At 30.9% G+C, this 144,179-nt stretch overlaps 3 protein-coding genes across 3 annotated transcripts; 1 reads left to right on the top strand and 2 right to left on the bottom strand.

The window, feature by feature from the left end:
* Positions 1-27,215: 27,215 nt before the first annotated feature.
* On the top strand, positions 27,216-56,748 carry LOC142317927 (uncharacterized). Its single transcript, XM_075354465.1, has 5 exons — positions 27,216-27,295; positions 35,465-35,583; positions 38,649-38,777; positions 45,554-46,016; positions 56,672-56,748. Exons 2-5 carry the CDS (start codon positions 35,506-35,508, stop codon positions 56,746-56,748), a joined length of 747 nt encoding a protein of 248 aa, XP_075210580.1. The 5' UTR covers positions 27,216-27,295; positions 35,465-35,505.
* A 3,981-nt stretch (positions 56,749-60,729) lies between these two features.
* Positions 60,730-94,983, bottom strand: LOC142318427 (farnesol dehydrogenase-like). The gene is made up of 7 exons (XM_075355014.1): positions 94,890-94,983; positions 90,597-90,751; positions 81,113-81,281; positions 71,480-71,609; positions 68,577-68,706; positions 66,936-67,073; positions 60,730-60,952 (listed from the first exon to the last, which is right to left on the bottom strand). Exons 2-7 carry the CDS (start codon positions 90,726-90,728, stop codon positions 60,881-60,883), a joined length of 771 nt encoding a protein of 256 aa, XP_075211129.1. The 5' UTR covers positions 90,729-90,751; positions 94,890-94,983; the 3' UTR covers positions 60,730-60,880.
* Positions 94,984-99,661: 4,678 nt separating this feature from the next.
* LOC142317926 (nose resistant to fluoxetine protein 6-like) lies at positions 99,662-143,933 on the bottom strand. The gene is made up of 12 exons (XM_075354464.1): positions 143,633-143,933; positions 139,739-140,090; positions 137,509-137,585; positions 128,050-128,243; positions 125,157-125,317; positions 123,565-123,733; positions 120,793-120,983; positions 115,092-115,224; positions 112,175-112,364; positions 107,572-107,717; positions 102,594-102,702; positions 99,662-100,203 (listed from the first exon to the last, which is right to left on the bottom strand). The coding sequence occupies exons 1-12, from the start codon at positions 143,931-143,933 to the stop codon at positions 100,136-100,138; spliced, it is 2,091 nt and encodes a 696-aa protein (XP_075210579.1). The 3' UTR covers positions 99,662-100,135.
* Positions 143,934-144,179: the final 246 nt, after the last annotated feature.

Below are 144,179 nucleotides of genomic sequence, written 5' to 3'. Positions count from 1 at the left end.
AATTACCAGCTCTGCAATGTTGGAGAATTTAATAAATATTTGTAATTAATTTTAATAAATATGTAGATAGAAATTTATTAAATATACCGGTCATTTTACAAATTCTCCATATTAACATATTTTAAATATTAAAATAACAATTCGACTATGAGCAATAATTACTGAATTTATTATTTAAATAAATAAATTACTGTTAATTAGTAAGATTAGCGAGCTTACCGAGTACACAGTATATGTAACACAGTATAATACACAGTACTGTGTAACCCACCAGGTTGGTGTAGTGGTGAACGCATCTTCTCAGATCAGCTGATTTGGAAGTCGAGAGTTCCAGCGTTCAACTCCTAATAAGGTCAGTAATTTTTACATGGATCTTGGATATCGGTGTTCTTTGGTGGTTGGGTTTTAGTTAACCACAGATCTCAGAAAAGATCGACCTGAGACTGTACAAGACTACACTTCATTTACACTCATACATATCATCCTCATTCATCCTATGAAGTAATACCTGTAATTCCTGGAGGCTAAAGAGGAAAAAATAAAAAATACCGTGTGCCGGCCTCCATGGCACGAATGATAGCGTCTCGGCCTTTCATTCGGATGTCCCAGGTTCGAATCCCGGTAAGGCGTGGATGCATTTATCACACTCTACAAATCATTCATCTCATTCTCTGAAGCGATATTTAACAGCAGTCTCAGAGATTTAAAAAAAAAAACGAAACAAAAAAGAAGTTAATACGTACTGATGAAATGTTCCTTTTTTCTCTTTGTCGTAGGAGAAGGAAAAAGCTCTACCAGCCACACCGTATGCCCACGCAGGACGGTAGTGTTGGGCTCTGACTACAAAATCTCCCCCTTATATAGCAGCCCGGTTACCCGCCTTATGGCATTACTTACGGACTGCTGTACCCTTGCGGGCTTCCACGAATTATTTGGGGAGTCCTGGTCGTATCAAAAATAGTGAAAACCCGGAGGGGCCACAGACCGCCTCCTCACCCTAACTGTTCCATCATCTACCAACGTAACATTTAAAACTGCTACCCTTCTTTCGCAATCTTCTTCCTTAATATTTTTCTTACTCATGAGGGATATTGCCTCCCAATATACCTTGCTGAAGAGCAGTTTCTCCAATAAAGTTAGTGCACTAACTGCCCAACTATCGCCAGACACGTCCTTCGCTCAGTAGCCTACTTTTTGCATACGAGTTATAAAGTTTAATTAATATATAAAAATGGAAGCATTAATATCGGCCCAGCAGTTCGTTATTTTTAAAAAATGTTTGTAAAAGCAAAATAAAACACAAGAGTATTATAATTTGATTTAACCCCATGCCGGTCTTCGTGGCGCGATTAGTAGCATCTCGGCCTTTCATCCGGTGAAAATGATAAATACTTTACATATTTCTGATTAATTGTTACTTTAAAACAAATTCAAATATTTAAAAAAAAAAACATTCAGCAAAAATGACCCAAAATCTTTTTGAATAATCAGTCTTGGATTTGTTCCTCAAGAGATAAATATGTCTCTCACAGCACTCAACCTGTTTTTCACATTTTTTAAAGTTAATACATTTTTTTACCTGGGATACTTATTTTACATTTATTTTTAATATTATTCATTATTTCTTAAAATTTACACTTTTTATTTGGTTGCTAAAAGTTATTGTTTTTATCACATTTTATATATGTATATTCTTTTTAAGTATAATAATTTATTTTACTTATTTTTAATTTCTCAGTATATTACAGCCCAGCTCCGCTATAACTTAACTTGATATACCGCGGATACAGATGTAACGCGGATTTTAACTTATCCCCCAAAAATTATCTGAAAAAATAAAATAGGATGAAGAACTAACTTGTTTCTATGTAAGTACACATTATACTGTATTAGCCTTTTCTATTAAACCATTATCGCTTGATTTTTTGCCTATTTTTTTTAATTGTTTCTCTTTGTGATTTAAAATTTACTTCTCAAAATAACGTGGGTGTCACGTAAGTCCCCCGATAACCATGTTATAGCGGGGTTACACTGTATTCATGCCAATTTTTATTAGAATCTTAAATTCATTCATTTAAGACACTTTCTTTTGAATATGTTATGTATTTATGTTTGAACGAATAGTTATTTATTAATAGACACCCACATAGAATCTAATATTAATTTGTTAGATCAGCTGGAGTTATTTGATTCAACTCCTGCTTCGGTTGATATTTTCTATCCATCACACTTTCCATTGTTTTTATTTTCAAGAAAAAGTAAATAAAAAAAGCTTTGTAAAATATAATTACATAAAACTGCCTTTTTTGTCAAATTTTTACTCATTTAACGATGATAGATGTTTATTGGTACCTGATTGGTATGTTTATTGTACCTGATTAAGATTATTGAGTTTAAGTCCTTGTTTGTAGTAGTTAATAACTCAACAAAATTAAAGAATTTTTAGAGAAGTAGTGTTAGACTTAGGAGTTCTGAAATTAGTCAGTCAAAAGAATTTGCGTTTGAAAATGTAGGACTGGGAAAGATGATAAGATTTTACATTAATATTTGGTTGCTACACCACTCCCTCCATTCCAAGCCTCATGGGCTTTACTGGAGGTCATCTTTAAGACTCTTTAAACTTGATAACTCAACACAAATCAGTTTGGCCTCCGTCAGGATGCTACCAGCCGCAAATGCCTTGGCAGATATTCCATCAGTTTATTTACACAACCTATTACTGCCTTCGTTTGGTCTCTTCCAACCACAATCACCTACCATAACGTACAACCCTCAACTATCAAATTAACTGATTTGCAGAAGCATGATCCTTCCTGCGCCTTCCTCTAACACTGAAGGTTTAACACAAAAACACTTCCTATGTTTAACTTCAAAACTATGTACTCAGATCATTAATCGATTGGGCCTTTAAACATTAAAAATATTATCTTCATACCAACAAAACAAGTGTTGATGGCAATAACAACAATTTTGTTCTACGATTCAATTTACTCAAAGTCCTCTTGATTTACTTAAAAATCAAGATTTAATCAAATCTTGATTAAATAATCAAGTAATCAATTTAAGTAAATCTGATTTACTTAAATCAGATTTAATAAGCCTCTAATGAACCCTATTTTTCTCTGCTCTAGGAGAAAGGTCAATGCATATACCCTCCCACACCACAACTTCACCACACAGCCATCTCATCCTAACAGCGAATATCTCAGGTAACTGGGCTCAATTTCAAAATGCCTATCTTGGAGAAGTAAGCACCCAAGCGAGACCCTAGACACCTGGGTTGCTATTCTATCTACACATTTATAACAGCATCAGACCCTTCTGTCATCCTCCACAGGGCTAAGAATCTTAAGAAGCCAGCAGCTATATTCCATTCCCTTTCGGCTTTCCAATTAACTTGCAGATCAAAACCAGAATCGATCATCACAAGTTCTCTAGTTAATCGGGTATGTTCAGCTTTATTCCTGGGGTAGACATATGACATGGTGCACATCATCAATGGCTCTACACTCTGGACACAAGCCTAAATTAATCAAACCAAACTGGACCAACCTATCTCAAAAAGCATCATGTCCAGAAAGAACTGAAAAATATGCCGATCGGGGGATCCACCAGCACGCTTCTCAAATTAGGAAAAATAACATGCATGCAACTGCCATTGGACGATTCAGTCCATCTGACCTGCCACAAATTAATAAAGTGACCAGAATTGATCGATAGGAAAGGTGTCATCTTCAATTATGACATTGTCAGACCCAAACATCTTTGGTGACTGTCAAAAATTGAGAGAGCTTGGCTAAGAAATTTTGATGCATCTATTATATAGTCCTAATCCTGCAACTAAAAACTAACTGCCTTTATTAGGATTTGAATGTTGGAACTCTTGACTTTGAATCAGCTAATTTGCGAAGACACATTCAACACTAGACCAACCCGGTGGGTTTGGGCATAAACCTTCTTTTTTTTTTCCTGTTTAGCCTCCGGTAACTACCGTTTAGATAATTCTTCAGAGGATGAATGAGGATGATATGTATGAGTGTAAATGAAGTGTAGTCTTGTACATTTTCAGTTCGACCATTCCTGCGATGTGTGGTTAATTGAAACCCAACCGCCAAAGAACACCGGTATCCACGATCTAGTATTCAAATCCGTGTAAAAATAACTGGCTTTACTAGGACTTGAATGCTGGAACTCTCGACTTCCAAATCAGCTGATTTGGGAAGACGCGTTAACCACTAGACTAACCCGGTGGGTTTTGGGCATAAACCTAAATCTACTAAATGTAACCTAGCCAATCTCTCACGAAAAGCACCTGTAATAGAAGAGTAATAATACTAATAATAGTAATACTACTAGTAATAGTAGTAATAATAGTAATACTGTAATGGAATAGTCTGCATTTTCCCTACTACATATATACATACATTTGCTGCAGTCCAATTTACTCTGCAGACAATTTAATCTGTTGTCTAATTTTTTATTTAATATTTCTATAGACCTAAAATTGCAATTTTCTTTTTACTATGATTTTTTTCTTAATGTTGTAATTTATTGTTTTTCAACAATAAATTGTTGAAAAGACTCCTGAACTCCTACATTTATAACTCAGTTCAGTTACTTTTATTGTATAGTTAAAAATTTAAGATAAAATTATTGTGTCTTGTCAAGATATTTACATAGTAATAACTGAAGGATTCATATGATCATCTGCTGATACCATTTTAATGCAAATGTCTCAATCAAATTTGAAGATGTAGCAAACTATTCCAAAATTTACTTGTTTTACATAACATAAATACAAAAACTTTTCTCCTCAATAAGACAGTACTTCGCTTACATCTTGGTTATACATAACTGATTCTTTTTTAAGAGGTAGCATATTTACCTTCAATAAAATATAAAAAAAATTCTTTATCTTTTATTTGAATATATATATATTTTAACCTTTTGGTTAAAAATGGAACATTAGATGTGTATTTGAAATGTACATGAATTTTTGTCATCAGTTTTAACATTTTTATATGTCTAAATAATCAGACTGAATTATCTTTATATTTCAGTCAACATGAATAAAATTAAACAAGAAAATCAAGAACAAAAACACTTAACAATCACAAGAAAAAACTCACAACAAAACGTTTTCAATACCAGAAAGTGCAAGGACATTGGAACATTTGAAAAAGTACTGGGAGGACCGAAGGCTTGAACAATCTCTTCGAAGAGACTTGAATAATAAATAAAAATTGACTTGATAATAATAATAATAATAATGATAAAAAGAGACTTGAAAAAAATAAAAATAAATAGTCTTAATAAAAAAATTGTTTTATTTTTTCAATATTTTTGAACAATGTTTAAAAAATGCAGTATTGCCACTTTGGAGCTATTTTTTAAACATTAATTTTACCTAATACTCCCCTTGGAGTAAGGGAGACCCAAAAATTAAAAATCCTTTTCTTTGCGATTCCAAATTGTCAGTGCCTAAAACTTATTTTTTTATATCTTAATTTTTATTCTCCTATTGCTAATTTTCTGTGAATCAACACATTATTATCTTATTGAGATTATCTCTAGAAAAATTAAAAAAATAAATAAAGGAAACAAAATTATATTGAAAGAAAATACATACTATTGTTTTTGAATTTAACTTTTTGTATAAAGACCTTACATTGTTTAATTTTCACAATCTATGGATTCTAGTTCATTAAACGTAGCTTTGGTCATTGGTATTTTACCTTGCTACACCTTTCAAATTCCATGCTCCTGCTACTCATCAACATTTAAGGTATTATGAAACCATCAGGTTATAAAGGATATAGTTTGCATTTCCTCAAGGCTTGATGTTTTATTTCTTAATGTAGATTATTTTTTAATGTTGCTGAAATTTATTCATTTATTTATTCATTTAACAGCTCAAATTATAAAAGAAACCACCAACTTTTCTGCTTAATTTGAGTCTTAAAAATTACAGTAGGGCTTTAGTTTTATTAGAATAGCTGAAATCCAGTGAAATCTTTCCCTAGCTTTAACTCAAAAACAAAGCGTTTCCAGAACCTTTGTTTATATAAACTTTTTTCATTATTTTCAGTTTTTTGTTTAAATTCATATTCATCAACATTGATCATGATGCTAATTAAATAATGTGGTGTTGGTGTACTAATGGTATTAGTTTTTTTTAGGTTATCTGTTATTGTGTTTGGTGGTTAAGTTGTTATTATATATATATATAATGTAATATAAACCATTAAAACACAGTAAATAGATAAGTTAAATTTACCACATTAATGCCAAGAATTGATTTTCGCAGGATCCCTAATCTTCACTGGTTATTAAATTCTTTCTGTCTTTCTTTTTTTCTTTTTCCTGTTTAACCTCTGGGAATTACCATACAGTTATTAAATTCTATAATTACATTAAAATATACTTATTTACAATTTTGTTAATTTGTCGAAATTGATAAGCCTGGCCATATCACTTTCGAAGATGATGATTTAATTAAAAACAAAATATAACTATTATGGATCTTTTTTATCCTATTAATGGTAATAGAACAAAGGAAAATACAACATTTTAGATGTTACATCACTCCAGTACTGGACAGCAGAATTTGTATATTTGTCCGTTATAAATTTCAAAATGTTCAAAAAAAAGAATTTCATCAGAATAAATTAAATAAATATGTTTTAATGTAATTATAGAATTTAAAAACAACTGAAGATACGGGATCCTGCTAAAATCGATTCTTGAAATTAATGTGGTAAATTTAACTTATCTATTTACTGTGGTTTGATGGTTTATTTTATTTAATATTAAATTGTATTAGCACAGTGGTCAATATGTTAATTAATTATTTTAATCTCCAAAAAAATGTATATGTATATTCCTTTACTGAAATTAATCTTTTTGAAATTGATAATCCTCTGTAATGTTAAATTATATATCTTGAGCACTATAGAAATTCCAAAAATAAACAAGAGATAAATATTAAAATTTAAAAAACACAACTATGAAAAAAACATAGCTCTTTAATATAGGATAATTATACAGCATGCAGGTGACAGTCAGTTCAGTCAGTGAGCTGCTACAATGGAACAAACATATATATAAGATTTAGGAAACAAACCCTAATAACGACAGAACTTGAATGCAACTCAGTGCTAACTGGAATGATAATCATTCCATTTGTTGTTCAAGTTTTGTCGTTATTAGGGTTTATGTTTCCTAATTTTTAGTTTTTATTTATTTATTCTTTGTTTGATGTAAGTTTGGAATTTTGTATTGATTGATGAAGCGGGATCTCATGAAAGTCAACTTTTGGTGTTAGTTTTTTTGGTTTCTGTTACTGGTTGGTGGTGGATATTTTTTTTATTTGAGATATATATGTAGATTTAGCCCACCAGGGTGGTCTAAAATCAGTTGTTTAACAGTTATTTACGATGTTGAAGGTTCTTAGGTTCAAATCCTAGTAAAAGTTAGTTGCGTTTGTACGTATTTAAAAACTAAGAGAGTGGATACCGGTGTACATTGATTGTTTGGGTTAGTCAACCACATGCCCCAGGAATGGCCACACATCTGTAGAAGACTACCGTTTGTTTACATATCATCATCAAATTCTGCCACGGTGAACTGAGTTGATATGATGGTGACTAAAGGATGTAAATATACATCTTCTGTGTATATTTTTTCACAATAAAAAATATATCAAAAAGCATTAAAAAAAATGACTGCAGAAGATATGTGTATTTTTCTAAACTAATAATTCTTATTCCTGCTAGTTTTATTTACAGCAGAGTGAACAAAAAACTCCTTAATGAAATAGATGATTGGATAATGATAAATAATGTATATGAATTACTATTCGAATCATGTTTTTGTCATCCATTGTAATTGATACATAATTAGTTATTTTTCTAATCCATTCTTAATAACGTTGTGGTTTTTTTATATAAAATCCTGTAATGGAGCTAATCAAAACCAAGGAAGGCAAACTTAAGGGTAAATTTATAATTAAAATTATAGTCATTGACACTAAGAATATTGGGAATTTTTTTTTCTATTGTTTAAATTCTTACAAATTAGTGTTAACAACATAACAGATGTAACAATATTCATTTTTACAATATACTAAGCATAAAAGTGTATAGCATTATAAATGTTATTTACATATCTGTATATTCTTGTACCTTCTTCATATAAATAAATCCAGAATATTAATGCACAAGTACGGGTGTTCATTTGTTATAGTATTATTATGTTTAATTACAGTGATAAACATAATTTTTGTTTCCTAACATGCAATACATGATTTTATTCTGTTTTTTTATGCTAAAAACAAATATGAACTTAATCTTTCTATCGCCCACCATTTTTGAAAAAATTGTAAAATTTTAATTAAAGGATTTTTTAATTTTTCAACATATAGTTAGCATTTTAAGCTCCTATATTTTATTTTGCTAGCTCATTTTTTATTGTTTAACTTTGTTAACATAATTTGTAAACTATAAATAAACAATACTAGGCAAAGAATTAAATCATATCACAGTCGCATATTATGATATCATATCTAATACTGAAGAGGTAGCTTCATGGAGAAGATTAATCATGTCTGTGCAGGTTAAAAAATGTAGCTTAAAACACAGCTGTGTTGTTTGTATTAAACACTGGATTTATGAATGAATGAATTTTGTTCAGTCTTAAGTTCGTTAAGAGTGCAGTGTCATAATGCCTTGAAATTGTGTAAATGATGTGGATGCCTTTTGTTATATCTTTGATGAGTTTACCGTAAAATCAAATTGAAAAAAATGTTACACCTTTAATTAAAAAAGCATATAATTTGTACTTTCAGTATAAAATTGGTGATCAGGATAAGACGTGGGGTTCTCATATAATATGCACTAATTGTTCTGTGTATTTAAAGAGGATGGCAGCTGAAAGGTACACAGAAGGCTGTGCCATTTGGTTTACCTATCTGGAACTGATTGTTACTTTTGTTTAACAAGTTTGTCCGGAATTTCTAAAAAACTAAACATACTGTAAAATATCCTTTATTGCAATCTGTAATCGGGCCTGTACCTCACAATGAAATTATTTCAGTTGCTGTGAAAAATTTCTGTTTCATGATCGATATCAAATACCAGTCAGGTGTGACATTTTTCATTCGCTATAAACTTCCATTTAATGTTCCACACACAAGCTTCATGTTTATGTGGTGATATAAAAAATAAATATTATTTTCAATCTTAACACTCATTTAGTAAATGCTGAAAATTACAAAATTGATATTTTTATAATCTGTAAGTATTTATGAGAAATAAGATTAGAATTCAAAATCTAAGCTAACGTTATCTTTGATGATGTTTGTGATAAATATATTTATCGCGATAAAAAATTTAAACAATTATTTATTTGATTGTAAAAGATTACAATTTTTAGAAAAATCTGTAAGATGAGTAGCAGCATTTTTTTTAATAACATTTTGTAAAACCTGGCATATTAAAGTCACCTAATAATAATAGTAAATATTTAATTGAGCACTATTTTTGTAATTGGTAAGCGAATTAGAGATACAATTTATTTTTATTTTATAAGTTATATAAAAAATCATAAACATATTTACTCTGTAGCATTCATATTTTGCTTTTTATTACAGCAAGTAGGTTTACTACAACTGAAAGAGGAACTGCTTGATATTAGTAATGGTGATATAGAAAAAGATCCTTTAGCAATTGAAGAGACCACCTTGGTTGAAAATGAAGCGGTAAGGATATTATTAGATTTTGCATACGGTGGAACACCAATTATCCAGATGAACCTTTACCAGGCCAAATCTGGTTAATTGAAAAGTACTATTTAAATAGGTTTTATCATATATACAGTACATATCATGCTAATGTTTAATGGGTAAGACATTAAATTAAAAAAATTAAAAGTATATGTATTTCAGTAAAATTAAGAAGATATTTTGAACATATGTACAAGAAAAGAAAATTGAGATATAGTAATATGGTTAAAAAAATACAGTGTGCAGAAATTTACTTTTAATATTAGTTTTACATAGGCCGTTATATAACATGTGATCATTTGAGAAGTTACCATATTTATTATTTAACAGCTGTCAGCCCCATTATATTTCTGTTTGCAGCCATGTATACTATTCTCTGAGGGAACCTTTTTAAAATTATTTTCAAAGGGGTGGAACCCACCCTCTTCGCTATACATATCCCGACTCAAAAACCTTAAATGGCAATGGTAACTTTTAATTAAGTAATTGACAATCCGAAAAAAATAATGAATTTTGGTTAAAAGAAAATAAAATCCGCCCGCTCCTTTGCTCAGTAGGTGCGAAAAAGCATTTGAAGTATTACTTTTTGAAATCCCAGTCCAACAAAGATAACTATAAAATTACTGATACTGCTTCTTAAACCATTAGAAATAATCATAATCTGTAGATTAAAATTGTGAAAATTATTTTTCATAACGACAAAATATTGTCGTTTGACAATATTATCTTTTCATTATTATCTAGTATGTAAATTTTGGATTACATACAGTTCATTCCTTAAATCTTACATGTTATTATTATTTCTGATTATTCCTCTTCAGGAAAGCACATGAACTTTAGCCAATCATGGCTTTACTTTCTTCTTCTCTTTTTTATTCTTTGCCAAAACTCTTAATCCATTCACTATATTGCTTCTTTTTACTCTGTCCATCTTCTTATTGTTTTTCTTTTTTGGTTTTCAATTTTGTTATTTCTATTCATCCGAAAAATTTTTTCTGTTCTTGATTTCTTCTTCTGAGATGTTGAGTCTTTCCAGGTTATCTTGTGTTTCTTTTATCCAAATGGACTTTAATTTACTGGCCCTGACAATGTTGAAAATATTCTTAGTGAGTCTGTCTTTACCCATCCAAATAATGTATTTGGATAGTAATAATGTATTAGTTTTTTTTTTTTAAATTGCCTAGTTTGGATTTAAGCAGTCCAGTTAGTCTGGAAAATTGGCATCCTGTGTGTTATTTTTCATTATTATTACCTTACTTGTAAATTTTGGATTGCATGCATTTAATTTCTGCAGCATTATTAAACCATGTATATATGGTCCTTTACTAATATTTGTTGTAAATCACAAAAACTCAACTTTTCTTTTGTACAAATTGTAATAAAACCCCAAGAAAAAAAGTCCAAAAGTTATTTAAAATTACATTTAAATATTCATACAAAAGAGAAAAATTATGTTTGTAAATTCTGCCAAATGCTTTTAAACGACAGTCTACTTTAAAGAAGCATCTTAATATTCATACAAAAGAAAAAAATGTTTGTAAATTCTGCCAAAAGGTTTTAAGTCGACTTTATACTTTAAAGATACATCTTAATATTCATACAAAAGAGAAAAATTATGTTTGTTAATTCTGCCAAAAGGCTTTTAATCGACAGTCTACTTTAAAGAAGCATCTTAATATTTATACAAAAGAAAAAAATTATGTTTGTAAATTCTGCCAAAAGGTTTTTAGTCGACTTCATACTTTAAAGATACATCTTAATATTCATACAAAAGAGAAAAATTATGTTTGTAATTTCTGCCAAAAGGCTTTTAATTTTCTTTCTAATTTAAAGAACCATATTAATTTACACACCAAAGAAGAAATTTGTTTGTAACGTTTGTCAAAAATCTTTAATGAAAGTTATACTTTAAAAAATTACTTCTTTTTGTTCTAATGATGTTTCTAAGGCAGAGATTATGTGTGTTCTCAATATTGTACAAAATAAGTTAAACTTAAGTTTATGTGAAGACAATGGTGCAACTTTTAAAATTACTTTTCCTGATAGTTGTATAGTGTCAAAATTCCAGCTTGGAGCTACTAAATGCTCTTATGTCATCAATCATGTTCCTGTACTGTACTTTGATGGCATTCTGCAAATACACTGGACTAATAATGACAAAATATTTTTCAAGTAAATATTAGTAACGTTTGTTTTCTGTACAAAATAAGTTGTGATCATACATATATTTTTTGTTAAATTGAAATCTGTTTATTTTAGAATTTTTATGCAAACCAAGTTATTAAATATTGTTTTCTTTTTACTTGGCAAAATAATGTAGGCTAGTTTTTGTGAAAAAGTTTAGCAATCTTATGTAGTGGCCAATTATTTCTAAATATTGCATTAGTTAGTTTTTATTTGTTATCTATGTTACTTTTAGTTACAGTGATCATTTTTGTGCCAGAAACTTGTTAAATTTTTTTTTGTACTTCAATGTATGTAATTTACTGAAACAATTTATCACAAAAAATGGTCTACTTTTAAATGTATATTGTAAAAAAATCAATAAAAAATAAACTTTAAGAATGAATGTAATAATAAATAATGAAAGCTGCGAGTTGGGCAGCTACAGGGATGGTAGAGGCTGCAAAAAAATAAAATGTTTGTTTTTTCAGAGTAAGCTGTGATAGCATACCATTATGAGAGTCAGGAAATTTTTATCAAATTGGTCAGTAAAAGTCAGGGAAAACAAACCTTAAAATTCAGTGGGAATCCTGTTTATAAAAATTTTTACAATTCCTTCTTCTTAGAGATCCTTTTTATCTAATTTACTTTGGTTTTTTTTTTTAGCAGAAATCTGTTAATTTTTAAAGCACAAAATGATATTTAAAAATTGTTGCCATCAGTGTAGGTATACAATTTACAATATTAGGTACTTTTCTTTTAACATAAGGGGGGCCCACTTGCTTTTTTATTTGTGGATTTTTGCTTCTTTCTGTTACAAAGTAAATACCTTGGTTTAATTGAGTAATTAGGTTGGGTGAGGAAGTGAATCTGACGATTCAGAATACCGAACTTTGTATCGTATTACCATTGCCTAGCTCGTTAACCTTGTCTAATAAAATAGACATAAGTTTTTTTTTAATAATAAATTAATATTATATATGTAATATTATATGCTTGTTTGGCTTATATTATGCATTCTTAGAGCTAAACAGTTGAGTGGTCTGAAGTTGGGAAGGGGGCAGGTTGGGTCATTGACCCCTTAATTTTTAATGAAAATTGCCATAAAAGAAGCTTAATTTTTATGAGGTATGTAGTGCCTTAGGAAACCACTCCCCCTCTTCACCCACCTTTCATGATGAAGTATGTAACTTTTATTCCAAGTGTGAAAGTTTCTTTGGGCGGCTTATACTCTGCTTTGCGCTTTTCCTTCTAAGTTCTCTATAGGGTTCATCTTGGTGTAACAGCCGGCAGTAGTCTGCCATCATTATAGTAATCCATTTTCCTTCTTTCCATTTCTTTCATGTCCTGATGAAATTTCTCACCCGTCTCTTCACTAACGGCACCCAGATTTTCAGGAAAATTTCACATGTGAATTTAGGAAGTGAACCTTCAAGCATACAGAACAGCCTAAATTTTTGTACTTATGCAGCATGCTCTCAGCGATTGATTTGAAGTTCAGATTCTTCTTATTGCCCAGAAACTTGGTTAGTACTTCTTTAAATTCACCCCCAAGCTTCTTTTTCTGCAACTTCATTTGTTTCTCAAAATTACCTTGGTTGAGAAGTTTTCTAATATCAGGACCAGCAAAGACACGCCTTTATTTAGCATTTTATGAGACACGAAATTTGTTACAGATCTATTTAAAACATTGACCTTCTTTTGGTAAGGCTTTGACCAAGCCTAACTTGATACGCAGAGTTGGAACAACTTTATTCTGAACCGGTCTACGTACATCGGTGCAGAAGACTAATTCTCCTTCTGTAAAATGTGTAAGAAAATCCTTTTCTCTGTACCTGAACCAGGAAAGTAAGGTTCCAGCTGCTAGTAGGTTCTTCAGTTTAATCTTCAAACCAAGCAATTCTGAATTTTCTTTGATCAGATGTAATTCTCAAAGCAAATCATTTAGTTCAGACTGTGAATAAAACTCTGGTGCATAGCTATCTCCAGGTTCATACTCCTTGACATTATCGTTATTTAAATCGCTTGTGGAACCATCCGTTTCAGTTAAATTTTCTGATGGAATTGGCACTGGTATGTCTGCACCTTGAGAAACCAGACCTAAAGCGTGTATGGCATATTTGGATAAACGATTCTTTTTTTATTCTTCAAATTGAAACCGTGAACATCAGTTCGAACAAAAGTAACAATCATCTGTGTAATTTTGTGACTCTATTAAAACTCAAAGTCTGTACGCTTCTTGTTCCCTTTGACCACCGTCTAAGTCCTTCAATACATGTGCAGCAAACTTATTGGGATGCCCAAATTTTGTTTTGATCTCCTATTTTCACCTGAAATATAAGAGGTACACTTGTCAAATGAACTCAACCCAACCCCATCCCCATCCTCTTCAGACCATTCATCTGTTTAGCTGTAAGAATGCATAGTAAAAGGCAAAAAGTGAATGTTTTTTTTTATTTTTTAATAAAAAAATAATGTTTTATGTCTAGTTTATAGTATCACATTTTCAACTTTTTACAAATTTGTGATTTGTGAAAAACTCTGACATGATAGAAAAAATGAAGTTTATTTTTGGATTCAGCGTTAAAACAATACTTAGGAATTAATTATCAATAGTTAAAAAAAACATTCCTCCACATTCCAAATTTTGCAGGCCTGTGTTATATATCCAAATTTCATACAATTTATTTATAAAAAAAGCAATAATTAAACTAAACACAATAATAAAATTTAAAAAAACCAGAAAGTAGTGAAAATCAAATGGTCCCTGTTAATACAGAAATATTTAATACTTTGCAGTACAATGTTAAGTTTTTTACAGGTTTTTTTTTACGATTGATGTTTCTGTATTGTTGTTTTTATTATTGCATTGTTGTCTGACAGGACCGTGCATGTTTGTAAATAAGATTTCCTCTTGTGATTTTATTTTTTAGATTTTTATAATCTGTACAATCTAGTGTATTACTTTTATAATGCAATCTAACCAAAATAATAAATGAAAAAAGCAGTTCGATTTTTTGTAAAACCGTTGGTTGGTTGTAGATTTGTTTCAAATTTTGTATATGGATAAGTAGATATGAGTTATAAGCTGAAATACTTGGTTGCTATTTACTTTATAATTAAAAATAATACAATATAAAAATAGTTGTTTTAGGTCTCTCTGATTATATGTTTATGGATAGGTACATTAATTTATTTATGCTATTAGTGTTATTTAGTGATAGAATAATAGTGGAATTAAAATTTCTGGAAAATGATTAATGTTCAATAATGACACCAGTTTATATAATATCAATGAAATATTAGCAGTTTATAATCTGTACAGTCTAAAACTTCAAAACAATAAATAAAAAGTTGGGGGTAGATTTTCTTTTTAAAAATGGATGTTTAGACATAACTTCCTTTCAGCCAAATTTGTTGTCAAAGATCTCTCTCTTATTATATATATAGACAGATAAGAGTTCAGTAATACACAGAAATACATTTGGTCGCTACTTATTTTATAAAGTTCTAGCTGGCCTGTCTAGCCCAAAGCTGGACCCTCGGGACTCAGGTCAGCCCAGGCGAATGCAGAGACAACTCTGGGGCTCTTCTTTCAGTTGGTTCTCACGTGATGCAATAACAAACGAACAAACTTTATATATATATACATTTCTGAATAATCATGCCGATTTGTTACGATTGACAAACCTGATGCAAGTAAAAAGTTAGCCTTCAACATACTAACAAATTCCATGTTTGAATTTTGAAAATCTGATGACTTTCCAGAGATATTAGAGGGCCATCCTATTTCACTTACCAAAACAGAATGCTGTTTGTTACCAGTTGATGGTGATGATTAGTTTAGCCTCCCACAAGGTACTTGTATACCTCACCACTTTAGCCTCACAGCCAGTACCCATGGGAAGCCCGTTATTGTTAAACAGAAATTTTTTTAATTTATATATTGAAATACAAAAGACAAATATAATTTATTTTCTGCATAGTTTCCTGCTTTAGAAATACATTTTTCCCAGCAAGAAGGAAGGTTTTTTATCACAGCATCGTAGATTGAAGCCGATTTTGTTAGGAGCCAATTGGGCACAAATCCCTCCAAGCCCTTGTCATCTTCAAGTCACCCTTGTAGAGCTTCTTTAAGCAGCCCAAACAGATAAAATTTGCAGGGTGAACTTTGAACTCTTGAACTCCTTATGCCAGGCAAACACACCTTGACAATGTTTGGTCCCTGAACTGTGCATTCAATCTATCGAAAATTTCCATCGCTTGAACTTCATGACCAAGATATTTTATCATTATATATTGCACGATGGAAGGGTGCAGCTATTGCTGCTACATTGTGAGGGTTACTGACGAACTGGTTGGAAGTGTGGAACGGCTTGCTCTCCCCACTCGTAATGACCCCACCCAAGCATACTAGAAGCACAGGCCCAGTCCTACTAACCGTATATGCTCTGGAACAAAAATTCCGTTTATATTTGATTTACCCTTTTATTTTATTTAACGTAAGTTTAATTCTATTATGTTTGTAATATTATTCCTTTGATTGATTCCAATAATTCAGTTCAGTTCCAGGTCATAAAGTGATAGAGACTGGCAGATCACAATTCATTAATTCAGTTCAGTGAAGTTTGTGCTTCAACCGGCAAATCTCCACTTTTATATATATATTAGAGTTTTTTCCAGAAAATATATTAGAGAAAGCAATAAAAGAAAACAAATAACACAAAGAAATAATAAAACTAACATCAACTCAACTTAAGGAGCAATGAAAACAAGTGCACGGTATCAACTGTTACGAAGGATAGAATAGAGAATCAATATGCTACTAGTGCTTCACTGTTAAATATGGAACTAGACTCACACATTGCAGTAACTCATCATGAATAAAACAGATCATTCATAATAACAAATTACTTTGTCAGAGGCACTTTTAAGCAAAAAAGTGGATGATGAGTTATTTCTTTAAGGGCAATTTTTATTAAGGTAGTTAATGACAAGTTATCTCTTCAAAAACTGGTAAGGGGTTAATGATTATTAATCATGAAAATAATGTTTTTATTGATTTGGGTGACTTAATACCGGAAGCAAATTTGATACAATATCCGAAGAGAGCGTAGAAAAATTTGGGTCTGATTAGGTTCCCCCGCTTAACACGCCATTAGTATGGTGTAGAGAATTTTTCTCGTATTAGACATTAAAAAAAAAATGATTTTTTTTGCCCCAGATATGTTTAGTTCTTGCAAGATATAATTGCGAATAAGATATTAGACAAATGAAACATCATCATCATATTAAAAAATAATGAACATAATACTTATAAAATGTTTTTATTTAGTCACTGTCTTTGTTGACACATTCAAAGCAGACAAAGACTGCCCTAGATATTGGCTCCTTATAAATAGAGGCTCTGCACTTGTTAGTGTACCTTTCTTTCTTTTAGGGCAGTACTTTCACTGTGGAGGCTTTTATCATTAGGTTCAGCAGGCTAATATTCAACATTGCAGGCAAGGTCTTCAGCAGTTTTTAATTTTTTGTTTTGCGGGAATAGTCAGTGTTTTGATTTGTACTCTTTTCAGCTGTTGATTTTTCAGTTACTCTTTTCCAAGGTCCATCAAAATCATTTTTCTTCTTATATTCACATGTATGTTTTCAAGTAATCAGAGCATTGATAGCAGCAACATTTAGCATACCATTAAAAATAGTAAACGCTCATTTCAACCGACTGATTCATGATACACAATATTCAGTTTTTAGACGATCAATGATCCACCTTTAGTTACACTATAATATGTTATAATTTCGGGTTTCAGAGCATGTCCACTACTTTCATACCATGGAGAGTAGGAAGTACCAGAACAAGTTTCTTTTCTTTCTCATCCAGAATGCAAGAAACTATGGAACAATAATTTGGGGGATTTGATAAAGCAAACATAAACACCTAGTATTTTTTTAAACATTGAGAAGGTCTCCTGGAATTTCCCGTTTATCTTTGCAGAGAATCCGAATATCGTAAATTCATGATTGGCATAGAGATCGTTTACTAAAGGTATGGAGGTGAAAAAATGATCCATAGTCGCATTTCTTCCTGTACCATCTATTTCACTGACAGAGTTTGACTACATTTAATACGGAAAAAGGGGCGCTGTCTTTAAGTTGTTGACCTGTATATCTCCATGTATTTGTCTAGTTGGTTCTTCAGTCTACGGTAGCATAGATTTTATTCTGTATTGACACAGTTTACTCTTCATATACACTATATTTACAGCGCCCTCTGAAGACCTGCATCATCACATCAACCGTGACACTTTTTCCTACACTGTATCGTTCACTACATGTTTTTACAAATCAATCAAAAATATTACGAATAGGGGCTAAATTTTCAATCTTTTTTCATTCAGCATGTGTAGAGTAATCATTAAATCTCAGTGCTTGCAGTAGCAAACGAAACCTTCACTGGAACATAGCGGCAGTAAATATTTCAGTTGCTGTTACATCTACAGCTCAAAGATCATTTAATTCAATGCAATTCTTTTTTTAACTCCAATGATATACATTAATCCTAAAGATACAGCTAATTCTGTTTTGTTAGTTAATTAACAGTCCTGTACACCTCTTGAATATTTTATATTCATTTTAGTCCAATTTATGATTCCATGCATCATTGAATCCAGACAAAAATGTTTCCAGCACTCCATACTTATTTTGTTGTCATTTGCTACTACTCTTGCCCCTGGTAGTTTAGTAACTGTGTTTTGAGAATGAGCCTTTGTTGTCCTGGAGGTATGATGAATGTTTCTCACTGCATTTTATTTTTTGCCAATAAAACATAATGAAGGGGGAATTGGTTGACCTTCAGGAGCACATACTTGAACAGAAGTACGATCTGCCCAACCATGACCCTGCACAGTGCAACAACCACAAATACCTCTTCGATGAACAGTAGTGTGTTCACGTTCAGTAGTGGCAATCAGTTGACCACAGACAATTCAAAGCATCATTTACAAATTTTGTATTGTCAACAGATGAAGGTCCTATTTCTATATACTCACACTAACATCAGGAAAGTCAGAAAGGAGTTAATATTGTGGGATATTACTTGATTGAAGAGGCTTGAGATATTGTTCTAAAAATAAATTATTGTCAATATCCATTGGAGCATTTTCAGCCGATTTGAGGATTTTCTAACTGATGCAATTTCCCCAACTTCTAATCCCTATCTCTTGGCAGATGGGGGTATCAACTAACTGCCACAACTGCAGCTCTTATAATTTTTGAGAAATTCCTAGGACAGTTTCATCCTTTTCCCAGTAGCAGAAACGGCATATAAAAAGGCGAGATTTTTTCTCACAACCAGACCAATGGCAGGTTAACCAAATGACATTTTTGATTATTAAAATTATGCAATATAATTACTAAAAAAAATTGGTAATTCATTGACCTCTTTGCTGGACAGCTACCTCATGTGACATTTTTAAAAACAGCCACAGCTTAAAAAAGATGAAGTCTGAGAAATTTTTTATAACCTCTTTTTTTAAATTTCCATTTCATTTAAATTAATACAGTTAGATTTTCGATCATGAAATTAAAGTTAAAAAAAATTGATATTTTAAGTATGGATTTCATTAAGCCATTAAAATTGTATTTATCAAAGCAATTATCTATTTTGATAAGTTACCCGATTTGATGAAGTATTTATTATTGAACAAAGGTAAAAAATGAAAGTTTTCTAAAAAAAAAGTATAATCAAGTCATCCATAAACTGGTAATATAAGTAAGTTGGTCTGAGATATATTCAAGTAAATAAAAATCAAATATACTAAAATAAAAATTAAATTTATTAACTAACAAAGAGAAGTCAAAGTATTAATTAAGGAGCTCTGTAATATTATTAAAAGTTTTCAATCGTGTGAAAGTGAGACATTAAATAAAGACTTGGAAAATATCATAAGTTATTACAGCATTAAAAATAGTGCTACACTGTTTGCAATAAAAGAATGAGTTCTTTGTAATTTAATGATGGTAAAAAAAGTTATATTTTCTATTTAAAAATAAAACCCGCAGCCTGCCCTGATCCAGGCTCCTTAGGTTATAAACCTTTGATCAGTAACCTGGCTGGCCTTGGGCCAGACAGTCGAACTACTTGTATACCGAAGCAGACCGCTCCTCACCAATGTGATGTCGATGTAACTATATCCCAGTTCGGAAGACAAAGGTGGCGGTTCTGCCTCATTAATCTTGTAGAGGTTCCTGGCTTCAATGAACTGTGCCAGACTGAGGCCAGTGAGTGGTGAACCCCAGCCGGAAGACTTTGCGTTAGCAACCAGCACTCTTGATGCCCAGGAGACCGTCCAGAATCTTCGCCAACAAGCCATCAACGTACCCCTCGTGACTCGCACAACGGTGTACTACTCTTCAGAAAACTGAGGCGAACACGTCGTCGCGGCGAAATATACCATATTTCGCTCGTTAACATTAATACAAAGATTAGTTTCTCTGCGCCAAGCTTCTTTTTTTGTTTAATTACAATAATCGGGTAATTATTCAAAAATACAAAGTATCTTAAAAAGAAATGAACACAAATAGTATGAAATGTGCACGAGTTGAAAAAATACTCTAGGAAAATAAAATATATACATAAATACATACAGCCAATGGTAGATGTATCTTTTGCCAGCATATGCATATACTGTTTTTTTTTTTTAATTTAATCTAATCAGTCTACTTATTTTAAACCTTTACGCCAACAATATTTTTATTTTATTAAATGTGTTGAAGGTTCATCTAATAAATAAATAAATGTGAATGTTCGTGAATCTGTCTGCAACAGCATTATACGAGAACCAACCGACCGACCACTTTAGTTCAGTCTGGAATATAACCCTGAAATATCTATTACTTAAAAAAAAGAACTGAAAAGGTAGATGCTGATTAATTTTAAAAGGGTCGGTGTGCCACACTTAATCTAAAGGCTTGGCAGATATCAAGAAAACCGGTAGAGCAAACTTTTTTGTCTATAGCTATCTGAATATTAGCAAAGTCTCTATGAATCTGTTCAATGATACTATGATCTGTTAGAAAGCCAAACCGGTAGTCAGATAGTTTGTTTTGTTGTAAAAAGGTTCTTCTATATCTGAAAAAGACAGCATCGACATTAGGCCAATTCATTAAACATAGTTATTTTTTATAAATCATGAATAAAATTGGCTTTAAATTCAAATTTCCATTATCAGAAGAATACGAGATCTACTTTAGACGAATTCATTAAACATAATTGTTTATAAATCATCAGTAGAACTAAATATTTTTCTTTCAATCTTATTTTTTTAACGAAATTTAATTTAAATTCATTTTTTTCACATAGGGTATAAACGTATCGTGCAAATTTGGAAGTAATCGGTTGGTTGGTTCTTCCATGATGTGATAAACAAACTTTTATATATATATATATTTCCGAATAACCGTGATCTGTTAGATCGAGAGTGTACCGGATGCATGCAAAAGCTAGCCTTCAACTTTCTAAAAAATACCCTGTCTGAATTTTGAAAATCGGATGATTGTAGAGATATTATAAGAGCACCCATTGTACCTTCCAAAAAAGCGCTACAGTGGCAACCCGTTTTACTAGTTGATGGTGATGATTGGTCTAGCTTCCCGTGAGGAGCTTGCGTACCTCACACACAGCCCCAACGGGAATCCCGTTATTGTTAAAAAGAAATTTATTTAATGTGGAGTTAATTCTATAATTTTTTTTAATATTATTCATTTGACTGATTCGAAGCATTCAGTTCAAACCCGGTCCACACAGTGATAGAAACTCACAGTTAATTAATTCAGTTCATTAAAATGCGCGCTTCGCTCAGCAAATCTCCACCACTATACATATAATTTTTTTTCGAGATGAAATATATCTAAAAATCTTCTCGGTTATGCCAATAAACATGGATAAAAAAATTTGGTCGTAACTGATTTGAGTAGTTACTTTGAGTATCCCGAACAAAAAAAAAAACCTCTTCATCTTTTTTTATAATAGTATAGATAAAGTACAGAATCTTGCATTTCTTACAGTATTTTAAATACAATTAAAAAATCTTTTGAAGAACCAATGTTACTCTGTCTATGCATTTTTAAATAATACAAATAAAAAAAACTTTAATGTTCTGAAAATACTTTTACTTTTTTTACTAAAAAATTAAGAAAAGTATTTTCTTAATTTTTTAGAAAATAATTTTGTGTGAAATAAAATAGACTATTTTATTGTAATAAAAAGTGCAATTGATTTAAATTTCAGTTTTAGAAAAATGTTTATAATACCAATTATGATGTTAATAAATAACACTTTGTTAAGTAACATCTACTTAAACATTAGTATTATCAGTTAATTTTCAGTCTGTTATTTTATTTTTTTAATCTAATAAACAATGTTCCACAGAAAACAGGTTGATTTTTATTTAAAATGTACACCATTCTTTTCATAAAAACAAATTAATTGTATTTCAGTGTGAAAAGGTACCTTCAACATCTATGAAGGGCAATTCAGAAAAAGCGGATAGGAATGTTGTCATCAGGCATTGTCTTTCTCCATGACAATGCTCGGCCGCACACTGCAGCTGTAACAAAGAAGCTCTTGCAGCGTTTTCATTGGGAAGTGTTTGATCACCCACCATACAGCCTGGACTTGGCTCCATCCGATTTTCACCTCTTTGCTCACATGAAACGCTGGCCAGGAGGACAACATTTTGGCACAGACATCAAGCTACAGAGCAGCGTAGAAACATGGCTAAAAACACAGCCGGCTTCGTTCTATTACAAGGGTATTGGAAAGTTGGTAGCACACTATGACAAATGTCTAAATCGGAACGGCGACTATGTAGAGAAATAGCGTAACTATGTAAGTACTTGTTATAAATAAAAGATTTTTTAATTTCGCGACCGATCGGACCTTGAAAAAATAACCCTCGTATAAACTTCCTGTTACCTTCATCTAAGAAATTAAATTGTTCATTTCATTTGATGTATTGATTTTGCTGCGTGGATAGAGATGGATATTTTTAACAGAAACATTTCTGAAAAATCATATTGAATAATTTCCAATGTGACTTAAAAATACTGGAAAATCAAGCTATTAAGAGTTCATCAGTAAAGTACCACTTTGAAAAATATAAAATAGAGGAGGAAGAGACAAAAGAATTTACAAAAAAAAGGAAAATAATACTGTATATAAAATAAAAAACAAAAATTGTTTAAAACAACTGTTTTTAATTAAATAATTATATTTTAAATAAATATGAAACAAAACTAATACAATAAAAAAGGGAGGCATTCTCAATCACTTTCCTTATATTTTGATAGTGTGCTGGAGACTTGTAGTAGGATGATTCCCACGTATGAGTATTACATATCAAATGACTTTGGAACATAATAACAAATAGTAAATCAAATCCCTCTGCCAAATCTGCCCTTTCTTTTTTTGTTAATTAGCTCATTCTTTTCAAAATTACAATCTGTTAACATATAAGGCAACGTTAAAAAGATATCCTCACTCAAGCAATGTAAGAGAGTGGACAGTTCCTTCTGTTAGATAGACATTTTAAGATTTTTCAGTGTTATTTGTCTAAAATAATTTTAAATATATGGTTCAAGGAGCGTTTTTACTCAATGTTGTCAGGGTGGAGAATCTGTAGTATTTATAAATGTAACAAATGTAAACATGCACGGGTGTAACGAGTACATGTGTGACACTCAGAGCACTTCACATCTCAATTTCTTATCAAATCATGTAAGTTAAAACTCTACACATTTCTCTTTACTGGTAATCATTTTTACTTAAATTCATTATTTTAAGATTGCTAAATTATACAGAAGTATCAGTCCATCAGATCTCTGTTGATGTGCTTCTCAGAGGCTTGAGGCTTCTGTTAACAAAGTATTAACAGAAAAATTATATTTTAATCTTCTGAAATTATTTTATTACTGATAAATTTTCAGCCAAACATCAAAAAATGGCTGTGTCTGTTTAGTCGCTGCCACTATAAAAGTTAAAGGAGAGGACAAGTTAATATAATGCCATATATGAGGGAATTACACAGAAAAGATATCTATAATGCCTCTTAAGCACCACATATCTCTTCTCATTGTTTGATTCAGTAAGTTATTGATACTTATCAGATTATAATGGGCTTGAAGACTATATATATATATATATATATATATATATATATATATATATATGTGATTTTTTACAATTTGAATTAATTACACAATTCTTATTCATCATTACAAATTAATATTGTTGTAATTTTTGTTATAATGAATCTGCAATGAAATATTTGCTATAATTAATTTTTTTCTGAATTAAAAATGATAAGGTATGATATTTTGACATTTTCTTGAAAATTACATTACAATTGCAGCTTACAATCACTGTACCAAAATATGTTTTAAATGTATGAAAAACAAAACTTTATGCTCATCCAAAATTCATAATAATTCCAAGGATGGGGAAAAATTTATAATGAAAGAATAAACAGTGATAATTTTTAAAATGTTTTAATATACTTACAAAAACTACAATTATGTGTATTACGAGAACAGTTCACGAGCAGGTAGTCAATATTATTAAATGTTTTTTATTTAATATGAAATAAAATATCATGATTTTTAACTTTCTAAGCAATAATCAGTTCAAATCTCACATTTTATTATTTAAAAAATAATGATGAAATTAGTATGTTAAAATAAGATTTATTACATCTCAACTGCATATCAGTTATCACATTATACTTTATATAACTATAATAAATAACAGAAATGGGAAAGAAGAGGAGTTTTGCTTATTGTGTTTTTAATAATGTTATTTTATGTAATAATACTGGCAAAAGAGTTTTTGAAATATTAATCTATAGTAAGATTTGTCCTAAGCCTCAGAGTTGTACAATGAATTCAATGATACAATTTGAATTTCTGCATTTAAACAAACACACAATAGTAATTTTACATGCAAGTCATATACGTAAACAAATTACAAATTAAACTGAATTAGTTTTTGTAAAAAGGTGTCTCATGGTAGCAGCAACTTTGTGTTTTCAGGAGAAAATGTGGCAAACTGGTAAAACACAGTGGCATGTTATCCTATGGGCAACTTTGGCAAATGCCTGGGGTTCCAAGAAAAACGGGTCCCTGAACACGAACAAAGATTCAAATTCTAAGTTTTTCTCATAAAAAAATTTCAAACTCCAACTCTAATTTGAGAAAATTATAATACGGCGTGGAGGGAGGGGGGTACACTTCATTTATTTATAAGATTTGAGTTTTTTGATGTTGTTCAAGGCTGACATTACACATACAATCACTAATTTGGTTTTGTTGAAAAAAAGTTATTTTAAATTTTAGTTTATCTTTACTGAATGTTATAATATCTAATGAATATCTAAATTTGTTGATTTGGAGAGCATTTTTTACAATATGATTATACAGTGATCAAAGTAGTTTGTCAAGCTGTTTTGGATTTTAATACCATAACCTTTCATGCATCAATTGGTATTAAAAATGTATAATTATTAAAAGTACTAATTTTATCGGTTTTTTTATGCAGGTTCCAAAATTGAAACAACATTTTGAATAGATTCAGATTAATAAAGTGGTGTTTTTCAAATAAAAAAAGTTATGTATTTGTAAATTTCTCTCTAAACATTTTACATATTGTAACATATGTTGGCACTTTGCAATTCAAAATTTAAATTACTAATTGTACATTATTTGAATTTATCAGTATCACAGGGCCATTAAGAGAATTTATGAATTTGGGGCTCGAAAAGGGAACAAGCAAAAAGAAAAAGAGGTTGACCTAAGAGAGATCTATTCCGAAAAGGGCAAACAACATTAACCAGCTTTCTGAAAAAACCTGAATACCAAGTAGATGACAATTCACTTTGTCGGGAAATAATCTCCCAGACCCATCACAATTTGATACTGATCCAAAATATATTCTAGATACAATTAACAGTAATAGTCGTGATTACAGTGATAACATTACATTATGTGAAACATTCGCATATCTCAGCATGGTTGCCAGATGTCCCGATTTCGGCGGGATTTTCCTGATATGTAATCACCAATTCCCGATTATCCATAAATCGCACACTAAATAATTTTTTCGAAAAAAATTTGTTTTGATAGTTTATAATTTAAAAATATGAACTTTAGTTTTATCTTAATTAAAAAAAATAAAATGTATATTTCATTCATTCAGTCCAATTTCAACCCTTACAAATTTTCTTCTCAAATTTTATCTTAGTATTGTCTCGAGAAGGAATATTTTTATTCGGTGTTGTTTTTAAATAAGCGACATAATCTTCCACACCGCGTTGCTATGGAACAGCTACAAGCTGTTACTCTTAGCAACGGCAAATCATCGCTTGTTAGCGACGATTGTAGCAATAACCTACCGGCTCATGTAAACCTTAACCTACAAGGTAATACAAAACGTGGGCTTCGAAAGTGTTCTGTCAGTGATCCTTAGAAATCAGCGCGGCGTTAGTTGATTAGAGTCGACATTATCGATAACATGAGTGACTTTTCTTGAGCAGAGTGAAAGTGACATTACGGATTTTAGATGCAAACCCTCCCCGCCAAGCACTACCACTATTGCGCATACAAAACGAAAATGTTAGTTGGCAGAACGTTGAAATTCCAGTGGCAAAAAAATTCCAACTTACAAATTATACTGAACCTAATATTCGCGTACAATCATTCTTCTACATCCATAATCTTTTCTCTTCCTATTTATTATTCTTTAACATCATTAACTGCTAGTTCTATGTAAATATTAAAAAGTAACGGTGATAGGGAACATCCTTGTCGGACTCTGATGTTTAACACATTATTAGATTTTAATTTATGTACCCCAAAATTTTCCTTAACTTTCCTGAATGCTCCGTCTATTTTACCAATGTTCAAAATGTGGCAAACTAGCAAAAGAAGAGTGGATTAAAGAAAAGTGTTCAGTAATGGAAAGAGAAATGAATAACTTTTAAGAATTTTGTGAAAATTTCAATAAATGTTTAATTTTTATAATGAATGAAAAATTATTTAATAAGTCTGTTATACAATATTGTGTGTGTGTAAATATATATATATATATATATATATATACGATATTCCTCTGAAGAAATATATATCGTTGGTCCCTGATGTTTAAAAAAAAGGAAAGGATATATGTATTGAAGTATAAAATTGCTTGTATTGGCATCATTGATCAATAATTGTGTGACCATTTGTCTAAAGCGTTGTTTGTAAGAGAATTATATTCTGATATTATTTTTTGTTGGTGTTCACTTTTGTTTATTTGAGCAAGTAAGTAATTTTATACGATTCTTATATAAATTAATAGAATTTAAATTCTATTTATAAATTGGTAGTGTGGTTTTAACCTATGAAAATTCATTTGAGTTCATTGTAAATCGCTTATTTAAGCAACATGTTAAAAAATTCATATATCGTGTGCATATTATTATTATTTGTCGTTTTTAAATAGTAATTTTGGCACTTATGACCCTAATATTTTTTATTGTATAGGTGACTACGGAGATGTTAAATTGCTCTACAATGTATAGTCATTTCTTAAAACGTTAACCGTGTTAATTAATCAAAGTTAGCGAGCATAGGTTAAGTTTGGTTAAATTATGTTTATAAAATAAATAAATAAATAAATATAAATGGTAATATACTGGTTATATCGGATGATATTAACAAAACCCCAAACGTTTGCTGCTTTTAATTATAAATTAATCAAACTTAACCTACGCTCGCTAACCTCGACTAATTAAAAGTAATGTTTTTATTTAAATAATTTCAATTACTATATATTATTTAAATATTCAAAACATTAACAGTAATGTCGTATACGATAATAAAATCGTTGGGGTGGAACAAACTGCATAAGTGCTGTAATTTTCTTTCTATTTATTGGAAATTGTCATTCGTTTTATTACCCTCAGGTAGAACTTGCAAAAATAAACTGTGATAGGTTACAAAGAACTATTGCGACACTGAACAAAGGAAGAAAACCATCTTCACAATTTACTTAATAATTTTGCAAAGTGTCGATTATATTAAAAAGTCTCAAAAATTAACATCTCACAATAATAAGAATTATAAATAATTTATGAAACAAATAAATAAAACTAATTCCCAAACCTTATTCAAGCTCTCAGAAGTCGATAATTCACATTGAATTTTCATACACGTGAGTGTTTTCGTTCCTTTAAGTAGAAGATAACTTCATTTGTAAATATATTGGTTGCTTGTTTTTTCAGTTTGAATGCCCTTCCTTCTTTCACCATCTTCCTTACATAATGGCATTTAGTTTTGATTTATTGTGGAACATCGCTTTATTTTTAAATTTAATGGTACTCTGATTATCTATTAAGAGAGTTGGCTTTAGATTGACTTCAAGTATACAAACTTCCTTTAAGTAGATTTCAAGCCAAACCAACCATTTGGTTCCTTTTATTGTTGCAGTATTATACCTGGATCTTCCATAGAAGAGAATGATTCAAATTTCTGTAATTTATTTATCCACACAACTGATCTACCACAGTATTTAAGGAGAGTTACACTAGTCGATCTTTGAGTGACTTTGTCACCAATGTAATTGGCATCACTGTGTGGCTCAATTTATCTACCGGTTGTTTTACTACGTCTGATACAATCATCAGGAATAGATTACAAATATCTGAAATCTCCTTTTACCAAATTAAAATGGGACTTTATTGGTTGAATCTGTGTTCCAGATGCAATATTTAAGGAAAAACTTAAGTCTGGTGTTTTGCTTGAAACTAAATAATTTAAGATTCCAACCATTTACCTGTAATGTTCACCAGTGGAGATTAGAAGAGAGTTTCCAGGTTCTCAACTAAGTTCAATTGGAAAGATTAAGGTTTACTGTCGCTAAACCCATATTTTTGTAGAATTATCTTTTGCATATAGTGACTGGTCTATCTTTGTAAACTTTCCACAAGAATTCAATTTTGTGATTAGGCCCATGATCATTAAAGAAGGACCTGTAATAAGACTGCCATCAAGATGAAAAAACACCACAATTTTTTTGCTTGTTGTATGTGATCTACGTAAGTGTGTTAGACATTAATACAAACTATTAAAAGCTTGTTTAAGGCCATACAAACATTTTAATAATTTGTACACTTTTGGTGTTCCATCTCATTTCCTTGAGGTTATCGTATGTGAACACATTCTTGTTTAGTTGTCCATTGAAGAAAGCAGTCTACATCGTGAATTGTCCTGACTTGTCTTTAAGTGGGATACACGGCTGAAATTGTTAAAATAATTTAACCGTGGATGTTCACTGTAGCTCATAGCAATTAGTCTTGCTTTACACTTTATGTTGTCATCTGAGTCAGTCTTGACAGCACATACCTCTTAGTTATCCACCACTCCACAATCTGGAGGCTTCTTCTCTAGATGTCGCATTTGATTCTGATAAAGAAAATTTATTTTTCATGTATCACCTTCTTCCATTCAGAAGCTTTGTCACTCTGTATAGTCTCTTGATAATTTGAAGGTGTTATGTGAAGAAAAAATATTCTTCCTCTTTATATCTGGACGGGGTTTATCTGTCCCTGGTTAATTAAATGGTATCTGTCCTCATTGTTATCTGTTGCTTATGCATGAGGAATTAAATTTTCATGTGTTGATTTTTATGTATATCAGTAAGGTCTACTCTGTATATAAGAAAAATTATGAATTTTAGATTCTTGTTATGTTTCCAGTCTGAATTTAAGATCCATGCAGATCCAACCTTTAATGATTTTGCATCAGATATCCTTTTTTTTGTTGTCTTGAATCCAAGCAAAACATTCAGTTCAAAAAATTCTGAGATGATTGATCTTCACTTTCCCTTTTCAGAAATCACTAAACACAAGCCTTTCCTTTCACTTTTTTTGGTGTTGTTCTATTTATTGTATTTTTTTTTGTCTTCAGTCATTTGACTGGTCTGATGCAGCTCTCCAAGATTCCCTATCTAGTGCTAGTCGTTTCATTTCAGTATACCCTCTACATCCTACATCTCTAACAATTTGTTTTACATATTCCAAACGTGGCCTGCCTACACAATTTTTCCCTTCTACCTGTCCTTCCAATATTAAAGCGACTATTCCAGGATGCCTTAGTATGTGGCTTATAAGTCTGTCTCTTCTTTTAACTATATTTTTCCAAATGCTTCTTTCTTCATCTATTTGCCGCAATACCTCTTCATTTGTCACTTTATCCACCCGTCTGATTTTTAACATTCTCCTATAGCACTGCATTTCCAAAAGCTTCTAATCTTTTCTTCTGAGATACTCCAATCGTCCAAGTTTCACTTCCATCTAAAGCGACGCTCCAAACATACACTTTCAAAAATCTTTTCCTGACATTTAAATTAATTTTTGATGTAAACAAATTATATTTCTTACTGAAGGCTCGTTTCGCTTGTGCTATTCGGCATTTTATATCGCTTAGCTGGAGCTAAGTCAGGTGAATAGGGCACGTGGGATAAGTCACATGTGGTGATTAAGTGATTTGATTTGCGGTGTAATAACATTTTAAAACTGTTGCCATTTGTGCCTGGGCATTGTCGTGCATGAAAGTTTTAACTGCCCGGATTCCAGTATTTGGGCTGGATTTGGTGAATGTGATGCATCAGGCATTTCATTACTCCAAATAGAATTTAGAATTCATGATTTGACCAGTTGGGACAAATTCATGATGAATCAGGCCTTTTAAGTTGAAGAATGCAATCAACATCGTTTTCACTCTTAATTTTTGCTGCCTGACTTTCACCAGCCTTTGTGCTCCAGGACTCAACCAAGCAGTAGATTGATGATTTGTTTTTGGATCGTACATGAAGCACCAGCTTTCATCCCCAGTTGCAATTGTTTGCAAAAAATTTGAGTCGCTATCGGTAGTTTCAACGAAGCTCAAGAAAGACACACTTGTTTTTGTTCTTCAGTTAAGAAGTGTGGAATGAAATGAGAGCATACATTTCGGCGGTTCATTTTTTCTGCTAGAATTGTATGTACTGCATCTTTACTGATATTTAGTCTTTTGCTATAGTTCGAAGGATAAGATGAATTTGTTTGAGCAGGAGTGCACACACTTTTGCAACGTGTTGTAGTAACCCATCAACAAACAGAATAAAAGAGGTCAATTCATAATGATGAGACACTTTTTAACAATAAAATGTATGATAAATTATTGTATCAAGGGCAATTTTTGTCAAGGTAGTTAATTTATCAACGACGAGTTATTTTATCAACTGTTACGTGGTTAAATAATTATTAATATCAGTATTTGGTGTTATGAATTACATGATTTATGTTTGGTTGAATTGTGGTTTTAATCTTGCTTGTTTAATCAAATTTCTTTTATGTTCATGTTATTTGCCTTTCTCAGTCTTCTTTCTCTTGCATATCTCCTTCATTATTTTACAGTATTTTACTTTTTTTCTTCTGTTCAGGTAAGACATATTTCTTCTGTGGTTTTTATGGAAACCTGAAATATTTTGCAATTCTTCTCGTAGTAAATGTTCTTTGACATCTTGTGTTGTTTTCATTTCTTCTATGTTTTTTTTTCAGTTGTTTCTGTTTCAATTGGTATTAGGTTTTAAATTTTTAAAGTATATAAATAGCCTGTTAGGGTTCATTCTTTGTAGATGACCATAAAAGGCGATTCTCCTTTTTCTGATTAAATCTGATATTTTCTCCATGTTCATGTAAAGTTCATTATTGCATCTTTTCTGTCTTTGATGTGCTGAAAGACACTTTTGAGTATTCCTTGTTTTTTTGTTGATTAGAAGTTTATTGTCAAATGTCAGACATCTACTACTGTCTTCCAGCGAAGTTTTCATTACATTCTCTCCAAGATAAACCCAGATGCAGTAGTATACACAGATTGATCAAAACAGATCGATACTGTTGGTTGCGCATTTGTTGTCAATGCTAGAACATATATGTTTCGTCTACCTTGTATTACGAGTGTGTTTACTGCTGAATGTTCGATAAGGCTCTGAATATCATTAACCCTAAGTCCTAAATATCCTTATTTGCAGCGACTTGTGTAGTTCTCTCAAAACCTTAGAAAGTCTTTATTCCAGACATCCTATCGTCATCAAAATTTACAATGCAATCGCCGAGTTGAACCATTACAACACACAAATGAGTTTCTGTTGGATCTCTAGCCATGAGGGGATTCTGGGTAATGAATGTGCACATTCCGCTGCTATAAAGATGCATTTAGTCAACCCTCTTTCACTACTCATGTTACTACATCCTACTTGATTAACTGTGTAAAATTCACACTTTGCGCAAAGTGGCTAGATGACTGGATTGCTACAGTAGACAATGAACTTTTATATCAAAGATACTGTGTTGCTACGGGACTCCTATCACAGGAAAATTCGATGAGAGGAATTGGTTCTCTGCCGACCGGGTAGCACATACGAGAGCTACTTACAGGTACCTGATGTCAGCAGAAAATGCACCACTATGCGTAAGATGCGACTGCTGCTTAACTGTACATTCACATCCTTGTGGATTGCGTATGTTATGCGGCTTTACATTGCAACTACCCAGTAATATTTGCCATATCCTAGGCAATGACAAGAAAGTGGTAGATCAGGTACTTTTATTCCTATAGAGTATAATTATGTTTAACAAAATCTAATATTTACGTAGTTCTATTATTTGTTTTTTTTTTAAGTGAAAGTTTTTTTTATTATTTTATTTTAACTATCACAGTTTTATTTTAGAACTTTAATCTTTGTTATCCATGAAGGGGCGTTTTGTTTACACCCGTTATGGATTTTATTTAAATTTTATATATATATTTTATTTATTTTTTGAAATAAATTTATTTTACTGTTAAGATCTGACTATGGTATTAGTTGTAAGATTTACATGATTAGTTTTAAGTTTTAGTGACATCTTATCTCTGTGGTATTAACTTGTACTTTTAACTGTTTATCTTAAGTTAATTTTAATGTAGCTATAGTATTTTAACATTTTATTTTTTTCTCTTATATGTGATATTACTTTTAAGTTTTAGTAATATTAGTTTTTAGTAATATTTTATGCAATAAAATTTAAATTTTAGTTTTTATTTTTATTTAATTTTTTTAATTTTTATCCTTTATATTTTTAGATTGGGGTGATTATAACAAAAGCACTCCACTTTGATTGTGATTATAACTTTGGGGTGATTATAACAAAAGCACTTTTTTTGCCCTCCAAAAAAAAAAAAATTGGATATTTTGCTTCCGATCAAATGATTGTACAGTAGTGCCTTAGTTTAGCATTCATTGATATTAATTTTTACTGCAGGTGTTCTTAGTTAATCGATAGGATAGCCATTTTACTGCTTTTGAGCCTAATGCCTTCTTTTTCAGAAATGTTGACTTCAATAAGCTCCACTGGGTATTTGAATTTTTCAGTTTTGTTAATTTCCTGTATGTTATTAGTTTTTTAAATAGCTGATTAAATATCATTATAAGAAATTTTGTAGACTTTACTTTATAGTTTAGTAATAATAAAAGGAAAATATAGAAAAGTATGGTTTATATTAGTTATTCTGAAAAATGTTCATTATTTATACACAGTTTATTAAAGTTAAAAAAAATTACCCAAAATATAAAAATATTAGACGCATGGCATAATCATATACTATCTATTAATCTTTATTTAGTAACCAGGGGCTTATACTCTCTTACATAATACCCATGGTTGATAATGAATTTTGTAGTGTATGGAAAATGACATGCTTGACCAGGATTCAAACCCGACTTCGTGATGAAAGTCTGAGATGTTAACTACTCTGCCATGGAGATTGGCATGAAACAATGACTGACAATAAAATAATTACCATCATTTATTCTTCACCTGAATACTGACTGGTAGAGATGATTTTCTTTTTTACAATCAGTAGGAAGTATGCAGTTTGTAAGAAATGTTTATTATGCCTATATATATATTCCTGTATAAAGTTTAATATCAAATCTTGGCACTCCCTCAAAGTCAGAAAATTTGGTTGTCAGATCATTATATGGTGTTTATAAGTTTATATGGTATTTAAGTGAATCGTGTAGACCATTCGTTCTCAAAGTGGGCGCTGGAAGCCTTTAGGGGGATGATAGAAGGCCCACAGAAAATTGGGGATGTTCAGACGCTCTAGGAAGGCGATGGCTGATTTAAAAAAAGCCAGAAATGATGTTTTTCGGATATTTCATACTAAAATTAAATACCTACTACACTAGTACAAAAAATTAAAGGGACGCCGATATTTTATGATAAAAAAATGTTATTACATTCAAATTATTTTGCAACAAAGATACTTAGAGGGACAAATAAAACAAAAATTAAAGCTTAAGTAATCTACTTTATGACAGTATATTTCAGATTTCAAAAATCATCAAAGTAAAAAAAAAATCTGTGAGAAGAGAAGTTTTAAAAATGTCAAAAATGTTTCTTTGTGTTTGATCAAGGTCATGGGGGGAAACAGAAGTTTTTCAGTAAATTGCATTAAAATTGTTTGAAAACTTAAGACTTAACTTGCTTAATTTCATCTGTTGTATGTCTGTATGATTTTTCTGAACCGAAATAATTGACTTCAAAGAGAAAAAGACACTTTTGTCTTTAATACTGCATATCTCCCAATTTAAGCAACATATTGATACAAATAAATATGGAAATTAAAGGGTTATTTAAATACTGTTTTTAAGAGTGCATCTTAAAAACAATAATTGCAATTATTATTTTTAACAGATGGTGAGTTTAAAAATTTTGGGGGTGCTAGAAAATTTTTGATTTTCAATATTGGCGAAAGTTTTATAATCAATGGTTTAGACCTCTATTTATAAAATTAAGTATTTTATTCTATCCTATGAATGTGCAATCTTTACTAAAAACAATTGTCACTTATTCTTAAAAAAATAACAATATCCATCTAAACTGAACCTTGCAACAGTACTGTTTTCACATAACTTGAATCAACACTTAAGCTTACAAGAAATGGCTTTATTCTGCTTCTGAATGAATTATGATAAATATTCACACCAATTTATTTAAAATACAATTAAAAATCTTTTTTTAAATGTTAATGAATTTCTAATAATACTAATTACAAAAAAGGCACAATTTATCTGCATTCCGATCAACATATATTTAAATATAAGCTCAAAATAATTTTCAGTAGCTTCCTCTAAATTGTGAATTATCCTTATATGATTTTTTATGTTTAAATATTTACCTTAACATTATTTCATGTGTTTAATATTAACAGTTAATATAGACTTTAATCGCATCTTTTTTTGTCTTATAATTTGTTTTTTCATTAATAATTTATTTTATGATGATTGGATATAATTATATAATGGTATGATTAAGTTCCAGTCAGAATAAAAAAGATTATTTATTGAATATTAATTAGTTTTCATATATTTGTAAGGGTTTTCCTTTTATCTTATTTTTAAAGGAATCTGAGATCTCATTAAATGATGAAGTTTCACCGCAGCCATGAAAACCAATGAACTTGAAATTAATTATTTACACTCTGTGAAGACAGAAGAAGAGGTGGAATTTTATCCAGGTCATGTAAGTATTAATAATTATTGGATATTGTAACAAATGTTATTTCTCTTATGTTAATTTCATTGTAGTGTTGTGTCTAAATATATATACATATTTATTTATTTATGTATATTTTGCTATTTTAGTGTGGTCTGCTATAAAAAAAAAAATTTTTAATTCTATTTATTTCTGTTTAATTATTGCGTGTGAATGATAAATGGTTAATGTGTGAGGGCAAAAGTGTTGTTTTTAAACTTCAGTGATATCTGAAATGCGTGTATTTTAACTTGTTGATCAGTTGTTTAAGTTTAACTTGTTGAGTTCTCATTTTAATAAACTCTGGGTAATCGGTTGTTAATTGTATTCACTTGTCATATTTGAATATTTATCAGGTTAGTAATTAAAACCTGACCTGATACAGATTAAACACAGTTGTGACATAATTTTATTAATGAAATGAAATTTAACTATGTATTTACATTAGGAAAAGTTAACTAACATATTTACCATATTATTACAAAAGATATTTGAAGTTAGTGCCCTGCAGAGCTGATGCAGCAACGCTAAAGTAATCATACTGAGAAACACCTGATGCAAAATGTTGTCAGTGACTTCAGTTTTTTACTGTAAACGTTCGTTTTTAGTTATCGATAGTGCCATTTCAAAGTATGATAGTATAGAGGGTTTTATATTTGTACAGTATTATAATGTTATAAAAAGTATATATTCAAAAATAGTAATTTAAAAGTTCCCATGTTCTTGTAAGGTAAAAGGATTAATCTATTTTTTCCTCAATGTATATGTTTAATTTACAACTTCATCCACCTTGAGGGCGAAGAAATAATATATTTTTAATATCTTAACCTTCAAAGGAGTTAGGGCGTCGGTTGATTGCTTAAAACCTTCTCTGGGATAACCTTCCTGCAAATTTGAAAGTAATTTGTGAGTTGGTTCTCTGGTTCTTGCATGATGCATTAACAAACAGACAATAATATATATACATATTTATATTTTTTATTAGATCAACCAAAGTACAGAATAAATAAAGTAGGATGACTTAACTTATTCTACTATATATGCAGGAGTGCTTTCACAATTTACTTGCATCATCAGTTGCGTTATATATTCATCTCAAATTACATTACAAACTTTGTAAAATATAATAACATATACATTTATTTATTTTATTTAAAATTTAAAACCTTTAATCTTTTTTTTAAACTTATTCAATTAAATTAAAAATTAAAGTACTAATTAGTAAAGTAGTTAGTGAAGTAAGTTCAGTTAAATGGACAACATGCATAATTGCTTTACTTATATTTATTTTTAATTTTTAATTTTAATTTGATTTTATGCCTTGACGTCGTCATATTTTTAGACATGTAAAAATGTTTAAATGTAATTTTAAATGTTTATTTTAATTTTTCATATTTTAAATTTTGTTTTAATTTTTTATTTAACCGAATAAGTTTAAAATAAAAATAAAAGGATTAAAGGTTTTAAATTTTAGATAAATAAATGCATGATATGTTATTATATTTTACAAATTTTGTAATATAATTTGAGGTGAATATTTTAATATATAATGCAGCTGATGATGCAAGTAAATCTTGAAAGTGCTCCTGCATATATAGTGGAATAAGGTAATTTATTATACTTTATTTATTCTGTATTTTGGTAAATCTAATACAAATCTGCTACAATCTAATAAAATAAATATATTTATATATAGTGCAGTGGAGTATGATTCTTAAAAGAATTGTTTAAAAAAAAAAATTATATATATATATATATATATATATATATATATTTCCAAATAATCGTGATCTGTTAGATTTCAATTGTACTTTGTGCATGCAAAAGTTAGCCTTTAACCTTCTAACAAAATACCCCATTTGAAATTTGAAAATCAGATGATTGTTTGTAGAGATATTATAAGAAAACAACAATGCCCTCCCAAAACAGTACCCCAGGGGCACTCCATTTGTTACCAGTTGAAGGTAATGATTGGTCTAGCCTCCCACGAGGTGCACTCATATATCTCACCACTCTAGCCTCACACGCAGTCTCCACAGAAAGCCCATTATTATTGTTAAACAGAAATTTTTTTAATTTATTTAATATTACTCTTATTGTTTTTGTAATATTATTCAGTTGAATGATACGAATCATTCAGCTCACACAGTGATAGAAACTCACAGTTAATTAATTCAGTTCATTAGAATTTGTGCTTCAACTGGCAAATCACTACTAATACTCATATATATATATCGTTATAATATCTAAAAACCTTCTCAGTTATGTTGAGAAATGTGGGTAAAAATCTGGTTGCATTGATCGAGTATTTTTTTTGTTTATCTCGAACAAACAAAAACCCTCTTCCTTTTTATATAATAGTATATAATAAATCTTTATGACTAAGAATATACTTTGTTCTTAAATAATTTTTGATAATAAGTAGATCCATATTGATTTTGAAACCTATTGAAGTTTTTCTTTTTAAAAATTGTGATAATAAGTTCACTAGAGAACCGCTTTGAAAATTACATTATTTTAAAAGTATTTTTGATACATGACTATCAAAAATATTATTAATACATAGTTGTAATTTGTCAGCAAAGATTTCTAAATCATGATCAATATCAAATCTCAGTCAGGTGAGACATTTTTCATATTCTATAAAATTCCGTTTCTATGTTCCACACATGAGCTTATGTGGCGATTTAAAAAATAATTATTATTTACAATCAAACTCTCATTAAGTAAATGCTGTATATTACAAAATGAGTATTTTTATAATCTGGTAAGTATTTATGAGAAATAAGATTAGAATTCAAAATCTTAGATAACGTTGTCTGTGATGATGTTTGTGATAAATGAAAAATTTCACCGTAAGCAATATTAACACTAATGTCAGTAAGATGAGTAGCAGCATTTTTTGATAACGTTTAGCGAAACTTGGCATATTAAAGTCACCTAATAATAATAATAAGCAAATTAGAGATACAATTTATTTTTATTTAATAAATTTTACAAAAAGTCATGAACGTATTTACTTTGTAACATTCATGTTTTTTTTTTTATTTCAGCAAGTAAATTTACTACAACTGGAAGAGGAACTTCTTGATATTAGTAATGGTGATGTTGAAAAAGATCCGTTAGCAATTGAAGAGACTGACTTAGTTAAATCAGAAAATTTAAAAGATGAAAATAAAGTGGTAAGGGTATTAGATTTTACATACAGTGGAACACCAATTATCCAGATGGACCTTTGCATGGCCAAATTTGGATAATTGTAAAGGACAATTTAAAAACGTTTTATCATATATACTGCAGATATCATTTTAATGTTTATAGGTAAAACACTAAGTAAAAAAAAAATAAAAAAGTAAATGTATTTCCGTAATTGAGAAGAAATTTGGAACATATGTACAATGTAAGAAAAAAGAGATATAGTAATACAGTGCAATGTGTAGAAATTTGCTTTTATAATTAGTTTCACAGAGGCTGGTATCTATATGTTTTTGCTAAATGAATACAAAAATGTCAATTGAAAAACTCAGTAAAATAAATATCAATAAAAATAATTTACATTGAAGCAAAGATTTATTTTTTCAAATAATGTATTGGTTTTTTTAAATTGCCTAGTTTGGATTTAAGTAATCCAGTTAGTTGAGCATCTGGAAAATTGGCATGCTACTGTATTTTTCATTGTTATTACTTTATTTGTAAATTGTAAATTTTGGATTACATGCAGTTCATTTCTTAACTCATATATATACACATATATAAAAAATGTTTTTGGGTTCATGCCCATCTTTAATGATATTTTTTGTTTAATAAATTCTTCTTTGTTTACATTTACACATTAATTTTAAGCTTTTTACATTTCATTTTTTTTAAAATTGTTTGTTAATAAAATTAAAATATTTTAAAACTTTAAGAACAAATATTTGTTTAGTCAAGACAATGAAAATGTATTCCAATCTTATGATTGCAATTGATATATATATATATATATATATATCACATTTGGGTGTAACATTTAAGATCAGACTCTAAATTTTCTTCAAAGTAACTTTTACAAAAGTCAGATTGAGCCTCCACAGAGTGCTGTTGGCTATATGTGGATCAAACATGAGAAAATTGTCTGGTGAACTGAATCTAAACAAACTTCATAGCTTCATTTATCATCAAATCACACCTCACTAGATCACATCTAGAGTTGTAACTCAGGACCTAGTCTCACTACAGGTAACCCCTTGACAGTCAACCATGAAAGGTCTTTTAAAAAATACTCCATCGTCTGAACTAAACAACACCAGAGTTCAGAGAAGCCAGCATTTGGATATGGTGGGCTGCCATTTAGAAGATAACATGCAATCGGAGGACTCTCTTTTTCCTGTTTAGCTTCCGCTAACTACCGTTCAGATAATACTTCAGAGGATGAATGAGGATGATATGTATGAGTGTAAATGAAGTGTAGTCTTGTACATTCTCAGTTCGACGGTTCCTGAGATGTGTGGTTAATTGAAACCCAACCACCAAAGAACACCGGTATCCACGATCGAGTATTCAAATCCGTGTTAAAAATAACTGGCTTTACTAGGACTTGAACGCTGTAACTCTCGACTTTCCAAATCAGCTGATTTGGAAAGTCACCACTAGACCAACCCGGTGGGATGCAATCGGAGGACTGGAATGCCTCAACACTACGTACACAAATAACAAAAATACAAAGTCCAAAATCAAACCAAAGCAAATCACCTACATTTCCATATACAATCTACTCTCACTGATGCAGACTGGTAAACTAAAAATAATAACTGGCCAAATTGACCACTGCAAAATTCTCATCATGGGTCTGCAAGAAATAAGAAACACTGACAATGCCATGGAATCTCAGTATATAGAGTCAACAAAAAGAAATAGAAAGCACTGAAAAATGTCCCACAGTTTGGAACAGGCTTTTTAGTCAGCCTGAAAGTAATAAACTCCATACAAGAATTCAAGTTACAATCCCCAAGAGCCTTACCACTCACCCCAAATAAATGTAATAAAATCTACACTATAGTAAATGGCCGTGCATCCACTAATAATAAAAATAACTCTCCAAAAGACCATTAGAAAACAGAAATGTTCTTGGATCTGCTCGACCTGACTATAAATAACATCCTCAAAAATCATCTTAAACAATTAATTGCAGTTTTCACTAGGCAGAGAAAGAAGATATCATGACATCATCGGGAAATCCTAAAGAAAACAAAAATAAGCAGAGACTCATCGATTTCTGCAGAAACTACAACCTTATCTCAAAATCCACATATTTCAAGAGGAAAATTCAAAACATGGAAACATTTTGACTACACTAAAGGAGAATGGCAACTGGACTATGTTTTCATGGACAAACACCACCTCAAGGAGATCTGCAACGTAAAAGTCCTCAGAGGAGTAGACACAGGCTTAGACCACTATGTAGTCAAAATTAAATTTACTTCTCAAATAAAGCAACAACACCAAGCCCCGAAAACTAAAAGAAAATTGAATCCTACCCAACTGATCAAGAGTGAAAATTACCAAAAAGCAATAGAAAAAATAACAGTCACAGGTACACTCGAAGATCTAGTTGATAACATTAAACAAATCACAGAAGAATTAGCTCCAATGAAATCCTGTAAAAAAACATTAATGGTGACGAACAGTGAAAAGAGACATCGAGCATGGCTATTTTACCAATCCCAAAAATCAGAAATATCCTTCTAAAATCTAGTAAAACCAACAAAAGAAACCATCTGAACCCTAAGGAGAATAAAGAGACAACACTATAAAGACACACTGAAATCAATAGAAGAATTCAATTAAACACAGTTGAGAGACTAGTACAAAATCTTCAAAAATTGGCTCCAAAAATACCAACCCCAACCCCAAACCCTACTAATAAAGAATGAAAATGGTAAACTGGCCCATAATAATAAAAACTGTTCGGAAATCCTAGCTAAATATTTCAACACACTCCTAAAACTGACAGAATTTCTAAACTTCAACACTAACACCCCAATAACAACACAACCAGATAATATCTACTCTCCCACAATAAAAGAAATCTACCGAGCACTAGGTGATATGAAGAATTACAAAGCAGCAGGAGATCAAACTTTTGTAGAGATTTGGAAAGTCCTAATAAAGTCAGTTATTTTTACACGGATTTGAATACTAGATCGTGGATACCGGTGTTCTTTGGTGGTTGGGTTTCAATTAACCACACATCTCAGGTATGGTCAAACTGAGAATGTACAAGACTACACTTCATTTACACTCATACATATCATCCTCATTCATCCTCTGAAGTATTATCTGAAAGGTAGTTACCGGAGGCTAAACAGGAAAAAGAAAAAGAAAAAGAAAAAAAGGGGTAAAAAATTGGGGCTTGTTTATGTAATAACTTTCAATGTGGCTTCCAAATAATTCCTGATAGCATATAAATATTTACGTACAAAAACATCACATAATTATTAGTCTGTTTCCACAGGTGAAACCTTGAAAACTGGTCTAGTATTTTTTTTTGACATAAAGATGAGGTCATGTTTGGACTTACAACATCTAATTTTTATATCAGTAATATTGTAAAATACTAGTAAGTAATTCAAATAATAACAAAGATTGCTGTCACATAAAATATGATTAAAGTTAGGTTATAGTAAACAAGTCTGTTATTTGTTATTTACATATGGTCACATCCATGGACGCAAACAGTGAAAATTACACAAAAATAATAGCAAACTTACTTCTTAATACGAGCTTCCAGAGCACTCTCCAATGTCTCCTATAACCCTCCTATGCCATCTCCCAGCGGATGATGAATTATTTCATCAAGGGCAATTTTTATCAAGATGACGAGTAATATTGTAAAAAACCGGTAAGGGGGTTAAATAAATGTATTAATATTAGTGTTTGGTGTTGTACGTTTACATGATTTGGGTTTCATGTTTGGCTGAATTGTAGTGTTTTATTCTCGCTTGTTAAGTCAGATTTTTTCTATATACATGTTATTTCACTTTTCAGTTTCTTTTTCTTCCATATCTCCTTCATCATTTTCCGGTATTTTACTTTTTTTCTTCTGTTCGGGTAAGAAATATCGCTTCCATGGTTTTTGTTTTTTCTGGAAACAGATATTTTGCAATCCTTTCTCATAGTAAATGTTCTTTTTGCCTTCTTGAGTTATTTTCATTTCTTCTCTAGGGTTCATTCTTATAAGGTTTATAGGGATCATTATCTGGTGCTTATAAGTATGAATCGTGTAGACGTATGTTTAAAAAATTAAATATCTTATTTATATTTATCCTTGTGTGTATATTTATGAATATGATAGCTTTGCTAAAAAAAATTGTCACTTATTCTTAAAAAATAACAATATCCGTCTAAATTGAACCAGATAACAGTACTGTTTTCGTATAACTCAGCACAATACTTCATCTTATAAGAAAGGGCTTTATTATGCTTCTGAACTGCTGAATCATTTGAAAAATCTTCACGCAGATTTATTTAAAATACAATTAAATAATTTTCTTTTACAAAAACAACATTCCTCTGTTTATGAATTTTTAAATAATACTAATTACAAAAAAAGCACGATTTATCTGCATTCTGATCAAAATGTACATAATATATATATATATATACATATATGCTCAAAATAATTTTCATTAGCGGCTTCTGAATTGTGAATTATCTTTTTGTGATTTTTCTGTTTATATATGTACATTAACATTATTTCATTTGTTTTATATAAATAATTAATATAAACTTAATTGCATCGATTTTTTTATTTGTTGAGCTGATATAACAATGCTAAAGCAATCATACTGAGAGTCACCTGATGCAAAATGTTGTCGATGACCTCAGTTACTTATTGTGAACTTCTACCCAGTTACTGATAGTGTAAGAGTTCGATTTATTAACTCCATTCCTTTAACAAACCTAAAGAAAAAAATTGCAAGTAGACACATCTGGGGAACAAGGAGGCCATTATCCTCTGTTCACAGTAAAAGCTGCTTGAATGTGTGCTAATAAATTGTTCGATGTGCAGCAGATTGTTTCTCATTTTGTTAGAACAAGCTGCAGTTTTTATCGCAATCTGTTAATCAAGAGTAGAATTTTTTGAAAATTGTACAGAGGACTTTTGAATTTACAGTACAGTAAAAAAAATTGGTCTTCCCACTATATGATTTCCAGATCAGCACACTGTACACTGATTTTCTCATCGTAAAACGGACACTCAAATGTGTGGTTGAGGATTTTCCTTCATTAACCTAGATAATTGAAACAATTCCTCATCTTACAAAAATGCAGTGTGCGGTCTATTTGTCCATCGACAATATTTTAGAGAAGCTGGTCTGGCATTAAGATGTTTCCGTTTCTTTTCACAAGTTATTACCTGATATGGTTTCTAATTTAAATCATGAAGAATTTTATGGATGTGCATTTTACTTCACTTTATTGTGATAACTAATATATACATTTTTCAGAAAGACAGAAATTGTTCTTTGAACATTGACTGTGACTTCTGGATTCTTAACAGAAGGTCGTCTTTTTTGTTTAGGAATTTGAAATCAACCCCGATGTATGCTATTTTTAATTGAATTGTATAGTTCTCTTTGCTGGGATACTGGCATTCAGAAATTTTTCAGCGAATATTCAATGTGTTCCTTGAAAAGATGCCAGAACACTGATTAGCTTCGACTATAGTAACCCATTTCTTGATCCATCAGACTTTATTTTTCTTGAAAAACACAACTCAAGGAACAAAACTTATGGCAGTGATGAATAGTTGACAACTGACAAGAATAGATTAGAGTAATAACACACACAATCTGTAATGTATGTGAGTATATATATATATATATATATATATATATTAGCACTTTTGAGGTGCACACCACTTCATCAGATATATTAAAAACCTTTTAAAAAGATTTAAAATATAAAAAAGGAAGGATGTTATGCCATAGTCTGATTGTAAAAATCTGACTTTCATAACTCTTAACAATCTAACTAAGAAGGAGGAACACAGCCTTCTTTTTTCAATGTAATTTTTTTTTTTAATATATTGATGATGAGATGACCATCAAAAAAGTGTTAATTGCAAGAATTTAAAAAAAAGCAAGCAGTAAGTGGTATTTTAATTTTATTTATTATAAATGTATTATTATTCTCTAATATATATTGTTTATCTTATTATTTATAATATAAAATTATATTATTATATATTATTAATAATGTTTGCTTAGTTTATATATACATACATACACTTTATTTACAGGGTGTCTGGTTTAAAAGTATCTAATTGTACAGTGTGAAAGTGTACAGCTTAATTAAGAAAACCAGATAATATAATTTCTTTTTTTTTATAAACAGTAACTCCACATTTTAATGTAGGTTATTCAACTTCAATGTACGCATCTTTTGTTGCTTGGCAGACATCTAGAACAATTATCTAACTCTGTGCAGATGTTTTGGAACATCTGCAGTATTATTGGATCTTATGTAATTATTAAATCTTATTTAATTATGTATTATTGGTCCTTAAGCAGTTTTTTTTTAAATCATACATATCTCAAACTTTTCGTTGTTACATCTTGTAATAAAACCCCAAGCAAAAAAGTCCTAAATAGTGATATCTGGGAGATCTAGGTGGCTATCGAATTGGACCTTTCATCTGATACAATATTTGGAGATGTTATATTGTGCGTTGTTCAGGAACATGGTAACATCTCTATGAAAGTGTGGTGTGGAGCACCAACTTGTTGGAAACTGTATCCTGCAGGAATCTGAGGAACAGCAAAGTTTTCAAGCATGTCGAGGTACGTGTGCCTTGTAAGAGCGAACTCCATGAAAAACGACTGATGCTATTTTTGTTCCATCATAATTGGACATTGACTTTTAGTTTGTCCCTTTCATTTGTGATTGTAATTATTAGTTATTTTTAATTTTACAGGTTGCTGTCAAGAAAGGAACCATCAAGGGAAGTACCAAGCATTGTATTACTTGCAAGAGATGTGTAAATAATTCTGTGAATGAGGGAATTATAAAAAACAAATCCATTGAATGTAAGTGTGCATATGATGATGTAACGACAGAAGCAAATTTAATCGAGAATATAATTAGTAAAAACAAGTTACCTATCCAGAAAGGAAAGAAATTGGTTTGTGAATGTTGTGATGAAAGATTCAGATGTAAATGTTATGTAAAGGACCCCATTAACTTTCATGGTAAAAAGAAAAAAAATAATAGTAACATTTGTCAAAAATTTTTTGTTCATGATAATGATTTAAAATCCCACCTTATTGCGCATAATGAAGAGAAAAATTATATTTGTAACTTTTGTCAGAAATCTTTTAATCAGAGTTCTACTTTAAAATTACATTTAAATATTCATACCAAGGAAAAAAGTTATATTTGTAACTTTTGTCAAAAGTCATTTCATTTAAAAAGTAGTCTGAATACACATCTTAATATTCATTCAAAAATTACAAATTATATTTGTAACTTTTGTCAAAAGTCATTTAACCGTAAAGATGTTTTAAAGACACATCTTAATATTCATACAAAAGAGAAAAATTATGTTTGTAACTTTTGTCAGAAGTCTTTTAATCGAAGTTCTTCTCTAGAATTACAATTAAATATTCATACTAAGAAGAAAAATGATATTTGTAACTTTTGTCAGACATCTTTTAATCGAAGTTCTAGTTTAAAATTGCATTTAAATATTCACACCAAGGAAAACAATTATATTTGTAACTTTTGTCAAAAGTCATTTCATTTAAGAAGTAGTTTAAAGACACATATTAATATTCATTCAAAAGGGACAAATTATATTTGTAACTTTTGTCAAAAGTCATTTAATCGTAAAGACATTTTACAAACGCATCTTAATATTCATACAAAAGAGAAAAATTATATCTGTAACTTCTGTCAGAAGTCTTTTAGTCGAAGTTCTTCTTTAAAATTACATTTAAATATTCATACCAAGGAAAAAAATTATATTTGTAACTTGTTGTCAAAAGTCATTTAATCGTAAAGACATTTTAAAGACACATCTTAATATTCATACAGAAGAGAAAAATTATATTTGTAACTTCTGAGAAAAGGTTTTGAGTCATCCTTCTAGTTTAAAGACATCTTAATATTCATACAAAAGAGAAAAATTATGTTTGTAACTTTTGTCAGAAGCCTTTTAATAAAAGTTTTACTTTAAAATTGCATTAAATATTCGGGATCAATTTTTTTTTTTTTTTTTTGTCTTTAGTCATTTGACTGACTGGTTTGATGCAGCTCTCCAAGATTCCCTATCTAGTGCTAGTCGTTTCATTTCAGTATACCCTCTACATCCTACATCCCTAACAATTTGTTTTACATATTCCAAACGTGGCCTGCCTACACAATTTTTCCCTTCTACCTGTCCTTCCAATATTAAAGCGACTATTCCAGGATGCCTTAGTATGTGGCCTATAAGTCTGTCTCTTCTTTTAACTATATTTTTCCAAATGATTCTTTCTTCATCTATTTGCCGCAATACCTCTTCATTTGTCGCTTTATCCACCCGTCTGATTTTTAACATTCTCCTATATCACCGCATTTCAAAAGCTTCTAATCTTTTCTTCTCAGATACTCCGATCGTCCAAGTTTCACTTCCATATAAAGCGACACTCCAAACATACACTTTCAAAAATCTTTTCCTGACATTTAAATTAATTTTTGATGTAAACAAATTATATTTCTTACTGAAGGCTCGTTTCGCTTGTGCTATTTGGCATTTTATATCGCTCCTGCTTCGTCCATCTTTAGTAATTCTACTTCCCAAATAACAAAATTCTTCTACCTCCATAATCCTTTCTCCTCCTATTTTCACATTCAGTGGTCCATCTTTGTTATTTCTACTACATTTCATTACTTTTGTTTTGTTCTTGTTTATTTTCATGCGATAGTTCTTATCGAGAACGACACGAGTCGTTCTCCCAGAGGCGCTCTACCCCTGTGAAACTATTTTTCAAATTAAAACAGAATGCAGGATTATCAGAACCTCTTTTAGACAAAAATTACCAGAAGAATGGGGTCCGGTGAATTCCCACTAACGAAACCGTATATAAAGAAATCGACCCGATTATCAGCGCAATGAAGAAGAAAAGAATTTCTTACTTTTCCACATCTTAAGAATGCCTGAAGGCCGAATTCTGAAACAACTGGTTTTTAGGAATTTGGAAAAGAAAACTTGTGGAAAATACGCCAGAGAAATTAAGAAGGATCTCGTAGACCGAGTATCGAGGACAATTTCGATGAGACAAAAATAAACAACACTGTCAAAGCACACAGATTCTCTACAGAAAAGACCCAAAGACGCATAGTGGAGGTTATAGACAAAATGCGGAAATATAGATCATCAGACCGTCCTAAAACGTACTAGCAGAACCGTAACGTTAAAAGGCATTGCGTTCTTCAAAGAAGACTTGAAATTGATTGACTAACTGGTCCATTGTGGACTCAAAAGAAAAAACGGCATTTTAAATTAATGAACGATACCTACAGATTCAAACAGTAAACATCGTTATTAATTTATTTATTTGGTCATGCAAAGACAAAAATAGGGTGACCTCAATATTATGTGACAGATAATGAATTTGTAGCATATGAAAAATGCCTGACCAATACTCTCGAACCTGCAATTATTATTCATAACAAAAATTACGAAATATAGGGTATATCTAAATTATCTATTTTTTCACGTTTTTTTGTTTTTTTTTTGAATAGTATTATTTGTTTTTAATCCATATTATTAATAATAGGGCAAAGAGATCAGTCGATACGAATAATTTTTTATTTCATGCAAATAATAAATATTAAGAATTATAAAAATTTTCCATACATCAGGTTGGATATTCTGAACAATCCAAGCTGAATATCCAAAATGTTTAAATTACTTGTAGATTCTTAACTTTTATCTATGACTTATTCCAACTCCCATTAAAAATACATTTTAAATGATTTACAATTAGGAATAAGCTTTTATCTGCACCATCCTTTATATAATACTTTCTCAGTGAATATAGTTACAATAAGTATATTAAAAAGGAAAGTGTGGTGATCATGGAAAGTATGGCAAAAATAGGATATCGGTTTTTTTCAGATCTTTACGTTGTAGAGTCCAACTAGTTCATCTAAACCAAAAAAACAACATATATATGTACTTGTGGATGTGAATTGCACTGCTTTTGACCTCGTATTTCACAATTGATTTTTATTTATTTATTGTTAAAGAGCACCGAAGCATTTACGGGTGCTGAAGCAGTGTCGGACTCGCCGACAGGTTCTGCAAGATGATATTAGGTGCGTATTGTATCCCTGCGCACTACCGACTAAATCTCCACCCCTGGCTAACCCCTTTCTGTTACAGCTGGTGTGCATTTCATCAGGAAGGGCAAAACACCCATACACACAAATAAACACCACTCAGAAAGTCACACACACGAACAAGATGACACAAGGTAAAACCGGACCACACATGTAACACAATTTAACAGCAACCACAAACTACATACGTAGCTACTACACATCATAAGTTACATCCATCCCCTTAACAACACATTCGTCAAAACTTACTCAACATACAACAGCAGCACACACACACACACGCGCGCGCGCGCACACACACACACACAATCACATCATAGACAAATCCCTCAACAACACACACAGTCGTCATAAACCCTCATTGACATACAACATACCATAGGCCACCACAGGACGCAAAAGAGAAGTGCCTTCGACCTCATCACACCCAGACGACCCACACACGTACGGGGGCGTTCAACCGAAAGCATATCCTCCCAAACGCCTTCTGGGATCCCTTCTTTGCCGGCCCCTGCGAGACTCCTTCCAGGCATAGAACTCCTGCATTACCTTCCTGACCAACATTGCTACGGCCGTCTAATTACTTGCACTCTCAAGCATGATCCGTTGCAGTTCCTCAGGTAAACATGTCCCTTCTGCCTATTGTATGCAATGCTTCACACCTATGATCCTCGAATCTGGGACAGCTGGACAAAATGTGGTATGCTGTCTCATCCACTCTCACAAACGGGCAACATGGGAAGTAATCAAGTCCAAACCTATAAAGGTACTCTATAAATCCCCCATGGCACGCCAGAAACTGTCTAAGAGAGTAATCCAGTGAGCCATGGGTACGCCTGCACTAACCCTCCAGGTCCATGATCATGCGGTACGTCCATCGACCCCTCTCTCATCCCACTTTCTCGGCAATTCCCTTCTCAAATCTTCCATGATGGAACTGGCCAGTCACCTTTTTTCAGCGGGTGTTGGAGCAACTAGTTCTTTCATCCTCTTCCTACGAAGTATCTTAAGGTCTACCGCAGCCTCGTGAGATACCGTGCGGTACGCTGCTGTGATTCGGAGACAGCTCCTTCTTTGTATCTCTTATAGAGCACCCCTATATTTACCATATTTGGTGACTCCTCCCCAGACTTCGGCACCATATAGTAGCACAGAGGACACAACTCTAGACAGCAACCTCCTCCTCTGCTGACTGGGTCCCCCGTTATTTGGTAGCAAGCTATTAGCCATCTCACCTTTTATGCCTTTTGGCACGTCTCCATAACATGAGTGCCAAAGCGTAACCTCGCATCCATCCATACACTTAGATACTTCGAAACTACCGTCTGACCCTCAAGGACCATTTTCAAAGTTGGTCTTCTCTTGGTACTTGTTACAACAACCTCAGTCTTTTCTAGGGCCATGGTTAGTCCTGCTCCTGTCATCCAATCTCTAACCGCAGCATAGGACTCCTGTATTCGGGCCACGGACTCCCTCAGTGTGGTCGTCTCAACCACGAGGGCAAGGTCGTTTTCATACCCTACAACCATGACTTCCGGCGGTAATGGAACCCGGAATATACTGTTGTAGACAATATTCCAAAGGGTCAGTCCAAGAACCGACCTTTGTGGTACTCCCCTATCTATACGCCGTTCAACTGGTCCGTTCCTTAGCCTCGCAGATGAGTTTGCGGCCATTGAGATAAGAAAATATTATCCTTGAAAGGTGTAGGGTCTCCTGTTCATCAGTGCGGTCCCGATGAGGCCGTGGATCACACAATTAAAAGCGTTGAGGATATCCAACGCCACGAGCACACATAACTTCTTCTCACGAGTTATTCTTTTCGTCATCCCCACAACCTCCGCTACCGCATCTAAGGTCGACATCTCTCTACGGAATCCAAATTGTTTCTTCGAAAGCCCAGCTACGTTGCAGTGTGCGACCTCTGTTGAAGTGTGCGTTCTAATAACTTAGATATTGTGTCAATCACTGCCAGAGGTCTATAGGAAGACGGCAGCACCGGATCCGTTCCTAGCTTAGGGACCAGTATCAGGCGCTGCCACCTTCATCTCTGGGGATACACTCCTCCTAGTAAACAATTGTTGTACACCCTCAAAAAGGCACCGTGATCGGTCTCGGCTGTCATTTTAATTGTCCGGCTCGGCAGTAGGTCCAGTCCCGGCGCTTTATCCAGCGAGATCCGTTTAACTGCAGCCACTAACTCCTCTTCCATGAGAAACGATGCCGGGATTCGCATCTTCTTCCACGTCCTCCAAAGTTCCATCCTCACGAGGGAACAGTCCGTCTATTATATTTTGGACATCACCGGAATCTAGGGTCAAAAATGTTCTGGTTCAATACCGTTTAAACAACGGTCTGGAATGGTCTCCCCGCGGGTCTGTATCTGTCTCAGCGATGAATCGCTTCCAGGAAGCCCTTTTCGAATCCCGAATAAGCTTATTAAGCTCGTCCCTAGAGGTCCTGCAGCGTTCCATGTACAGTTGTTTAAGTGCATGGATGCGTGTTTGTTGCTCGACCCTCCTCCTCCTTACTTTTACGAGCTATGTCTTCGGACCACCGATATATTGGATAAACGACTCCTCCAACAATACCTGCTGGACAGAAGAGCGAAACAGGCACTTTTCAGACGGTTAACCAGTCCTGCAGCTCCATCCTCTGCAATGGTAGTCTCACGCACCCCGCTAAAGTCAAGAGTCTCCACAAATGTTTTCGGGTCAAAACCCTTGGTAGTCCAACCGCGAGTGACCGGCCTCCCAGTTCCCTGTAGGCTTTCATCTTCTATACTTATTAAAATGGCTTGATGGTCACTCGCCAGAAACTTTTCACTCACGCACCAGTCTCGTATCCGTGCCGCAAAGGCCGGTGTAGCAAAAGTCACGTCTGTATCACTGGTGTTGTTAATTCAAATTTGTTACATACAATGTACTTATAAATAATTCTAAAAAAATTGTCAAAAATCAACCTCCATCTCTTAAAATTGAAATATTTTTTCTCTCCCTTTGGTTTAAATATTTTTTTCAAAATCTCTTTGAAAGTTTATACTTCGACATAGAGCTATCAAGAAATGATTACATTTTTTAAAAAAATATCCCCGGACCTAAAACGCAGAAAACTTATTCTTATTTTAGCCTTTATTGAAGGGGATTGCAGGTTGAGAGAAAACTTTAAATAAGCAAGTTTGTCAAGCTTAACCTGTGTATGAATATTTTTAGAAAAGATTTTCTTAAAATTTATTTTCGTCCTCTAAAAATTATATATATTCAGTTTTTTTTTCTTTTCGTTTTCTGGCTATAACTCTTTTGGTAGTTTTGTAAGCTTTTATTGATTGTTTAATGTTCTTTATTAAACACATTGAAACAATATGAAATATATTAAATCTTTTTATAGTTTGTAATTAAACTTTCAAAATCGGGAATTCTCAAGAATTATCATTATTATAATTGAAGGATTTTGGAACTATAAATTACTTATTTTAATATGATTTCTATTACTTACTTTTTAAAGCCCATAACTCATGGGTTTTAATGACAATAATTTTGCTTGATAATAATTTTCCAGTTTTGTTAGACAATGGATCATATCTCCACTCCATTTATTTTTTGATAATTCAGATATGCCCTTCCACAGTACATCTACAATGAATTTTCTTGTATAATTCTGCTGACTTATCGTAGTCATAAATAAATACTTTTGGTAATTGGTGGTATCAATAGGATCTACTATTTGCATCAATTCTGCAGAATCAGCATTGCTTAAGTGTTGAAACTGTAGAAATGAAATGTGAATAATTATTGATAACAACATTTCTACTACCTGGAACAAAAATAAAAAACGATTCAATAGTTGGCACTATTGTCATATATAAATATTGTAGGTTTAGATCACGTTCTATTACAAATTGAGTTCATATTAAAGTTATTTAAAAAAAAAAAAAAAAAACATTTTAGCGTTATCTTCTTCAGTGTAATCTCTAATTAATTTAGAAGACAAAATTTTTATTATTAAAATATCAAGATATTTTGAGTTTTTAGCCATTCTTAATAATTTATTTTAGTGTATATTATTTATTCTTTATTTTGCTCACAAAGTATTTTTACAAAATCACATTAACAAACGTATGAGAAGTGAACAATTTGCAAAGTTAGACCCTGTCTAACTGAATTTTAGATTTGTAAGATAACAAATCTACGGTACTTAAATTGTACATAAATGTGTATATCGAAATTTATATTTAAAAACATACAATAATATTTACCACCCCAGTCGCTATTATAAAATATATCAGATGTAAAATTCATTTCTGCTAGTGACTGGAGATAATAAATATACATTAGTATTCTTTATATTTTATAAGCATCTTTTTAATTTAAATGTCCACACCAATATTTATAAATTCTGACAAAGTGTAAATCTCTTGCAAAAGCACTAAATGTAAATGAAAAGAAAAAAGTAATAGTAATTGAAAAAACTAAATTTTATAATGAATTATTATCTCTTATATAAAAGAGAATGTCCTGACTGATTCACTGACTCATAATAAACGTACAACTAAAACTATTCTAGGTAGAGACTTGAAATTTTCAAGGTACCTTCATATCTTTAAGTAGGCGTACACTAAGATAGGATTTTGCAAAATTTCGATTTTAAGGGGTTCAAATCGATAAAAAACTAAATTTCGAGTTAACAGCGCTATCTGTTGGACGTAAAAGCAACATAGCTATACTAAATATTTTACGATTTCATTGCAATGTTTCCGATAAGTGTGTCCGCTATAGACTAAAAGAATTACTGGACCGGTTTACGTACGGGGAAGAAGAGAGAAAGGGAAAAATCAGAAAAGGGAGATAGGGAAAAATCGAAAAAAGGAAAAGGGAAGAAGACGAAAATGGGAAAAATAAAAAAGGGGGAAAAGGGAAAAGAGAAAAAAGAAAAGAGGAAAAAGGAAGGGGGAAAGGGAAATGGGAGAAGATGAAGGGGATTTAATAAATTTAATTAAAATTAAAATAATTAAATTAAAATGGAATTAAAAAATTAGAATATGTAAAGCAAATAACTGAAGATGTCAGATGAAAAAAAATTGCTTGAGATTGCAAAAAAATTGGTAGGTAAATCATGGAAATGAAGTAATTAATTACATCTGTCAAATAAGTAATGTTAATACGTCGTGTGCGCGCTCAGAGCGACAGAATGAGTGTTTGATGAGTGCTCCAAAAGAATGCCGTTAACTTTTGAAGCTGTGTTTCTCTGTTTAAAATAATGAAAAAAAGTTCATAATAAACATGTGTCCGGAAAAAGCTTTATTTTTAAATTACGAATAACAAAGAATTTTACCGTGGTTTCTGCTTAGCAGCAAAATGAACCTATACCGAAATTCATCGAAAACCAACTGAAATCGAAAACCGGGGAAGAAGTGAGAAAGGGAAAAATCATACATGACCTTAAAGAAAAAATAAACTGGAAAGAAAAAACACAAAAGCTTAATTATGCACAAAATACCACCAAAACAACATATAACAAAAGATGCATCTCAACAGATACCAAACTCAGACATTACAAAACCGTAATCAGACCTATACTATCATATGGAAGCGAAACACTCTTCAAACTAAAATCCAACATTAACTACTCAGCAGAGATGCAAAGAATAGAATGAAGAATTCTAAGAACATGCATAAATAAAAGACGACTTACTGATGGGGAAAATGGACGTACTGGGAAGCAATCAAGAAAAAAAAGAAAAAGAAAAGACGAACCAAAGACTAAAGTGGTCCACTGTGACCTCAAAATCCTAAAAAAAAGCAAGTAACAAAACAGCTGGTACATTAAACAATAACGATTTTTGATTGGTAAGAGGTTGAAAAAAATAAATTTTTGATTGGTTGAATACCTGTATGATAATGAAATTTTTTTTCATAATGAGCCTCATTATGATACAGGTTTCTAGACGCGTAATTCAAACTTTATAATACAGTTGTAAAAAAAATATTATTAATATGCGACTAAAAATATTATAAAAATCCTACCTTTGTAAGATAATTGTACACACGAATGGTGACTAAACAGTCCAACTAAATTGAAATCATTTAAAAGAAATACAAAAGTAGATGTAACTTGTTTTGCTATTTTATCTTGTGATAAAAATATTTTTACACGTATTGTGTAATTAACATGTCACAATATATCAGCCTAATTATTTTTTAATATTATGCATTATTTTTATTAAAATTATAATTGCGAATTATTGCTTATAATCTAAGTAAGGATACCTTCAGTTTTTCTTATCACGTATGAGGAAAAACTTTTAAAGGTCACAATATTGCAGCTTAATTATTTTTAATATTATGCCATTATTTTTATAAAATTAATAAGTGCGATTTGCTTATAATTTAAGTACGGATATTTTCAATTATTTTTTTCCTCCAAATATGTATATTTCGAATAAAGGATTCTACCATATCGTAGTTTTGAAATGACTTTCCTCTTGAGTGATTTATCAGAATTTACACAAAAAAAAATAGTATTTTATAGACAACGGAAAACAAATTCAATTTTTTTTTTTTTTACAGATATTTAAAGAAAACAGAGGAGGTTTTCAATTCGACCGTTTATTTTTAATCTTTTTAATTTATACGAGTATAAATATATATACGTGTGTGTGTGTGTGTGTGTGTGTGTATTCAGGTTTTAATTATTACCACATAGATCGATTTCAATATTCGTTTACTATTTTATAAAGAAATTCTTTTGTAGTTCCGTCTTACGCTTTTTTCAAACTTTTATATGTAATTTAATTAAAAGTTAGAAGTATATTATCACTTTTTTATATACGAGATGTGGGTATTAAATAATGAGAAGAAAAATGCTGCTATAGAAGAACTGCGCATGCGCCAAATTCGTACGACCGGCAGCTGTGTAGCGTGAAGCGTTCTCTTTCGATTGTTGCCACTCCAGTTTCTGTAGACATATTAGTCTGGCCGTGGCCTTCATTTGAATAACATGTTTTTTTTTTGTTTTGCCGAAAAATTATAAATGTTTTATTAAAGCAAAGAATTGTCGTGAAATTTCATATGAAACTTGGAAAAACCGTTACTGAAACATATATTTTATTAAAAAAAGTATATGGCAATGAATGTTTATCACGTGCGCGGGCTTTTGAGTTGTTTAAGCATTTACAAGATGGCTGAGAAGACGTTGAAGATGATCTTCAACCAGGTCGCCTTCCATGTCAAAAATGGATAAAAATATTGAAAAAATTGGGAATCTGAACCCATCTGACCGTCAGTTAACTATTTTGTATTTATTCAAGGTCCTTGCTTAACTCCTTGAAAAAATAAGAAAAAAAGCGACCCGAATTGTGGAAAAACAAGTTCTTCATCAGGACAACGCGCCTGCTCACATTGCATTGTCGGTCAGAACGTTTCTAGTAATATCCCATTGTTAAAACATCCGCATTATTCGCATGTCTGACACCATGTGACTTTTATCTCTTTCCCAAAGTAAAATCTGCATTAAAACTAACAAGATTTCAGACCGTTGAAGCTGTCAAAGAAAAAGTGGCACGCGTCATGAAAGAACTCTAAAAATAAGAATTTTAGCACTGTTTCGAACAACGGAAAATTCTCATAGAGCGTTGTAGAGATAAAGGAGGGGTATATTGAAAGGAATAATAAGTAAATATGTATAAATATTAAAAAAAATTATTTTACAGCATTAGTATCGTTATTTAATAGCTATCGTATTTATCATTATCACTGGACTGTTGTAGCTACCTTAAACAAAGGTTAACAAAATTTTGTTTATTAACCTAATCTCGTATAATATTTCAACAACGGGATTCGAACCCCGGATTTCCGCCGAAAATGCTGAGACGCTAGTTACTCAGCCACGGAGGTCGGCCCAAAAATTTGCTTACACATTTTTTGGAAAAGAGAACTGTTTTAACTTTGTTTTATGTAAACATATAATGTATAAATTTAAGGTAACAAATAATAGTTAATATATATTACTGCATAGTAAACAGACTTTGCTCATTAGTTTACTATCTTTTCACCTAGACCCCTTTTTTATCCCAAGACATACGTTTCTCGATTTTGCGTTTCTTTCGATCGAGTTTTTCATTACGGTAACATTATTGTATGACCATGTATTGATTAAAAAAAATATATATAGTGGAAAAATAAAATTATCAATGAATAAGTTACCTAACGTTTCGATTTTGGGATGGGGAAATTTATGTTTAAGGTTTATTGTAAAATTATCATTATATGTTTAAATAAACAATAAAAAAAAAAATTATTTTAAAAAAGGTGTATTTTTAATTTTTTCTGCTCTCCCACCTCTAAAAATCACCTTCTAAGAAAATTTACTGATTTTTCTATGTTTATTATGTTAAAAGGAATTAACAAAAAAAAAAAATTCTCTAAAAAATTTATAACCAATAAAACGTTATGCGAAATTTTTTTTGGGTGTTGTGTGTTGAATTTTGATGAAGTTTTATTGTAATATTATTACTAAAAGTAATAATTTAAACTTTTAATACCATTAAAAGTAATAGTAACATTTAATACTATTAATCCAAAAAAAAAGGTTTTAAAATATTAAAATAAATCTATATTTTTATACTTTGATGGTCCCCCCATCACAAACGTTGCCTCAATGTTTTTTTTCTTTTTTTTTGGGAGGGGGGGACTAGCTTGCACTATTACTATGCCTAGGAGGATATTAAAAAGATAACAGTTAAAAAATATGCAATAAGTAAACAGATAATTTTTTCTACTTTTGGCGAGGATTCCCCATTATGGGAGAATTAAAAAAAAAACAATGGTTATATAATCATACACGCATGTACAGAGCTTAATATAAAGTGGGGTTATATTAGCAAAAGTTAGAGAAAACTGATTCCCCAAACTTCTTTCTTTCTTTCTTTCTTTTTCCTGTTTAGCCACCGGTAACTACCGTTTAGATAATTCTTCAGAGGATGATATGTATGAGTGTAAATGAAGTGTAGTCTTGTACATTCTCAGTTCGACCATTCCTGAGATGTGTGGTTAATTAAAACCCAACCACCAAAGAACACCGGTATCCACGATCTAGTATTCAAATCAGTGTAAAAATAACTGGCTTTACTAGGACTTGAACGCTGGAACTCTCGACTTCCAAATCAGCTGATTTGGGAAGACGCGCTCACCACTAGACCAACCCAGTGGTCTTGATTCCCCAAACTGCCCTTCTTCACCATATGGAGATATTGACTCCAAAATGTTACCAAAAATTGACCCAAAACACGAGTTTCTACAAAATTTCATCAAAATCTCTTTATCCACTCAAAAGTTATAAAACTTCAAACGTGCTAACACAAGTACATAAATACACACTACGTATGAAAATTACACCCATTTTTTTAGTATTTTGAAGCTGAACGGCATCCCAGTGAAGATAGTCCGGATACTGATGGAAGTGGTCCTTGCGAAGATCCTTAGGGTGATGAACAAGGTGCTGATCGATGGTTACATACCGAAGCTATGGAAGAGATGCAGACTCGTGCTAATCAAGAAATCAGGAGCGGATGACATCCCGTCTGCATGTAGGCCCTTGTGTCTAACGAATAACTTATGCAAATCTATTTGAGAGAATGCTGGAGGCACGTCTAGAAGAAGACATTAGTAAAAAAGTGATTTCAGTGACAGTCAATGCGGCTTTAGAGTAGGTAGGTCTACTACGGATGCTGTGGGAGAGATTATGAGGTTAGTGGACGGTGCTGCTGTGGGCACTTGGCGGACAAGGCCCGTAGTAATTCTTCTAGCTGTAAAGACCGTATTCAACTCCATCAGCTGGGAATCGATTTTCCAGGCGCTGAGGGAGAGAGACGTAAAATATTATCTTAAGAGGATGGTCCAAAGATACCTAGAAGATAGGAACCTAATAAACGATAGGAAAAAGAGGGATTCGGTTCCGGATGTCAGGTGCGGTGCCCAAGGATCAGGACTGGGCCCCCTACTTTGGAACCTCGTGTTCGACTGCGAGTCGAAAATGAACTATTCTGACGGCATGTCTCCAATAGCGTTCGCCGATGACCACGTTTTGGTGGTATCGGCGAGGACGGAAGAGGAGATGGCTATGGCCGCGTTAGCAGCCATATAGCGGGTAAGTGAGTGGATGGAGGGGAGAGGTCTCTACCTCTTGCGCGACAAGACTAATATGATCGTAATTACTGACAGACGCAAAATTAGACCAATTCCGATCAGGGTGGTGGACCATCCAGTTCAGTCGCAGAGAGCAGTAAAGTACCTGGGTATATGACTAGATGAAAGGAGATCCTTTCGAGTCTCCGGCGAATGGATGGTAAAGACCATCCATTCGCCGGAGACTTGAATCAAGACTGAGCACCTAAAAAAGGTTTAGGTAGGTTATTAGGAAACATGACAGGACCACGTGAGTCTAAGCGGGTTATACGCGGTACCAACGTGTGCGGTACGTACATGCAGTCCCTGATTGGGATAGAAGATTAAACATACACCGTAATAGACGCCTACTAGAGGTGGTGCAGAGGAAGATGGCACTCTGAATAGCGACCTCGTATACGTCAGTTTCTACAGAGGCGATCCTGGTGATCACGGGGGTTATACCCTTACGTCAGTTAGCAGACTACGTAAGAAGATTAAAGGAGTACTCAGAGTAGTCACGCATGAGGAAGTGCGTTTCCTCGTACGCGACTGGCAAACAAGATGCGTTGATTCCGGAAAGGGCCGCTGGACATACACTGATTGGGGAAATAGAACCGTGGTTCGGGAGGGGGTTTGGTGAGCTGAACTTTTGGCTCCTAATTCGTAACCGGGCACGGGGTATTCCGATCCTATCTGTTTGGGAGAAGAAGAGCGAATGACCTTAACTGGCCCTCCTGCGGCAAGACGATACTCCGAAGCACGTTATCTTCCATTGCTGGAGATGGGAGGAGGAAAGACAAGACTGCGTCGCTGTCACTGGGCATATTAAAGTAGATAACGTAATGAATAAAATGCTTTCTAGCACCTGTAACTTTAAGGCGGTTTCGGGATTCGTGACGAAAGTGCTAAAATGAAGGATGAGGAAGAGAGGGGGTGAAGGGCAGCCTCCTGTGGAACTGCCGTCCGTCAGTTCATGTACGGATGGGTGGCGTAGATGAAGCAGGAGGACCCCGCATCCCCCGAGCTAAAGGCTGAGTTCCGGCGCAGATCCCCGATGCTGAAGGGAGCTAGAAAAGACTGAGTCCCGGCTATTGGGGCAGACAAGGTTAAGTCCTCTGAGAGGCAGAAGAACATGGTTGGATGGTGGGGGGCAAAAGATAGCTCTCTGCGGAGCCGCCGTTCGTCCTCGCTCGTGTGGATGGGCGACGGTGATTATGCACGGAGACTCCGGATTCCTCTCAGCTGAAGGCACCTCCCGAAGCCGTGTTATGTTTAATTGCTGGTGCGGTCTCGGGAGGGGAATTGGTGAGGTAGTTGATTTAGTCGTTAGGGTGCAGGCACATATACACATTATAACAACATCTTGTGGAACCTGTAGCAAGTCAGCCCGTAAATGGGGTTTCTCCGACTCTTTGGAAAAAAAAAATTGTATTGGGGTGATGGAAGTAGACCAACAATATTGTGAGATAGTATCATAAATTTGGAATGTAGTAAAATGATAATTCTAGTAGATTTCTTACAAATTTTTTAGGCTGGGGGAATGTACAGCGTGGATTATAGGAGCTAATTTTATAACAAATAAAAACTAAAAAAAAAATTATATTTAAAACATTCAATTTATTTAACCGAATGCTACAGAAAAATACATAATGAGACAATTTTATTATATTTGTTATACTGAAAATCCCAGACTCTTCCTGGAACCATTTAGGTTATTAAAGCGAGTCACATTGTCCACTAGTGCAACTGTTCATCTACTTCATATTGTTTGCTTTTTTTAAACTTTCTGTATCATTTATTACATGATGAACCACAAATTCAGTTATCTGAAAAATCAAACATTAAACAATTTCTTTATTGTTATCTAAACATATAATTCGGTTGTGTGTATACCACCTACCTTATATTACCTAGTGTCTTATGGTAGTTATTATATACTATAATGTAACAAAATACCATCAAATTCATTATAGTGTAGAAGTAAAAAGAATAAAAATATTTTCACTTTCTGATTTTTATATGATTATTGATTGCTAGGCAGACATGAAGACATACATTGCTATATCATAAATTAAGACAAAGCTGTCAATGTTCTGTAATAGGCCAGATAATGAATGTATGAAGCTTTTATTTTCTACCAGTAGTTGGTTTTATTGGATCTGAATATCCATATTATGGATAACTGAATTCATTCAACTGTTACTCATTTTCTAAAAGCTTAATATTGGTTAACAGAAAATGTCAACTAATAATATTATGATAATCTGGGTTAAAGAGCTATTCTGAGGCATTACCATCTCAATTAACAAAATAAATTAGTCTAACCATACCCAGTCAGTTGTTAGTTACCATTTTACTTTATTGATACAATTGACGACCGTAAACATGTCGAATGTGGTATTCGAGAGAAGAAAGAAAATTTTTTGGATTTAACCACAACATTTAACAAAACAAATTAGAAAAAACTCATAAATAAATACAGATTGAACATGGTGAAAGTTAAATGTCATTCTCTTAAAGGTTTTTTCAACAAGGGATTAGAAAGTGATTATATATTATAATGGTTTTTTTTTAATAATTAACTTAAAAGCTTAGATTATTTTTGTAGAGAAAATACACCCAGGCCAGACAACTACCATAGGTTTTGATTTTTATTTGTAAGAACAATCTGACAATATGGAAGAAAATATGTCTGTATATAGATATGCGTTTACATTTAATTATTTCAGACCTCCAGTTAATGTTTCTTATCTAATTTCAAAGCCTAAGTCATATATATATATATATATATATATATATATAGGGATAAGAAAACTACTTATATATGTAGTTTATATAAGTAGTTTTCTTATATATATATATATATATATATATATATATATATATATATAATGAAATAAAAAACTACAAAGCAAGCGGAGAAGACCAGCTTTTCGCAGAACTCTGGAAACACTCATCAGTTTATTCAGTCAAAACTTCCTACATCTATGCCATCTATGGAACGAAGATAAACTTCCAGAACACTGGACCACAGCCCTCATTCATCCATTACATAAAAAGGGGATAAAACTAATCCGGAAAACTACAGAGGCATATCTCTCCTGGTTTGCTCATACAAACTCCTGTCGAGAATCATATACAACTGATGCAAAGATCAACTTGAACTGGAACTTGGGGAGTACCAAGGAGGATTTAGGCCATGGAGAAGTTGCCCGGAGCAAATAATATCCCTAAAACTTATGATGGACTAATACAAAAGATGAAAAAAACAACTAATAATCACCTTGGTCGACTTTAAAAGGGCCTATGATTGTATACACCGACCATCCATGCTGAATATTCTGAGAAACTTGGGCCTTCACCCTAAACTTGTAAACATGATAAAATTAACTTTAACCAATATCCAGTCCAGAGTGAAATTCAGAGGTGAACTCTCTCGACCCTTCCCCATAAAAACTGGATTGAGGCAAGAAAACGGCCTCTCACCACTCCTTTTTAACTGTGCCCTCGAATTTGTCATGAGAAAATGGTATGAAACAAATCCCAAAAATATAAAAATGGGTGCTAAGAAAAACTCCATCACACTAAATTGCCTGGGATTTGCAGATGACCTCGCTCTTTTAGCAAATAATATTCAAGAAGCCAAAACACAAATCATGAGCATTCAAAACCTAGCACAAAAGATAGGGCTTCATATCTCTTTCGAAAAAACTGAACTAATGGCCATAGATTCTCTGGTAATAGAGCACATTACGGTAAACAATCAGAAAATTAAAATAGTAAATCAATTTAAATATCTAGGGGAAATAATAACTTATAATTTAAATGAAAAAGTGATATGGCAAAACAGGAAAAATAAAATGATTAAATCCCAAAAATTAACTTGGTCAACATATAACAAAAAATGCCTTTCGACTAAAACAAAACTTAAACATTATAAAACTGTAGTTCAGCCAGAAGTTACCTGCAGAAGCGAGACCCTTTTCAAAATCACTCAGATAAACTGAATTGATAAAATTCTGGAAATAGAGAGGAGAATTGTCAGAACGTGTATCAATAAAAAACACCAAAAAGAAGGCCAATGGTGGATTGTGCCAAATGAGGTGGTGTATCGAGAAATAGAGCATGTTACTGATACTATGCGGAAAAAAAGAATCTCTTTCTTTGGTCATCTCATAAGGACACCGGAAACAAGACTGTCAATAAATATCATTGAAAAGCTCGGGTTCCAAAAACTAGAAGTAGGGTGGATCAAAGAAATTAGAGAAGATATGAAAGAATTGGGAATTTCCCTGACTGACCTACAGAATAAAACTGGAAAAATTACAAAGCTAAAAGACAAAAACATTAGATTTAAACAAAAGACACAAACGACAAAATACAACGAAGAGTGTGTTTACAGAAGAAGAAAAGAAAGCAAGATCTGAACGGATGAAGAAATACTGGGTAGCTCGGAATAGTAAAATAACACGCTTTTCTCAGAAAAGATCTAACTAAAATTGACTTAAGTGGTCCCATGTTGACCGTAAAAGCATAATAATAATAATAGGGATAAGAAAGGTTCAGCAAACTAAGAAGATTTAAAGAAAAAAGTTATTGATATTAATAAACCCAAAAATAAAAATGAATTCCTAAGTTTATATTTTGATTTATCAAAATTTGTTTGTTATTATTCCAATTACATGACACATACATTAACTGAGATCAAGTACAACAAAATTCATTCTTTTTAAATAGAAGAACATAATATAGTCCTTTTGATAGCTGTTTTTAAATAAGTATTTAAAAACAAATGCATTTTAAAAATATAGATGTATTTGTGTATATTTTAAACAAATTCATCTTTGTTTTATTTCAATTTTTAATCCTTTCACTTGCATTTCTTTTTTTACTAATTCACCTCATAAGCTTAAAGCTTGTGCATGGAATATGAAATAATATTTATATTAGACATAGGTTTAAATTTCTAATAAATTAACGCTAACATAATGCCAGGAATTAATGATGTAATATAATGATGTTAACTGAATTTTTTTACACTGTGTTATAAAAAGTGTTCTAAACAAAATAATAATTTGGTTTCCTTACAACCTGTTAATTCAATAAATACAAGGAACCTCCCTTTGACGAAGAATCTTTGAAAATTAAAGGGTTTGAATTCCCATTTGAAAATTCATGTTTAACCAAACCATTTGCCACTGTAGTTATCAACATCGCTGTAATTAAAGAATACTGGGTGTAGTCTATCTGCAGCTTTTGAAATTTATCAAAAGTTATACCTTGTTCTTTTCGCTTCAAGAATTAGATGTTTCTATTTAATCTGGTTTAAAATATTTCCTTTTCTAAAAATTTAATATCTTCCTAGGTCCATACAATTCTCCTGCTAATTGATACGCAATTCCCGGTTGCTACATGAGTTCATTTCCATTCATCCAATGTAAATAGTTCTTTCAGTGGACCTCTCTCTGTTCTCTTATTTAATCCAATGATGAATACAAGCACACATGCATAATTTTATAGTTTATTTCTCATTTAATCTTCTCAATTGAATATATCTAAGAAAACCATATCATTATTCTAACTGCTTGAAGTTTTAAAAAGTTTTGTAAAACCTTAAAATCTATTTCAATATTTCTTTTCAAAACTTATCTGCTAAATAATATATTAGAATATGTTAGATCCATTACTCAGTAAAAGTTTAACACAGTTTCTCATTGAATTTTGTAATTTTTTATTCGTGATAATGCCTTGAATAAGTTCCTGATCGATATATTTTCATTAATTAAAATAATCTTTTACTGTATTGTATTGGTTTTTAAAATGTTTTTCTACTGTGCTTTTTTTGTCAATTTAATGTTGGTTTTTATTTTATCTGTTATTAGCATTTCCATTACAGCTTCACCTGTGCTATATGGGTACTTGCATTTTCTGTCGCAGTCAATTTTTTTATTTTATGTGTTTTAGTCAAGTAACTGGAAGCAGTTATAGTACTCACATCGCACATAAATTAACAGTGGCAGTGGCTATGTGAGTTCAACCGCCAATTTTCCGTTTTAAAAAGCAGAAAAATAACATTTAGTTATTTATCTGAAGAGTATTTGCAATCTCAAATCTAGCCAGTATCTAGTATATTATAGTTGGAAATGTGGAAAACTTGCAATCATTGTTCAAATTATTTTCACCTTTCTTCATCCCTTTCAAGGTTGAATTTAAAAAAAATCTAAAAATTATTTTTTAGATATTTACATGAAAATTAAACACAACAAAAATCAAGTTGATAGCTTCATTTATTACAAAGAAATTAAAAAAAAAAAAAATAGCTGGTTTTAAAAAAAATCCAAAATTCATTTTAACCCTTTAAACTCGGAATTACAAAAAAAAACTAGAAATTAGTTTTATATATTCACATGAAGATTACACACAGCAGAAATAAGGTGATATTGTCATTTGTTACAGAAAAATTAAAGAAAAAAGTAAATTTCATTGCTGCTCCATGTTAACCCATTAAACTTGGAAACACAAAAAGTCTTTTGTTAGTATGTACGTCATCATAAAAACATGTATACAAATTTTCATCAATTTATTTTCAGTAGTTTTTGCTGGGCATTGATGCAGTCAGAACATGTTCATATATATATATATATTAGTATAAAAATAATTTGACATTCACAGAAATTTGATTCTTTAAAACATTCACCATTATAGTTTTATGAAATACTAGATACAATAACAGTAGCAGCTAATATCACATAAATAAATAAATGTTTTAATTAATATTAAAAAAAAAATTATTGAATTTAATGTTATAGAGTCCAGTAATATTTATTAAATCAGCCAATGTATATTTTTCTATACATCTTACCTTTAAATCATTAATTTTTGAATTTTATTGAAAGTTTTATATGATGACAATATTGAAAGTAACAACCATTCTGAAATTTATCTACAGTTGACATATTTGTGGAACTCGATGTTGATCAGTATATTGCTGCTTTAACAGTAGTCTACCACTTCTCACATCTCTCTATTATCATTTACATGTGAGTTGTAAATGTTTAAAATGAATTACACAATTGTCATTGCTGCCAATTATGAAATACAATTAGTGATATTTCATAACAACACACTGGACAAAATTAATTAGCAACTAGTTACTGAGTATGGTATTAATTCACTTATTAAAGAATTATATTTAAATAATGTAAAGTATTTTAAAATTATAGTCAATATCCATTTTACACTAACAATTTATGTTGAGAGTCAAATGACCTACATTCAACTTCTTACTTAAAAAATAACTATATCATTTCGATTTTTTTTAGTAACAAAACTCTTGATGGGTGGTCTACTTGCATTATACTCATCCAGATTACAAAATTTCAATGTGGTTTATTTTTATAGTTATTAGGAAAGTACAATTTATTATTATTCTACATAAAAACATACTATTGACTGATGTTAATATTACTTTTTGCTAATGATATTTTTGTTAATAAACGAAGATATTAAACTTAACATTGTAATATTTTAATTTACTCAGTAGTTACCTGCATATTAAATAAAAGAATGATGAACTATAATTGTTTTTTTCTTTTTTGGTTATGAATAATTTGTGAGTACTAATTGCATAATTCTGGTTATAATTTTATCTGCATAATTTTTTTTATCGCAAAATAGTTTGGTTTGTGAAATAATAAAATAAAATGATATATACACAATACATTTATTAATATTAGTAATAATTCAATTAAATAAAGTAGTTAGTTCTAAATAATTTCTTAAAATGTAAGTATAATATCTGATACATACAAGCACATGAGATGGCAATTGCAACAAAAGTTCTACAGTCTTTGCAATATCTGATGGTTCCAATCTGGCCGCATGAGGAGGGAGTGTAATGCCTGATAACTCGTGTATCTCTGTTCTAACCAGTCCAGGGCTAATAGTCTGATGTCAAAGAACATAACATACAATTAATTTGCTAAAAAATACTATTTGAAATCCATGAATTAAACACTAATCAAACTTTTTTACATTGTGTTTACACAAGTGGTAATTTAAGATGATCATCCACTTTATTGCTGGTAATTATATGACACAAAATAAAAATAACTGTAGAGTAATTTCATGTAAGAAGATTTGTGCACCAACAGGATATAAAATTGATTCATTTTTTGATATTGTTTGCCATTTGCTGTACTTCCACATGGTTGTTTATATATGAATTATTTTAAAATTAAAAGGGAGATCAATGTTATAACAAACTATGAAATCCAGGTACTGAAACTTTTTTATTCTGGTTGAAACTTTTATTACTATTAATATTATCAACAAATTGGCAAGGAACTGTGCATATAAACATAAAGACCACAAATAAAGTCTATGTTAGTATGTGTTATGCACATAAAGGTGATTAATTTCTCACTTGATTGTTAGTAGCAAAACCCACAGGATTGGTCTAGTGGTGAACTCATTATTGCAAATCAGCTGGTTTCGAAGTCGAGAGTTCTAAGGTTAAAGGCCTAGTAAAGGCAGTTACTTTTATACAGATTTGAATACTAGATTGTGGATACTGGTGTTCTTTGGTAGTTGGATCTCAATTAACAACACATCTCAGGAATGGTCAACCTTTCGTTTTCCTGTTTAGCCTCCGGTAACTGCCATGAGATGTACAAAGACTACACTTCATTTACATTCAAACATCATCCTCTGAAGTAATACAGTGGTTCTAGATGCTAAACAGAAAAAGAGGAGTTGTTAGTAGCAAATGTTTTATAACATTCCAGAAATAAATAATTTTAGTGATATCACCAGTCTGTAAAAAAACCACAACTGAATGTAAAATACATCTGGGTAAGTTGGTTGTAATGTTCATTAAAGAATGGTGTTGTCCTGTTTGTAGGATTAATTTCATAAGAAAAATTTATTTTCATTCACTGCTGTAACTGTAACATTTCCTATACTATATGATAGTAGGATAGCAAATGGTAACAAGATCACTTACAAAATGGCTGACCCCTTTCTCATTTGAAGCTAATACACATAAATATTTTACTGTTGCAAGTCACTTTTATTAGCAGGTAGTTTTAATTATTGATGTATGCCTTGCATCATAATTACTAGGAAGATGTAAACGGTAGTATATTGAAATGAAAATTCTGCTGTTATTCCATCAGTTACGTATTATTGATAGTTTTCAAAATTTTGTTTCAACTGACTGCAGTACCTGGTAGTCCTATGCACTGAATATGTAAATATAAGATTCTTATAAAATGTAATTATAATAATTTCAGAAAAATATTACTTATACTGTTTTTATCCATTTCTTCATTACATATACATTGTTAATTTTAAACATGTAAATCCTGCAAAATTATAAATGTTGATAACAGAATCCCATATAATATGTATAATGTATTTTCTTATAAATTTATTAAAATAGAAACTTACTGTTACTCGAATTTTGGAATTAGTTTGTCCAAGTTCAGCACGTATACCTTCCCCAATTGTATTAACTGCTTTTTTTGAAACAAAATATGGTACGAAGCCAGCTATTGGTGTACTCATATGTGCTGCTAAGCTGCAAAATTCAAATAAATACTTTTCTTTATTACTGCATTCATTTTTCTGAAACAATAATTTTTTAATATTATTGCTAAAATATAAAACAAATTTTACAGTCAACTTATTACGTGGAATACCTACCACATTATTAGGTAAAAGTCAATATCCAATGAATTTAGATTTACCTCATGAATAAAATATTTGAGAACAAAATTTCATTATTCAATTTGTTTTTCAATGATTAATTCACCATATAAGCTTGAAGCTTGTGTATGGGAATATGAAATGGAAATTTTTTAGGGTATGAAAACTGCCTTACCTGCTGGGATTCAAGCCTAGACCTTCAGATTAAAGGCCAAGATGCTAACACTACACCAGAAAGATTGGATTTGATATTTATATTTCTTTCCCGAATTGCAATTTTAATAATGGGGTTATGTAGTTGCTGAAGCGAAAGCTTTAATATAAAGTTACAGTTATTATTAACATGAAATTTTATGTTTTCCTTTAATAATAATTATATTTATCACAAATTAAACAACATACTCATTGCTTCACATTTAATGCAAGAAAAGGAATGCACTTCTTGATTTGATTATTATTATGTTTAAAAAACATACAAAAATGTTTGATGAGAATAATCTTAATATTTATGTGCTTTGATTATTTGTTACATTAATAAAAATTGAACATCAAATGGTTTTTATTGTCATTTAGTTAATTTTTCACGCTTTACAAAATGTTTATACACACTAAGTTACCATATTTTTTTGTTAATTAATGATATTGCCATTATCAGTATTATTTAAAAAATGTTAGCTTTTGTGTAAATTAATTATAACCATTTTAACAATGATTATTCTAGACAATGACTTGCCAGAAAAAAAAAATTTACTTAATTAAACAGTATAAATTAATAATGAGAGCCCAAATCATAATACCAACTACTAATTTAATTATAAGTAAGAAAACATTGAAAAAGTATTGCACCGTTGAATTTTGTATGTTTTAGTCTTCTCTATCTTTTTATTTTATTTTAATTTCAATTCAGAAAAAAGTATAATTCATTTTATGACTCAAACTCATGGTTAGAATATTGATAGGTATTTTATTGCGTATTATATCTATTAACAAACTTTACTTCAGTCTGAAAGTCCACTTCATTTCCAAAAATTGAATGTACTGCTGCTGATTAGGTTACCAAAACTATTTAACATTATATTGCTTCATTCTTTAAAAAAAATATCCCTGGTGAAGCTACGATATGTAGAAATTTTCTTTAATTCTCTGCTGAAAATCTTCAACTTTGAGTGAGTAGTGGTGTACTTTAAATGATACTTCTATGTTCCAAAAGGTTGGAATATATTGATTTCGATAAGGTAGCTTACAAATCAAGCTATTAGTACTGTATAATCAATCTATCTTTGTCTAGAAAGTGGTGGATATTGATGCTGAATTGTGGTGGGTACCACAGTGCAGAATCCACCTGTTGTTAGTCCATTTCAACAGTCACCTGTTATTAGTAATTACCTGAGGGATTTTTTCACCTAAATAATTCAATAGGAAGTGTTCTATAAAATGTTAATAATGTTCACTGTTCAGTCGTGCTGGCAATATACATTAACCGATTTATGAATTACCTGTGATTCAAGCCTGAACATGTATTGAAAATGATTGCTGAAACCTTGACTGCATAAGGGGATGAAGATTTTTTCTTGTACCCAATGCTGGTTATTGTGAAATTTGATGATTACATTTCAATTGAATCCACTTTCATCAGAGCATAATATTGTGATGAGAACTTCGTATTAGTTGTCAGTTTTGTAAAATTATTTCACAAAATACTAATTTTGGCAGTCAATCCATTATATGACATGTACTCTCTGTAAATGATTCGATAGCAACTGTTGGCTCTAAAGAATTCTCCAGTCATACAATCATTTTTCACACAACAACCCTTCTTGTGTTATCTTCAGTACATTCTAATATTTGCTTTTTCAAATTCCAGTACTCCTTGTACTTAACATGTTTCTTTGATCATGAACTTTAGAAGTAAAGTTTCCAATTTCTCTTAATCATTCATACAACATTAAAGCAAACCGTGATTATTAAAGATTTTCAATACAGGTTTCAAGTTGATTGCAGTCTACCAATCTGTTCATAAGATCTACAATTTGAATTTCAATAAGGGAATAAATTTCCATTTTTCAAAAAGCAGAAACATTTCAAGAAAAACTGATATCTAAACAATTTAAGTAATAATTGATTTTTATTCCTTAAAGTGTAAACAGGCACAATATTTTCAGATTGCATTATTTTTTCATTCACTGAAGTCTCGTTTTAAATTTCTGCCATATCTTAGCAGTTTGACTTGGTATTTTAATAAATAATGCATCATTTTGTTCACAATAATATTTTTAACGACATTTTATTAGTACTTGACGAAACTAATATTTAGGAAGCTAATAACGATTAAATAATTTAAGCGGCCATGAATTTAAAAATTTCGAAGGAAAATTTTCAAACAAATTTATTTTGAAGATGTTAAATAAATTTAAATCAAATCTCACTAAAATACCTCAGTCCATTCCTAAGTTATTCATTATTATTGAAAAAAAAAAAATGTTTGTTGAAAATATGGCAAGTCAGGGCATTTTTCCACATAAAATATTTTGTTTATTTTAATTCCTTGAATCAATGGTAAGTACTGATTTAGGGCATTAAATATTATATTATTTTAAATTTATAAATATCTAATTATTGAAATTCCATAAATAAATTTATCTTACCTACTAATATTTATAATATATCCATCATCAATATTGTGCTTTCTCATTGACTTTATTCCTTCTCGGCTACATATCTGCAGTGCTATTAAATTAATATTATACAGCTCTCGCCAGATATCTGTCGTTGAAACTGTAATGTAAATATTATTATTATTGTTATTATTATTATTATTATTATTATTTTGTAGTTATAGGGGCATCGACTACTTTGGTCATTAGCCCCGTCACGCTTCAAAAAAAAAAAATTAAGAAAAACGTTCATAATTTCCGATTTCCATTTCACTTTTGAAACCTAATTTTTAACGCCTAGGCTTTCCTTTCGGCCATCCTTTCTTGCACCGCCTTTCCATTCTTCGTACGGCCTCAACCTCCGATGATAGTGTGTCTGAGGCCTCGGACATGGCATCTTCTTCTCTTTCTGATACCGATGATGTTCTCCGACTTCCATCAGGTGATGAAAGCTTCGTTGGTGCTGTTAGCATCGTTGCTATGGAATCTAAACTAGCAAGCGATGCACTTTCGGCGGCTGATGAGCTGGATTCGATCTCTAAGGGAGTGCTGGGTCCAGCTGAAATAGACGCTCTCACCGAAGCTGTTCTTTGAGCTTTTGGAGGCTCTATTGGTACAGTTTGTATATCGTCTGTGTCTGGTGCTTTCTCGATAATGACTAGCACCTCCATTCCGGTAAACTCAGATTTTTCCTGAACTCATGTCACAGTTTCCTTAGTCTTCTTACTCGACGACGGAGTGATCTTTTTGTCTTTGCCAGATAAATCAAAATTTTTATTCATTACGTCTTACTTATTTATTTATTTGGTGGCGTTATAACCGCAGGTTTTGACAGTTTTTTAGGTTGCGCTGGTACGTGTCTTATGTCAACGACCTCAGTCCGGGAATGAGCCTTCTCATGTTTACTTTTTTCCGTCCGATGAGTCGACTCAATCTTTGAATCAATGATTCTTTCTATCATTGTCGCAAGACTTGGTGCCGTCGTATGAAGCGACTGCTCCACGTTAATTTTATATATGGAAGGAGCAGCAGCTGCTTCTGCATATGTAGTCGATGGTCGAGATGTTCGTGAATTGACAATTTTCTTCGCTTCAGGATAACTGACTTTTTGAAGCGTTTTAACTTCCTGAATGGCCGTTTCCAATTTATATACGGGACAGTTCCTTGATCGACAGTTGCGGTGCCCTTTACAATTAATGCAGATTGGAGGGTCTTTACATGGATCACCCTCATGTGTTTTCATTCCACATATGCATATTTCCTGCGCTTCACATCTAGCTGCAGTGTGTCCAAAACGTTGACACTTAAAACATCTCATCGGCTGCGTTATGAATGCCCGTACATCAACCCGATGGATGCCAGCTCGTACCTTTTCAGGAAGATTAGGCCTATTGAATGTCAAAACATGTGAGGCCGAAGGAAGAATCTCACCATTTCTTCTCATAGTAAGTCTGCGACAAAGTGTCACTCCCTGACTAGACATTTCCTGTACTATTTCTTCTTCTGTACAGTTTAGAAGATCACGGCAAACAACAACTCCTCTGGGTGTGTTAAGGGTGCTATGCGGTTGGACAGACACCGCAAATTCACCGATCTTCTTCAATGCCTGGACTTTCTGGTTTTGAATTTCGTTGATAGTTTCGACATGCAATCCATTAAAAGTCTTCCGGATTTCCTTGACAGGACCACCAGCACAATTAGCAATCTCTCTAGCGATTAAGAATGGACTAACCTTTTGGAAGTTACCATTCTCTTTCGTAATGATAAAAAGTCTTGGTTTGGGAACATTATTTCCAAATAAAGCTCTTCTTAAATCTCTACTGATTCTATCAGGATCTTTTCTAATCTTATCTGACTCCTTGCTTTTTTCCTCTTCGCTTGTGGTGAATCGGCGGTTTCTAAATGAGGGTGTTTACGTGCACCCTCTGCCACGTTTGATTGTTCAAGTATATTCATTTGTGTTTATTCCTTCTGTAGCAAGGCTAGCCGCCGGGGTACACCCCCAGTCCAGGGCTACCAACCTTGGAGGTCCGATCCGGTACTCCGGTGGAACCGGCATATGTCCTGGCAGAGAGCGATGCGCATTCTCTGCACTGATTCCAGGTCCCTATTCACCGAAGCTTTCAGAGCTCCCATGCACCGACATACATGGGCAGCATTGCTACATGCTTGCCATCACAGTGGGCATGTGGACAACGGAAGGGTCTCCGTTACACCTGCAATAACATTGACCCTGGCCGCCACATCACCAGGTATAAATATGGTGTGAGTCTATTTCCAAATCAATTAACTGTTCATATCCTGCAGGTGACCGAAAAATACAATCCGTCTGGTGACCTGAAGAGGGATACAGGTCAAAAAGAAAATGCATATCCGAGGAATTTACTCGGAACCCCGTTAGCCAGCTATATGTATTGTACGTAAGTACAGCTGTTGCCGCCCTGGACGTGGAACGTAGATGTTATGTTCTGGACGTGGGGATTATCTACCTCAGGACATTATTATTGTTATTATTATTGTTGTTGTTATTATTTTTATTATTATTAAATTTGCTTACCGATTTTTCTAAACATTGAATGTCCTTTCTCATTTAGTATTATTGAAAGAAATCGGGATTGGTGGACTTATGCTGATTTGGTTTTAAAGATATTTATCTGACCGCAATTTCTGTGTAAAAGTTGGTTAAAAACTGAGTCATAAAATTCATGTAGATTCCGGAGTCTCTCAACGGCCTATCTTAGGACCTTTGTTATATTTAATTAATTAATTGGTATCGATAGATTTTAAAAATTTTGTAGGTTATACCAGTTCGTTGATGTTTTTGCTTTAGTCATAGCAGATGCGTACTATGAATGTGCTATATTTCACACGCTAAAGGATCTTGATGCATTGTTATGCTGGGCTCATGATGAAAGCGTAATTATTAATGAAGGAAAGACGGCTGTAATGCAAATCCGTTGCCAAAATTCAGAAATTAAAGAAAAATTATTTTTAAAAACACTTAACTTTTATTTGGTTCCAAAATTCTCCACCTTCCTACAATTGTACTGTTGTAGCATATGAATCCGAGCGTAAGTATTTAGGCATTTATATTGATGAATTTTTTACGTAGTCTGAGGAAATTAGTGTTATTTCTGATCGATTGTGTAGTAAACAATGTAAAATGTTTCATCTATAGTTTCATTTCCCTAATTATATTTAAAAAATTGTATATTACAAATTATTTGAATCACTCTTAAGAAAAGGTATTACTGCTTGGAGACATTCTGAGGATTTTTATTAAAATTTAATCCGTTCCATTCAAAAACAAGTAATTAAAACTATTCTTAAAGCCTAAAACAATAGACAAATTCCAGCAAATATCCAAGATTTTCATAGTAAGCAAACTTCTATCATCCAGAGGTCTGCTCTATCAAAATATTATTATAGATAACTTTTACTCATGAAAATTAAAAAAAAAAAGACGACTGTAAAAGCACGGCACAACAAAGTGCGAACGGACTCTTTCGCGAAGCACACCAAGAAGAAGGAAGAAGTCCCTTGGATGGCCCACAGTGGGATCTTGCAGCGGATGCCAGTATCTCTACCAAGCAGCGGGTCTGGCTGGCCCAGGATGAAGCCCGCTAGCGCCAGGAGGCATAGCGGTAAAGAAGAAGCCGGACGAGCATCGCTTGGGAAGAACCATCTCGGCCTCGCCAATGGAAGACCATCGACGCCGACCTCACACTGCGAGGCTCTGGGCCCACCACTACAGCTACAGCGGATGTTGTAACAAAGATCCAGTAACCGCTGAGGGAAAGCACGGTCCGATTTCGATGGACGAGCCACAACTCTCCGACTACCATCCAACGGGCCGAGCCTACTTCAACGGAGACCAGCGACCGGACTCAGCATATCTTCTCAGAGCTACTTCATTAACATAAAAACGGCCTTTTTCAGGGTCATCACTCAAAAACCTCAAAATATTTTTAGGGCTACCGTAAGGTTCTAAGATGCCTCGTGCTTCAACGAAAACAATAAGTTTGCTTGTCGCCGAAAACAATAAGTTTGCTTGTCGCCGAAAACAATAAGTTTGTTTTCGGCGACAACTTATTTATTGTAAATCCTGTCGAAATTTGCCATAAATTTAGAATGCACTGTTTATCAGGTGCCGCTACTGGTTTGAATGGACATTGTGCACTGATTATATAGAGTTAAAAGCACCTAAAATTACTATGGAAGTTGTCAAACTGTCAAATAAAAATCTTAATGGTAAAGCAGCAACAGGAATTGTTGGTATGCCAGGTATACCACCATTTATAATTTAAGGTCTCTCTAATGTGGTGTCATTTCCCTTGACTGATATGTTTAATGCATGCCTAAGATCTGGAATCTTTCCTTGCTGCTGGAAAAAAGTTAGTATTAGTCAGTTCCAAAGAGGGTTACTCATAACATTTTAATAAATGACATTGTTAAGTCTGAAAGCTGTCAATTATAAAAATTTACTGACAATATAAAAATCTATCAGCCCTTATATGTTAAAGAAAATCATATGATGCTGTAGAAAACTCTAAATGAAGCTTGAATTAGATCTGTTGAATTCCACTACATTTGGATAAAACAAAGATTATGATGTTGACACGGAAAACTAATAGTCACATTTTCGGAACATTATGTCCAATATTTCAGTTAAAAGAATTTAACTGTTTGGTTATGAGTTTAACTAATTTAGATATGATGAAATGGCTTTGTTGATATTTCCAAAATTACAGATCCTGCTGTATAAGACTTTAAAAGATCCTTATGTTGAACACATATGACTACCTAAAATTGTGAAAGATTATTTACTTCTGATATGGTGGATGAAGTCCAGGAAAGTTTTTCATGGGCAATAATATGTAGAATTCCTGAAGTATTTAAAAGCAGCTTGTTTGATACTCAGTCTACAGAGCCAGGCATCAAATCATTTTTTAATCTATGAATTTTCATAGACTTGAAATTCATTAGGGATTACTACATGGAAGTTTACCATCTAATCAGGAGATTGAGTTAAGGATTTCAACAAGAAATATAAGAATATTTTATATAAGACTTTATAATTGTTTAGTAAATAGATTTGCTGACTTAACTGATCATTTGAGAGAAAAGACAACAGAGTAACTCGTTGAGTAATAGGCATTAATAGAGCTGCATTAAATGTCTGATCCGTATCATTTGGTTATTTAACCATTTATTATATCTATTTTTTATTCTTAATTGCCTAATTATAATTGTATTGATATAGTTTTATGGACTAGATGAAATTTATGGTATGAAAATGATTTTTTCTTGCACTTAAGAAAACAGGGTGGTTTTCAATTTTTGTCTATTATATATATAATAATATAAATTATATATATATATATATATATATATATATATATATATATATATATATATTTTATATTAAATAATATTACTTTTACTTATTACAATTTACTTTTCATTTTTTGTTATCTACCCAATGTCAACGTCAAAAAAACATTGACATTGGGTAGATAACAAAAAATGAAAAGTAAATTGTGGTTAAGATTTGTCCTGTAATAATATATGGCTCTTCAACTGGTCGTGCTCCAATTCATGTAAGTAGGATAAATGTATTTACTATAGTTCAAAATATTATTTTATTTATTGGGTAGAATGATCTTGTTTGAAATTTTATTTTTATTGAGAATGGTATTCATATGATAATTATGATTGATATTATTAGTGCTACTACCCCTCCTAATTTTCTAGGGATATGTATATATGTATTTGTTTTTGGTATGTACTCAGATTGATGCAGTGGTATATAAAACTTTTTATTCTTCTGCCATTTATTCCCCTTTGGCCAGATTCCTCCAGCTCCTCCAAGTAATAAGTTTTTATATTGTTGATGTTTGTATACATTTGCAGTTTGCAAAAGTGAATTTGGTGATAATACAGTGAAGTGTTTTTATGTGTTTGAATTATGAAAAACTGCAATTAACCTGCTTGTTCTGAATAGAGATTATTAAAGTCTGAGCATTTAAGTTTGTACTGCAGGCAAATTAAATTTATAAATCAAATCATTTATTTTAAAATAAAATATAAAAGAATATTTTTACATCAAGTATGGCATTATTTATAGGATTTCATAATGATATTAATTTTATTTTTAGTTTGTTTGCAAACTGTTCAGCTATATTAAATACTACTTATGTTTATTTTTATGTACCCTCATTGGCTGTAAACTTTTTTTTCACGTAGCCTATTTGTTTTAACAATATAAATCTTTTCAGATTGAATACATTAATAAGTTTTCATTCTATTTATGACAGTGTTATTGCTATCATGATTAATATTCTAGTAGCTAGCTGTGTCTATAATCTTGTAATCTGTTATCAGATATTTTAAACTAATTGAGATTCTGATAATGAAAACTTACATTAAATTTATTGTTTGAAGGTTCTCTCATTGTTGAGGTTTTCTCAAACCAAAGATAAAAAAAAGTAAAAAAAAACAATATAAATAATAAACTAATAAATTCAACCAAGGTTCCACTAAGCTTCCTATCAATTCTGTAACCTATTTACCTTTTACTTCTATCATTATTGTCCTTTGGTAGTGACACCACCACCAAAAGACAGTAAAGTTGTATAACCAAATGTTATTAAGTACCTCATTATTCTTCACATTGTAGCTGTCATTCTTTAACATTCAATGGTGGTCTTCTATCATTCATTCTCACCACATGACTAAACAATTTTGACCAATTATATTCAAAATTTTTCATTATACTTTCCTGCGCATAAATAAGGCTGTTGGGAAAAGTTACAAAAATAAAATTACACATAGCTCGTTTGCCAAAAGACTTCATTTTTAACAGAATGAAAATCAGAATTATATAACCATGTTCATAAAAACAAAAAAAAAAAAAATGCATAAATACATTTATACATATTATTGTTTTGTTAAGACAAATGCTTTGCACAAAATCTCTGTGTGCGATATTTATATATAACAATCCTTAAGTAAAGTATAGGTACACTTATTACCTTAAATATTTCTTTTACATAAACACAGTATATAATAACAATACAGAGTATAATAATAATATCTTATTATTTAACAGAGGATTACCTTAATATTTAGTAGATGATTACTGTTTTTTGTTAATGAAAAACAATATCTTGATACTCACTGGCACAGAATGTAATCTGGACTATCATAATAGAAAGTTCAACAGACGATTACTTTAGAATGAAAAACATTAATATCTTGATATTCACTTACGCAGGATGTAATCTAAATTATCATAACAGAGAGTCTAACGGATGATTACGGTAGAATGAAAAACATTGACATCTTGATATTCACTTGCTCAAAATATATTCTCACAATCGCGGATTTTATATATCTTTACATAAGTACCTTTAAGTTTAATATTTTATCATACAATTATAGAGAAGAAAAAACAGAAACATAATGTTTAAAGGATATTTAACATACAAAAAAATGATTCATTGTTGAAGAATATGTCTAATTTACTTGTTAACTGCATGAAGTGTAAATTTTGACTGAACTATATTAGAATTGTAAGATGCACTAATGATTCTTCGAATGATGGTCAGCGACTGTGGTCAGAGAGAGACACTGAGAGAGGCACTGAGAGAGACACTGAGAGAGAGACACTGCAGACTCTAGTGGGGAGCCGGTTTATATAGTGTAGATGGAGCTGTGTGAATCATCAGGGGCCGAATGAATGCAACATGTTTACGTTTTTTTTTCATTATAAACATGAAATAATACATACTTAAATCTTAATAAATAATCAATACAAAAGGCATAAATAAAAATCAGCTGAGCATATATTTATATGTATGTTGAATGGAATGCACAAATTCCAGTATATGAAAAATTTCTTATTTATAATTGAAATATTTATTACATAGAAATGTTGGTAAATTTTAGATGAAAATAAGACAAATACCAAACCAGTTGAATTAACTTATAACTTCTTTACGCATTGGCGTAAACAAAGGCTACTTTGACTTTTCAGATTTACATTAAATTTTACTCATTTTTACTATATTCAAAATGTTTTTACAGAAGGTGTAAACAAACTTTACACATGGATGTACTATTGCCAGCAATACTAATAGCAATGTGTTCACATGATTAGATATTCATAATATTCAATGACAATTAACAATCAATCAATGGAATTATAGTATAGTCCAATATATCAATTTTTTTTATTCATTTTAATTTTTACCCTCAATCACAGTTGTGTCTATGTATACATTCATTTATTTCTTACTTTATTTGTACAATAGAAATCATAATTTTTTTTATTTGTATGCCTATATGTGCATATTTATAAGTTTTCATTGTATTATAATTAATGATAGGGTATGAACATGTCATTCACTTTAAAAATAAAAAGCATAAGTAACATACGAATACACAAACCAGCAAAATATGCTTTTAAACATTTATAAAAGTTAAAAGGAAAAAATCCTAAATCGGTATAGATAACATTATTAAGAAAATATAAATTTCAGTAAAGATTTCCATTCTAAAGGTATGCTTCATTATTAAAGAAAATAAAGGAACAGGTACTATGAAATCTTTAGCTAAAAATAAGTCCTAGAAGAAAACTATATTTAATATCATGAATGAATTTGAAAAGACACAATAAGAAGAAAAATTCACAAATTTATTATGTCACTTCTTTTTTAGAAACTGATATACCAGCACCTGAGAAAATATTACAGTCTGTAAATACTGATAATTAATTGGCTGTCTTTGAAGCAGATAACTTTGTTTAAAAAATTAAAAACACTTAATTTCAAGTTTGATAAAAGAAACTGTAAAAGTATGCTATTAAATAAAAAATATATTTAATATATTTTTTTATTGGCTACAGAAGCCATTAACTTTATATATAAAATACCAGTTTTGTTATGTTATGTACTATGTACTTCCCAGTAGGAATTACACTATAACACTGCAAGTTGTAAAGGGGACTTATGTGGTATAATGAAGAAACAATCACACAGTTGTACTCTTGCATACACACATATACATATGAGCTCATACATAACACACTTGTACATTCTTGCACTCAGATTTATATATAATTAATTACATACTTCATATTTCAATAGCTACTTTCAAAACCTATAATTAAAACCTAAATATACAATAAAATAAAACATGCAACACAAGGTGTAAAATGCTTTACATTGTTGTTACAGAACAACACAAACAAGTAAATATCACAGAAAAGTTAAGAAAAAATCTTAAAACTAGTATGCAACTCCATAAGATCTAGATTGCCTTTTGGAGTATAGAACAACCCGCACAATAGTTATATAGTATATATCACACTAGTTGATGAAAAGTTAAAATCTTAATACTAATTTAAAAGTTACTGCATAAGGTTTAGAGTGCCTCATGAAGTGCCAGACAATTCAAATGAATAATGTAATAATGGTGTGAAAGGCCCTTACATAAAAATAAAATTAAAAACAGAGATCTTTCTATATCCTGCTCATTAGTTTGTTCATCCATAAAAAAAAATGTAAACAGATAATTTAAAAACAAATCAAGTGTAGATATTTGAATCCGTCTTAAATTTACCTTCAAATGGCATACACTTTCCAATTCCAGCATTGTTTACCAAAATATGAATTCCTCCTAAGTTCTTTTCTACCCATTCAAAAGCAGATGAAATATCTTCTTCTTTAGCAAGATCTGTTTTTACTGGATGAAATTTTCCCTTCTGCTCCTTTAATTTAGTTTTCAATTGCTACAAAACATTCAAAATCATTTACAAATTTATTTATTTATTTATTCATAAATGTGTATATATATATATATATGTGTGTGTGTTTTTACACGTGCATGTAATATCAGTAATATACATATATTACTATATTTACATAAAATATACATATATTTTAGTAAAACAGTTATATTTGTGGATATAAAAATAAAACTTGAACAACTATTAGTGTGTTTTTATTATACATAAGGTTTACCTGGTAAAATGTGTATAATAGAGTTTAATTTTTTTTAAAGTTCTTTAAATTCTGTATTAAGAAATATTGCCTAAATCACAAACATGGTTACTTGGCCGTCTAACCTTTCCATTACTTCATAATATGTAACACATAATAAAATATACTTGTTGTAAGAAATTGGAGATAAGATGAAACAGCTATCATCAATGCAAAAAATATTAGCTATTTCAAGGTATAACAACACACAACCTTTATAAAAAAGATTAGTCATAAAGAACTACTTTTACCAATATGATCATTACTGAAGCAAGCATTTAATATTTCAAGTAGTTCATTGTTACAATAAGAAGTTCAAACAAATTGATTTAATTTAAAAAAATGTTTAAATTGGTATTAGGTTTGCTGGATTCTACAATTGTACAGATACAGATACATCTTTGTACATTTTATTTATGTATACTATTATTTTCTTTAACAATGCTACTTTAATAATCTTTATTTATTTTATACAATCTTAATGAAATATTGATTGATTGAAATCTAGCAGTACCAAACAAATTAAAAAGCTATTTATTATTACTTTAGTTCTACCTCCTCTTTATGTTTGTTAGAGGATTTTAATTAACAACACATTTTAGCAAGGTGAAAGTTACACACACCCTTGGTGGAAAATAGTTACACACAGAGTGTCATTTCATGAACAAGGGATGTATCTCGATGAATTCTGAATTAATCAAAATGTAACATTCATTCTAAAAAAAGTAGGTAGTAATATCTCATTGCAAATAATGTCACAGTAGAAGGATGAAAATATTGAAAAGATGTACAATAAGATTGAGGAGTTAGTTGATAAGAAAATGAACAACATCACTGTAAAATAATTATGGGGAACAACTAGAATGCAGTGGTGGGAAAAAACAAAGATGGAAAGATAGTGGGCAAGTTTGCATTGGAAACACAAAATGAAAAAATGAATTCTGCCAAGTGAAGGATTTTTTCATTACGAATACATTTAAAAAAAATCATAAATGAAGAAGATATACTTGAACAAGACCAACAGATGGATGTCGCTTTCAGATAGATCATTTTTTGGTTGAAAAGAGATTAGGAATGCTGTTAGGAAGACAAATGGGTTTCCAGGAGCTGACACAGGAAGTGATCATATTCTGTTAATCATAGAAATGAAGATAAAATTAAAATGAATTCAAAGTGCAATGAAGGTGAATAAATGGAATATAGAGGGGTTATAGGGCATAGGGAAAGTAAAAGTGGGAGAAAAGCTGCCAAAAGGCAATCACTAAAGGTAAAAGGGAAAATGAACCAACAGAGGAAAGGTAGTCAAGGACAAAATCATCTATGAACCAAACTGCAGAGAAAGGAATTGGTTTTTATAAAGGAACCTGTGCAAAGAATCCTTGAGAAACACAAAAAATTATTCAAAAACTGGAAGAAAGAAGAAAAAAATAAAGAAAGAGAATACAACAGAGCAATCTATTGAAGATTGAATAATGAATTAAAGTGCAAAACACATATAACTAGGGAAATGTGGCTAAATGAAGAATGTAAATATATATGTAATGTATTATATATATATATATATAATGTAAATATATAGAAAAGAAAAAGAAGTATTACATGTTGTATAAGAAGGTAAAAATGCTACATGGGACAGAAGAAATCCTACTGTAAAATATAGAAATTGAGAAGAAAGATACTAAAAGTGTTTATAAAGATGAGATAAAGAAACATTAGGAAGAGTATATAGAGGAGTTGTATGTAGGGAGAAGGAAATGTGAAACACAAGATGCTGAGGTATAAGAAGTTATGGAAGAGAAGATAGGACACCAATTTTGAAATCTGAAATTATAAAGCTACATGAAGAACAGGAAAGCAATAGGAGTAGATGAACTCCCAATAGAACTATTTAAATGTTTAGAAGATGAAGGAATAATTAAAATACTCTCAATGTGCAATACAATTTATGATACTGGAGTATGCCCAGAAGATTTTATTGTAACAGAAATAATACTGATACCTAAAAAGGTTGGAACCCAAATATGTGAAGAACATAGAACTACCAGCTTAATACCACATGTTCCAAAAATAATGCTGAGAGTTATGAATAGATGATTAATTGCAAAAAATAGAGAATACTGGGGAAGAACAGTTTGGATTCAGATAAGAAAAAGGAACAAGAGAAGCTATACGACTGATCAGAATAATTGGAGAGAGATGTTCTGAAAGAAGAAGAGGATTGAGTTTATGTTTTATACATATGGAAAAAGAATTTGACAGTACAGTGTGAAATGCTATTTGAGATACTGAAAGAAAAGATAGTTGATTCAAAAGTTAGAAGACTGATCAGAAAATTGTATATGAAACAAAAAGCAGCTGTAAAATAAATGAGAATATCAAAAATTGGTTAGAATTAGACAGAGGAGTGAGGCAAGTCTTTATCACCAACACTGTTCACCATTTATGTAGAGGAAAAATTGAAAGAAATATTGGATGGCCAAAAAAGAGTAAAGGGGTAAACATAATTAAAAACATATAGATTATGTCAGATTTGCTGAATATCTACTGATTGCAACTAAAGACACTCAGATACTAGAAGGAATGATAAAAAGCAATGAAAGTAGGGATGATGGAATGAAAATAAATATGAGGAAAACAAAATTTATGAAGGCAAATGAGAAGGAAGATATGTTGTAACAGCAGAAGGAAAAATTGAATAAGTAAAAAAAATACAGATATCTCAGGACAGTACTAACTGAAGATTGGAGGAGTAAAGAAGAGATTAAGATGAGAATTGCAATGTCAAAGGAAGCCTTTTTTAGAAAGAAAAACCTATTCTGCAGCAACATGGATCTGAATCTGAAGAAGAGATTGGTAAAATACTATGTTTGGAGTATACTTTTGTATTGTAGTGAAACATGGACACTGGGGAAAAAGGAAAAAGATACAATCGAGGCTTTTGAGATGCGGGTCTGGAGGAGGATGAAGAAGATAAAACGGGTGGACAGAATAAGTAAAGTAGAAGTATTAAGAAGAATAAATGAAGGTAGAACATTATTGGCGACTATCAGAAGAGGAAAGGAAATTGTATTGGGCATATAATTAGAGGAAAGGGAATAATAAATACAGTTCTTGAAGGCTCCATTGACAGTGAGAAAAGAAGAGGCATGAAGAGGCTGAAGTTAAGGGGAAAGAGAATAAAAATAAATACAGTTCTTGAAGGCTCCATTGATGGTGAAAAAAGAAGAGGCTGAAGTTAATAAATGACTAAGGGTAGCGAAGGTTATTATGAGATGAAAAGAAAAGTATGGGGCGGAAACAGATGGAGACAATAGGGATACCAGGGAACTGCCAACATACAGAATACTTCATCATGATGATGAATAATATGTCTCTTTTCATTTAAAAAATTATAATTAATGCAATTTCAGAACAGGAAATTTTTTTAATTATCAGTTTCATCTAAGGGCATGCAAATCCATGTATTCAACAAATGTTTGTTAATGTTTATATAATGTAAGTAGTAATAGAACTCTTCTGATTTATAGCTATTAAATAAAAATATATTCTTATTGTTTTTAATTTCATATATTTTCTGAGAAACACATGCATATTTCTGATTTTATTTAAAATTAGTTCATTCCAGACAGAGTACTTGTAACCTACAAGTTGGTCTAGTTGGTTGGTCTAGTGGTGAACTCGTCTTCCAAATCAGCTGATTTGGAAGTCGAGAGTTTCAGAATTCAAGTCCTAGTAAAGACAGTTAGGTTTATACGGATTTGAATACTAGATCGTGGATACCGGTGTTCTTTGGTGGTTGGGTTTCAATTAACCACACACATCTCAAGAATGGTTAACTGAGACTGTACAAGACTTACACTTCATTTACCCTCACACATATCATTCTCATTCATCTTCTGAAGTAATACCTGAACGGTAATCCCCGGAGGCTAAAGGGAAAGAAGATACAGAACTTGTAATTTATAGTTTCCGATATTTCGACGGTTTTGTATTTTTCATCTGACTCGTCAAATTCATCATCATTATCATTTATTGCAATAAATTCATTTCACGGATTAAAATAATCTAATTCATTATTAAAATTAATTTTGTCTGGTGAATAAATATCCTCTAATTCATCATCGGTTACTTCTTCCAAATTAAAATTGGCTGTTAAAAAGGTATTTTTAAATTCGTCAAGTTAACCGTCACCAACGTTTATGACAATAACATTGTTTCGCGGATTAAAATAATTCATCATCAAAATTAATTTCGTATGGTGAATAAAAATTATTAATTTCAAATTTTTCGTCTGATTCTTCATTGTCACTGTCGGGGTTAATTCTATTTATTTTTTCAAAAATATATTTCTAGGATCTATTTTTTGTTTTTAACTTTATTTCGTGTTACTTGATTTAATCTTAATCGTTAGTTAAATTTTTTTAATAATTATATCTTAAATTAATTTTACCAATTTGTCTAGTAATATTATCGTTAAAGATTCTTTTAGTTTTTCGTGTCTGGGTCTATTACTCGTCAGTTGATATAATTTTTGGTGTCTATTTTAGGGTTCTACAAGATTTTGGAAGTAATTAAGGTATTGATTAGGATATTCCGGTGTTTGGTATTTCAAATTATTTGAGTTTCGGATCAGAGCAACTTTTCTTTTTAAATTTTGATTACTATTATTATTATTTACAATATTTATATTCATTTGTTTTAAGAAGTGGTTGGTAGACATGTTGAGTGTGTCTATTGAATAATAATAATAATTTAATAAAATTTATTTTAAGTTATTCAGTTCATTATTATAACCACCTACCATTAATTTTAAATCTGGTACTTTAATTTTTTCTAACATTCTAAAAATTAGATAATCATTTTGGAAATCATTAGGGTTTTCCTTAACTTAAAATTTAGCTATTAAACCATCACATAAAGTGATAAATTGGTGCAATTTTAACGGATCTGTAAAATCAGGTCTAAATCCTTTTTTTCAAACATTGATGTTACCATTTTAAATCTTGTTATTAATATTTTTTTTTTTTTTTATATATTACACACAAATTATATACATCACAAAATTATCAAAGTATCTTACATACTATTTAAATATTTTTCTTACAGTACTATTTTTATCATTTTATACATGCTGTGATTGGTTGCCTTATATTATATTCGCTAATTCTGTCGACTGGAACAGGTTGTAGAGATGTCCTCTCTTCTACGTTGCTGCAGTTCGAAGATTGAATAGATCTGGTTGCTCCCCTAAACTCACCGGGTTGGTCTAGTGGTGAACGCGTCTTCGCAAGTCACCTGACTTCGAAGTCGAGAGTTTCAACGTTCAAATTCTAGTAAAGGCAGTTACTTTTATATGGATTTAAATATTAGATCGTGAATACCGGTGTTCTTTGGTGGTGGGGTTTCAATTAACCACACATCTCAGAAATGGTCGACGTGAGACTGTACAAGATTACACTTCACATACACTCATACATATCATCCTCATTCATCCTCTGAAGTCATAACTGACGGCGATTCCTGGAGGCTAAACAGAAAAACAAAGGTAGCTCCCCCTAATTACTATCGATTGCTACCTTCGATGCGGAATAATATTCTCTTATTCTCTTCTTCCGACGCAACTCGTTAACGATACGATGATTGAAGAAATTATATTCATTAACTTCTCGAGATGACTTATTTATTTGGTACACTTTTTAATGGTTTGAAAACCAAAGTTCGATTATATGCGCTAACCGTCCTCAAGGTGTCCTACAGACTTCGCCAGTTAAGTATGATACTCGACGAGTTACGTTTTTTAAAAAAATGAACTTTATTTATTACAATTAATATACATTTAACTGCAAATAATTAATTGTTACCATCATTATGCGTACATGCTTATGAGTTTTAAAATAGAACGATATAACATCTAACGAGTGCTGAATAACTACTTTACCCCATGAGTGCTGTACAAAGACTAAATAATTTTTTTTACAATTAGAATAAAGAAACGTAGGTTGCAGCTGCATTACAGTATTTCTCACTGTGGTTTTTCTCCTGGAAACTATGGATAGGGAAAACACGAGGCTTATCGAATGAAATGTATCATCTATTCTCAGTAATGTAACTTATATATATCTATAAAGTCCCACGGGACCCGCGAAAAAGTTCGTTAAATGAAAAATTCGTAAAATAGAATATTACTGTAGTAATTCTGCAATATTGTAATTTTATTTACATAAAGAAATTTTCAAGAAATATGTACTGTGTATAAAAACTAAGTTATAAGTCCTATATTTAAGTAGTGTACTGTAATTTTTTTTTTTATAAAAAAATATATCGTATTATATTAATCCAATAGTTTTTTTTTATTGACAATAAAATAAAATAAAAAAACAATAACAAAATAATAAATACGTTAAATTAATGAGTACAGAATATTTAAAAGTCGGTAAAACAAATTGCTATTTTTTTTATTACAGAAGAAAATTTTTTCTTCAAGAAAAAAAAATTCTTAATTATTCAAGCAATTAAATATAATATCTGATATATTTTTAAACGAATGAAGGCCACTACTTATCATAACCGCAATAACTCATCATTTGTAGGCTTAACAAATGATGATTTTGCAACTACGTCTCTGATTATTTCCTCATCGTTAAGACACTCTATCACTATTCTATCATGGATCATTAGGTACTCATCTAACTGCAGTTCTAATTCCGTGTTGCTTTGCGATTTACCCCAGTTATCGGTAAGAAATTCTGAAATTTCGTTCACCTAAATTTTCAGTTGTAAAATTATTGTTATCGGTGTCTGTTACTGTCTCATTCTTAGTTAACCCGGTTTTTTTAAACATTTTGAGACCGTGCTTTAGATATTTCAGCAATTATTCTTTTAAAGTTACTAAATTTTTAACCGGAATATTGACATCGATAGCTTTAAAAAACTTCATTAGAATTCGTTTTCTCTACTGAACCATTAAATTTTTAATTATACCGTGATACAGTGGTTGCAGTTTTGAAGTTGTATCTGGTGGAAAGTAAGCGACAGATACAGATTTCATATTTACATTTACATGGCGGGGATAGCCGGGCAGTTATCAATGAGTAAAAAGAATTTACGTTTTTGTCTTGATATCTCATCAACTTTTGTTAACCATTTTGTATAAACTTCAGTTAGCATCCAAGCTTTTCTGTTGTAATTGTAATCTGTCTCTAATGATTTGATTTTTTTAAAACCAAGAGGTCGCTGAAACTTTCCGATTACTTTGAGCTTCTCAAAGTACCGGTACCGTTACAGTGACCCTTTCTTTGTTATACATTCCACCAAAAGATTTTTCATTCTTAAAAGCTAACGTTTTGCCTGGAAGACATAAAAAATACCCCGATCTCATCGGCATTAAAAACATCATTTTCATTGTATTCATGCACTATATTAGGCAAGATGTTTTCCTTCCATGTTATACATTCTTCTTCTTTTGTATCAGCATTCTCGACGCATGAAACCTTTTGTACAAGAGCATGCCGTAATTTAAACTTGCCAAGTTAACCGGTACTAGCTTGAAAATTAGGACGATTCAGTGTTTTGAAGAATTCTAAAGCCTTTTCTTTAGTAATGGCTCCCGATACTGGTAAATTTTTTTCACGAACTACAATTAACCGATTGATTACAGCCTCATCGATATCATCATAAATACAAATACTTCAATCTCTTTCTATTATTGTCTAAATTTTCTTCTTGTTTTTTAATAGAATCTTTATTTTTTAATATTGTGGGAAGAGAATTCACCGGTACACCAAAAAGAATTGCTATGTGATTACCTCCTTTTTCAACTTCATCGATTATCTTTGTTTTTTCTTTGATACTCAAACACTTTCTTTTGGACATTTTTAAGAAATCACATACACAATAACACCAATACACGGTTTACACAAAACACGAAGAATACAAGTTACACCGATACACGGTACAGTACTTTACAGTAGAGTACTTTTAAAAAACAGCACGGGGAAATACGTTACTCAAAACAACAAAAAAATGTAATGTACTACTGGTGTACGTACAATAAGAAAAACAAAATCACCCAAAAACAGTATTGGAACAAAACAGAACCACTAGATCTGTATGGTTCAATATGACGATTAGAACTGAATAGCAACTTATTTACGCATTAGGCTTACTTTTGCGGTAGCATAAGACAAAATATGAAAGGAATGTGAAACAGTTTTAGTTGCCGACGTACCGACGCCGGCAATTTTATGTCGTTCATACAGTACACTAATTGACAAAAAACAATGTAGGCCTACATAAACACAAGTAGAAACAGTAAACACAGTTGTGATTCGGTTATTTTTATCCAATATATATGTTTTTTTGTTATTTTCATTTATTATACACAGTATACATACATCCTGATCAAATAGGGGAAGACACCCTTCATATGACAGTTTTGGTTGCCACGCCACCCCTTCCGTACCTAGCCCTTATGGGTTTTACCGGAGGTCATCTTCGGTACCTCGGCAATGACATCTTTCAGTCAAGCATCAGCCAGAATGCCACGGATGCGAATGTCACAAGCGTCATTCCCATAGATGTACTACTAACATAAACTCCAAACAAAACGCATCTAGCCAAGTCTCAAGCAAAACTGAATGACTTTCTAAGAAAGTCACAGAGTATACATAAAGTACTTACAACAAAAAACTTCGTTATGTTACAACTTCGATTGCGCTAAGTAAAAACAGTTTGTAATGTAATAATTCTAAGTTTTCACCGATCTCAAGAAAATTTAGCTAAATGAAAAATTCGCAGTTTAGATGTTCGTTATATGGGGGTTCGACTGTATTTATATACTCGTGTGTGTGTATATATATATATATATATTGAAGGTCTGATTCAATTAGTGAACATTTATAGATAACTTATATTAATCAATTTCCCTGCCAATTAATAAGTTAATGTGCAATATTAATTATTGTTAGAAATTAGTGGATTATTCTACGTTAAGATTTATAAGAATTGAACTGATTACTATGTGAATAATAGTCTATTTAATACATTATTAAGAGCAAAGTACTTACTTCAAGTCTTTCCAGCCTTCTTGCAAGACCGACCACATCCATCCCAATATTAACCAATGATTCTGCAATAGCTGCACCAATTCCGGAACTGGCTCCAGTAACTACTGCAACTTTTCCTTTCCAGTTTTCCATCGCTTTAGACTAACTTGAAATACCTTATAATAATATTTACAAATTACAATTTTCTTAAATTTAATTTGTAATATTGATATAAATTTTGTTTTCTTATATATACAAATACAAGATATTTGAAAATATCAATATTTAAAATACAAGATATTTTATAATATTTTGTTTTCTTGTATATATATATGCAAATGTATTTCCAAAACTACACGATTGGTTTGTAAAAGGATATTTTTATTTCTGTATTATATCATTAACAACTGTAAAATTTACATTTAAAAAATTAATTAACCCTATTTTTACACATTATAATGGTGTTACTTATATTTTCATGAATATTTTCTATTATTATTGAACAATTTTGTTTTTAAATTACCTTATTTTTTGTTAGAACATTATTAAAACATTTTCTTTATTGTGGTGGATTGCATTCGATGGAAATTATTTTTTGATATGTTAACTCGTCTAAAACATTTCGATATGTATTATTCAGTAGCCACTTTCCAGACTCCCGTCTTTTAGGTAGATTTCATAAGAAAGCTACTGATTGTAGCTTATATATATGTATATATATATATATATATACATATATATAAGTATATAAGTATATAAGTATATAAGTATATAAGTATATATATATATATATATATATATATATACAGGGTCATTCACGGGAACCGGATGTTTTTGAAGTGGGTTGCACTCGGGCGTTCGTGGTGGGAGGGGCACGTAGCTGATGTCTGACGTTTCCTTTGCTCATAGGATTTACATTTTAGTCGTTGAGATGGAGCCGTGGACGCTAGACCAACGCCTGTATGACACTTTTATGCGAAATGACGAATCCGTAACTGCTGTTCAGCGAGATTTCCGCCGTCAGTTTAATATCCATCGTAATGCAAGTGTCCCTTCTCGTAACACAATATTGCGATGGGTAAACAACCTTCTAACAAGCGGTTCAATATTGAAGAAAAAACCACCGGGTCCCCGACGAACTGCTAGCACTCCGGAGAACATCGAACGAGTAAGGGAAGCCATTGTCAGAAGCCCACGCCGCTCTATTCAGAGGCATTCAGCAGCGCTTCAAATGAGCACAAGTACGGTAAGACGAATTCTGCATACAGACCTGCATTTCCATCCTTACAAGATAGCCGTCGTGCAGCAGTTAAACGAGCAAGATTTCACGCAGCGATTACAATTTTGTCGACAAATGCTTACCGTTTTTGAAGAAAATGAAAATTTGTTATTGTTAATGAGTGACGAAGCCCGTTTTCATCTGAATGGCTTCGTCAACAAACAGAATTGCCGGTATTGGGCAGAAAGAAACCCACATCAGCTTCACGAGAGACCGCTTCATAGTCCAAAGGTGACTGTCTGGTGTGCAATAAGAAAGATCGGTGTTATTGGACCATATTTTTTTGAAGAAAATGACGCTGCCGTAACTGTAACAGCTGATCGTTACATTGCGATGTTGAATACGTTTTTCATCCCTGAGTTACGAAACCGGCGAATCGATTTTCAAAATGTGTTATTCCAGCAGGATGGAGCTACAGCGCACATAGCGAGGGCAACGATGACTGTTCTCCGTAACTTGTTTCCGGGACGGATCGTTTCCAGATTCGGCGACATTCCTTGGCCCCCTCGGTCCTCCGACTTGAGTAGTTGTGATTTTTTTTTTGTGGCGGTTTCTGAAATCGCGTGTGTACGGCAATAAACCGCGTACATTGGAAGACCTAAAGATCTCAATTCGTCATCACGTCACCCAGATTGATGTAGACATGCTGCAAAGAATTGAGGCCAGTTACCGTGAAAGGCTACAACAATGTATTGCCCAAAATGGACATCACTTGCCGGACATAATTTTTCGTTCTTGAGTAAGTAACAAATGCTTTGATTTAACAAGTGTTTCAGTACCAATAAAACTTTTTTAAAGTAAATATTCAATTTTTTATGATTATTTAAAAAACATCCGGTTCCCGTGAATGACTCTGTATATACATATATATATTTCACTTTCTTGTGGACACAATAACCGCCGTAATTTTGCGCCAATCACTTTGAAATCGAATCATAAAATATAACGACCCAAAATTTCGGTCGAGTTCGTTAGTGGGAAAAATCAGACCACGGGGGTGAAATGGAGGGGGGCTTTTTCGAAAAAACAAAATATCACTATAACTTTCTTATTAAAATAATAGTAAAATATCGAATTCGTTTAAAGTTCCTCTATTTTTTAGATAAGTACCTAAAATTTATCTAAGCAAAGTTTTTTGATATCACTGACCATTGGCCCAGGGGGTGCAAGAAATGGGATTTCGAAAAGAAAAAATATCATACCTCCCTTAATAGGCATAGTATCGAATCGGTTTAAAGTGGTCGTTAGTCCTCTAAACAATACCTAAAACCTTTGTCTGAAACAATTTTTGTATGACCAACCCTTATGGCAAGGGATGATGAAAATGTTGCTGGAATTGGAATATTTAACTTTCTTGTGGACACGATAACTGCCGTAATTTTGCTTCAATCACTTTCAAATTGATACATAAAATATAACGATCCAAAATTTCGGTCGAGTTCGTTAACGGGAAATATCTGACCATTGGGGTGGAAATGGGGATTTAAAAAAATATATATATCGCTATAACTTTCTTATTAAGTAAAATATCTAATTCGTTTAAAGTTCCTACTATTCTTTGGATAAGGACCTAAAACTTATATAAGTAAAGTTTTTTGATATCACCAATCATTGTCCCAGGGAATGGAAAAGATGGGGTTTTGAAGAAAAAAACATCATACCTCTCTGAATAGGCATTGTATCGAATCTATGTAAAGTTGTCATTAGTCCTCTAAACATTACCTAAACCTGAAACAATTTTTGATATGACCAACCCTTACAGCAAGAGATGACCAAAATTTCGCTGGAATTATAAGAAGATGGGCTTGTCGTACACTAAACATGTTACACTTTTTTTCACATTGTTGTATTGAGTAAATTTGAAAATTTTCTTAATTTTGAGGGGGAATTGATTATAATTTTATAGTTTAAGATAAGAAATCTTGTAAAAGAATGATTTCAGAAATCAGTAGCCCTTCCTCTATAACATAATCGTTGTTTACCATCGCCTTCTATTATCTCTCATCCATTTTTATTGGATAAGTTCCATTTGAAAAAAAAAAATCGTGTAACCTTGAAATAAGTTCAAGGTCAAATAAAAGGTCACCATGAAGTGTCCCCCTCCAATCTGAGTAACTTTTATTTAGGTATTTTTTTTTGTATTGTGCGTATTTTACGAGAAAATCGCCTGGGGCGATTAAATGAAACACTCTGTATAATCATAATTTTCTTTCAAAAGAAAAATAACCTAATTCTATATCAGACACAAAGTTATAAAAAAGTTATGTATAATAACAATTCTCAATTCTTACCAATGAGGGAAGGATTACATTTAAGCTATACGCAAACATAGGAAAAGTTCAGTAAGAGTGTTGAAAGTTTTCCCTCCTTATTAATTGGTTATTGGTTTAAACTCAAAGAAAAATTAATAAATTGCTACTGTTATAGCCGAAGCTTATGATAATCAAATTTATTGCGTCCAATAAAAATTGGACCAAAATCTTCTTGAACCAAAATAAAAATGTAGAGAATCGAAATTTGGTGCGATTTTTTTTATCTACTTTTCTTTTATTAAATTCTTTGAACTGGAACTAAATATAACTCAGGTTAAAAAGAATATTTATAAGTTAAAAAAAAGCTGTCAACTTTTTTTTAATATTTTTTATTTGTAATTCATACATTTGTAAAACAAAATTTTCTCCTAAAATTACTGAAAAATTTTATTGTACTTAGGAAGATAATTACTGAAAAAGTAAATAAAAATGAACATTCTCAATTTTCTCATAAAATTTTATTTTCTAGTTTTAATTAGATTACTTCGTTTAAAATATAATCATTTCGTCCTTTCTTGAATAAAAAAATGTAAAATTGCTCTGAGCCGATTTCTTCTTTATTGTTGTCATTAGTTTCAATCACATTGTAAATTGTTATATATATTTTACTGAAATATATTATTTACTTTGTAACCAAAAGTATAATTAATTAATGTTCGAATTAATACTTATTTTAAATCAGATGTGACAGTTTTTGGTAATCTAGAAGTATGATGTGCTTACCTTTTTTCTAATTCCTTTAATAAGATTAAGAATGAGTGTTTTTTTTTTTGTCGTTGTTTGTCCACTGGATGATGATGTATCAACTGAACATAACAGTAAATTTAACCAGCTTTAATAGACTGTGCTAATTTGTATCATATCCTTGACCTTGGCTGTCAATGAATTAACTTATATAAGAGTAGAGCAAAAATTTACATGTAGAATTTTGTTACAAGTTTCACATTGTTTTTATTTTTGTTAATTGATAATTAATATATATTTTTTGCTTTTTATTTTAAAATTAGTTCCTACAAAATTAAATTATCGTTAAAATAAAAAGAAGTTAAAAAAAAAGTTTTCTTTTTCATTTACTTTACCTAATTAATCTGTAAACATATTATTCAATACATTCATTAAATACCTTAAAAGATAACTGAATCAAATTCGAATTGAAAAAAAGAACAAAAATATCAAATTGAAAATAATTTTTCACAATTTATAAAATGTTTCAACTATTATTTAATACATTTAATAGTTTTGAAAATATAAAAAAAATATATCCAATTACATCTATGTATAACTCGCTACCCTTTTGTTTTCTTGTATTAATGATGTGGGCAGGATCAATTTATCAGTTGTTTGGATAGAATGTTTCAGTTTAATGGAAAATAAATTCTCTAATAGTTCTTTAATTTTCATTCAATACCTACTGTTTCTGTACAACTGAATTTTTTTATTGTTATTAAAAATATATTTAAAAAAAATGTTTAAGTAACAAATAAGCTACTTTTCTAAAAGAAATTCTCATATGATATAAAAAGATTTTAATATGTTTATTCTTATTAAGAATGTTTTAATTAATAAATATAAAAAGAAGCAGATTTATTCCTCCTTGAAAATTTTGACACTTAATTTACAAAATTATAGGTAAATTTTGTTATTTTCTAAAGTATTTGAAAAAATAGTTAAAAAAAATGATTTTGAACCTTTCTTGAAAGGCATACAGTTTTAACAAACTTTCAGCATGGTTTTAGGAAAAAAATTTGGTGATATAGCCATTTTCCAGTTTTTTGAAAATAATTTAAATTCCTTAGATAACAAAAATTCTATTTTCATTGTTTTTGAGATCTCATTAAAGCATTTGATTTAGTTCAACATTTTTTACTGATGAAAAATGTAGTTGCTATGGTATCAGAACAGTTGTTTACAATTGGTTAAAATCATACCTTACCATAAACAAGTAGTTTAAATTTCATCTTTTGATAAGAGTTCACATATAAAATCTAGACCCTGCACTGCTAATCAGTTCGGTGCCATAGATTACTATTTAATGTTTGAAGGGAAAAGTGGGTTATGTGAAAGTCAAACATTGTGGTGTATGCAGTAAGAGGGTTTTACATCATTTTATTTAATATAGTTATGACCACAGTATTAAATTCAGTAGGACCTACTGAATTTTATATTTACAATAATTAGACTTAATTATAAAAATGAAAGGAAAATATTTTAAATTCTTCTCAACTAATAAATGAATACAAATGTAGCCTCATCCATCTAATCTAATTTCCTCTGATTTTCAGTCTTTGGAAAATTCCCAGTAACTTTATTTTTCTTATTGAAATGTACTCTTACTATTTAAAATATATCTATTAATAGCAATTTAAATAAATCTATATCTTATATTGCTAATATCTGATAACAGAGAAAGATAATTTTTGATCTTTGTAAGCTTTCTTACCACAAATTTTCTTTGACAAGACTTTTCTTAATAAAATTGCAAAATTTCTTAAAATTTATTATCTCAGTGGTAGAAACCTTGTTGTGAACATCAAATTTGTTAAACTTTGATGATTTTTTTATTAGTTCAACATATTCATTGTGTGTGTGTGTACATGACCAACTCACCTAATTTTTCTTTTAATTGTGGCAAAATCCCAGTTATATTCATTAAAGGAGTGTCTGCATAATGGCAAATAATGTATAAATAAATAAATGTCTGCAAGTTAATTGTTTGGTGTGTGACACTTTGCTTTGTCTTCATAGAAGAAACTATACTCTTTTTCACCATCTGTTAAGTGAACATAGAATTCTTTGAAAATTGAATGGTACACTTCTGTATTGAGTCTGGTAAATGGCTTCACTGTACAATTACCAGAAATAGCATATCATATACTGATTTTCCCATTGCGAAGTTGATGCTCAAATGTCTGGAGAGGATTTTCAGTCATCCAATATTTAGTGTTATGCAAATTAACCTGCTCAAATAAATGAAACCATGCCTCATTTGACATAAAATACAACACTGGGTTTATGTGTCCATTATCAATACTGTATATTTGAGAACGCAATAATTAAGACATTTCAATTTATCTTTTCTCTTAATTTGTTGCACAGTTACTATAAGATACTGTTTCAAATTTATTTCATGAAGAATCTTTTGGTAAATTGGGTAGTTTGCACCTCTCTGTTGTGAAAACTTACATATAAATTTTATCAAAACTAGCTTAAATTCTTTGAATATCTATTACAACCTCATACAGAGGCCTTAACAGGGTTCTAACAGAAGGTTGCTTAATTTGTTTTCAATTTGTAACTGACCTTGTTTATGACATTTTTTAACCAAATGTGTATGCTATACTTTGCTGGGATACTGAAATTTGAAAATTTTTCCACATTTCTTGAAAAAATAATTGACGTTTCAGGAAAGCACCTAGAAAGCACATATGTTAATAACTCTTTCCTTGATAGAATAAGGCATTTTAGAAAAACTGAACTGTAAATAAAGAAACTATGCTATACTGAAACATGAAAACTCTACAACTGACATCAATAGACCAGTATAATAATATATGCAGCCAATAGTGATGGTAGGTAAAATAGCACCACTATTAGGACCAGCGTTAAATGTGATCTCAAATAATTGCAGTTCGAGCCAGCTGATTTTACCTAAGTACTCACCTGATATTTTCTGTATACTTAAAAAAATTTCAAAGTGAATTATTTCAAATAAGAATGTTATTTCAATTACTTCATACTATTACCTTAAATAATTTAATCTTACCTAAAAATTTGAATGTTACTGAAAGTTAGCCTATAAGTTGCAGTTTTCCTGCCTTTCAATTATTTATTTAGTGAGTGTGTAATAAATTATAGAGAATTCATTAAATGTAAAAAGCACTTGATTAATATCATAAGTCAAACTTAACACACAAGTGGGTGAGCAGAATGTGTCACCAAGGGTATGGTAGGTTTCCAGAAATGATTCAGTAAGTTTAAATAAGACTGATGAAACATGTTCCTCATGTTAAGTTTTCTATTTTAACAAACTTGCATGGTATTTATTAAGATTTTAAATATTGTGCTAAAATATGAAGTGAATCATTTTTGATATGCAGAGATGTGCAGAATCAAATTATTTAATTTACTCTTGGGTAGATCTACCTAGCAGTTATGTAGTTGGAATTTTAATAAATCCAATGATTAATAAAAGGCATTAATTATGAGAGGGCAGTAAAAACTTAATTTAATTTTTTTTAAAGAAATCAATACATTTATTATGATTATTTAATGCTTTCTATACAATATTTATTTGTACATATACTTAATATTTGTTCTATTTTATACATAAGTAATAAAAATAATTATTTGGTTACATTCTCTAATTTATTTGTATACATATAAATGATGGTTGATATTAGCAATGATTTTTGTTTGAGTGTATTGGATCTGATCCATACTTCTTTTTTGTTGTCATTTTCGTTGTGGCAAGATAGTTGTTTTTTTTTTTTTATGAAACAAATCAGACTTTAATAATATTAGCATTACTTGATGTTTAATTTCTTTCTTTATTATTTTTTATAATGCACGTAGAAAATTTTCTGGATAACATTTAGTTGATAATTCTCTAAATGTATTAATAAATATTAAATCATTTTTTTGATATTTTGTCACAAACATTATTTTCCAGCAAAAAATAATGTTTGCTTTTAATTACCAAATTGTATCATGTTAATTGTCATAACTTTAATGTCAGGCAACCTGACATGAATCACAAATCATCCTCAAAAATGATGTAGCTATTCTTAAGTATAACAAGTATCTCATTCTTGGTTACTAGGAAAAGTGACAAGTGAAGGTGTTTCCTTGCCTTCTTCATTGAGCCAAATGTACAATTGTGAATCATGTCTACCCCAGCAGAATGGTCTTAATATTCGGCTCTACTCTCTGTTCATTACGCCAACTGACTTTATAGTAAACTACCATTACTCTAAGAGATACTTTACATGCACAAGAAAACTTCCTAAACCATAACAAAGCCTGGGGCTAATAATATAAAGCAATTTAAATACCCCTTTTGTGAAACTGCTTCAACTTTAGGGTGTGCTGTTAATAAATATAAACAGTAAGTTGGAAAACAAAGCTGTGTAATGTATATTCATTGAAAAATATGTCATAATGTATATTTAATTACATTTTTATTTATGACAAATAAGATTGCAGTTAGGACAAATTGGTCTACTCCACCTATAACATAAGGTGAAATAGACATTTTCATAGATGCTGTCTAGATTCACATGTCACTTATCAATATATACTACTGTTTATACATTAAAAGTGTAGCATTTCATATATGTCACACTAGTACCAGATTAACATTCTTTGAATATCTTTTATAGTTTTAATAAAAAGTGAATACTGTTTAATAATGTTAGGTATAAACACTGAAATGCTAATTAGAGTACTGGAAACTATTACTTAGGGATTTACTAATTTCTTTGTTTCCATAAGCCTTTAAACCACAGATTGTTTGCATCATGTAAAAAGAAAACTTATTTCTGTCCTTGTTCTTTAGCATTCATTTAGACTAACATCTTGTATGATGCCATTAATCTAAATCCACTGATCTACTATAGTGGACATTCTGTTTGACCCTAGCATAGTTGAAGTGGTATACTGAAGATCAATAAATTATTTTTTTAGTTATTCGTTCACCCCCTGTATTTTCTCTGTTAAGGTTTTTTGAAGATTAACTTATTGGAGTGTTTCACATTATTCAATTATCGATTGTCTTTTTTTTACAGTTATCTGTATAGCAGTACTTGATGCATTGCAATTAATAAGTAAAGAATATTAATTACTGTTTTTCTTTTAGAAAAAATTAAGATTGAAAACTAATAGCTACTCTTTTCACAGTTAAACTGTTTTTTTATGTTTATTTTAATTTAAGATTTAGCACAAGGCAAAAAAAAAGTGTTTGTTTATTATTATTATTGTTTAGGTGCATTGTCTAATTCCATCGCTTTCTCATTGTCCACTGGCTTCTTCCTTTTCTTATCTGAAATTAAAAATAAAAGAAACTTTATTACTTTTACAAGTTAGTAAACAGCACTTGCTAATAGCAATTGATTGGTAATGTTAAATTGAATCATATACTCAGTAGCCTCAACCTATACATTAAGTTATGAGACTTAATGGATAGATTAGGTCTCACTGAGACTTAATGAATTTCATTCATTAATTCTCTGCTTTTCTTTTCTGTGACAGTAAGTAATGATAGCAGTGATAATAAAAACTCTCATAGTTGATACAGTCTTTGATTCAATTTAATAATTCCTTAGCCATTGGCACCGATATGATTGTAAATTTTGTGTAAAGGAAGCAGAAGGTAAGATGTGACATTATGAGTCTAACAAAGGCTGTATAGTAGTTATTCATGATGGAGAGAAGTGACAAGCCTAGAATTTAGATGGATGACCTAGTTTAAAAGAATACAAAGATTCAAGAAAACTGATGCTTCACAACTAGTGTTCTTGCTACAAAATTTGCAGATATTTCACAAAGTCCATTGTATACAATTGTTACTGAAAAAGCAGATTTACATAAAATTGTTAATATGGGTTTCAGAAATGTTTGCTGATATGTATGAAAGATTGAATGATTTTAACTTTTTAAATAACTGAATCAGAGGTTGCCATCTATATGCAAATATTTGAATCGCTATCAGAAACAGGGAAATAATTTTTTTGCATACTGTTATCAGTAATGAAACATCAATTCCTCAGATTAATGTTGTGCATAGAACTACTCATCCAGTGCGTTATTTATGATCGGAAAATGTAAAAGAATTCAAGGGAACCTTATTAGCACAGAACATAGCTTCTGTTTTGTGGAGAAAAGTTTTCTTTTTATTGTTGAGACATCTCTGTCTTCCTTTAACTTAAGAATCCGCTTAGTTGTCAATAATTCAAGAAGTAGGAAACAGTGGTGGAGATCCCAGACAATTTATATACGTACATAAATAAGAAAAATATATATGATTTATATATGTAAAATATTAAAAAAATATTTCTCAGAAAGTGCTTAGAATATAGTGGTGACTTTAAAAAAGCGACCTACCAACCTTTACTTTTGATTTACACCTCATGTATATTTCTTAAATTGTACAATTGTAACAACAATAAGCCCTCATTTCACAATTCTTTATGTAATTCATTACACAATCCTAAGAATAATAAATTTTTTATTGGAATAGTAGTATTAAGTTAGCTGGAGTTCAACACTTGAAAGCCTGAACATGCATAACTTGAATGCCAGCTTTTTAAATGTAGCTTGAATGTTGAATGTAGCTTTTTATTTAACTTATAGATGACATTGCACTAATACATATTTAGTCTGTGGCAACTATACTTATACAGCTAGTGATGAAGCAACTGATTGTGCTAGGTAGAATATTGTCCATCAAATTTGTATAAGTTTGTCACTTGCTCTTTATTGTGGTTCCTAACATTTGTTAAAATAAGAACCACATATTTGTTTCCATCCACATTATATAAGTCTTATAGACTTATATTGTTAATTTAGACTTTTTAGTGTTACTTTAAACAATTTAAAATATAATAATATTCGAATTTTCACTTGCCTCTAGAAAAATGTTGTTCTTGTAAAGTTATGCTGTTTTTGCAACTACTAATGATTGGTGTATGTTTTAAAATTTTTAAGTTTTAAAATATCTGATTAGTAGTCATGTTTTTTCTGATAGAAATTAATAACATACTTTTTTAAGTACTTTAAATATTATTTAAATAATAGGATTAGAAATGTTTTGTTTTGCACCTTATTAATTGTTGTTACATATTAGTACATCATTTACAGTTAGCTGATTCATCAAGACAATAATGACATCCAGTGTTTTCAGTTTCCAACACATTGTATTCTATTTGTTTTTTTAAATTCACAATTGTTACTGTTTCTTGGCTGCCATTAAATTTATGTGACTCATATTTTAATGCATTGGTTATATTTTAATTTCCATTCTTAACTTCAATTTAGTTATAAATAGATCTAGAAATTCAACAGCACTTCATGCAGTTATTTTTTATTTTTATTTTCTGAATGGCTGAACAAAATTAGAAGGGTTATATCACTCTAATTAATGACTAATAAAATACCACACTAGAAGTGTTTTATATGCTTTTTACACAAATTTCCAGAAAAGTTTATAACACACTTCATAAAAAAAAAACACAACTTCACAAGTACAGTATTATTAGAAAGTATAGGGACACTACTTGAAGACTAACCAGCAGTAGGTTGCTGAATTATTCTATAAGCCATTCTACCACAAGTCAAATGTTAAACAGTTTCAGAGATCAGGAAATTTATCCATAAAATACAGTTGACAGTAAAGAAATCACATTATTTGATTGAAGTTATAGGTCTACTTACCTGGACCTAGCATAACTCTTTCCAGTGCACAACCAGGTGCTTCAAAAAATAGGAATAATAATACTGCTGATAATATTGATCCCATTATATCACCAAATGCTGTTGTTATCTGAAAGAAAGAAAAATTATTGGCAATTTATAATTATGATATTTATAGTTATCAAATTTTGTATAGTCAATGATTTCATTTAATTTACATTCAAATTTCTGACAAAAAAAAATTATAATAGATTAAATAATGTGGAAGGAATATAGAGAAAAAAATTTGTTGGTTTAGATGTTACGAGATTGAGCAAACAAAGAACATCATTATAAATGTGGAGTTGGGAAGTAAATAGGAAGCTATTTTTTTGTACCATTGTATATTCAAAACGATTTTACAGATTCAGTTTAAATTTATTCTACGTTATTTTTTTATTTTTATTAATTTATTGATTAATTAAAAATTTTGAATAACATATTGAGTATTTCTAATAATGATTTATAGTTCTTAATTTTTGTACCTATTTTCATGCTTAGAAAAAATAATTTTTGGCTTATATGAAGTGTACCACTGCTGCCAGAAAACCGTTCTGGTACTGCTTTTGGGAAAAATAAAAAAAATAGACTTTCTCAAACTAAATTGTTTGTAACTTAAAATCTCGGCTACATTTTATTTTAATATAAAAAATATAATCTAACTTATAAAAAAAAACAAATCAAGTGAAAATGGTTCTAAAATAAATGCAAGTAGGACTTCATTGCAAAACCGTTCATAGCTGTTTGTTAATCTTATGAAGTTGCTCTCTAATTTGAATATATTTATTTACAATAATCTTTATAGATTTATTTTAAAACCACAAAAATACAATTTGGAAAAATATTTAAACACTATTTTACTGCACTACTTTCACAATTCCCAATACAACAATTAAAAGGGTGAATAACTTAAAATATTATATTTAAGAATAACCTAATTCAAATATTCAAGTAGTATAATTTTATAAAATTATTATGATTAAATTAGGATCCAGTTGGGTGCAGAGTGAGAGAAGTATCATTGAAAAGATTAGTCTATCCTCTATAAAGACAAGGTTTATTTTGATGAAGAAAAATTTTGAAGAGATAAAACAAGAAAAAAGTGGGAAGACTGCATTGAATTTAGCTAAATCCCTAGATTGAATGGTGTAAACATGAGGTATTGATGGCTGCTATCAAGTTGTTGAACAAAATATCCTGTTGAGGAAAATTTAAAAACACATTACTGAAGAAGTTTAATTTGTAATAATATAACATAACTTATACAATTAGATATTACTAAAAACATAAGAAATTAATCCTACATTTGATGAAGCTTAATAATTTGAACAGACGTCACTTGGGTATAAGTATACAAAACATTTAAAGTAATTTGAATAGATAAGTTCAGGTTAGACTATGAGTAGTTTAAACAAAGCAGAATTGTTGTATGTTCACCCATGGCTCAGTGGACAATGGAGAATAAAAAGTATTTTTCAATTTTAGTGTCTTTCAGAAACTTTCATCATTATAATCTATTTCTATAAAACTAACAAAATAACTTATTTAGTTATTATTATATATGAGTATTTCATAATGTAATAAAATGAAGTCCTTTTTGTGTTTATGAAAAATATTTACACATGTAGATTGTTAATGTTAGTTTATTAGTGATTTGTTTGAGATAGTTGGAAAATATTGATTCTATTGTGTTATGGAATTTTTTTATCCATTTTTTTATTTGTTTTGAACTGCATATTATTTGTACAATCTAGATAATTTTGCAGTCAGAGCGCTGCATTAGATTTGTTTCTGGATCAATCTGTTTTGTGCATGATATTTTGTTTTGTTTTTTGCTGTAAAGATTACATGGCAAAAAACACAGTGAGTTTTATTACTTTTACAAGACTGCTCAAAAATGAGTGTAATGTATTTGTAAGCTGTATGTTTGTTCCACTGTAGCAGCTCAACAGCTGAACTGATTTGAATGTATGACCCCGCGTTGAAACTTTACATTATCAAAAGTGTCATATATATATATATATATGTATTTAAATAAATTTAAAGAATTAGAAAAAATATTATATTGTATACAAAATTGTCACCTGCATGCACTTTAATCATCCGAAGTTAAAGAGCAATGTTTTTTTTTGGCAATCGTGTTTTTCAATTTTTACTATTTATCTCTTGTTTATTGCGATCTTGTTTATTTTACTTTGTCATTTTAATGTGATATATCTTGTGTTTGTTATTATTATATTGACTTTAATTATTTTACACTGGAATGAGTCAGTAAGTTACAACCATTTGTTTATGAAAGATACATTACAATGCTGAATTAACAATGTGATCTTCAGGTAATATGGTTGAGTGTTAAGTAATCTGTGGATCATAAATGTTTCCTTTGATCAATAAGGTGGTATCATTCATTATATCTGTATCAATGTGTTGTTTTTATCACTGCATTGTTGTTTACCAGTATAATCATATGTATTTGTTCCATAGTAAAAGTCCAAAAACAAAAAAATTTGAGGTTCAGACAATTGATGGGCCCAAAATTAAATAAAAGAATTAGGACTGACATTCATTGGGACAAGTATTTATTTCATTTTAAAGCAATCCTTAATTCCAAAGAAAATTTAAATTCCTAGCACTAATGTATGCTATCTTTTAATTAATTAAAATAAAATAAATTTTAAATATCATAAAAAAAAAAAATTAAGAAGACGATGGTAAATAATACTACTCTATTGAAATGTATCAATTAAAATTTATAATTCTGTAAGATCATCCAAAAACATTATTTTTTTATTTCACTACACATTATTAATTGGATAATTAAAAAAATGATAATAAAAGAATCTTAAAACAATCTATAATGATATTAAATCAAATTGTGTAATAAAATGGTTTTTATTTTAGAAAAAAATTATTTCAAAATGTTTTTAATTATGTTTGAAACATTTCAGCAAATTTATTGCTGTTTTCAATTTGACTTCAGATAATGTTACTGTTGGTGATAGTTTTTCTTAATTTGCCAGATGCATATAAAGAAAGTAGTTAAAACTGTGTGTGTTTTAGTTGTTCCTATTAATATAACTTTTTGTTTTTTCTTATATATTTAATAATATTCAATTATGTTAAAATATGGTTCTTTTGTGATATTGATGTTCTGTGGATCTGTTATCAATGTTGGTGGATTTCTGACTTTTGTCTATTACTTGGTTACTGAATGTTGACTTTATGTAGCTGTGAAGGGCTTTTATGTGTTCACTATATTTTTGTTTAAAAGTGCATTCTGTTTTGGGATATATATATATATATATATATATATCCCATATATATTTTTAAAAAAATACAATATTTATACAATTTTATTTAATAGATAATTACAAAAATTTTAATTAGAAATTAGTGTCATTCTGACTGTCATGGGCAACAGCAAAGAAAATAAGAAGAATAAAAGTTATAGAATAAATATTGTGTACTGTCAACTTCACGGATTAAACATAAAAAATTATGTAAAAGGAATGTCACTTATTAGAATTAGATATAAAATAATGGAATACTTGAAATAACAGTAATAATCACTTAAGATGAACTGACCATTTTTAAACCAATTAAATTTTATTAAAAATCTTCAAATTAAATTTAACATCATGCTTTAAAATCTTATATATTTTTTTTTTTTAAATTTTATTTAAATTAAAATTTTTGTAAAATATTATCAAAACAAGAGATAAAAAACATAAAATATAAAAAAAATTAAATTATAAAGATTAATCAATTAAAATCAATTAAGTTAAAATTAAAATGTAAAAATATAATTGAAATAAAGATAAAAATTAAAAAATTAAGTCTTTTAAAATAAAATCAAAAATCTAAGCAAAGCAAAATCACTTGCCAACCATTACACTGAACTTACTCTATTAACCATACTGAAAGTTCAATTACTCTATCATCAAAACAAATAATGGTACTATCTACTGTAGCCTGTATTATACAGTCATCCTCATATACTGGCTGAAGTTTGATCATATTAAATTTATTCTTATGTTTATATAATACCTTACTAAAATGTCAAAACCCTCAGTTATTACTACCCATATCACATTTTTTAATTTTTAATATTTTTAAGTTTATTTGAATATCTGATATTGTGTGTTTATTTTAATCAAATGATCTGATACATTCAAAAAACCCAGTTACCTTTTTTATAACTTCTAAAAATGTTCCATGAATCTAGTTTTAAAAGATCTAGTGGTCTTACCAAAATAAATATGGTACAATCATTCATTACATATGATTTTATAAATTCCACTCAAATTGTATACATCAGAAATATTATTACTTATTAAATGTTTTATTATGTGGTATGAATGTATATATATATATATATATATACACACATACACACACACACACACACACACACACACACACACACACACACACACACACACACACACACACACACACACACACACATACACACACACACACACACACAAGACTTGTATACTCAATTTATTAATTACTTGTATACTAAATTTTATATACACCCAACAGTTTTATAGCTGTCTGCTAGGATAACAATTACACTAAAGTTCCACATGTCTATTACAGATGCTGATTGCTACTGTAATAATATTCATTTTTAAGAATTTTGTATATCACCTTCAGTCAAATATTCCTTATAAGCAAAATTTAGGCGGTTGACAATGTCATCCTACCTGCTATTTTTCAAAGTTCAGTAGCATTATTTTGTCAATATTAAATCATTCATTAATTTCACTTTAAAAGTATTTTATTTTTATTACTTATTTATTTACTTATTATTTATTTATTTTTATTACAAATTGTTTAATATTCCATATCTTTATATATTTTATAATTTTTATTTTTAAATGTTATTATTTTTTAAAATAATTAATCTAATGTTAAAAGCAAATCACTCAAACAAGATATTTTAAAATCTTACCCGTGTCATATCAGTAAAGTTTGTTGGTATTCTTTGTGCACCCATTTGTAGTTCTAAAATTAATATATGTGTCAAATATATACAATAAGAGAGGCGACCTAAAGGTTGGAATACAGAACCCCATGAAAGGAATTTATTGAGGAAACCTGAAAAAAGTAAATTATAGAATAAATTTTAATACATGTGTATATGCTGAAATAATAATTCTGTTTATTAAAGCTTGCTGAACTTCTTTTTTGTAGATTTTTCAGTTTATGATGTTTACTGATTATTACTGAGAATGTCATAACAACTCTTAACATTTGAAGGTGTTTCAAAAGCAATTATTTGCTGCTCTATAAAGCAGCAAAAAATGCAATTATTTTTCTCATAATAATATAATTTGGGCCACGTATACATTATTAACCTATAAAAGCTATGTGAATTGAAAAAATAATGTATTAAAACACAATTTGATTTAACTGAAACAAACACAACACAGAGAGAAATAGATAGATGGAGAGAGAGAGAGAGAGAGAATGTGTGAGATAATCAATTACTACATACGTGATATAAATAATAATTACAATAACTAAGCATAGTTTAAACAAATTAAATAAACCACAATATTCATAGTACAGTTATTTACTAATTATTACTTATATGGGATATGCAAATTATTTTTAATTTCAAAAAGTGTTATGCTAAACTAGCAATTATAATGATTAAAATATGAATTAAGTAGAACTTGTTTATGTATTATTGGTTTATGTGTCTTTTGTTAGCTATTTATGATTAATAATTAAAAATGTAGTGTTTATTGTGATTGAATTGTTATAGTTAGAAGGGACCATAAAACCTACAAATACAGTAACAATATAATCTCATTTACTTGTCATCAAATTCAGCTTTTTTCAATGGAAATACTGTTGTTGTATTGCTATTGATTATCAACTCACATATTTCCAACTGTCAGAATTGTTCCAAGATACTCTTAATTAATGTTAAAATGTAGATTAATTCCTCATATTTATTGCACCACTACATTCCCTAAATAATGAACTTGTGTGTTTTATATATAAAATATATATATATATTACATACTAGCTAATATTCCTGGTGTTGCTCAGGGTCATAATTTCTTCAAAGGCCCATCCACTACTATTTAAAAAAAATTGTCACTAACATTCCATAACAGATATAAATTTTCTTTGCATTCCTTCTTGTTGATTTTACCTTTTCAAATCTAGCCTGTTTATTACCTTACATTATGGTTTGAATGAAAACATGACGTGTTGGAAGAAAGAGCAAATATTTTAAACTTTCAAACAATACTCAATACAATAACTAATGCAACTATATAAATATGTACAATTTAATTTGATCCAATTTTAATTTTTTTTAATTTAATTAATCCTGCTGAGATCATTGACAATAAAAAAATAGGAACATCTTAGAACGTACGCATGAAAGTGGCCAGCCAAAAATAGTCAAAATCATTCTAGAATATTCCCAAATATTTAAATTATTTAAAATTCCGAAATATTCCAGAATTTTAACTTTTTTTTAATGTTAAAAAGCTTCTCACCCCTCACTTCTTCCGCAGCATGAATATACACTCACAATATTTTTCCTCAGTTACTGACTAATAAATGTTCCAAATTTGGTTTAACTAGCCGGTCAGGGCTCACTTTGCTTACCCAACTATCTGCCGGGGATCTTTGCCCCCTGGACACCCTATGCATTTGTTATCCTCATGGTTGTGAGAGTATTAAAAATTTTATTGATATTCATTAAAAAAAAAAAAGTTAATCTGTTTACTTCATTATATTTCTGCTGCCATGATCATAGCAATTAGATAATGAAATAAACCCACCAGGTTGGTCTAGTGGTGAACGCGTCTTCCCAAATCAGCTGATTCGGAAGACGAGAATTCCAGTGTTCAGGTCCTAGTAAAGTAAGTTATTTTTACACGGATTTGAATACTAGATTGTGGATACCTTCTTTGGTGGTTGGGTTTCAATTAACCACACATCTCAGGAATGGTTGAACTGAGACTGTACAAGACTACACTTCATTGTAGTCATGTAGGATGATATCCTACATGATCCTACATATGATCCTACTTCATTGTAGGATGATATGTATGATATGATTCATACATATCATCCTCTGAAGTATTATCTGAATGGTAGTTACCAGAGGCTAAAACAAGAAAAAGAAAGAAGACAATGAAGTAAAAAAATTAATTTTTTTTCTTCAATGGATATCTTTAATATCTTAACCCTCAAAGAGGCTAGGGCCTTGAGAAATGGTTCAAAACCTTTCCTGGGATAACTTGAATTTATCCTGACTGTTTGAAAGCAATCAATCATTGGTTCTTGCGCGATGCTGTTGCAGACAGACTTTTGCATTTATAAATATATATATATATATATTATTTTACTGAAATTAATCTTTTTAAGATACATATTATTCCTCTGTATAGTTAAATTATATTCTAAATTCTATTAATATAAACTACCAACTACAGAATATTGAGATGAGACATATCCTACCATGAAAGTACTTTCACACGATCTCCATCCTGTCATGATTGAAATATTTAATTAAACAGCATATTAAAAATACTAAACTAAAAAATGTACAAGGTGTCATACCTGTTACTTTACTGTAGTATTATAATGAAAATTGCATGTTGATTTATTATATGAGTTCTTTTATCTATCGCAGTTTTTATAAGACTATCTATCTCAAATACTATATGTTGTTTTATCAAATTGAAATCTTGTCTGAACTTATGTACAAGGTTTGTAAATAAAGTAATGATACTAGTTTTTTTGGCAACCAAACTGGCAACACTGTAAAGTTATTAGTAAATGTATGGTTATATGAACAGCTGATTTATATTAGGTATTAATATGTTTAGTTTATTGTTGCCACATGAGACGCTCTGTCATGAGCCCAAGTTTTTTGGTGGTTTAAGGCATTTTCAGATGGGTAGAAATTAGTTGCAGACAATCCACGCTCTGGAAGGCCTTTAATATCAAAAACTGATGTCAATGTTGAGCGAATCAGACTTGATATGGTACAACCAGCAATTAACTGTCAGAATGATTGCAGAAAAATTGAATTTGAACCATACCACAGTCCATAAAATTTTGACAAACGAATTGGACATGAAAAAAGTATTTGCAAAATTGTTCCCAAAAAAGTCACTGTTGAACAGAAAAACAACAGGATGGAAGTGTGCTGCAATCTTCTAGGGCAAATTGAAACTGATCCTGATTTTCTAAAAAAAATGTTATTACTGGTGATGAATCTTGGATATTTGAGTACGATCCTGAAACAAAATGCCAAAACAAGGAGTGGCTTCAAACTTATCATGTCCCAAAAAAGCAAAAATGAGCAAATCAAAAATCAAAACCATGCTATATGCAATTTGTTTCTTCAGTAGTAATTGCATTGTCCGTAAGAAGTTTTTGCCTACAGGACAGACTGAAAATCAATATGTTTACTGAGAAATTCTTGGAAGACTGCAGAAAAGAGTTGCCTGTGTGAGACCAGTCATCAAAGACAACTGGATGCTACATCATGACAATGCACCTTGTCACACTGTACTCTCCATTAATATATTTCTGGCAAAGAAAAATATTCCTGTAGTTCCTCAACCACCTTATTCACCTGACTTGAGTCCCTGCGACTTTTTCATATTCCCAACTTTAAAAAAACATTTCAAAGGAAATTTTGTAATAGTAGAAAACATAAAAAATAATGTGACTGACCATCTGAAGGATATTACAGTTTCTGAGTTTCAACACTGCTATGAGGAGTGGGAAAACCATTTGAAGTGTTGCGTGGTTTCCCAAGGGAAATATTTCAAAGGTGGTTGAGTCCATGTATAATAGGATTGTAAACAAAAATTTTTCTGAACCAGTCTCATTACTTTATTTACAGACCTCGTATATAATATTTTTCTAATGTATTTGATCTTGTATCACCTTTATTAATTTTGAATATTTCTAAATTTCTGTTAATATCAGAAACAGAATGTTTATTGCTTATTAGATAGCCTGCAATAATAGATAAACTTAATTTACTATTTTTGTAATTTCTATAATGTTGAAGAAATCTAGTTTTAAAGGATCAATTTTTTTTTCTTATATAAATGCTATCACAACCATTACATTTAATTTTATAAATTCCACCCAAATTGTTTATTTTTTTATAACTTTTGTTAATTAAATATTTTATTACGTGTTTATTAAGTTTGCATACGGATTAAATATTTCTTTATTGTAAAATTGGGCAGTCAGCATAGCTGAAAGAGTGTGATCTCAAAAAAAAAATTAAAAGTAATTATTTAACTATATATTCAGACACATACTTACATTGTTCAGTTTTTTTAAACTTTTCTACTGAAACAATTAATAAAAAATGTAAATAAATATAATTTCATAAAATCAGAATTATTAAAAAAAAATATACTTGGAAACATCTATAAAATTTACTAATTTGTGAAAGTTAATTGCTTATGAATAGCATATATTTTGATAATTAAAATTTTACTCTTTTTACTCTAAAAGATTAAATAACTATAATATTATAATTAATTATTTCATACCACCATGTCCAGTTGCACAAGCAAATATGAGCCAACATGATGCTAAAGCCCAGATATGTCTGTGTGTAGACTTGTATAATGTGTCATAAATTGGGTCATATTTATGCGTTTCCTTTTGAAAAGGTAATATTGTAAATATTACACTAAAGAATGCAATACCAGATAAAAACCATCCCAAAATTATTGTCTTCTGGAAAAACAAAATATATGGGTAATTTTTTATTATTATTTTTACTGTTATTAATATTATTCACAGAATATTATTCAAAGAACGTATGTGAATGTTATGTAGTGTTATTACTATTATTAGTATTAAAATAATCCACAGTGTATTGTATCCAGCCTTAATAATCATCGTATTATTTTATTCAAATATTTATTCTACAATCATATTTCCATGAAAATATAATGTGTCCGTTTTCAAGTTGATAGAAAATTGCAATGGATAATAATTTTCAAAATTAAATTAGTAAATTATTTATTTTCTTTTGATTTCAAACCTTAAAAATGTTTGTAGGTCTAAAAATTTGGGAAGGTAAATTTTCACAAATTCTATATAAATTCATTCCATTTGAAGATAATTATTACATTTTTTATTATTTTTAAATAACTTGTACTAGCTTACAAATAGTTCTGTTCTTATGAGTGTAGTTCATCCAAGTTGTAAACCCCAAGCATAATATTTAGTATACACTTTAACCCAGCTTAGAGACTTGAAAGCTCATTAATAGGAGCAGGCTTAAAGGGTTTAAGCCCAAGATTTTTTCATTATATTTTGAAGCTGAATGGGGAATATTTGGATCTGAAGACCTTTTTCTGGTTGAAGAAGAGAAAACAAGATTTAAACAAAATTTTTCAAGAATATCAGAGCTATTAAATCAACTGGCAGGATGTCCAGAGTTTCAGTTGAGGAGTAACCTAGTGGAAAAGGCTTTTTTCACATTCGGAATGTTACTAGTACTGATGGAGCTTCTTTACCAAAATGCTGAATGAATCTATTTTTTATGAACGTATAGTTTTCATTTTCATTTGTATGCTCATGCACCCAAACACTAGCAAGTTTTTCTTCAATCGAATACTAGTTTGTTTGTGTCTGCCATTTAAACAAGGCATTGCAAAAATTAAAAATTTTCACTGAACATGTGAAAATACTGTCAGTATCTAACAAATATGAAGCTTTTGCTGAGTAAATGAAATCAGCTGATTAAACTTTTATATCACCTGATAAATAATTTACCAACCTGTGTTATATCAGGAAAAAGGACTTTGTACTAGTTGACTGGGTAATCAGGACCCCTAATCTGGTAGAAAATAACCCCTAACTTCAGTCCCCTCCACTAGACCAACCCACTGGGTTGGTCAAGTGGTGAACGGGTCTTTGCAAATCAGCTGATTTTGAAGTCAAGAGTTCCAACGTTCAAATCCTAGTAAAGGCAGTTCCATTTTTACAGATTTGAATACTAGATTGTGGATACTGGTGTTCTTTGGTGGTTGGGTTTCAATTAACCACACATCTCAAGAATGGTCGAACTGAGACTGTATAAGAAGACTACACTTCATTTACACTCACTCATACACATCATCCTCATTCATCCTCTGAAGTAATACCTGATGGTGATTCCAGGAGGCTAAAATAGTGTCTCAAAAATATTTTGGTAATGTCACATAACATTTCATGATTTATAAATTTTACAGAATATTTATGTTACAACATAAATAAAAATATGATGATTATACAATATATTATTCAAACATTTACATAAACATTCAAAGCTCTGTTTTACAAAACTCTAGGTTCCACTACTTATTATTATTACAGAGAGTTTCATTATGGAGATTTTGAGACTAATATGTTGGTTTTTGTAAAAAGTGAAACCTATGAATAACAAATAAGTAGACCACAAAGAGTGGAGAGAAAGTTTTTCTTGGAATTTGAGGTAAAGACCTTGAAAGATGTGAAATTTTGTACGTTAATTGAAATATAGATAAACTTTAAAGTTTTTTTTAAATAGTTATGGGTTACATATGTAACTGGAAATATAATTTAGATACAAAACATACAAATATCTTGATTAACCAAAATTAATGAAGGAATTTTCTGAGTAGATTTGCTCAATGCTGTAATTTTTAAAATAATTAAAGGATTTCCAGAATTGAACAGCTGGTGATTTATACAGGTGTGTGGCTTTTTACTTCCTTGTACAAAGTAAGGGAAGTATTGTGATCATGAAAAATTTCGGTTTTTAGACTTCAATAGAAATATTAATTTTGATCATCCCTGAATCCATTTCAACTAGTTTCAGCATGACTCTGCACGTATGTATGCATCTCGCGTAACTCAAAAACAATTAGCCATAGAATGTTGAAATTTTGGATTTAGGACTATTGTAACATTAATTGTGCACCTTCTCTTTTGATTGCAATTGACTGAACCATAAGTATCCAAAAAAGTCCAAAATCCATTTGGACGTTTTCTTAACTGCAGTAGTAAGCCATCACTGAGAGCTTTTTAATGATATACATCATAAGTGGTACTTATTTTCATTGATTTCAGAGTTATAGCCAAATGAAATTTTAATTAAGAAATATTTGGATCTTAGAAGAGATAGGCACATTGGTTTAAACCAGACTTCATCTTCTTTTTTATTATAAATATTAACTGATTTTTTTTATAATTAATAACTGATTTATTAATAATTACTAACCTCTCAATGTAAAAAAATTTATACGATGAATAATAGTTCAATAATAACAAAAAAAAGTATGAAAAAATATCAGAAGTTTTTAATGAAATAAAATTTTATGTACTTTTCATTTAAAAAAATCATGTGTAACTATATTTTATTGAAAAATACTAGCTGGATTTTTATCAGAGGCTTCACTGTATAAGTGGACATGAAAAATTGTTTTTACTTACTCTAGATATAGGTGATGGATTATTTCTAAATTTATATAGATAAATTCCTAAACCAAAACCTAATAGCCATGATGTTGAACGAGCGTGTGTGTATACATAATTTTTCAGAAATATTCTGTCATCTTCAACCTTTCTGTATGAACATATTAGAACATGATTAGTTTACTGTAGTATAATATTAGTTTAGAGGTAACAATAGTATTTTAAAGTTCTAAAGTGTTCTTGAAGTATAATATAATAGTTTGGCCAGTCATATTCAAAATAGAAAGCATATATGAGCAATATATTTTTATGTAAAATTGGGCTGGAAATACATTCTATGTTTCTGTTCATGGTTAAGTTTTCATTATTTTACATTTTAATATAGGAATTTATTGTACATGCATATGTTTTTACTATAAATAATCAGCAAGATGTAATTTCATTTTTGTGTAATTACATGTTGCTTCATGAATTAATATTATATGAAATTTGGATATTGATTTACGAAAAAAAATATGCATACAATGTTACTATAAGACTATTCAGTGCAACTATTATGGAGATTAATAATTGTAGTGCCAATGAGGTATAATATAAATTTTAGCTCAACTTTTCCATTTAATAATTCATAATCTAAATGAATGTTATCACAAAGATAATATTTTTATGAATAGAATGTTTTTATTGTGAATAGTAGTTATAAACTCGCATAAGAAAGTCAATCATCAGTTTTGTGTGTGCTACTCCCTTAATTCAACTAAACGTGTTGAGTATAGATCTATATCTTTGTGGGAAAAAGAGAATGTGATTTGAATATATACCAGACTTGCATTATTAGTCACCAACAAAGAGGATAAGTTTTTTATGAATGTTTGATCAAGTGATATACCTGCAATTATTTTTTATTTGCATTCTAATACAAACATTGACTAGACTTTGTGAGTATGTGTTTGTGTATGTTTACATAGTCTGTATTCAACATGTTCAAAAGATTAATTTGATTTGAATATACAGAAGAGTTTATCAACAATAACAGACAGCAGTTATGTTAAGCAGGATGGGAGCTAGGATGATGAAGTATCAGTGAAATACTTCAGAAACTTGTTGATGAAGAGGTATGTTGTACTAAACACACACACACATACACAAATACAACCATGTTTAGTCTGCAATGCTTGCTCAGTTAATTTTGTTTGTTTAGCCAATGCTTGATATAAATCTTTAGATTTATTAGTATTTATTTTCAATTTATAAATAATTTTTGCCAATTCTTCCAATAGTTAGCAGATAGTTTAGAAAAGCTTTGATCAAACATTTATTTAACTAGTTTAGAAAAGCTTTGATCAAACATTTATTTAACTCCATTTACCTTTGGCTTATGAAACAGATTTTTCTATATGGTGTAATTTTACATTTTCTTACTAATCAACTCAATTGAGTTAAGTTTAGGATGTTATGGTGTCATTTTTAATATTTTGTGAACTTACTTCCTTTACAGTTTGTCAGGATACATAGCAGAGCGTATATTTTAGCAATTCCACTATTTGTGCTTAATTTTTGCTGTTAGAATTCATAACCTGATTAATTTTCTGTGTAGGTTATTATTGATTATCAAAACTGAATGAAGGTGGAAAGTTTGGTATTAATCTTGTTTTAACCACTTTTCATAATTCTAAGTATTTATGTATTTCCAACTTTCTGATTCAATTTAAGTATTGAAAACTCATTGGGCAATTACATGACTGCACTGCCAGCATGTTCTATTAACAGTATTGGTAGTTTGATATCCTTTTTTTTATAGCTATTGATAGTCTGTCCAAAGTTTTGGTTGGATCAGTCCAACCAAACATTTTCATCTGTACTGAATATTTTCACTTGTATTGAGTGAGTAGTTCATTGAATTAGGTTAATGGTATTGTATTAAAAGGCAATCATTCTTATTTTAAGATAAAGTTCTTATTTTTAGTATAAAGTGTAACATTTTTTTTAATTTCATTCTCTGACAGTGAATACATATAATGCTCACACTAATGTAAATTGAATGAAAAATTAGACAACAAACTTCGATCAGAAAAAAAAACTATATAAGTTTTGTTTTTGATTCCTTAAATTTTAAGGAAAAAAAACATTTTATTATAATTAAATTAAGTTGTATACATATTAAAAAACTCCTTTTAACTATATATTTTTTTTCAGTGTTAAAACAAATCATACGTTTACTAATGTCAGTAACGTGTACTGTGTTGCTTTGACTGTTAAGAATACTATTAGGTATTGGGTGAAAGTATTTATTTATTTTCAACTGTTCAAGTAAGTTGTTTTGTGCCACTCGACCACTGAAATTGACTATGAGCAACTAAAAGGTCACGTGAGTACGTATGTCTGATCCCAATGCAAAGAGTGCTGGGAAACCGCATCACTGCAAGCAACCTTGAGCAGCTGACTATGTGCAGCAACTGGACACAACAGGCAAGAAGTGACAAATCCAGATTCACTGTAATTCAGATTTACCTCTTGTAGTACACTACATTTATTTCAACCTGATTTTAATTGTCTGCCTGATGTCATAAATTCATTTTTCTATTTAAATTATAATATTTTATTGTTATTATTTTTACATATTTTACATGAATATTGATAATGAAAAACTGGTTAGTGCAGTTTGTGAAAAATCACCTCTATGGAAAATAGTAGACAAATGTTATCATTTTCAGGACATACAACGCAAACTATGGGGGGGGGGGGGCATTAATTTTTTAAATGCCTTAAAAACTATAACAATCTAAAAATAACTTGTGCAGTTATGCAAAAGATGATCAACTTTTCATTATTTTATTTTGTTTCTCTCCAACTTGCAGCATCATAACGAGCCATGCTTCTAACATGCCCCACTCAAATTTTTGTGACTTTAAATTAAGTGTAATTAAAGAATGCCTCAACCAAATCATCATCAAATTTTCACATGCACAACTTCAGATACACTGCTATAGCATATCTAAATTTCAATTAAAATGATGTAAAATTTCTGGAGATTTTTGAGTCACAAAATTTTATACATAGACCTTTAAATTGATATATATTGAGGAAACCACAATTTAAGTAAATGGTATTTCTGTACTCCTTATAACTCAAAAATAAAGAACATTAATTTTACAACCCCCCTCACAACTTTTGAAAGTAATGCCGTACTTTTCTTGAAAATTTAGTAAAAGAAAGACGCATACCGTATTATAAGTACAATGTATGCTTTGTACAAACACCAACTGACAGTCTCGTGAACTAGCCTATGAAGGACTACCCAACTGTCATAGTCGTATGAATCAAAATCAGCTGTAGTTAAATGATCTTGTAGTCACTCGTAATCTCTTCCAGAGGATGAACAGCCTAAATTTTAGTTGGTTTGTAAGTTGTTTAGAACTGATTCAAATTAACTAAAGAATATCTAATTACATTCTTAGTTTATGTAAAGTTAAATCGAGGGAAAGTGGAAAATTATATAGTGAATATCCTCAATTTTATTACTTTGCAAAAGTAAAGAGTGGTCATTATGATATAGGAATAACATTAGGAGAATGACTGAAAGAGAACTTGTGGAAAGTAGAATAAAGATATAAGTGTGCTAGGGAGACAGTGTTTAGGTAAAAAGAATAACAGTACTTGCAGATTTAAAAGTAATATGAAAATAGAAAAGAAAGATGGCTGTATAACAAATGAATTTCAAGAGGTTCAAAATGATGGTTAGAGTAAGAAAACATTTAAATGGATTGGATCAGAAGCCAGAAAATTTGAATATAGAAGAAAAGTTGATCAGTGAGTTGAAAATGAGTTTCGTATTCTAACATTGGAAGGCGACTAATCCTCACAAGCCATGTTTCTGTTCTATGATGAAGTAAGCCTTGTATAACCTACTTCCCGACTTATTAAAATGCTTAAGTGAAGAAGGAAGAAAGAATATTGTAAATTGTTGAATGCAATTAATTGTATGAAAGCAGACAGTGGTTTGACGATCTTCACTAAACTGTGATGATTTTAAGAAAAAAAGAGAAAAGGAACCAAAAAATGTGTAGAACAGAAAATTAGCCTAATAACAAATACTACTGAACTACTACTTAAACTACTGAACCAAAGATTGAGTGGAAAGTTGAACAGTTCACTTCGTGAGGAGCAGTTTGAATTTAGAAAACCATCCGGTTGGTCTAGTGGTGAACGCGTCTTCCCAAATCAGCTGATTTGGAAGTCGAGAGCTCCAGCGTTAAAGTCCTAGTAAAAGCAGTTTCTTTTATACGGATTTGAATACGATCATGGATACTGGTATTCTTTTGTGGTTGGGTTTGCACTCATACATATCATCCTCATTTATGCTCTGAAGTAATATATGAACGATAATTCCTGGAGGGTAAACAGAAAAAAAAGAAAAAAGTTTGGATCTAGGAAACATAGGGAGTACAAGTGATCTATTGTTTTCCTCAGTGAGAGGAAAGTTTATAAAAGAAAGTAAAGAAATTCATGTACTTTTAAATTTTCCTTCAAGAGAGTAACGTGGGATGTGTTAACAAAGATCTGCAAAGAGAAAGTCAGAGATTGGAAAGAAACAAAACTTGTGAAGAATCTTTATCTGAACCAAAATGTAGGAGTTTGAATTGGAATTGAAGTGGCTGAGAAATGTTAGCTGGAGAGAGGAATAAGACAGCGGTTCTGTTAGCTGCATGCCCTATGAAATACCTATCTTGAGAAAATTGTCAGTGAAAGTTTTTATGGAAAGTAGGAATACCTGTTGGTTGACGGTAAATTGAATACATCTGTTTTGCTGATGACCTCATGTTACAAGAATGAAATGAAAATAAATAGGATTCTGTACACCTTGGATAAGAAGTGTAAGGAATACAGAATGAGAGTATAAATACAGAAAGCTTTTTTCTTTAGAAATATAAATATAAGAACAAAAATACAGATAAAGTAGTAGGAGAATAAGTTACTTTAAATATCTTTGCAGCAAGACTAGTAAAAACTTGTACTGCTGTCAGGAAATTAAAACAAGGATTCAATGGCAAAACAGGTCTTTAGTATGAAGATGGGTTCCTACGTAAGCATCTGGATAAAGATCTAAATAGAAGATTGACAAAATGTTTTTTTTACTGGAGTGGGGCACAATATGGGGCAGAAACATGAACTGAGGAAAAATGGTGGATTAAAAGTGCTAGAAATATATATTTGGGAAAGAAGTAAAAGATAAAATGAGCAGTTAAAAAACAGAAATGAAGAGCTGGTGAAAGGTATTGGAGAATAGAGAAAGTTTATTTAAGTGTTAAAAAATAAAAAATCGGATAGGACACTGGGTAAAAAGAAAAAGTAACAGCGAACTGTTAAGAGTAAGTATTAAAAAGTGTTTGGTATTAACTGTATAAGGAATGGAAGTAGGAAGGAAAAAAGAAGAAGAAGAAGAAGGTTAATGAATATCAAAGAAGAAGGAAATTATGAGCAGGTAAAAAGGTTGGTGGAGGATTGATTGGCTTGGAATCTTGGCTTGGGTATACACTGGAACCTACCAAATCGCAGAACATTCATCAGCATTATATTAATAATAAAAGTGTACATGAAAAAAAAGCAGATTACACTAATGTGTAGATTAGTTTGCTATTGTATAAGAATGTTAAGTAAAATAAGAGAGGATATTTAAAGTTGTAATATTTTATTTAGATTAGATAAAACTGCAACATACCCTAAGATGAAATATCCTGCTGATACATGGTTATAATAGGGTTGAAGAATTGAAATTACAACAGAAACACCAATCAAACCACTGAGCAAATATCGTATTGTCCAAGGATGGTTCATTAAAGGATAAAGCAATATTGGTGACAACCAAAATAATTGCATATCAACTGTAGTATACCATGTCTGTATGGCACACTGAAATATAACAAACAGTAAAAGACATTTTAAATATTACATAATTACTGTTCATTTTTTCAATCTAATATAAGCACAATAATCCTCCAATTAAATAGAAGCTATAAATATAACACATTGTTTGAAAATAGAATTAAGATAAATTAATGAATTAGAGAAATTCATGAACTACTGCACTATTTTGAGTTTCATAAGTAAATTTTGTTCTTTAGTAGGTGAACAAATGAGATTTAGAAAATAAAGTTTTTTTTTTTGCTATTTAATTTATCAAAATTGAGAAGTTTATTTGAGATATTAGTTATTTAATGAAAAATTTGCTACCTCAACTAACCAATTTTTCATGACAAGAACATAAAACTCTTTTTTTATAAAGTATGTTATACTATATACTTTCTCTTTGAGTGGGATTTTGGATGAAAGAATTTTTAAATTTTACTTCTCAGCGTGAAGTGAATAATGGACAAACAAAAGTGTTACAAGAACTTGACTGAAAATTGCTCATTCTTACTGAAATTATTACAGAATGTTCACTCTAACAGATGATGTAATGCCAATTGATAGAGTTAAAGCAGTCAAACTTAGCTTATAATGGCAAATCAACCAAAATATAAATTTAATGTGGTTGAAAACTGTTCTTATGTATGATAAGGTGTTTTCAACCATTTGTGTTCATTCTAAGCAACAGTAATGCTTTATCACTCACATAAGCTTTCAGTCTTAGATGATGCACTCAATACACTAATGTCACCTGAAAATTATGTAGAATTTAACAGTTTAAAATCCACATGAATCAAGCAGAACAGATGGAACACAACAAACCCTCACACATAGAAGTTTGGTGAGGAATAATTGAACTAAATTATCCTGACTTCACATAGTTCTAAAATGTATGAAGCAAATGTAGCCTCAAACATACATTGAACAAATGAACACAATTGTAAGAGTACACTCTTAATTAATACACATAGTAATTGTCACGTACATAGTAGAACCAAAGTAAAAACAAATCATAAATAATAAATAAAGCTAATATAAATTATCAACAACCTAACTATTTTATGTACATACAAGAAAATGGACCACAACCTAAACATACAGTAAAACATTTTAAAATTCATAAAAACACATGACATCAATATACAATTTAATATATTTTTGACCACATTCTAATTAAGTATTTTTCTAACTCTAAACAGGCCTATAGTAAGGATACTTGCAACAAGAAAAGTACTAAATCATTTGTGTGGCTACAAATGTAGTTAAAAACATTTTGATTTAATTATAAAAAATTATGTCCATTAAGTTTAAATTTGGTACAAAAAATGTAAAGAAAATGTGGTTCACTTCTTGATTTAAATTAGGTTAATAATTAAATAATTAATTTTCAGTTATAACTATAACTGTCATCAAAAGCACTACCAAGTCAAATTTGGTTATTTTATTAAAAAAAAAACTGGATTTATACTGAACAGGTGTCCCATGAAAAAATGGTAAAACTTTCAGAACATATTCTACTGGTGAAAATAATGAAAAAGTTCATATAAACATAGGTCTGGAAACACTTTGTTTTTCAGTTATGGTTAGCGAAAAATTTCATCTGGATTTCAGCTCTTCTAATAAAAAGAAACCCTACCGTAACTTTTGAGATCTAAATTAAGGAGTAACATTGATGGTTTCTTATGTAATTTGAGCTGGGAAATAGCATGAAACAGGTGCAAGAACTGTAAGTCCAGTAGTTATTAAGATACCTGACGTGAAACACAAAATTCAGAGTCAAAAACAAGTTTTTTTTTAGGTTTGTTCTACAATAGCTTTATTAAATAACTAATAAATGTGGAAGATTTACTAACAAAACTTGTATTGAATTTAATTCTGGGAAAATTAAGGTAAATATAGCCAATAAAAACTTTTAAAAATCTGTTTTTTTTATTGAAGCAATACAGATGAAGTGATTTCAAGCTACAAACGAAAAATGTGGCAATGTACCATTTAGCTGAAAAATCATTTGCAATCTCATTTATAAAGGTACATCCTCCAAAAGAGCCAACAATTATTATAAAAAACAGATTTTAAAATTGTTTTATTTACTTTTATTGGCTGTATCAATAGGGCTTCTTTTTATTAATAGCTGAAATCTGGATTAAAATTTTCACAAGTTGTAACTCGAAAACAAAGCGTTTCCATACCTACGCTTGTATGAATTTTTTCTTTATTTTCACCAGTAGAATACATCCTGAAAGTTTCTCTGTAAGATACTGGCATATCTGTTTAATATACAGTAGTTGTTTTTTCTACTGTTCAAAGTAATGCATTCTTTAGTTTAACAGCGACATTAACTTATTTACCAACAGTATAGATTGTCAGATTGACTGCTTAATAGGATGAAGAAGAATAAACTTTGCAAGAGGGCTGAGGACCAGAAGAATGTACATCCAATAAAAAATTATCATCACAACATATTATATCATATAATATCTGCTGCAGATTATACCTTAAAAGTTTTACAGCATAATTTCTTGGAAATCTTAAAACAAATTAATTATAATTTCAAGTGATGAGCAAACTTTTTACTTTTACATACCATATTATCTGAATCATAATAATTATTAATGTATATGAGTGATGCCCACCAATTTTTTACACATGCTTTCTTTACTGTGTCATAGTAGAGAGAACAAAGTGGACCATCACATAATCTGTCAGAGAGTGTGGTATAAAATAATACAAGCCCAGCCAAAGCTGGTGTCAACCTGTAATTATAATAAAAAAATACATAAATATTAAGTAAAACTGGGAAATCGCTATTATCAGTTTTTTTTAATTTTTTTTTTTATAAAAAATTGATATTTAATAATTGTAATTTAATAATTTTATTAATAATTGTTATTTTGTTGACCTAGAATAAATGTCATTTGAAATGTGTATTTTTTTCCAGCTAGTAAGATTTTTCATCAGCACATCAACATTTTATTTTAACAAAAAAAAAAAAAAAAAATAATAATAATGACAGATACTGCATAATAGTTTTTTTCTATTGTAGTATTTTATCATTCATTAGGTTAATAGATTCACATCAAGTGTTAATATAATTTAATTTATTGTGAAGTAACAATAAAAAAAAGCTTAGTTATGCTTGAATTTCAAGTAATAATAAAAGAAAATTTAGTTATAATAAGGCTATAATTATATTGACATTCTAGATTTGCTAATTATGTTAACAGGAGCAGAAGCAATCAGGAAAAGAGAGTATTTTCTTTTAACTTATTACTTCATTACTTGATTGGCCTCATTATGGTAAAAGGAATAAAGAAGCCATGTTCTTCAGAAAGATGATTGGAAAATGGAAGACAAGAAATACATAAAAACCAAGAATGAGAAGACAAGAGGCTCTACAGAAAATTGAATAATGAATTAAGAAGAGAATCACAGAAATCAAAAGGAAAACTGGCTTGCACAAGAATGCTCACATACAAAAGATTTAGAAAGAAAAGAACAGTATGAAGAGTGGTACCGTCTCAGCCTTTCATCTGGAAGTCCTGGGTTCAAATCCTGGTCAGGCATGGTATTTTTTCATACACTACAGATTTCCATTCTCATAGGGCAAAATGACAAAAGCAATTGGGCAGTCATCTCAAAAAAAAAAAAAAATTACATAAATGGATGAAGACTGTAGGCTTTAAAAAAAATTGGTGTAAAGATTATATGACGACTAATTTAATTTCATATCCAATAAAGATTTTTTTGTGAATTTTGAACAGAAAACAGAATAAAAATAAAGGAAATATTTACAGAATAATTACAAAGTAATGGTTACAGAATTCAGAAAGTTAGAACAATATGAATTAACTCAATTACATCCAAAAGATGCAGTTAATAAGATCTATTTTTAACAAGTATTTAGAAAGAGGTAAAAGGCTAAGTATATGCTTTATGAATTTAAAAAAGGATATTACCATGTCAAATGGAATAAACCAATAAAAATTTTAAAAAGCTGAAAACTGGATTGGAAAAGTAGAACACAATATAAAAAATCAGAAAACAGCTATGAAAATAAAGAATGCTCAGTTTATGTAAAATATTATTGAAAATGCTAAAACTATAAATATATTAACCAAAATGATAAGAATAATTTAATTTTTGCATTTTTATGGGTTGCATCTAGCTTATTCTTACCTCATATATCTATGTAGGTAAAATTTCACTATATTGAAGCTCTTTTCTTTGTTAATTTTCTTCAAGAATGTGTATGATAATAACAATCCACTCATTACAAAAAATGTATCAACACAAATAACACCATTTGTAATGAAAGCATGGTTCCAGTCTTGAAGAATCTATGACACATTATTAAGTATTAGTTAAATTTTAAAAATTAAACTACTTTAACCATTCAAACCCAAATTTTCAATTACGAGAAAAAAGTTTTCTTTTTTAAATTCTGTTATTTTTTTCATGGAATTTGATATGTAATATGTGTTTGCTCCAGTCATTTTTTAAAAAATGACTGGAGCGTTGTCTTTCAAGTGGAAGTCTTTCAAGCGTAGTGTTGTCTTTCAAGTGGAAGTAACATTGCATGTACTGAAGAACATTATTTGCTATTGTGGTACTGGTATTATGCCTGATTAAAACTCAAGAACCCTTAAGTTTTTGTATTGTATTTGTTTACAAAAAAGAGAATACATGTTTTTAATAATATTACTATTTTTAATGATTTTTTTTTTGTCTTCAGTCATTTGACTGGTTTGATGCAGCTCTCCAAGATTCCCTATCTAGTGCTAGTCGTTTCATTTCAGTATACCCTCTACATCCTACATCCCTAACAATTTGTTTTACATATTCCAAACGTACACAATTTTTCCCTTCGACCTGTCCTTCCAATATTAAAGCGACTATTCCAGGATGCCTTAGTATGTGGCCTATAAGTCTGTCTCTTCTTTTAACTATATTTTTCCAAATGGTTCTTTCTTCATCTATTTGCCGCAATACTTCTTCATTTGTCACTTTATCCACCCATCTGATTTTTAAAATTCTCCTATAGCACCACATTTCAAAAGCTTCTAATCTTAAAATTTCTAGATTTTAATGATAAAATTAATAAAAAAATAAGTATTAAATACAGTCAAAGTCAAGAAAGAGATATATTTATACTCATGACATATTATGTGCAAGTACATGTTTACTTTAGTGCTTTAGATTATTTTGACACTTTTTATAGTTAGTAAATGAAAATAACATTTGCATTATGCAATTAAATAGTTACTATTATTTTATAAATTTCAACTGTATCCTTTAATTAAATTAACCACATTATAATAGAACATGATGCTGTATTTGCTAATATTAATAAAATAATAGGTCTATCTCAAAAATGTTATAAATTATAGTAATAAAAAAAAAACAAAGCACACCTCACATTCTACTGATTGAGACACTAAAATATTTTATACACATTTAAAAAATTTATATCCAAGTTTAGATAATTTTGGTTTGCCTTACTTTGAGTGGAATACTGCCGAACAGTTCCTGTCTCTGTTCAAGTATAATCAATGAATAAATAAGATTTTTCTTTGTGTTCTCAACTGATTAAAAAACTCCTTTTTTTAAATCATAAAATACAGAAATGTATTAATAATTTAGATGTTTATTAATCATGTCCCTAAGATAAAATTATTATTAAATCGTTGTTTAAGTCAAGGTTGAATTAAATAAGACCATTCTTTTATATTAGATTTATAATTTAGTATTCTAATACTTTAAAAATTTTCATAAATGTTTAACACATCCATTTATATTTACTTTTGAGACATATATTATTTAAGTATGTATAAAACTGTAAAAGACAACAACAGAAGCTACAGTTAATCTTTAGCTTTCAGGAATTGATGTGAAACAGTTATAATGAAGTACCTGTTTGAACAAGTGTATACATAGTGTTGTCATGCTATGCAGCTAGTGATCTAAAAGTAGATACAGTCAAACTGTTATAAGAGCATACAGGAAGCAAAAGCATATAGGAATATAAGTAGTGAGAATAGTATTGTTTAAACTGTTTGGTTTTTGACTTATAGAAACAAAAATATAATTGAAGTAAGATGTAACAGAGAACAATCTAAGAAGAGAAATTATAAGAGTACATTATAGGTCAGAAGTTTCTTTTTATTTGGCAATAAAGTAATGAAGAATATATAAATCTTGAAGAAAGAGACTATCAATCAGAATAGAAAATAATTTATTCTAAATATGTAATAAGGAATTCCGAAGAAATTTTGAAAAATTTATGGAATGTAGCAAATCAAGATTAGTAGGAAGCTAGAAAGATAATGATGAGGCTATTGAAATTCATAGACAAAAATATTAGAATTTGATGGGCGATAAAGTTTCAAATATAGTAAATTTTAAGATAGTTTGTAGAAGAAAGGATTATGGAACAGAATCTTGTAAAGTAGACAGGTAGTTTGGTGATAATTATTTTTAGGCATTCAGGATTAGTTAATTTTGTTACAGAAGTGTTGAATTTTGAACAAAACTTTAAAGGTGACAAAAATTAAGATACATGAAAAAGATGTATCAGAACAATAATTGTGTTGAGATAATAATTTGTGCAAAAAATGTAAGAAACATAATTAATTGTATTAAATCAGTCATATTAAAAATTAGAAAAAGAAAAAATCAAATAGTTCATTAACATATTGACCTCTGAGTTACTAAAATGTAATATGAAAATGAAAGTTAACACCAACTGAAGATGCGGGATCCAATGAAAATCGATTCTTGGAATTAATATTGTAATTTTAACTTATTTATTTACTGTGTTTTAAATTTCATTTAATATTAAAATAAACTATATAGATTATATTAGATTTCTAAAATTATGAATTGAATTATTTATAGGAAATATGTAACTTCAAAAAATCTTTACAGTTAAATGAGAGTATGATATTTTAGCATAGTTTAAATCATTGTGTGAAATTACACTTAATATGGTACAGTACTATTTTCTCACTTTTCATTATTGTTGTTAAGTTATGGTGAATCATGCAAAAATATTTATTTATTATTGACTAACCCTGTTCCACTGGAAGAGACCCATTGCAGGTGCCGTATGCAGCATTAAGAATCTGTGAATAAGAGTTATCCAAACCATCATTAAGAAACGTAACCCGTACAAAACATCCATTGACTCGTGGCTCTTTACAACATTTAAAAGAAGATGGCCATTGGTATGTAATGAAAAAGACATAATTGTCCCATGAAGTTTATCTGAAAGAAAAATTGTGTATATCAGTTTTGTATCTAGATATGTCAGTGAACTTTTTAAACTTAATTAAAAGGAAGAGTATTTAGTGACTGTTGTTAATTAACTTAATATAATCTCTAATTTTCATTTTGGGGTATTATGGTTAGTAATATTACTTTACTGATGTGTAGCTGCTGAAACAATGAATGAGATTCCCATCAAAAGAACTATCTACTATTAATACTTTTGCCATACAGCTGATCAACACGTTGGCTACCGTGAGGATTGGCTGCAATCTTCAACTCTTATTCACTGGTTCCAGTGAATTTCATCATAACATTAGTCAGGTACCAAACCTAATAACTGTTGAAAATTGATAAGAAAACTTTATTTTATTAATGACACACCATGTGAAAAATAAAAAATATTAAAAACAATGAAAAAAAAGTGAGATAGCCGGCATTCTTCACAGTACACCAGCAAAGAGTTATTTTTTATATACCATGAGGAGTGCCGATAATCCTCATTAAATATTTATGTTGTTTCTTCCATGCTCATATGTTTTCTTTCTATTAACCAACTCCCACTTTTCTTCCAATGGACACTGTTACATATGTATAATAACTATATAAAACTGCTACCCAACTGATATATTCAGTATGTAACTTGGATATAGTACACAGATATACTAGTTTCCCCTAAGACATCACCGTTTGTTTGCAAATTTCTCCTTACAGCTTTCTGGCTGCTTTGAGAGACCAATGATTCTTTAAAATTTAAAACCACACTCTGGTTTGAAGATCTCTTTAAAACCTTATCCAATTTTTGACTGCTAAGTCAGACAATCACTCTGGTCCCTTTTTGCGCCGAGTGATTAGTGAGAATATACTTTGTTTTCGGTGTTTCTTGGCTGTCAGTTGATTGTGTACCGCCGACAGTATCGAGGCTTGTTGTTAGAAGTGTATTCGCACTGCACATATTCTTATAGACTATCATATGTAGCTTCCTGCGGAGTGATTAGCGGAGGTTTATTCGGTGCGTACCTTCCTCATCGGGGCGAAAAAGGTGGCAACGACTGCTGGTCATTAGCCCTGGTAACAGGAAAAAGGCCGTGCCTTTTAGTCCTTCTGCGCTCTTGTCAGAGCGAGGGCAGTAATCAGTGGTTTTTAGCTGCACTTCCAGTGCTTCGATCAACCGATCCAGTAGCGGCTAAAGGTGCGAAGCGTGACAGGAGAACGTAAGGGTCTCCGGCTGCCCGTACTCGCTGCGGGTAGTTGTCACTTGTGGGCTTGCCCAACTTAGTACGATAGTAATACAGCGAGAATCTTGTTAGTTGACAGGACTTAGGGAATCTTCGGCCATGTCTTCCAAGAGGTGAAGAAGTCCAGGCGGAAGAGGAAACCTGCGCCGGTTCCATCGACTAGCTCCTCAGAGGACGAGGTCAGCGAAGCGATGGATACAGGGGCACCCACCCAGGTGCGGTCCTCCCCTGTAGTAGAGGCCTTCAAGAATTCTAAGGGCAGACCTGGCAGTTCTGCCCTGTTGTTGAAAATAGTCCAGGAGTACCTGGACTACTTAGTAGATTTTCTGGCACTTCCCGGCGGAGTCAGTTCGGTGGCGAGGAAAACAAGTCGGTCCCTCGACTTGGCAAGTTGAGAGAAGCTTTTAAGGCGGTTAATGAGGGTTTCGAGGCCTTGGCCTCCAAGCCCCACGAGGTCAATTCTCCCAAGGTGGTTGTCCAGGCGCTACGCTGATGTTCTGAAAACCAAACGCGAGGCCAGCAAGGCGGTTAAGAAGCTGGAGGTAATCTTCGTGAATAAGGCAGAGGGCTCGAAGACCACGAGTCAGGACTTAAAGCGCGATTTCCGGGAAGCCCTTCGTGATGAACGGAATCGGCTTAGAATTCGTGATATAAAGGAGACCAGTAGAGGGTTAGTTGTTGTTGCGGACAAGGAGATGGTCCAAGTCATCAAGGACTCTCCTGCGGTACAGAAGCTTGAGGTTAAGGTCGACCCCAATCGGTTGAGGAAGCCCCGGGTCATTATATATGGCATCGAGCGGAGTCTCTCTGATGAAGTTCTGTCTCTCATTCGGGAGCAGAATACTGATTTGGACGAGGCCTCGTTCAAAGAGCAGTGCAGGCTAGTCTTCAAGACTGGAAAGCGTGATGCTTCTCGGTATCAAGGAGTTTTTGAACTAGGTGCTGGACTCCACCAGAAGTTTTTGTCCGAGGGTAGGGTCTTCGTTGATTTTGCCTCTTGTCGCGTCAAGAAATACCTTGACGTGCAGAGGTGCTTCAAATGTTGTAGGTTTGGCCACAGGGCCAAGTTTTGTAAGTATGCGTCGGTCTGCGCGCATTGTGGTGAAGAGGGCCACAAGCATGACGATTGTCCGCAAAAGAAGGAGGCTCCGACTTGCGTTAATTGCAAGTGGTTACGCAAGAATCATAGGCACTCCATCAATAGTAGGGAGTGTGGTAGTTATTTGAAAGCGGTTGAGGTCTACTTCAACTCGCTCGATGGTTAGGTTCGTTCAACTCAATGCCCAGGGTGCCTATGCGGTCCAAGTAGAGTTAGGTATCGTCGTTGAAAAGCAGAGCCTCGATGTTTTACTTCTACAACACCCGTACGTTGTCAAGGGTGACCTGCCAGGTTTTTCAGGCTGGAATAAGTTCCATGTTGGTGAAAGTAAATCCGCCGTTCTGTGCAGGAAGTCTATAGATAGTGTCTTTATACAGCAAGCCTCTGACACGCATCATGTCGTTGTTAAGCTTGCTGTGGATGGTTTCGACCTAGTTGTGGTTAGTTCGTACTTTCAGTACAGAGATCCCACTGACTTACACTTGGAAAGATGGGATAGAATTATCAGGCTGATAGCGGGTCGTCCTATTCTTATAGGAGTTGATGCGAACGCCAAATCGCTTCTTTGGCACAGTGGGATCACAGATGACGGCGGTGAACTGCTAGAAGGCTTCATCTCGCAGCACCGTTTTGAGGTGTTCAATGTCGCCGGCGAGTTGGCTACCTTCGCCGGCGCGGTGGGATTGCGGAGGACCTTCCTTGTTACCAACATTGATGTTACCTTAGGTAAGGATATCCCTGGTAGGATTCTGAACTGGTCTGTAGTCGATGATTGCGAAATCGATCATCGGCTCATAGTTTTTGATTGGATAGGTGGGCTGCGCGATGTCTTTAGGGCGGACGCCCCTGTTCAGCAGGGGCGCTTCTTGCACAGGCGGGCGGATTGGCCCAAGTTTTCTAACATGCGGCCAGGATGCGGGTGTTCACTCGTAGCCTGGACGAGGTCCCTCTAGATAACCTGGCAGAGAATTTCTCCTCTGCGGTGGTTGAAGCCGCAGAACTCTCAATCCCTCGGAGTACGGCTCGAGAGAGAGTAGCTGGTTGTTGGTCTCGGAACTTGACTGCGATAAAGCAGGCCGTGGGCCGACTCAGGAGAGCCGCACAGCGTGCGCGTGATCCTGACCGGACTTCTCAGCGAGATTCCTGGCGCTCTTTTGTTCAAGAGCAGGGGGATAAGAACCCTTGGGGTGTTGTTTATCGAGTTCTTGGTCACAAGCGGAAAAATGAGAGTCTTCTGTCGGCTCTCTCGACCCAAGACGGCGTTGTAGTTGAGAAAGATCGTGTTCTGTCTCTTCTGATGGACGATCTGCTCTCCGATGATACCGAGGTTGGTGAGACCTCGTATCATCGGAGAGTTCGAGCGGCGGCTGTGGATTTCAATACAGACTCTGTGTCTTCGGAGATTACTGAGGCGGAAGTCCGCCAAGTAATCTGAAGCCTGGCTAGGAACAAAGCCCTCGGATATGATGGTATTACTGTGGAGCTCCTTGTTCGCACCCTGCCTGTAATTCTTGGCCCATTGACTAGGGTGTTCAATAGGTCTTTATTCGCCGGGTATTTCCTGGCTTGCTGGAAGCGTGGAATTTTGAAGTTATTATTCAAAGGTGGCGACAAGGACCCCACCGTTAGTTCTTCTTACCGTCCTCTGACGCTCTTACCAGTTGTTGGAAAGGTTTTCGAGAAGGTACTTTACTTCCGCATTAATAGTAGGCTGACTTCGAATCACGTGCTGATGGACGACCAGTATGGCTTTAGATCCGGTAAGAGTACAGAGGACGCGATTCTTAGGGTCCTGGATCTGGCTTCAGGCAGTGAGTGGAAATATGTACTCGGTGTCTTCTTGGATATATCCGGGGCATTTAATAACTTGTGGTGGCCCTCTGCCATGTTTCAATTGGAGAAGCGTGGTTGCACGCGGGATGAAATTAGGACTCTCTCGAGTTACTTCAGCGAAAGAACTGTTGTCCTTCGTGACGGCAGTTCGCAAGTAGGAAAGACCCTGTCAAAAGGATGTCCGCAGGGCAGTGTATTAGGTCCACTCGTCTGGACCATCGAGTTTGACTCTCTCATGCGGCTACGTTTGCCCGGTGGCTGTCGCGTTGTGGCTTATGCCGACGATGGGCTGTTGCTGGTTGAGGGTGGTTCGCGTGCTGAGATTGAGCTCAGAGCGGCACAGGCATGTAGGGTTTTGCGGTTGTGGAGTCTTCAGCATAAGATGGTTTTCAGTGCAGAGAAAACCACTATGATGTTTTTGAAGGGCCGTCTAGCTGTAACTCGCCATCCGCGGGTTGTGATGGACGGCCGTACAATTAGGTATGTCACTCTTCAAAAGTATCTGGGTGTTATCCTTGATGAGAGGCTTCTCTTCAAGGAGCACTTGCAGTATGTGGCGAAGAAGGCAGTTGATGCTTTCTTCGGCGTCCGTAGAGTGGTCCATCCCGATTGGGGGTTGAATTTCCGTACCATGGGGATTCTTTACAAAGGTGTTTGCGAGGCCATTATGTTGTACGCTGCGTCCGTCTGGGCTCATCGTTTGCGGTACCAATGTTATAGGGACATTCTATTACGAGCCCAGCGTCTTCTTTTGTTAGCGGTTGTCGGTGGTTACAGGACTGTCTCGCGAGAGGCAGTAACTGTAATCGCGGGAATCAAACCTGTGGATATTTCGGCTACGGAACGTAGCCAGCGGTATGTTGCAAAGAAGGGAGGCCTTCTTACTTCTGCGCGTATGCGTGAGATTGAAGACCAAGGTTTCGACTCTTGGCAAGATATGTGGAATACTTCTTTGACAGGTCGTTATACGCATGGTATATTCCCCAATGTTAGAGAGTTGCGAGCGGTTAGCTGGGTATCCCCCAATCGGCACACGACACAGTTCCTCTCTGGATATGGTGCTTTTAGGGATAAATTGGCTACGTTCAGGTTGGTTGATTCCGGCTTCTGTCCGGACTGTAGGGTCGATGACACCGTGGACCATGTCCTACACGTATGTCCCCGGTACGAAGCTGAGCGTACCAGAGTTACTAGGGAACTCGAGAGAGTAATTTCAGTTTTGAATCTACGAGTCAACTGGAGAACTCGTGATGCTAATCAGATACCTGTAATAAAAATGCTAAATAATATGTAAATAAGCTACTAGTGTCAGATTTCAGTAGAACATGAAAATCAAGTTAGCAAAGGAAGATTGAGTCAATTATTAACGCTTTAATGTTAATCTTAAAAAGGTTAAAGTTTAGAAACTTTATGTAACTCAAAAGAAGAAGTTTACCAAACAGAAAACTGTGGTTCAAGAGATGGGTGGAGGACAAAAGGTATTTTAACTTATGTGAGATTATTGCCTGACATCATCTTTATTGAGAGGGAATTAGATAAGTACTTACTATTATATTTACAAAAATAAGCTGGTGTTTTGAATGTTTTTAATTGTAATATGCAGATTCCGTACTGAAGGAAAAACTGCTGTTTGAATAAAATAAACATATTTTTTGATTATATTTTCAGATTTTTATTTTTAGATTACAAATGTTTTTCAAAAACAAGAATTGTTTTAGCTTTTAATCATTAATTTACCAAAGAAAACCTGTATGGTTTACGTGTAAGAATATGATTATGACATTTTTATATATGATAAATGTTGAGTATGACTGGTATTCAAATCCAGAACTTTCTAGATGAAAGATTGATGGAACTACTCCTCCATGGAGGTCAAAGGACTGAAACCCTGTTATTTCTGAATTTTATAAATAAGGTAGAAAATAATAACGTATATATCAGGTAACTGATTACAGATTGGTAGAATTAACCCTATTACACCAAAAAATAAACAAAACCGGTGAAATTGATTTTACATTAGCTTCTTCTTCTTGGTGGATGTTCTATCCTTTCCTTGGTTTTCTTCCTTTTCTCTTAAGTTTCCTAAACTGTTTACAGTAACTTTTCAAAATATGTCTGTCCTATCTATGATGACTTCCTATTCCTTAATGCTTTCAAAATCTTCCTTTCTTCTCCCTTTTTCTTTCTTTTCCTGTTTAGCCTCTGGTAATTACCATTCAGATAATGGTAATAAATAATAATTACAGAGGATGAATGAAGATGATATGTATAAGTGTAAATGAAGTGTAGTCTTTTACAGTCTCAGTTCGACCATTTCTGAGATGTGTGGTTAATTGAAACCCACCCACGAAAGAATACCGGTATCCACAATCTAGTATTCAAATCAGTGTAAAAATAACTGATTTCACAAGGACTTGAATGCTGGAACTCTCGTTCCACCACTAGACCAACCCGGTGGGTTCCTTTCCTTTCCTATTCTTTTCATTTCTCACTTGGTCTTCTTCACATTTCTCACTTTACATTTTAATTTTTCACTTAGTCTCTCAATCTAATTTTCTCTACTCTCCTCCATAGCCATGCCATAAAACTTTACAGACATTCCCAGTCTATAAATTACACATACATTTCCTTATTAACATTCATCATTCTTTCAGCCAGAAGTCTCAGACAACCAATGACATCTCATATTCCTCTTCCTTCCTGAACTCAAATGGTGATTGCCCACATTTTTCTCTATTTTCTTTTCTACTCTCCTAATAAAACTTTTGTTACAACCTTTGTTATGTGACATATATTCTGAACATTTTTTAGCATTGATCTTTTTTGGTAATGGGGTTAGAACTTTTTTGACTAATTCTTCAGGCCATATACCTGTTTCATAAATTCTGTTAACAATATTTGAAGTAAAAAAAAGCAACACCTGAAAGTACAAAAATAAATAAAAAAACAATACTAAAAAAAACATTTACTAATTGTAAAATATACATAATTAAATTCTAAATTTAAAGCACTTAGATCTGCTACCCTTGAGATTTATTCCCCATAACTTTCAGAGCTTCAGATGGTATTTTGTCACAACCCATGGCTTTGTATTATTTTAAAATTTTTATTGTCTTTTCCACTTCCCAACTCAAAATTTCCAGATTCTCATTTTCTTCATTACACATTTATTCCTTCTCTGTACTCAATATTCCTTTATTTGCCTGAGCATCATACAATTCCTGCAAATTTTCTACTAATACTTGTTTATTTTATTCTACGTTTTTGTCTAACAGTTTTTGCCTACTTATTTTCCTCGGTTCTCTACATGTTAAGTTCTTTACTGTTCTGTTCATTTCTTCCATTTTACATTTTCTTTTCAGATCTTCTCTCCCTCTTTACACTCCTTTTCCATCCATTTCTCCTTTGCCATATCTGTCAACCTTCTAAGTTCATTATTTAATTTTTTATATTTTTTTCCCTTCCTCTGAAATATCACACTTAAATTTTCTTCTTTCCTCCATCATTCCTAACACATCTTCAGTGACCCATTCCTTCTTGTTCCTTATTTGCTTAACCATATCTACACTTTCCTCCAAGGTGTCGATTATTGAATTCTTAATGTTACTCCACTCTCCTGATAAACTTTATTTGGTATCACATTTTTTAATTTCTCCTCAAACCCATGCACATAGTTTTTTCTGGTACTGTTCTTCAAATTCCTTACATCCCACTTATTCTCAACCAGCTTTCTTTTAAAATGTTTCAGTCTTGTTTTAACATCCACAACCAGCAGATTGTGATCTGTATCTGCATCTGCCCCTAAATATGTTTTTTCCTTCTTAACACTACTTTTAAATCTTTGATTAATTAAAATAAACCAATTTAGTCTCTTGCCTTATCACCAGGGCTTTCCTTGTATTCCATCAACATTGATGTTTTTTTTTACCATATGTTAGTAAATCAGAGTTCATGAGTCTACAAAAATTAATCAATTTCTCTCCTCTTTCATTTCTTCTTGTTAGTTCAAAATTACTTTACAACTTTCAAACTTTCCAACTTTCTACTTTCAATTTTCAAATACATTATTATCCATCATTATCATTCTAACTTCTCTCTTCCCTCTTTCTTCATATTCCTCTCACATCTGTTCATATATCACATTTAGTCTTCCTCTTCTGTGTTTGATGTTGCCATGTATGTCTGAATGATCAAAGTGTCTATTGGATCAAATGAAAATTTGATTGCTATCACTGACAGGCATGATTTTAATAATATTTTTGTCTAGTTTTTTTTAATATATTATACTCACACCTTTTTCTTTGTGCCATATCTAAATTTTCATCCAAATTTTCTCCTCCCTTATAAGTCAACTTATATTCTCCTGTTTCAAATTCACTTTTCCCTTACAAACATATTTCACTCAATCCTAGGACATATATGTTATGTCTCTTCATTTCTTTTCATGGTTTTAACATTCCAGGTTCCTATCCTCATGTTATATATCTTTTTCGTTCTTCCTTTTTTGCACTGCTTGGCTGCTGTGTAAAAATACCCACCTGAAGATACAAATGTGGGCATATTACGTTAGAATAATTCATTTCAGGACCTACAATGTCTTCATATTTCTGTCCAATGAAACAAGGGATATGCAGAGTGGTATTTAACACAATGGTTTACTGTTGTCTTCCACATTCCTCTGTTGTTGACCAACAGGTGGCTCTTCTGCCTTTTGAGATTTCTCACCTCATAGGCTATAGAGTGCCCATACTTCCATCCACTCATCCACTCAGCCTCCAAAGAGGCTGTTGGCACTCGATGAAAGGGAGCCCCTTATCCTGGGGATTATTGATCCCTGTATTCATTAGCTACTTGCCTATACCATTAATAGCATATAAAATCATTGTCCCCTCGCTACAATGGGGATCTGAATATCAGGATTTTTCCTTCACTGAATAGCGAATTAGCTATTAGTATTTCTTATTTATTATCCTATACAGCTATTTCAAAATCATAATTAGTTGGTAATTTTACCTAAAACATAATCTTCTTCTTAGTGTAAGTATATATACTATATATATATATATATATATAATGTATTTTAAAAACATTTTACCTGATCCAAATGGCTGAAAGTAAAGTTCATATACAGTTGCCATAATGCAGAGTCCAATGATGAGTGTAAATGTTAATCTGTAAATAAAATATATATATTTTATTTTTAATAAGAATGTGCTAAAATAAGTATTTTTGTTAAGAGTTGACTTCATTTACCTCTTAAAAAATATTAAAAAACAAATGTTGATTTTTTTTCATGATATTTTTAGTTAAAAATACAATAAGAATACATATTTAAAAATTTGGAAATCAATAAACTTACAGTATGAAGTGTAGTACATTTATGATACACCTCCTTTTTTCTACTGATATAAAATTGAAAAGTGACAAAATATTTTGCTCTTCAAAAGCCTTTTCCTTATACAGAGGCCAGATTACATAATATTCCATTATTCATATTTGTATGAATGAGCCATGTTCTCCACATATTGAGTAGATATAAAATCAGGTATATTCATTGCAGTTGTCAAAATTGAGTCCATAAATCAAAAACAAGTAAAAGGAAAATGAAGTATTTTATTCAGATCAGTAAATAATATTTTATGTAGATTACGTCATGAATGGGTTGATGTGCTATTTTATAGGTAAAAGAAAAGGAATTGCTCTACCATCTACCTGAACACGTCAAGAGAAAGTGTGAAAAATCTTGATCAGAAAAGTATAATTTAGTAACAATTAATTATAGAACATATATATTTTTCTGCTTGTTTTTATTCCAGTAATAATTCCATAAAGGTAATAATTAAAATAACAAATGCATGAAATTTGAATAAAGAAAGTAATGAAGGTTCTAAATAAATAAAATGAAATATAAAAAACAACATGTTTCAATTTCAATAACAATTTTTTAATGGCTATGTTATACTTAATTAAATGTTTTATTGAATGTTTACCTGTCAGTGTCATAAATTAGAAATGAGTTTATTATTATTAAAATAAAGGTAAGGTGCTGCCTTAAGAATTAATAATAAAAATAAAAATTAAATAATTTATAACAAATTTATAAAAAATATTTTTAATAAAGCAGTTGTTTATAAAATATCAAAAAAATTTTTACAGGAATGACAAAGAGAAATTTAAAAAAATGAATGCTTTCAGGAATATTTAAAAGGATATAAACATGAATATAATTATCAGAAATGTAATTATGTTAATCAAATTAGAGATAATAAATATATATTTTCAAGTATAAATAGCATTGAAATATTATAAATAAATATTAGTAAATCTAAAATGATTTCTAAAGAGAAAATACATAAAATAAAGAACAGCAACAAAAATATAAATAATGATCGATTAAAATTTGAACATTTTATGAACGGATGATTGGATTAGTGAAATAATTCAACTAATTTAAATTATTCAACTAATAAAAATTAATTCAAATTGTGATACCATAAAATAATAGTTTCATTATCTGACACAGATTGTAATAGGTTTAAAAGGATTTCTTAAACTTAATATACCATTAACAACAATGATACTGATAACTGTATAAAAGAAGATTGCAAAAACCTCCCCAATGTTGCAAAACCTCATTTTGTTATGTGTTGAATGTGTGTCCTTGTTAGAATGAGTATGTGTTTTTGTATCTTTGAATCAGCAACCTCTCCACTGCAGTAATTACTACCATTTTGGAAATTTTTATGTCTGTTCCTGGGCTATTTTTGGCAGAGCTTGTCTTTTTTGGATAAACATTTTTATTATTAATATTTTTTAGTGTTATGATGATTTGTCATGGTATTCAAGAGAGATATTTTTTTAAAGTTTTCCTGGAGAAGACTGAGTAAAATTTTACATTCACGTATTAAAATTGGTATCTATCACTAAAGTTTGGTACTCTAGGAGAGATTTAAAAGAAATGGCAGTTTTATGCTTTAAATCTTACAGATATGCAGGATAAAAATTAGAAATTACATAAAAATTAGAAATAAAATGAAAACAAATTTGCATAATCCAGGATCAGTTTTACTTTATATTAATGTTTAAAAGTGTAAGAGTTCATAAATTTTTCTTAAAAATGAGGTCTACCTCCTAAGTTAAAAAATAAGAACGATAATGTTGATGTCCTTTTTATTTCCAATAATATTCATATTCTTGCACAATACTAAACACACAGAAAATAAAAATAAACATGAATTAATAGATAAAAATTAAATTTAAATGGTAATAAATAAAACAAATTGTAATATTTTACTCGATAATTATGAAATAAGAAAAATACTGACATGGCAAACCAATCACTTATGCTAAGTGGTTTTCTATTTCTTGTGAAACAAGTCCGTTCCTCAGTTATATATGATAAACTCAGATTCATTTGTTTCACTCCAACATTAATAATATTTTGAATATTTTGAGCAGAACAAACTGAAGGAACACAAAGAGAATAAGAAACTGGAATTTCTTTTAATGTTATATGATCTTGAAGAGGTAAAGATGTGTCATTCAACTTTATAATACAATATTGTCCAATGAAGTCATCTGGTTTGTGAATTACTTCTACACATTCATCATAAGAACCCATTTCTTGAATATTTCCTGTCAAGAAGCCTGGTGGTATACCAGATGATGCATCATACACTGTAAAAGAATATATACATGTATATAAATTATGTTGTATGATAGTTTCTAATTTATATGACAATTAAGCTTGTTATAAAGGCTTCTGAAATTAAAGATACATACAGATTCATACAGCAGACATGGTAATTAATTAATTTATTTAGTCATGCAATTGCAACAAAACAGTGATCCTCAATAGTAGTTTCTGTGAAGATTGATTAGAATTTTGCAGCATGTGAAAAATGCCAGAGCAGTACTCTAACCTGGAATTATTTATAACCAAAATTATGAAAATATAGCATATAAATATATATATATAAATGATTAATTTTGACATTTAAAAAAAAAATTATTATTGTTTGAGGTTCATAGCATGAGCAGCTATTCTTTTTTTTATAAACTAAAATTGAAAAATTAGAAATATTAAACTCTAACATTTCAGTTGAGCAAAGAAATGTATTCATATGAGTTGGAAAATTGGTCAATCGATATGGTTTCTTTTTTATCTCATGCAAATAATAAGCATTAAAAATTATTCTAATTTCCCATTCATCAGGTTAGATACTCTGAACAATCTAAACTGAATATCCAAAATGTTTATGTTACCTGTAGATGATTAAATTTTATTTATGACCTACTCTTACTTCTATTTAAAATATAATTTAAATGATTTACAATTAGGATTAAGCTTTTATCTGCAGCATCTTTTATACATTACTTTCGTGGAGAATATAGTTAGAATAGGTATATTAAAGAGGCAAGTATGGTGATCATAGCAAAATTGAGGTATCAGGGTTTTTTACAAATCTTTATGTTTTAGTGTTTAACAAGTTCATCTAGACCATTGTTTCTCAACCTGGTGATAATGTTCCCCATCAGATATGAAAGGGAGGTGCAAAATTAACCTATAACTTTACATGTAAACAATAATGAAATCATTGTATGAGAAAAATATCATTTATAATAAACCTATTACTTACATTTATAAGTGCACACGTAAAAAAAAGTAAATTAAGGAAATAGTTGGGTTTGTTTTTCATTTGAAAATTTCCCAATCTGCGGATCTATGTTAGAATCACAAAAGAAATTGTTTTTAAGTGATTAATGACGATTCCTACCTTTAGTATTATATTTCGTCTATGGATTTATTAATGTATTAAAAGCATTAGTAAATCCAAACCTTTTCAAACAGAAAAGACGTGTCAAAAGGGATTAATATTTTTAATGCTTCTGTGACTAAATAAATTAGTAGCTGCAACAATGTTTTCACTAAATTCAGTACCCATATTTCAAGAAATCATTTTTATTTTCTGAGGTATACTCTGGCAACAGAATTTTTACTCTGGTACATAAATGCATCTTCACGCTATCCAAACTGTGGAATATAGTAGTGTTTTCTTCAATCAAATTTTTCTCAATATAATCAGAAGTAAGTGAAAATACGTCAGCTAAGTAAGCCAACAGCAACATCTACACATTCTGTAAAAACATTGAGAATGGTTTATCCTGGAAAAATATTATTAATTTATCTTGCAATTCCAATAACTGGGACAACACTTTCCCTCACGATAACCCTCTAACTTCTGTATGGAAAAGAAGAGATTGTTTCTTTTCGCCTATTTAATCGCATAATTTAGCAAACAGCCTATTCTGTAACAGTCGACTTTTTAAAAAAAATAATCATTTTTACAGATTTACAAAGAATTTGTGAAGTGGTAAAAATTGTAATTAATTTAATTTAATTTTGAAAGTTTATTTAAGTTTTATCGGCATATTTTTTGTGACAAGAGCATGTCTGTAAAGGAAGCTGTACATCAATTCTGCCCTTGGTATAAGACAAACTTTTACTTTTTTCAGAAATCCACTGTTCTTTCTTGTTATTGCCTGTGCACCATCACTACATACTGCAATGCATATTCTCCACTCTATTTTATAGGTTTTAGTAGCTTCATAAAAAACATCAAAAAGACATTATCCTGTTGCATGATCAGGAATTGATTTGCAAAACAACATATTTTCTGTGATTCATCTGTTCCTATCGCATTCTTATCACACAAAACATAAGAAATGAGAAATTTTTGCCACATTTGTTGATTTATAAAATTGAATTCACTTGAACTCACTTGCTGATTAATCTGCGCGTGGACATCGACAGCCATGTCATCAATTCGCCTTGATATTGTGTCGTTAGAAAGTGGAATTTTTTTAAATTTCTTTCCACCTATTAAACAACTGATCATAAAAATTGCAGCAGGCATTGTTAGGTTTTCTGCAATTGTATGGGATTTAGACATCTTAGCTACTTTTAAAGCTATGAGATAAAATGCATCAAGTGTTCTTAAATCAACAAGGTTTGATTTAAAAATAGATACTTGTTTGATTTCTCAACGTACGTAATTTTCTTTTGAAAAATTCCAATGGTTTGCTTTCATGATCCCCAGATGTTTAGTTTCCAAGTGTCAAATTAATTTTGAAGCTTCATGATTTCATCGGAGAGGACTTGAAAACAAAAAAAGCACTGTGGCTTTCCATCCGATGAGTTAAACCATAATTTAAATAACTGTCACTTTACATTCTTGTCTTTTTACCAATGGATACACTGAATGGATAAAATGAAGTAAGCCATCACTTCGTTTTCTCACAAATTTATCCATTTTGTATAAGAATCTATTTTAAAAAAAACAGTTACATTAATTTTTGTATGTCGCACTGCTTTTGGCTTTTAGATTGACCAACCTAATTTCTTCAAATTTGGCTCAAATATTTCTTTATATGGGGCATTGATCATATTATTATTTTCCAAAACTCATTAAGGGGGTGGGGTATTGTAAAAAAAACAAATTTTTTGACCTTCAATTATAAGGAAGCACGTCATTTAAATTTAATTGTAAAAAAACAAATGTTTTTACAATATACCTCACCCAAAAAAACAATTGTCTATATTATTCAGTGGAATTTTAGATAAAACTTAATTAAAGCAAATTTGTTACCTATAATGCATATTTTAATTATCTAAAAAAATTTCAAAAATTGTTTACATTATCAAAAATATTTTAAAAGTTTATACTTCATAAATAGCGCTATCAAGAGATATTTTATTAAAATGATAGACCCCAAACCTAAAATGCAGAAAACTTATCTGAAAAATTTATTTTTCTTATTTTAGACTTAATTGCAGGAGCTGTTAAATTTAGATAAAACATTACATGAGCAAATTTGTAAAATTGATATATATCAAGTTTATATATACATAAATATTTTTTTATAAAAATATTCTTAAAATTTATTTCCCACCTCTAAAAATGATATAATTACTGTTTTTTTGCTATAAATCTTTTAATTGTTATTATTAATAGCCAGGAATGTCATGCAATTCTTTGATAGCTTTTATTACTTAACATTCTATATTAAACACACTGAAAAAATATGAAATGTATTAAAACTATTTATAGTTTGTAATTAAACTTTCATAACCAGGAATTGTCACGAATTATCATTTTTATAATTGAAGGATTTTGGGACTGTTAATTACTTATTTTAATATGATTTCTATTACTTACTTTTTAAAGCCCATAACTCATGGGTTTTAATGACACCTTGATAATAATTTTGTAGAGTTGATAGACAATGGATCATATTTCCACTCGTCTTATTTTTTGATAATTCAGATATGCCTTTCCACAGTACATCAACAATGAATTTTCTTGTACAATTCTGCTGGTTTATTGAAGTCATAATTAAATAATTTTGGTAATTAATGGTATTAATAGGATCTACTGCTTGCACTAATTCTGCAGAATCAGCATTGCTTAAGTGTTGGAATTGTAGAAATGTAACGAGAATAATTATTGATAACAACATTTCTACTAACTGGAACAAAAAAACAAACAGTTCGCTAATTGACACTACTGTCATATTTAAACATGTTCTGTTACAAATTAAGTTCATATTCAAACCATTTTAAAAAAAAAATCTTTAGTGGTTTGTTTCTCCTTTATTGTAATTTCTGATTAATTTAAAACACAAAATTTGTTATTATCATGGTATTTTGAGTCTCAGCTGTTTTTAATAACTTGTTTTAATGAATAATATTTATTCTTTATTTTG

The sequence above is a fragment of the Lycorma delicatula genome, chromosome 1 (assembly GCF_047948215.1).
Source record: "Lycorma delicatula isolate Av1 chromosome 1, ASM4794821v1, whole genome shotgun sequence".
Taxonomy (NCBI): domain Eukaryota; kingdom Metazoa; phylum Arthropoda; class Insecta; order Hemiptera; family Fulgoridae; genus Lycorma; species Lycorma delicatula.
This window is presented reverse-complemented; position numbering and strand designations above follow the sequence as displayed.

Bases quoted from the DNA above. Each gene is read 5' to 3' on its own strand.
- LOC142317927 (XM_075354465.1), top strand. From the start codon at position 35,506: ATGAAAACCAATGAACTTGAAATTAATTATTTACACTCTGTGAAGACA. The intron at 35,584-38,648 runs GTAAGTATTAAT...TTTTTATTTCAG, and splicing joins TGGAATTTTATCCAGGTCAT to CAAGTAAATTTACTACAACT. The intron at 46,017-56,671 runs GTAACTTTTGTC...ATTATTTTACAG, and splicing joins CAAGGAAAAAAGTTATATTT to CATTAGTATCGTTATTTAAT.
- LOC142318427 (XM_075355014.1), bottom strand. From the start codon at position 90,728: ATGGAAAACTGGAAAGGAAAAGTTGCAGTAGTTACTGGAGCCAGTTCC. The intron at 67,074-68,576 runs GTAAGTTTCTAT...CTTTGACATCAG, and splicing joins ATTCCAAAATTCGAGTAACA to ACTATTAGCCCTGGACTGGT. The intron at 60,953-66,935 runs GTATGTATCAGA...TTGATTTTTCAG, and splicing joins AATTGCCATCTCATGTGCTT to ATAACTGAATTTGTGGTTCA.
- LOC142317926 (XM_075354464.1), bottom strand. From the start codon at position 143,933: ATGTTGTTATCAATAATTATTCTCGTTACATTTCTACAATTCCAACAC. The intron at 125,318-128,049 runs GTTAGTCAATAA...AATGTGTCATAG, and splicing joins GTCTCTTCCAGTGGAACAGG to ATTCTTCAAGACTGGAACCA. The intron at 123,734-125,156 runs GTAAGAATAAGC...TTATAATTACAG, and splicing joins TACCTACATAGATATATGAG to GTTGACACCAGCTTTGGCTG.